A 117,784-nucleotide genomic window follows, 5' to 3' on the forward strand; every position below is an offset into this window, starting at 1 on the left:
AAGAAACTTGCCCTTCTCCAGGGACGCAGTCCAGATTCTGGATCGGTTTTTGATGTCAGGCTGCCTCCAGAGAGGCAGATGATTCTGTTTGGAATGTGGAAGTGCTGATCGCTATGTTAAGTGTTTCTGCTGCAGAAAGCAACAGCCTTGCAATGCTGAGATGGAGAAAGAGAGAGAGAAAAATAAGTTTAGAAAGTTGGGTGATTTTCTTACTGCTGCAATGGAAGCTGTGTTATAATGCAACTTACAGTATCTGCTTGTGTAAGATGCTGCTGCCTGTGATTTAAACCCTTGTGCACTTCTCATTCACAATATCTCCACCCACTCTTAGTCCAGGTTTGCTATGTAACTCCCGATGTAACTTGGTTTGTGTGAAGCTGTGAGTTCTCTGCTGGAACAATGATTTTGAGAAGTTTTTCAGGGTCCCACTTTTGCAGAGTTTCTGATTTTGCAATTTGAGAATGGTCCGAATGTCAAAGAGAAGCTTGAAGCAGAATCCACTCTCCTTAAATTATATTTAAAATAAAAATATTAAAGGAATTTGCCTGCACATTCTTACTCTCTCCACCAGATGATGCACACCACCTACATTTCAAAATTATTCTGCCATTTATTAGGGTAGATTTAAGTGTGAGGGAGGCTAATTTAAGTCAGGGTGCAACATGGGCTAGAACAATTGCGAGTCTTCCAATTGTGTCATGGTGAGATCTTCAACATGCTACGGTGCAGAGGGACCTGGGGGTCCTTGTGCATGAGTCACAAAAACCCAGTCTGCAGGTGCAGCAGGTGATCAAGAAGGCGAATGGGATGCTGGCCTTTATAGCGAGGGAGATAGAATATAAAAGCAGGGAGGTCTTGCTGCAACTGTACAGGGCACTGGTGAGGCCGCAACTGGAGTACTGTGTGCAGTTTTGGTCCCCTTATTTACGAAAGGATATATTGGCTTTGGAGGGAGTGCAGAGAAAGTTCACCAGGCTGATACCGGAGATGAGGGGGTTAGACTATGAGGAGAGATTGAGTAGATTGGGCCTGTACTTATTGGAGTTTGGAAGGCTGAGGGGTGATTTTATAGAGACGTATAAGATAATGAAGGGGCTAGATAGGGTAGAGGCAGAGAGGTTCTTTCCACTTAGAAAGGAAAACAAGAATTAGAGGAAACAGCCTCAAAATTAGGGGGAGTCAATTAGAACAGAGCTGAGGAGGAACTTCTTCTCTCAGAGGGTAGTGAATCTTTGGAATTCTCTGCCCGTTGAAGCAGTGGAGGCTACCTTGTTCTCGTTAAATGTGTTTAAGTCACAGGTAGATAGATTTCTGATCAATAAGAAGGGAATTAAGGGTTAGGGGGAGAAAGCGGGAAAGTGGAACTGAACCACTTTCAGATCAGCCATGATCTTATTGAATGGCGGGGCAGGCTCGAGGGGCTAGATGGTCTACTCCTGCTCCTATTTCTTATGTTCATATCCCTGCTGAGCAAACAAATGTCTCAACTGAAAAATGGTATCGAGGGTGGCAAATCTTTGGAATTCTCAATTCCAAAGGGATGTGGAGGATTAGCCATTATATTCAAGAATAAGATCGATAGATTTTTAGATATTAAGGACATCAAGGGATATGAGGATAGTGCGGGAAAATGGCATTGAGTTCAATCAGTCATGATATAATTGAGCAGTAGAGCAGGCTTGAGGAGCTGGGTGGTCTACTCTTGTTCCTGTGGGGAAGTGGTGACATTGCTGGATAAATAATTCAGAGGGTTAGGCTAATGCATTTGGATCCCACCATGGTATGGAGTTTAAATTCAGTGAATAAATCTCAAATTAAAGTAACCATGAAATGATTGTCATAAAAACCGGTCTGGGGATTCACTGTCATCCTTGGTCTGACTTACAGGTGACTTCAGATGCACAGAATCCCCAGAAATATGGTTGATTCTGAACTGGCCAAGCCGGCCACTCAGTTCAAGGGCCATGGGAGATGGACAGCAAATGCCAGCCTTGCTGGTGACACCCACGTCCTGTGAAGGAATAAATGAAATAAAGTCGCTCACTTGCATCAAAATGATGACAAAGTCCATAAAAAACAATGAAATTAGACTATTACCCAGAACTGACCTTGCCATCCTCCAATCTTCAGGCACCTCACCTGAAGCAACTGTCGTTTCTTGTGCCAAATGTTGTGCCTTTGTTTAAGAAAGGCTGCAGGGGAAAGTCTGGGAACTACAGGCCAGTGAGCTTAATGTCTGTAGTGGGTAAGGTGTTAGAATGCTGTAGACACAAGCACTGATTAGGAACAGCCAGCATGGCTTTGTGAGTGGAAAATCTTCTCACAATTTGAGTTTTTTGAAGGGGTAACCATGAAGGTAGATAATGGCAGTGCAGTTGATGTTGTCTACATGGACTTTAGCAAGGCCTTTGACAAGGTACCGCATGGTAGTTAAATCTCACAGGATCCAGGGTGAGGTATCTAATGGATACCAAATTGGTTTGACGACAGCAGACACAGGGTGGTTGTAGAGGGTTGTTTTTCAAACTGGAGGCCTGTGACCAGTGGTGTGCCTCAGGGATCAGTGCTGGGCCCACTGTTATTTGTCCCTTATATTAATGATTTGGATGAGAATTTAGTAGGTATAGTTAGTTTGCAGAGGACACGAAGATTGGTGGCATAGTGGACAGTGAAGAAAGTTATCTAGGATTGCAACGGGATCTTGATCAATTGGGCCAGTGGGCCGACGAATGGCAGATGGCATTTAATTTAGATAAATGCGAGGTGATGCATTTTGGTAGATCAAATCGAGGCAGGACTTACTCAGTTAATGGTAGGACATTGGGGAGAGTTACAGAACAAAGAGATCTCAGGGTATAGGTTCATAGCTCCTTGAAAGTGGAATCACAGGTGGATAGGATAGTGAAGAAGGCATTCAGAATGTTTGGTTTAATTGGTCAGAACATTGAATACAGGAATTGGGACATCTTGTTGAAGTTGTACAAGACATTGGTAAGGCCACACTTGGAATACAGTTCTGGTCACCCTATTATAGAAAGGATATTATTAAACTAGAAAGAGTGCAGAAAAGATTTACTAGGATGCTACTGGGACTTGATGGTTTGAGTTATAAGGAAAGGCTGGATAAACTGGGACTTTTTTCTCTGGAGTGTAGGAGACTTAGGGGTGATCTTGTAGAGGTCTGTAAAATGATAAGGGGCACAGATCAGCGAGATAATCAATATATTTTCCCAAAGATAGGGGAGTCTAAAACTAGAGGGCATAGGTTTAAGATGAGAGGGTAGAGATATAACAAGGGGCAATTTTTTCACTGAGGGTGGTGAGTGTCTGGAACAAGTTGCCAGGCGCAATTTTGTTTTTTAAAAAGCATTTAGATATTAAGAACATAAGAACATAAGAAATAGGAGAAGGAGTAGGCCATCTAGCCCTTCGAGCCTGCCCCGCCATTCAATTAGATCATGGCTGATCTGTCGTGGCTCAGTTCCACTTTCCCGCCCTCTCCCCATAACCCTTAATCCCCTCTCTTATCAAGAACCCATCAACTCGCTTCTTAAAAATATTTAGCGAGGCAGCCTCCACCACTTCAACGGGCAGAGAATTCCAGAGATTCACCACCCTTTGAGTGAAGAAGTTCCTCCTCAACTCCGTTCTAAACCGCCTCCCCTTTATCTTGAGGCTGTGCCCCCTAGTCCTACTGTCTTTTTTGAGCGGGAAGAGTCTCTCCACCTCTATCCTATCCATCCCATTCATCATCTTATACATCTCAATGAGATCTCCCCTCATTCTTCTAAACTCTAACGAGTACAAGCCTAGTTTATTCAGCCTCTCCTCATAGCTCAATCCCCTCAACTCCGGTATCAGCCTAGTAAACCTCCTCTGCACTCCCTCCAGGGCCAAAATATCCTTGCGCAGGTGCGGCGCCCAAAACTGCACACAGTACTCCAGCTGCGGTCTCACCAATGCCCTGTACAGCTGCAGCAAGACCTCACTACTTTTATATTCAATCCCCCTCGCTATTACATGGGTTATTACATATTACATGGGTTAGAGGGATATGGGCCCAATGCAGGCAATTTGGATTAGCTTAATGGTAAAAACTAGGCGACATGGACAAGTTGAGCTGAGGGGCCTGTTTCTGTGCTGTAAACTCTAGGACAATGGTATACCTTCAAAGTCCTTCTTACTAACATGTGGGAACTTGACAAAATCAGGAGAGCTGTCTCACAGACTAGTCATACTTATAGTACCATTTCTTACAATGTCCCTGACATCACCATCCCTGTGTATGTCCTGTCTTACCAGCAGGACAGATCCAACAGAGGTGGCTGCACAGTGTTATACACTCAGGAAGGAGTTGCTCTGGGAGTCGCCAACATTAACTTCAGACCCTGTGTACTTCCATGGATTCAGGTCATACAGGGTCAAGGAAACTGCCTGCTGATTATCACCTACAATTTCCCCAGAGTTGATGAACCTACCCTTGAATGTTGAACACCACTTGGGGAAGCACTGAGGGCAGAGAATGAACAGTGGTGATGGGGGTTGTCATTGTGTTTGCTGCACTCTCCATTCACACTGCAGGGAGTAGCAACATCCATTCTGTGAGTGGAGAGACATCCATCACCATGGGCAGTTTGCTCAATGACCAACACTGGCACATGGTTGAAATCGAGCGCTACGGGCAAGACGTTAATTTCACGCTCGATGGTCGTGTTGAACGTGTGCACACTAATGGTGATTTTGACCACCTGAATTTGGATTTGATGGTAAGCTGGTTTTCCATTTGGAGCTGTCCCAGCTTGGTATGCTCTGGCTACAATCTTCTGAATTCTTGAAAGAGATTCAACTCGGTTACAAATTGCAGTTAAATATTTCAGCAATGACAAAAAGTCACCCAGACTCAACTTTGGTTCTGTTCTCTCTCCACGGATGTTGTCAGACTTAGTGAGATTTTCCAGCGTTTTCTGTTTTTGTGTCAACAATTTCCTGTTGCATTTGAGTTTGTTCTTTGTTTGTGTTGCAGCTTTTCCTGTTTGTATGCCATTGTTTTGGTGAACAGATTGAGTCTGGCATATACAGCTCATGTACATCTTACTTTCTCACTACTAACTCCCATTTGTCAGTTTTATATCAATCAATGTCCATCTGAAGGGGAGGTGGTGATGTAATGGTTTAGTCACTGGGCTAGTAATCCAGGTTCAAATCCCACTACCATAGATGTTGGAATTTGAATTCAATCAAAAAATCTAGAATTCAAAGTCTGATGACGACCTTGGAACCATTTTTGATTGATGTAAGAACCTATCTGGTTGACGAATTCCCTTTTGGGAAGGAAATCTGCCGTCCTTACCTGGTCTGGCTGACGTGCATCTCCAGAGCCGCAGCAATGTCCTTGCCTCTTCAATACCCTCTGAAATGACTGAGCCTAGCAAGCCACTCGGTCGTATCAAACTGCTTAAAGTAACTCAATAAAGAAACAAACTGGACGGACCGCAAGGGTATTGACCTCAGCACCGAAATGGCAATGGCAAACTCAGCCACTTCAATCCTGCAAAGTCCCCCCTGCTTTGGCTTGGTCTAAAATCAGGAGAGCCATCTGACAGACTAGTCAAGCAGCAGCCTGACGCAGGCACACTCTCAAAATCATATCCTATAGACAATATCAAAGACATCACCATCACTATCCCTGAGATGGTAGGGAGTCGGGAGGGAGTTTCCCTGGGAGACTGCTTCATTAACTGCCCTGCCCCCCCCCCCCCCCCCCCACACACACACACACACACACACACATACACACAATCCTGCGTGACGAATCAGTATTCCTTCATGTTGAGTAACACTTGGAGGAAGCAGTGAGGGGGATGAGTATAGAATGTTCTCTGGGTGGGGACTGCAATGTCCATCACCAAGAGTGGCTCAGTAGCATCAGCACAGAGCTGGCTAAGTCCTACAGGACATCACTGCCAGACTGGGACTGCGGCAGCTGCTGAGCAAATCAAAAAGGAGAAAAAAACCCCCTCATCAAACTGCCTGCCACAAATGTACTGACCCTCTGACAGTGCGGCACCCCCCTTGGCACTGACCCTCTGACGGTGCGGCGCTCCCTCAACACTGACCCTCTGACGGTGCGGCGCTCCCTCAGCACTGACCCTCTGACGGTGCGGCGCTCCCTCAGCACTGACCCTCTGACGGTGCGGCACTCCCTCAGCACTGACCCTCTGACAGTGCGGCGCTCCCTCAGCACTGACCCTCTGACGGTGCGGCACTCCCTCAGCACTGACCCTCTGACAGTGCGGCGCTCCCTCAGCACTGACCCTCTGACGGTGCGGCGCTCCCTCAGCACTGACCCTCTGACGGTGCGGCACTCCCTCAGCACTGACCCTCTGACGGTGCGGCGCTCCCTCAGCACTGACCCTCTGACGGTGCGGCACTCCCTCAGCACTGACCCTCTGACAGTGCGGCACTCCCTCAGTACTGACCCTCTGACAGTGCGGCGCTACCTCAGTACTGGATTGTTCTGGAGTGGCAGTCTGGCTTTTCAGTTCTTGGGCACTTCCCCACATCAGAAATTGCAGTTATTTTTCTGTCTTCTGTTCTCATCTGTGTCTGGGCCATGCATCTGTTCACAAGCGACTGTAGAGTTTTGTTGTGTGGGAAATTATTTATTGTGGTTCCTTGTTTAAGATCAGGAGCTGCTGAAAGTTGTGATCTAATTTGAATGAAACAGTCACTTGGAAGGAATGAAAACAATGTTTAATATAAATAAGAATTAGAATGTCTCATTACAAACAACTCCAACAGGTAGATTCCCTCAAATATCAGAATTAAAATGATCCAATCTTCAAGTATCCATTCACATCTTTAACAAATCATAACAATCAAATCTGTATTCAGAAAAACTAAACCTTCTGCAAAACTATTCTCACACATTTCACTGGTTTCCAGAATGTTTGATAGACACATTTCTCGTTCCTTTGCCCCGGAATTTCATGTTAAATATTACAAAAGCTTGTGATGGACCTGGTGCATTCTGCATTTGAGCTCAAACGAACCAGTTCCCACTCTATTCTGACGTTTCACTCTTTTCCAAGCTTGAGGGCATATCTCTACACAAGTCTGGCTGATCCCGCACCCCCTTTTCTCACTAACCTCCATTAACTCCCAGTATCAATACATTGATTTCAAAACTCTCATGTATGCTGATCTCTATATGGCGTCAATCACTCTACCCACCCGTCCCCTCAACCTAATCTGCTCCAGCTCACAACCTGCTGACATAGCTGAGCGCCTCTGTTTCAGAGATGCATCTTCAATATTAAAGGCTCTGAACAGGTATCGAACCTGAGTTTTAGGATTCTCTCAGGGACAAACAACTGGCCATAAGTCTGCGTCAGAAACAAGCAGTTCCTTGGATTGGGAGCTTTGTGTTAGATTACACAAGGCGTCTGAGTAGCTACTTCTTTCCAATTCCAACATATTCATATTCCAAGCAACAGCTGATTCTGAAATTTGGGATGAACTACATTGTTCATTGAAGATTGAGATAACTTGGGGTCAAATCACATTTTTAGGGAGAAATATGGGGAGGCGGGGGTTAAATATTTGCAGTCTTCAGCAGCCAGATAGTATTTCATCGGATGCAGGAGTCACAGGCCAGGCCAGCATTTATTGCCTGTCCCTAATTGCCTAATGAGATGGTAGTGGTGCTTTCTTGAACAGCTGCAGTCCATGTGGTGTAGGTACACCCACAGTGCTATTAGGGATAAATTCCAGGATTTTGACCCAGTGATAGATTTCTAAGTCAGGCTATGAGTGACTTGGAGAGGAACTTTCAGATGTTGGTGTTTCCTGCATCTTCTGCCCTTGTTTTTTTCAAGGTGGTAGAGGTTAGGGGTTTGGAAGGTGCTGTCAGAGGAGTCTTGGTGAGCTCCTGTAGGGCATCTTGTAGCTGGTGTACACGGTTCCAGTGGCGGAAACGAATGAATCTTTAAGGTGGTGGATGGGATTCCAATCAAGATGGCTCCTTTTTCCTGGAGGTTCAGCTTCTTGAGTGTTTGTTGCAGCTGAATTCATTCAGGCAACCATACAGTATTCTATCACACTCCCGACTTGTGCCTTGTAGAAGATGGACAGGCTTTTGAAAGGGGGTGGGTGGCACAGGGGTAAGGGGGATGTCAGGAGATGAGTTACAAATCTCAGAATTCTCAGCTTCTGACCAACTCTTGTAGCCACAGTATTTTTATGGCTAGTCCAGTTCACTTTCTGATCAATGGTAACCCTATGCTGTTGATAGTGTGGGATTCAGCAATGGGAATGATGGGGAGATGGGGGTGATTCTCTCGTTAGAGATTGTCACCGCCGGGCACTTGCGTGGTGCAAATGTTACTGGGCACCTGGATATTGTCCAGATCTTGCTGCATTTGGACACTGGACTGCTAGTCACAAATGGTGCTGAAAATTGTGTAATCACCTGACCTACTAATGGAAGGAAGGTCATTGACAAAGCATCTGAAGATGGTTAGACTGATGAACTCTAACGTAGGAGACTCCTAGTGATGTCCTAGAACTGTGGTTATTGTGATCGGAGGTCAATCTCCTTTTTCCTTTGTACCGGGTATAAATGCAACTAGCAGAGAATTTGCCACTGACTTGTTCAGGTTCCTTTATGCCACACTTGCTAATACTGCCTCGATATCAAGGACATCTTGATGTGGAGACTGGGGTAAACACAATAATAAGTCTCACAACACTAGATTAAAGTCCAACAGGTTTATTTGATAGTAAAAGCCACTAACTTTCGGTATGGGGACTCCCACTCACCTGACGAAGGAGCAGCGCTCTGAAAGCTAGTGGCTTTTACTACCAAATAAACTTGTTGGACTTTAACCTGGTGCTGAGCGACTTCTTACTATGGTCAGCTCTTTTACCAGTATTTGGACCGTGGCTGCAGTGAGGTCAGGAACTGAGTGACCTTGGCACGACCCAAACAGAGGGTTAGAGGGTAGATTAATGCTGGTAATACACATGGCAGTGTCAGCAGCAGGGCACAAGGCAGTCTGATTGTGCTGATAAGGACAGTGACCCTCTTACTGCAGTTCGAAACTTGGTAGATTGTAGAATTTCTCAGCTGCTAAAGTTCTGTCTGTTTGGAGTCATGAGATAGCACCAGATTTTACAGCAGTTTCAGCCACTTAATATGCCAAGCAGCCAAACTATTATGGAATGTATTTAATACATAAAATGCACAAATAATAGTAACACAAATAAAACTATTACATCAACTGGACACTGTCAGACACAGATGGAAAAGGCACAGAGGCAGAGCAGGAGAGAGAGAAAGGGTTGGTGAGCGGGGCGATATGAGGTGATCAGGATGGAACAGAGGCACTAGTGTGTATATCAAATCACCTTTTGGACACACTTTGCATCATCTGTCAGAGTTCTTTCAAATTACTCAACATTGGGCAGTTCCATCGCTCAACACCCAGTGATAGTGTCAGGACAGGAAGAAAAATTCTTCAGAATCCTTTTACAGTTAGAAAGGATGGGAGTTTTATTTTCTGAATTTCCCTATCAATTCCCTCTTAAATCCTAAACCTTACTTAGAAGCTCTATTAACCCAACTAAAAGCACCTTTCTGACAGTCCGGATCCAGTTTAGACTGACACTGTCTCTGACAGCCTGAATCTAGTTTTGATAAGTCCCCTTTCGCTGCAGTTGTATCTGAAAGGCTGTGATACATACAGATCCTGTTGCTTTGAGACACTAATCCCAATTTTGATCGACACACGTACTTGTCGATGTTAACTGTTCCCAATTTCACCTGTAATGGCAGTGTTGCAGCAAGCTTTGATGTTCATAGTTTGAATCTCACAGCAAATGTGGAGCAGGGGGAACATTGACTGGCTTTGGTATGAATGGATAGGAGTCCAGAGTCCTCACCATCTGCTGCACCCTCTCACTGAGTTTGCTTCATTCACTGGCACCAAGTTAAAGCCATTTAGAAAATATTACAGTAAGAATTTTAAACAAATGTGGATCAGACTTGACAAAAGGAACAGTAGAAAGTAAAAACATATTGCAAGTGATTGTTTATGTCAAAGTGAGGTGTATATTGCAGATATTTTGCATGCACTAGGACAGCATACAGTATAGCAGTGCATTGATTATAGTTTGGAACAAGGATCCCAATCCTCACTCTAGCAGCAGTAGCAATTCATAAATAGATACAGTTCCTACTCATTTTTATTCTTAATTATCAGCAGTAGATTCCACATGATCTTTAAAAAAATAACCAATTAGAAAGATTTCCTCAGGTGTGAAATAGCAGATGTTTCACTAAAACCAGCTGATTTGGTTTTCTAAATTCCTTTTGCTCGTTTTTTCTAGATAAACTTTGATCACAAATCAGGAATGGATAATCAGTCTGAGACAGGGTTTAATGTGGAATTCCACCTGAAGCAGAGATTTTCTTACAACTCCCTCTTGACAAAACACAAACTCAGCTCCAACTATTCAGTTTTTGTCTCCTCCAGGATCTGTGGCAGGTTCTGCTCCTTCTTCAGTGAGGCAGCCTTGGAAGGCTCGAGTGGTTTGGCTTCATTCGTGTGATAGCTACCTTTGTGACGGTAATAGTAGAGGAAAAGTAGCACCAACAAGGCAAGGATGGTGAACAGGATCACTGCTACGATGACTAGAAGAGATAAAGACACAAACCTGATTAGTGGGAAATCCAAATATCTCTGGGCTCAGCCACACTCCCAGAATCTGACAGGTTTTTCTCAAACAATATCCAATATCCCAAACATTTGATCCTGTCTTGACAGATGACAAATCTGGAATGACAGGTTTGGTTCTAGTCATAGACACAAACAAGCTTTCCCAATACTGGAATCAGTCCGTTGAGGGGGTGTGGGGGGGTAGGGGGACTCTAGGCCTTGAGCCACTTTCTCCTCCTGTTGCAATATCCCCTCTGTGGGTCAGAGCTTTCACTCAGATTCCAGGCAGCACAAAGATAGAGATCCAGTGATGTGATGAGCAGGTGACAGTAAACTTTAGCCCACACCCAGTAAGCCCATCAGCAAACAGGTGCCTTAAGACTATTGAACTGTACAACACTTTCCAGAAATTCTTGGAGAGCTTAGGGGAGGGGTGAGAGAGGTGACTGCTATCCAACTGGCCAATCTCAGGAGATAGCTGTTGTGACCTTGACTCTTGTTTTAAGGGCCCATCTGTCCACAGTCTATGCCGATGGTTGAAGATAGCAAAGTGAGGTTGGCTGAGGGGAAAGTGCAGCTTGTGGACTAGCCACATACCAACAGCAGACACAATCACTAGAGTACAACTTCATTTTTGCTCAACGCTCTGGCCTCTTTGTTCTTGAGAGCAGAAAATGAGAAAGAAAAGGCAACGGAAGGGATTACAAGTCAGTGTTATCAAAATTAAACCAAAGCTGCAGAGGAACAGGTCACAAAACTTTAAATCGTATGGCAAAGAAATCAGGTAAAATCAGGAAATCAGGTAAAAGGAAACAACAAAAGTAACAGAACAGGGCAGTAATGTGGCTGATGATTACAAAAGAGTGATAGGGACAGAAAATAAAAGAGTGCACCAAAGATAAAGCCAGAGATTACAAAAAATATTCACATAAAAGGCCCAGTACCTGAATGCATGCAGCAGTTGTAGCAAAGTAGGTGAATTTTAGCTCAGGTCGAGGCTTACAGAGACATAGTTGAAAGGTGAGCAGGACTGGGACTGAATGTTAAAAGTTATTTGACATATTGGAATGACAAGAGGCTAGGAAAAGGTGGCAAGACAGCCTTGTTAATTAAGAAAGACATTACCTTAGTGCTGAGAAACAACCTTAGCTTGATAGAACATAGAACAGTACAGGCCCTTTGGCCCTCAATGTTGTGCCGAGCGATGTCCAATCCCAAGATCAAGCTATCCCACTCCCTATCATTCTGGTGTGCTCCATGTGCCTATCCAATAACCGCTTGAAAGTTCCTAAAGTGTTCAACTAGTGCGATAGACTATCACAGCAGGCAGTCTATTCCACACCCCAACCACTCTCTGAGTAAAGAATATACCTTAGACATCCCTCCTATATCTCCCACCATGAACCTTATAGTTATGCCCCCTAGTAACAGCAACATCCACCCGAGGAAATAGTCTCTGCATGTCCACTCTATCAATCCCTCTCATCATCTTATAAACCTCTATTAAGTCGCCTCTCATCCTCCTCCGCTCTAAAGAGAAAAGCCCCAGCTCCCTCAACCTTTCCTCATAAGACCTACCCTCCAAACCAGGCAGCATCCTGGTAAATCTCCTCTGCACTCTCTCCAATGCTTCCACATTCTTCTTATAGTGAGGTGACCAGAACTGAACACAATATTCCAAATGTGGTCTCACCAACGTTTGGTATAGTTGCAGCATAATCCCACGGCTCTTAAACTCAAATCCCCTGTTAATAAGCGCTAACATACTATAAGCCTTCTTCACGGCTTTACTCACTTGAGTGGCAACCTTCAGAGATCTGTGGATATTAACCCCAAGATCTCTCTGCTCCTCCATATTGCTCAGAACCCTGCCGTTGACCCTGTGATCCGCATTCAAGTTTGTCCTACCAAAATTAATCACCTCGCACTTATCAGGGTTAAACTCCATCTGCCACTTTTTGGCCCAGCTCTGCATCCTATCAGTGTCTCTTTGCAGCCTACAACAGCCCTCCACCACGATCAAGAGGGGTCACAGGCTCAAGGTGAGGGGGGCGAGGTATAACTCATATCAGAGGGACTTTTTTTTTACACAGAGGGTGGTGGGGGCCTGGAATGCGCTGCCAAGCAAGGTGGTGGAGGCGGACACACTGGGATTGTTTAAGACTTATCTGGATAGTCACATGAGCAGACTGGGAATGGAGGGATACAAACGAATGGTCTAGTTGGACCAATGAGCAGCACAGGCTTGGAGGGCCGAAGGGCCTGGTTCCTGTGCTGTACTGTTCTTCTTTTTGTTCATCCACTACTCCACCAATCCTGGTGTCGTCAGCAAATTTACTAACCCACCCTTCAGCCCCCTCTTCCAAGTCATTGATAAAAATCACAAAAAGACGATTGACCAGGATATAGAATCAGTCTGAGTAGAGATAAGAAATAGTAAACGTGAGCTGTGACTGTGGGGTGGTTTACAGGCTCCCTAACAACAGTTACTCTGTTGGGGGGTGGAGGAGTGGTGGTCAGCGCATTCCACAGACTCTCTAAAGGACCAACACTAACTTTACTCTTTTCCTATCCTAAACAATGTAAAAACCCTTCCTGCCTAGGAACCAATCTCTCAGCATCGACCCTGTCGGGCCCCCTGAGAATCCAACATGTCTCAATAAGGTCACCTCTCATTCTCTAAACTCCAGTGAGTACAGGCCCAGCCAACTCGAGCTCTGTGCATAAGAAAATCCCTTCCTCCCCAGAATCGACCTAGTGAACCTTCTCCGGACTGCCTCCAATGCCAGTATATCTTTCAGGGTCATAGAGGTTTACAGCATGGAAACAGGCCCTTTGGCCCAATTTATCCTTGCTACATTTTTTTTAAAAAAACTCCTAAGCTAACCCCAATTGCCCACATTTGGCCCACATCCTGCTATACCCATCGTACCCATGTAACTACCTAAATGCTTTTTAAAAGATAAAATTGTACCTGCCTCTACTACTGCCTCTGGTAGCTTGTTCCAGACACTCACCACCCTCTGTGTGAAAAAATTCCCCTCTGGACACTTTTGTATCTCTCCCCTCTCACCTTAAACCTATGCCCTCTAGTTTTAAACTCCCCTACCTTTGGGAAAAGATATTGACTTTGTCTACGTCCCTCATTATTTTATCGACCTCTATAAGATCAACCCACAGCCTCCTACGCTCCAGAGAAGAAAGTCCCAGTCTATTCAGCCTCTCCTTATAATTCAATCCATTAAGTCTCGGTAGCATCCTAGTAAATCTTTTCTGCACTCTTTCTAGTTTAATAATATCCTCTCTATAATAGGGTGACCAGAACTGTACACAGTATTCCAAGAGTGGCCTTACCAATGTCTTCTATGACTTCAACAAGACGTCCCAAATCCTGTATTCAATGTTCTGACCAATGAAACCAAACATGCTGAATGCCTTCTTCACCACTCTGTCCACCTGTGATTCCACTTTCAAGGAGCTATGAACATACACTCCTAGATCTCGCTATCACTCTCCCCAACACCCTACCATTAATGGGATTTAATGGCATTGGGAGTTACAGATAATTCTATGGCCTGGTAGGTATGGATATGATTGGCGCAACTTGTGGGCCGAAGGGCCTGTTTGTGCTGTAGTGTTCTATTAACTAAGTCCTGTCCTGGTTCAATCTACCAAAATGCATCACCTCGCATTCGTCAGCCCACTGGCCCAATTGATCACGATCCTGTTGCAATTGGAGATAACTTTCTTCACTGTCCACTACTTTACCAATCTTGGTGTCATCTACAAACTTACTAACCATGCCCCCTATATTCTCATCCAAATCATTAATATAAATGACAAATAAAAGTGGACCCAGCACTGATCCCTGAGGCACACCGCTGGTCACAGGCCTCCAGTTTGAAAAACAACTCTCTGCAACCACCTTCTGGCTTTTGTCAAGAAGCCAATTTTGTATCCATTTAGATACCTCACCCTGGATCCGTGAGATTTAACTTTATGCAACAACCTACATTTCCTTAGATAAGGGGACCAAAACTATTCACAGCATTCCAGGGTAGAAGCCTTAATGATAAATTATCTTTGGGAATTTCTTTTTTCAAAAGAGACATTGGGGAGGGATGAACTTAAAACGATCATAATTACCAGGGGAAAAAGTGCTGGGAAAAAGACTGAGAAATTCCTTGGACCAGATGGCCTGAATTGTAGGATCTTGGTAGCTGCTGAGACAGCAGTTCTAACTGATTCTCATTGGTTTTAATCTTCCAAAACTACATCGATTCTGGAACCGTCCCAGCAGACTGGAAAATAGCAAATGTAACACCTCTATTTGAAAAGGGAGGAGATACAAAGCAGGAAACTCCAGACCTATTAGCCTAACATCCATCACAGGGAAGGTGCTAGAATCCAGTATTAAAAAGGTTACAGCAGAATACTTCGAAACTCACAATGTGATCAGGCAGATCCAACACAATTTGGTGAAAGGAGAACCTTGTTGAACTAATCAATTCGAGTTTTCTGACAAAGTAACGTTCAAGGTGGATGGTGGGGACTGTTTGATGTGGTGTCCTAGGACATCCAGAAGGCAATTGATAAGGTGTAATATCAAAGACTACTAGACCAGAGCTCGTGGCATGGGGGATAAAACAGTGCTCAGCTGACAGGCTACAGAGACCAGACAGAAATGGATACTTGTTGGGCTGGGAAGCTGTAACTAATGGAGCACCAAAGGGATCAGTGTTGGGACTGCAACTAATCACCATCTTAATCACAGACTTGGATGAAGGGACTGAATACATGGTGGCTAAATTTGCAATGACACCAAAATAGGAAAGCAAGTTTTCAAGAGGAGGTGAGTGCCTACAATGGGATTTAGATAGGTTAAAGCAGCGGACAGAATTTGGCAAATGGGGTATAACATTAATAAATATGAACGTGTCCACGTTGGCAGGAAGAGTAGAAAAATAGTGTATTATTTAAATAGAGAGATTGCAGAGCTGAGGAAAGACAGATTTGGGTGTTCTTGTACATGAAACAGAAAATGTTAATATGCAGATGCAGCAAGTAGTTAGGAAGGCAAATGGCATGTTGATGTTTATTATAAGGGGAATGGAATATAAAAATAGGGAAGCTTTACTGGAGCTGTGTAGGGCCTTGGTGAGACCATATCTGGAATACTGTGTACAACTTTGGTCTCCTTATTTGAAAAAGCTACAACTGCTTTCAAAGAGTTTCAGAGAAGGTTCACTAGATTCAATCATGGGCCTATAGCTCACCTTATGAAGAAAGGTTGGTCAGATTGGGCCAATACCCATTGGAGTTTCAAATAATAACCCTGAGGCGACCCCTGATAGGCTGGATGCAAAGAAGATGTTTCCTCTTGTGGGAGGGACTAAAAGTAAATGGTAAAGTTAAAAAAATAAGAGATTTTGTTTAAAACGGAGATGGGGAGGAGCTTTTTCCTCCTAAAGAGTCAGTGAAATGTGGAACTTTCTTCCCCAGAAAGCAGTGGAGCCTCGGTCATCAAATTATTCAATACAGAGTTAGCTAGGGAATCGAGGCTGACCGAGGCAATCGAGGGACACAGACAAGAGACTGGAGCAGAGACCAAAACCAGATCAGCCATGATCTTATTGGATAATGGAGTATATTCGAGGGGCTGAATGGCTTCCTCCCACTCTTTATCCAACGCTCCAAGTTCCCCACAATCCTCCCATCCCGGGGCTTTGTCTATACTCACCACCAATGATGACTCCGGTCAAGTAATCGTATCCAAACCGGGGTGTGTCTGAAAAACAGTTTGGTATTCAGTTCATTTCCATCCATTCTCACTCAGCCAATCAAACAATTGCACAGGGCAGATACAGGGCAAGGGAAGGGGAAGAGGTAGCGGGGAGGGACGGGCGGACGGGGTGGGGGGAGAAAGAGAGGCGGGGGGGCCCCAAGAGGGGGAGGAAGGGGGGTGGGGGAAGGTGGTTGGTGGGGGTCCAGGGGAGGGACCGGACGGCCGGTGGGGGGTGGGGGGGAAGGTGTAGGGTGAAGCAGGCAGCTGAGGGAGGGAAGAGGGGAGGGGTGGGGGCGGGGGGAGTATGGGTGTTGCTCTTCAAGCTTAAAAAAGGTCCAAGAATCAAGCAGGGATTATTCCTCCCTCATGCTCCTCCCCAGTCCCCACCACCTTGTCCATTGCCCACCATCACTCAACTTTCCCCATCCCACGCACAGCAACCCCCCTCCCTCTCCCCCCCACAACCTTCTCTCCCTGTCGTCTCTGCTTAACCTTAGCTCACTGTAATAGAGTCACAGAGGTTTACAACGTAGAAACAGGCTGAGGCCCAACTTGTCCATGCTGCCCTTTTTGTCCTATGCCCCTAAGCTATTCCCAATTGCCCGTGTTTGGCCCATATCCCTCTATACCCATCATGTCCATTTAACTGTCTAAACGCTTTTCAAAAGACAAATGTACCCGCCTCTACCACTGCCTCTGGCAGCTCGTTCCAGACACTCACCACCCTGTGAAAAAATTGCCCCTCTGGACACTTCTGTACCTCTCCCCTCTCACCTTAAACTTATGCCCTCTAGTTTTAGACTCCCCTACCTTTGGGAAAATATACTGACTATTGAGCTGATCTGTGCCTCTCATTATTTTATAGACCTCTGTAAGGTCACCCCTCAACCTCCTTCACTCTTTAAAAAAAAAGTCCCAGTCTCTCCTTATAACTCAATCCAACAAGTCCCAGTGGCATCCTAGTAAATCTTTCCTGCACTCTTTCTAGTTTAATAATATCCTTTCTATAATAGGGTGACCAGAACTGTACACAGTGTTCCAACTGTGGCCTTACCAATGTCTTGTACAACTTCAACAAGACGTTCCAACTCCTGTATTCAATGTTCTGACCAATGAAACCAAACATGCCAAATGCGTTCTTCACCACTCTGTCCACCTGTGACTCCACTTTCAAGGAGCTATGAACCTGTACCCCTAGATCTCTTTGTTCTGTAACTCTCCCCAGCGCCCTACCATTAACTGAGTAAGTCCTGCCCTGGTTCAATCTACCAAAATGCATCACCTCACATTTGTTTAAATTAAACTCCATCTGCCATTCGTCAGCCCACTGGCCCAATTGATCAAGATCCTCATTGCAATTGGAGATAACTTTCTTCACTGTCCATAATGCCACCAATCTTGATGTCATCTGCAAACTTACTAACCATGCCTCCTATATTCTCATCCAAATCATTAATATAAATGACAAATAACAGTGGGCCCAGCACTGATCCCTGAGGCACACCACTGGTCACAGGCCTCCAGTATGAAAAACAACTCTCTACAACCACTCTCTAGCTTGTGTCATCAAGCCAGTTTTATTTACATTTAGATACCTCACCCTGGATCCCATGAGATTTAACTTTATGCAACAACCTACCATGTGGTACCTTGTCAAAGGCCTTGCTAAAGTCCATGTAGACAATATCAACTGCACTGCCCTCATCTACCTTCATGATTACCCTTTCAAAAAACTCAATTTGTGAGATATGATTTTCCACTCACAAAGTCTAAATGCCTGTGGAATTTTTGGTAACATTGTAAAAGCCCAATCCAGCTTAAGGCTGTAATTAGATGCTGGTTGTTGATGAATTCAGGCTGTAATGATGCTTTGCAAAGTGCAACTGGCAGTAAATTTGGGAAGAATTCAGTTACATGTTGTGACACAACCTCTCTGAGCATGCACTTCCCGTGTACCTGGCTGCAAAGCCCAAGGATCTTCCTCCAGGAGGACTGAAGACAGAATAATGGGGAGAGCTCCACAGTTCGATTCCACCAATTCTCCCAGAACCTCCACAGTCCGATTGGTGTCCGGTCTCAGCGCCACTTTCAAAGGGGCAATTCCATTAAAGTTCACTCCAGCCAAACAGCCGGTAAACCCTGGAGTGTTAAACCGCTGGATCTCTGGATCCAGAATCCCCACCTCTGTCGGAATGATCAAACACAATAAATTCACAGAGGCAGATTTACACACAGATGGTGCTGAAACATTATACAATGTGCTTGATAAACCGGCTCAAAGTGTGCGAGGGGCTGACTCACCGTTAGATACCACATGGACTTCCAGAGGACATTGGACAGAATCCCTTACACAATGCTCTCAGCTAAAGTTGAAGCTCTTGGATTTGAAATCAAACTAATCTGAGGTCAGCTACTTCTCACACATCACTGCTGACTCAATGGGCCGAAGGGCCTCATCTATACTGTTTGATTTTACTACCGAGTGTAGGGTGTCGAAATTTGCTGATGACACCAAAATTGGTGGAAAGGCAAATTGTGCGGAGGGTGGGGAGAGTCTACAGAAGGATCTAGATAGGCTGGGCGAATGGGCCAGGAAATGGCAAATGGAATTTAATGTTGGCAAGTGTGAGGTGGTCCACTTTGGTAGGAATAATGGTAGGAAGGATTATTACTTACGAGATGAAAAACTGCAGCATGCGACGGTGCAGAGGGACCTCGGGGTCCTTGTGCATGAGTCGCAAAAACCCAGCTTGCAGGTGCAGCAGGTGGTCAGGAAGGCGAATGGGATGCTGGCCTTCATAGCGAGGGGGATTGAATATAAAAGTAGGGAGGTCTTGCTGCAGCTGTATAGGGCATTGGTGAGGCCGCAGCTGGAGTACTGTGTGCAGGTTTGGGCGCCGCACTTACGCAAGGATATTTTGGCCTTGGAGGGAGTGCAGAGGAGGTTTACTAGGCTGATGCCGGAGTTGAGGGGGTTGAGCTATGAGGAGAGGCTGAATAAATTAGGCTTGTACTCGTTAGGGGAGATCTCATTGAGACGTATAAGATGATGAATGGGATGGATAGGATAGAGGTGGAGAGACTCTTCCCGCTCAGAAAGGATAGTAGGACTAGGGGGCACAGCCTCAAGATAAAGGGGGGGTGGTTTAGAACGGAGTTGAGGAGGAACTTCTTCACTCAAAGGGTGGTGAATCTCTGGAATTCTCTGCCCGTTGAAGTGGTGGAGGCTGCCTCGCTAAATATTTTTAAGACGCGGGTTGATGGGTTTTTGATAAGAGAGGGGATTAAGGGTTATGGGGAGAGGGCGGGAAAGTGGAACTGAGCCACGACAGATCAGCCATGATCTCATTGAATGGCGAGGCAGGCTCGAAGGGCTGGTTGGCCTACTCCTGCTCCTATTTCTTATGTTCTCATGACCCTCCCCACAGCGCGGCGCTCCCTCGGCACCGACCCTCCCCACAGCACGGCGCTCCCTCGGCACCGACCCTCCCCACAGTGCGGCGCTCCCTCGGCACCGACCCTCCCCACAGTGCGGCGCTCCCTCGGCACCGACCCTCCCCACAGCGCGGCGCTCCCTCGGCACCGACCCTCCCCACAGCACGGCGCTCCCTCGGCACCGACCCTCCCCACAGCGCGGCGCTCCCTCGGCACCGACCCTCCCCACAGTGCGGCGCTCCCTCGGCACCGACCCTCCCCACAGCGCGGCGCTCCCTCGGCACCGACCCTCCCCACAGTGCGGCGCTCCCTCGGCACCGACCCTCCCCACAGTGCGGCGCTCCCTCGGCACCGACCCTCCCACAGTGCGGCGCTCCCTCGGCACCGACCCTCCCCACAGTGCGGCGCTCCCTCGGCACCGACCCTCCCCACAGTGCGGCGCTCCCTCGGCACCGACCCTCCCCACAGTGCGGCGCTCCCTCGGCACCGACCCTCCCCACAGTGCGGCGCTCCCTCGGCAACGACCCTCCCCACAGTGCGGCGCTCCCTCTACACCGACCCTCCCCACAGTGCGGCGCTCCCTCGGCACCGACCCTCCCCACAGTGCGGCGCTCCCTCGGCACCGACCCTCCCCACAGTGCGGCGCTCCCTCGGCACCGACCCTCCCCACAGTGCGGCGCTCCCTCGGCACCGACCCTCCCACAGTGCGGCGCTCCCTCGGCACCGACCCTCCCCACAGTGCGGCGCTCCCTCGGCACCGACCCTCCCCACAGTGCGGCGCTCCCTCGGCACCGACCCTCCCCACAGTGCGGCGCTCCCTCGGCACCGACCCTCCCCACAGTGCGGCGCTCCCTCGGCAACGACCCTCCCCACAGTGCGGCGCTCCCTCTACACCGACCCTCCCCACAGTGCGGCGCTCCCTCGGCACCGACCCTCCCCACAGTGCGGCGCTCCCTCGGCACCGACCCTCCCCACAGTGCGGCGCTCCCTCGGCAACGACCCTCCCCACAGTGCGGCGCTCCCTCGGCACCGACCCTCCCCACAGTGCGGCGCTCCCTCGGCACCGACCCTCCCCACAGTGCGGCGCTCCCTCGGCACCGACCCTCCCCACAGTGCGGCGCTCCCTCGGCACCGACCCTCCCCACAGTGCGGCGCTCCCTCGGCACCGACCCTCCCCACAGTGCGGCGCTCCCTCGGCACCGACCCTCCCCACAGTGCGGCGCTCCCTCGGCACCGACCCTCCCCACAGTGCGGCGCTCCCTCGGCACCGACCCTCCCCACAGTGCGGCGCTCCCTCGGCACCGACCCTCCCCACAGTGCGGCGCTCCCTCGGCACCGACCCTCCCCACAGTGCGGCGCTCCCTCGGCACCGACCCTCCCCACAATGCGGCGCTCCCTCGGCACCGACCCTCCCCACAGTGCGGCGCTCCCTCGGCACCGACCCTCCCCACAGTGCGGCGCTCCCTCGGCACCGACCCTCCCCACAGTGCGGCGCTCCCTCGGCACCGACCCTCCCCACAGTGCGGCGCTCCCCCGGCACCGACCCTCCCCACAGTGCGGCGCTCCCCCGGCACCGACCCTCCCCACAGTGCAGCGCTCCCCCGGCACCGACCCTCCCCACAGTGCAGCGCTCCCCCGGCACCGACCCTCCCCACAGTGCGGCGCTCCCTCGGCACCGACCCTCTGTGCAGCAGCCTAGATGCTGTGTACAGTTTTGGACTGTGGCAGGATTTTGATGATCTGAGTAATTATTTTAATGAAGAAGAATTTAAACATTCTCACAAAATAAACCATACAAAATCTAGAAATATACAAAGAATATAAATGCAAAATGGAAGGAGCTGCTTGCAAGATTCATGCAGTCTGAGTGCAGCAAGAAAGCCCCTGGAGAAGGTTTACAGCAACTCAAACTCACTGCTGCACACAGACCCATTTAGCTGCTCCCCGGCTTTCCCCCTTCTCCCCACCCAGCCTCCTTCCCTCCCCCGCCATCACACCAGCTTATCTGGCTAAGGTCTCTGTGCCAAGAAGTAGCAGCACAGGGTCTGTGGCAGCAGAATGGAATCAACACCATTAAAAATCACTTCCTTGTCACAGGTCCCACAGTCCGCCCACCCGGCTTTAACCTGCCAGCTTTCCACAGCCATTCCAACACTGCCCAAAGTCTTCTTGCAGACACTTTTTTTCCCCAAAAATATATTCATAAAAATCTCAAATGAACTATTGCAAATCTACACGTCTAAGAATTGCAAACAGTGCAGAATTAAAACTTTTTTTTACAGTTCTATACAAATTACAATCATAACATTTCAACTTAAGACTGTATCCAAGCCTCAGGTTTTACTGTGTGCCGTTATTGCTCAGATTGACACACAGTTACGCAGGTCGAGGGTATTCTGCAGTTCCTGGGCCCTCGGTCTGCCTCCGTTAAAAGGCCTTACAGTGTGGCCTTTCCCCACTGTGCCTTTGCGGCAGCTGCCCCAAGTTTCAGCGCGTCCCTCAGCACGTAGTCCTGGACCTTGGAATGTGCCAGTCTGCAACACTCGGTCGAGGACAGTTCTTTCAGCTGGAAGATCAGCAAGTTTCGGGCGGACCAAAGTGCCTCCTTCACCGAGTTGATGACCTTCCAGCAGCAGTTGATATTTGTCTCGGTGTGCGTCCCCGGAAACAGCCCGTAGAGAACAGAGTCCTGCGTCACCGAGCTGCTCGGGACGAACCTCGACAAATACCACTGCATTTCGCTCCAGACCTTCTTTGCAAAGGCACATTCCAGAAGGAGGTGTGCGACCGTCTCGTCAGCCCCGCAGCCGCTTCGAGGGCAGCGTGCGGTGATGTTGAGACCTCAAGCGTGCATAAAGGATCTGACGGGGAGTGCCCTCCTCACCACCAGCCAAGCCAGATCTTGGTGCTTGTTTGTCAGTCCTGGTGATGAGGCATTCTGCCAGATGACACTGACAGTCCACTCAGGGAACCATCCACTTGGCACAAGTGGAATCTTGTTGGCGATGCAGAGAGAGATCTGGTCTCTGTGAAAGCTGATTTGGTGATTATTACATTAGGAATATAAAAGTACTGGACAGAGAGAGCTACAATAGCAACAAGAAAGAAGCAGAGAAACTGCAGAAAGTTATAACCTCACCCATCACTCGACCTAGGAAGAGGGATCTTGGAGAATCAAAATTCTTATCTCCCCACAGAAAAATTCGATCTCTGACAATTGGAAACTCGTCCACCTGAAGGAAAAGCAGATCGGACAACATTAAAAAATGCAAGAGTCAGACACAAGCATACCCAGGCAGCAGGGGGAAGCAACTTACAACTCAGTCCCATGGGAGGAGGGGAGTGTCGATGGGGTGGGGGGGGGGGAGGTGTCTGGGGGAGCAGGACTGATGGCTTGGGAGGAAGATGGATGGCTGGGGGTGGTGGGTTGGGGCACAGGACGAGGGGCATGTGGGGACTGGGTTTGGGTGACTCATGCTGTACCTTCACCAGGTTGACACGCTCCCAGCACACTGAGCCAGGCTGGATCTCGTGGCTCAATGATATGGCAGAATGGGGGATATTGGGGCCAGGAGGTTACACACTGTTGTTATAAAGAACTCAGCTGTTGCAGATGGTCCACATCACCTCACGGTTATCCTGTTTTGAGCTGCTCGATCTGTTCTGAATCTAACATCTTTAATACACTAATAGAGCCAAGCAATATGATGGAGAGTGTCCTCAGTGTGAAGACAAGGCTGTGGCCAGCTAGCCAATGTCCACTGACTACAGCGGTATTGGTAAATCCCACCAGGGAGGGGCGGGGGAGAAGAATCACTCCCAATCCCACCGGGAACGGCAGGGGGGGAGGGGACGCGGAGAAGAACCACCCCCAGTTCCACCGGGAACGGGGAGGGGGGGGGTGGGAAGAACCACCCCCAATCCCATTATTGGCTTCCACATGTAGAGTGCAGCGGGTGGTCTAACTGGCCGTCAATGCCAACAGAGTGAAATGATTTTTACACGATGTTTCTCTCATTTCTGAGCAATCACGGCCAGTTTAATGATCCAAACACTGTCTCAAAGTGTGCAACCGTAATCCAGTCTTTTGTGGCACCTAGGTTTCATCCGGGTTTGATCCGGGTACAGTACCTGTATTTACTCCGGGTTTGATCCGGGTACAGTACCTGTATTTACTCCGGGTTTGATCCGGGTACAGTACCTGTATTTACTCCGGGTTTGATCCGGGTACAGTACCTGTATTTACTCCGGGTTTGATCCGGGTACAGTACCTGTATTTACTCCGGGTACGCTCTGGGTTCACAACGGGTACAGTAACTGTATTTGCTCCGGGTACGCTCTGGGTTTGCTCTGGGTTCGCTCCGGGTACAGTACCTGTATTTGCTCCGGGTACGCTCTGGGTTCGCTCCGGGTACAGTACCTGTATTTGCTCCGGGTACGCTCCGGGTTCGCTCCGGGTACAGTACCTGTATTTGCTCCGGGTACGCTCTGGGTTCGCTCCGGGTACAGTACCTGTATTTGCTCCGGGTACGCTCTGGGTTCGCTCCGGGTACAGTACCTGTATTTGCTCCGGGTACGCTCCGGGTTCGCTCCGGGTACAGTACCTGTATTTGCTCCGGGTTTGCTCTGGGTTCGCTCCGGGTACAGTACCTGTATTTGCTCCGGGTTTGCTCTGGGTTCGCTCCGGGTACAGTACCTGTATTTGCTCCGGGTTTGCTCTGGGTTCGCTCCGGGTACAGTACCTGTATTTGCTCCGGGTACGCTCTGGGTTTGCTCTGGGTTCGCTCCGGGTACAGTACCTGTATTTGCTCTGGGTTTGCTCTGGGTTCGCTCCGGGTACAGTACCTGTATTTGCTCCGGGTACGCTCTGGGTTTGCTCTGGGTTCGCTCCGGGTACAGTACCTGTATTTGCTCCGGGTACGCTCTGGGTTCGCTCCGGGTACAGTACCTGTATTTGCTCCGGGTACGCTCTGGGTTCGCTCCGGGTACAGTACCTGTATTTGCTCCGGGTACGCTCTGGGTTCGCTCCGGGTACAGTACCTGTATTTGCTCCGGGTACGCTCTGGGTTCGCTCCGGGTACAGTACCTGTATTTGCTCCGGGTACAGTACCTGTATTTGCTCCGGGTACAGTACCTGTATTTGCTCCGGGTACAGTACCTGTATTTGCTCCGGGTACGCTCTGGGTTCGCTCCGGGTACAGTACCTGTATTTGCTCCGGGTACGCTCTGGGTTCGCTCCGGGTACAGTACCTGTATTTGCTCCGGGTACAGTACCTGTATTTGCTCCGGGTACACTCTGGGTTCGCTCCGGGTACAGTACCTGTATTTGCTCCGGGTACACTCTGGGTTCGCTCCGGGTACAGTACCTGTATTTGCTCCGGGTACGCTCTGGGTTCGCTCCGGGTACAGTACCTGTATTTGCTCCGGGTACGCTCTGGGTTCGCTCCGGGTACAGTACCTGTATTTGCTCCGGGTACGCTCTGGGTTCGCTCCGGGTACAGTACCTGTATTTGCTCCGGGTACACTCTGGGTTCGCTCCGGGTACAGTACCTGTGTGTATAGATCCCTGTCTCGTCTGGTGATGTTAACCCAATGCGCTTTGCCATCCGCCACATTTTCCTTTACTAGGATTCTGGTGTAGGGATTGGCGAATGAGCCAAGCTGGTATCGAAGGACCAAACTCCCTGTACAGAAAATGCCAACAAGCTATTTGCAAAGGTTCTTTATATTAGACAGTTAGATAGAAAAAAAATTAATTAAAAAATGAGAAATCAGGAGATAGATGCAGCGGGGCAATGACTTCATTCAGGACCATCCAATAATCACTGGAGCTCAGAACAGTGAGCGTGGGCCCCTCAAACCTCCTCCACCATTTGATAAGATCATGTCTGATCTGCTTCATTGTACTTTCTGCCTGTTCCTTTTCTCTATGACTCCCTTGTCAATCAAGAAGCTATCTAACTAGATGACCAAATCTCCACTGCGCTCTGAGAAAGAGTTTCAGTCTAATCACTCTCAGAAAATAATTCTCATCTTAGCCTTAAACGGGAAATGTCTTAGTGTCCCCAAGCGGAGAATGACTACAGAACTGCAGACAGATCAAGGTGTTCTTTTGCATGATTCACAGAAGATGAATATGCAGGTTTTAATTCATTATCTTAATTATTAATTCAGAAAGCTAATGGAATGTTATCCTTGATTATGAGAGAAATTCTCCATAAAGGATATTATACAGGGGAACAATGAAACCAAGTACTGTGTGCAGTTCCTTAGTTAAGGAAGGATGTAAGTGTGTTGGAGGCAGTTGAGAGGAGGTTACTGGATTCAGGAATGAGAGGGTTGTCCTATCAGGATATGTTGGCCAGGCTGTGCTGGTTTTCATTGGACTTTAGAGAGTGAGGGGTGACTTGGCTGAAGTGTATAAAATCCTGAATGATGTCGACAAGATGAACATGAACAGGATCTCTCCTCTTGTGGTGAGTCCTGAAGCGGGTGAACTGTTATAAAATTAGGGGTTGCCTTTTTGGGACAGAGGAGGAGAACTGTTTTCTCCCAGAGGGTTGTGCGATAATGAAGCACGCTGTCTCAGAAGGCACTGGGGATGGGGTCATTGAATAATTTTAAGGTGGAATTATTATGGAATCCTGACAGTGCAGGAGGCCATTTGGCCCATTGGGTCTGCACCTATAACAATCCCACCCAGGCCATATCCCTGTAATCCCATGTGTTGACCCTACTAATGTCCTGATACTCGGGCAATTTAGCATGGCCAAGCAACCTAACCTGCACATCTGTGGAATGTGGGAGGAAATTGGAGCACCCGGAAGAAACCTACGCAGACATGGGGAGAATGTGCAGACTCCACACAGACAGTGACCCGAGGCTGGAATTGAACCCAAGTCCCTGGAGCTATGAGGCAGCAGTGCTAACTACTGTGCCACCGAGCCACCATTAGATTGATTCCTTTACCTAACAAGGATCAAAGGAATGTGGAATTTAAAACATAAGAAATAGGAGCAGGAGTAGGCCATCTAGCCCTTCAAGCCTGCCCCACCATTCAATAAGATCATGGCTGATCTGAAATGGATCAGTTCCACTTTCTCCCCATAACCCTTAATTCCCTTGTCTATCAGAAACCAATCTACCCGTGACTTAAATATATTTAGCAAGGCAGCCTCCACCACTTCAACGGGCAGAGAATTCCAGAGATTCACCACTCTGAGTGAAGAAGTTCCTCCTCAACTCCGTTCTAAACCGCCCCCCCTTTATCCTGAGGCTGTGCCCTCCAGTCCTACTGTCCTTTCTGAACGGGAAGAATCTCTCTACCTCTACCCTATCCATCCCCTTCATTATCTTATACGTCTCTATAAGATCCCCCCTCATCCTTCTAAACTCCAACGTGTACAGACCCAGTCTATTCAATCTCTCTTCATAGTCCAACCCTCTCATCTCTGGTATCAGCCTAGTGAGCCTTCTCTGCACTCCCTCCAAGGCCAAAATATCCTTCCGCAAATAAAAAACTGCACACAATACTCCAGCTGCGGCCTCACCAGTGCCCTGTACAGTTGCAGCAAGACCTCCCTGCTTTTATATTCTATCCCCCTCGCTATAAAGGCCAGCATTCCATTCGCCTTCTTGATCACCTGCTGTACCTGCAGACTGGGTTTTTGCGACTCATGCACAAGGATCCCCAGGTCCCTCTGCACCGTATCATGCTGCAGCTTTTCACCTTTTAAATAATAATCCCTCCTACTATTATTTCTGCCAAAGTGGATAACCTCACACTTGCTAACATTGTACTCCATCTACCAGGTCCTCACCCACTCGCTCAGCCTATCCAGATCCCTCTGCAGAATACAAAACACAAACAGATCAACTGTGATTTTAATAAATGGTGGATGGAACAGGCTTGAGGGGCTGAATGGCCTACTGCAGCTCTTATTTGGTATGTTCTAGTCTCTCCCACAAGGGGAAACACCTCCCAGCATCAACCCTATAAAGTTCCCTCAGGATCACCTCTCAATCTTCTGAGCTCTGATACAGGTCCAACTTAGATAAGCCCTTAATCAGTTGATTCATGTACCAGAAAAAGAGGCCACATTCAGGCAGCCGGGGTTCAGTACTGCCGAGGAAATTCTATCGTCAACTGTCTCCAGGAGGAAGTATCAGTGTAAACCTGGTCACTAGAGTCGTTTTAACATTGGCTGATTTTATTGGTCGATTTTCACTGTGACCAATAACTTTCACATCAATTGAATGGAAAAGAGGAGAATGAATTCACCAAAATGTGTTAATTCATCAAAATATTCATGCAAGTATTAACACACAGTACCTGCATCAACATAGGTCTGATTGTGTAAATTTATATGTACAATTCCCAGAAGCTCCAGGACTTTGACTCAGTGACAGTGAAGGAATGGCAATATATTTCCAAGTCAGGCTGGTGACTGATTTGGAGAGGAACTTGGGGGTGTTCCCAGGTATCTGCTGCCCTCGTCTTTCTAGGTGGTAGAGGTTGTGGGTTTGGAATTGCTCCCAAAGAGCCTTGGTGAGTTCCTGCAGTGCATCTGGTAGATCGTACACACAGCTGCCCCTGTTGTCAATGGCGGGGAAGGGAGTGGATGTTTGTGGAAGGGTTAGCAATCAAGCGGGGCGGCTTTGTCCTGGATGGTGTCGAGCTTTGAGTGTTCTTGGAGCTGCACCCATCCAGGCAAGTGGAGAGTATTCCATCACACTCCTGATTTGTGCCTTATAGATGGTGGACAGGCTTTGAGGAATCAGGAGGTGAGTTACTCACCGCAGGGTTCATAACCGTTGACCTGTTCTGGTAGTCACAATATTTATATGGTTGGGTGCAGTTCAGTTACTGGTCAATGGTAACTCCCAGAATGTTACAATATGCGAACTGCATTGACAATGATGACGTCTGTACTTACCATCATGTTTGATTATCACTGCCAGATAATCTCGGGAGTAGGAGCTGATGTACATGAGGACACTGGGTGGCTGCGATGTTTTGAAACTGAAGACAATCTCCTCACTGGTCGAGTTAAAATCATGATTCAGTGGAACCATCATATTTGCGAAGGCGCTTGCTGCTGCTGCAAATGGCGACTGGAAACCGTAACGAACGTAGGTTCCGGGTTCAAAATATCCACCAATAACTGGGAACAAAGAAATCACAACCAGGGTGAACCACAGTGACCCTTCACAGCATTAACTATTTCATTCATTCACGGGTGGGTGGCACACTGATTAGTACTGCTGCTTCACAGCGCCAGGGACCCAGGTTCGATTCCCGGCTTGAGTCACTATCTGTGCACATTCTCCCCGTGTCTGCATGGGTTTTCTCCCACAGTCTGAAAGACACGCTGGTTAGGGTGCATGGACTCAAACAGGTGCCGGAATGTGGCAACTTGGGGAATTTCACAGTAACTTCATTGCAGTGTTAATATAAGCCTTACTTATGATTAATAAATAAACTTTAAAAACAAAGTGTGGCAGGCCAGCATTTATTACCCATCGCGAGTTGCCCTTAAACTGGGTGGCTTGCTCAGCTAATTCAGAGGGTCAATCACATTGCTGTGCGTCTGGAGTTCCATGTAGGCCAGACCGGGTAAGGACGGCAGATTTCCTTCCCTAAAGGACATTGGTGAACCCGATGCGTTTTTACGACAATCAACAAGAGTCTCATGGTCGTCTTTAGACTTTTAATTCCAGATTTTTATTGAATTCAAATTTTACCCTCTGTGGTGGTGGGATTTGAACCCAGTTCCCAGAGCATTACCCTGGGTCTCTATGACAAAACCACTGCATCCCTCATTACCTTTACAATTGATCAAGGGTGAAGGGATATATCCTGGACAGTAGGAAGGTTACGCTGGATTTTCCCAGAGCTTCACCAATCGGATCACTGCTTGAAATCTAAGTGTGGTAGGGTTTTTTGTTTGAGCAGATCTGCAATCCAGCAAGGTCCTCAGCATTACTTTAATGGCCTTAGTCAAGTACAAATGCCTCTAACGTATCCAAGCAGCACAGTGATTAGCACGGCTACCTCACAGCACCAGGGACCTGGGTTCAATTCTTGGCTTGGGTCACCATCTGTGCAAAGTCTGCATGTTCTCCTCACGGGTTTCCTCCGGGTGCTCCAGTTTCCTCACATAGTCCAAAGATGTGTAGGTTAGGTGGATTGGCCATGCTAAATGCACAAGGCTACGGGGATAGGGTGGAAGAGATGGGCTTGGGTAAGATATGCTTTCAAAAAGGCGGTGCAGACTTGACAAGGCTCTTTCTAGACTGTTGGTGTTTTATGGACCAAGCAGGAAAAGATAGAAAAAAGTCAAAGAGAATGTTTCAAGAAGGATTTTAAGGAAAAAAATGTTTCATACAAACAGTCCCTTTGTAATCAGTCCCTCCACCTCCCCCATGCGCACACTCACTCACACACACACAGACACTCACTCACACAGACACTCACTCACTCACACACACACACACTCACTCACACACAGACACACACACACACAGACACACACACACACAGACACACACACACACAGACACACACACTCACTCACACACAGACACACACTCACTCACACACAGACACACACTCACTCACACACAGGCACACACTCACTCACACACAGGCACACACTCACTCACACACAGGCACACACTCACTCACACACAGACACACACTCACTCACACACAGACACACACTCACTCACACACAGACACACACTCACTCACACACACAGACACACACTCACTCACACAGACACACACTCACTCACACACAGACACACACTCACACACACACAGACACACACTCACTCACACAGACAGACACTCACTCACACACAGACACACACTCACTCACACAGACACACACTCACTCACACACAGACACACACTCACTCACACACAGACACACACTCACTCACACACACAGACACACACTCACTCACACAGACACACACTCACTCACACACAGACACACACTCACACACACACAGACACACACTCACTCACACAGACAGACACTCACTCACACACAGACACTCACTCACACAGACAGACACACACTCACTCACACAGACACACACTCACTCACACAGACACACACTCACTCACACACAGACACTCACTCACACAGACAGACACACACTCACTCACACAGACACACACTCACTCACACACAGACACACACTCACTCACACACAGACACACACTCACTCACACACAGACACACACTCACTCACACACAGACACACACTCACTCACACACACAGACACACACTCACTCACACAGACACACACTCACTCACACACAGACACACACTCACTCACACACAGACACACACTCACTCACACACAGACACACACTCACTCACACACAGACACACACTCACTCACACACAGACACACACTCACTCACACACAGACACACACTCACTCACACAGACAGACACACACTCACTCACACAGACACTCACTCACTCACACAGACACACACTCACTCACACACAGACACACACTCACTCACACACAGACACACACTCACTCACACAGACAGACACTCACTCACTCACACAGACACACACTCACTCACACACAGACACACACTCACTCACACACAGACACACACTCACTCACTCACACAGACACACACTCACTCACACACAGACACACACTCACTCACACACAGACACACACTCACTCACACAGACAGACACACACTCACTCACACAGACACTCACTCACTCACACAGACACACACTCACTCACACACAGACACACACTCACTCACACACAGACACACACTCACTCACACAGACAGACACTCACTCACTCACACAGACACACACTCACTCACACACAGACACACACTCACTCACACACAGACACACACTCACTCACACACAGACACACACTCACTCACACACAGACACACACTCACTCACACACAGACACACACTCACTCACACACAGACACACACACACTCACTCACACAGACACACACTCACACACACACAGACACACACTCACTCACACACAGACACACACTCACTCACACACAGACACACACTCACTCACACACAGACACACACTCACTCACACACAGACACACACTCACTCACACACAGACACACACACACTCACTCACACAGACACACACTCACACACACACAGACACACACTCACTCACACACAGACACACACACTCACACACACACACTCACACACACACACCCCACCCACATGCCAGCTGTGGTTGCTGCTGGGGGCAATTCTTTTCCTTTTCAATTTTCAGATGGCTCTTCACTCAGGCTCGGTGAATCTGTAGCTCTCCCAATTTGGGATCTCCAGACGCTAGAGTGACCTGCGCCGCCTCCTGGTGATGGTCAATGTTGTGCAGATTTCTTCAGGGAGCCTGTGAAATGTTTGTGTGGGGGGTCTCTTGGTTTTGTGGTCAGCTCTCTGCACAGCAGACAACTGTTGTCCACCTGGGAGGTGTGATCATCCAAGGCAGTTAGCTTTACAGGAATGCTGGCTCAACACTGATGTTTCCAGGAATTTAATGTTTGTGATGCAGTCCTGCCAGTGGATCTGGAAGATACTGAGGAGGCAGCGCTTATGGAACCGTTCCAGAAAGTGTACCTGGGGACAGGTACAGGACAAGAACAAAGACAGTACAGCTCAGGATCAGGCCCTAGGCCCTCCAACCCCTGTGCCAATCATGATGCCCTCACAAAACTAAAACAAAAGTTCTACCTTTCCCCGGTCCATATCCCTCTATTCCCTCCCTATTCCTGTACCCATCCAGATGCCTCTTAAATGTTGCTAATATACCTGCTTCCACCACCTCCTCTGACAGGGCGTTCCAGGGACCCACCACTGTCTGCGTGAAAAACTTCCCCCCACACATCTCCCTTAGACTTTCCCCCTCTCACCTTGTACTTGTGCCCCCTTGTAATTAACACTTCCACCCTGGGAAAAAAGCCTCTGTCTCTGCCTCTCATAATTTTGTAGACCTCTATTAGGTTTCCCCTCAGCCTCCGTCTTTCCAGTAAAAGCAATCCTAATTTATTCAACCTCTCCTCATAGCCAACACCCTTGAGACAAGCCAACATCCTGGTGAACCTTCTGCACTCTCTCCATCCTTTTGTCAGTGTGGTGACCAGAATTCACGCAATACTCCAAATGCGGCCTTATCAAGGTTTTATACAGGTGCAATATGATTTCCCAAATACTCTATTCAGTACCCGGCCAATGAAGGCAAGCATGCCATATACTTTCACAATCACCTTGCCCACCTGTGTTGTCACTTTTAGGGAACTGTGGACCTGCACACCCAGATCCCTCTGTATGTTAATGTTCCTAAGGGTTCTGCCATTTACAGTGTAATTACACCTAAATTTGATTCTCCAAAATGCATCACCTCACATTTATCCAGATTAAACTCCATCTGCCATTTCTGTGCCCGAGTCTCCAATCTATCAACATCCTGTTGTATCCTCTGACAATCCCCGGCACTATCAGCAACTCCACCAATCTTCATGTCATCCACAAACTTACTAATCAGACCCCCCACATTTTCCTTTAGATCATTTACATATATCACAAACAGAGGTCCCAGCACTGATCCCTGCAGAACACCATTAGCTACAGATCTCCATTCTGAAAAACATCCTTCCACTGCTACTCTCTGTCTTCTATACTCAAGCCAGTTCTGTACCCATTTAGCCAGCCCACCCTGAATCCCATCTGATTTTAATTTTTGTACCAGTCTGCCATGACCAATGACTCAGCACCATACAGACAAATGAGGAGGACTCTGGCTTTGTACACTCTTAATTTAGCCTGCACTCTGAGGCACTCCACACAGGTTTGCAGAATGTACAGTTTACTTTTGAAAGCCTAATGTTCACTTCCTTGACCAAGATGGCATCAAACAGGATGAGAATCTGCAAACAGATAAATTGCTTGACGTCATTCAGCTCATTTCTCTCATTGACAATGCTTGATGGTCGATAATTTCTATCGGCTGATGCAGGGGCGACACGGTGGCACAGTGGTTAGCACTGCTGCGTCACAGTGCCAGAGACTTGGGTTCGATTCCTGGCTTGGGTCACTGTCTGTGTGAAGTCTGCACAGGTTTCCTCCGGGTGCTCCGATTTCCTCCCACAGTCTGAAAGATGTGCAAGTTAGGTGCATTGGCTGTGCTAAATTCTCTCTTGATATACCCAAACAGGTGCTGGAGTGTGGCAACTAGCAAATTTTTACAGTAACTTCATTGCAGTGTTAATGCAAGCCTACTTGGACTAATAAATAAATTTTAAGCAGCAGTTCAGTTTTCCTCAAATGATATAAATGGTTTTCTGTCTGAAGGGTTTCGCTTTCTCAGAGAGACAGGTTGTTACACAGTGTGGTTCCGACTGGCTGTGGGCCAGTCATCAGTGAAAAAAGGTTGATGGATATGGTTCCGTGTGAGCCTGAATATGCTTGAGGTTGAAAAGACTTCCATCAATCTGGGAATGTACATAAACTCCCTCCTCAAGTTCTCCCATTGCTTGTTGCAGCATTGTGCTGAAGAAGATGGTGAATAAGATCAGGGCAGCACACGTTGTCAACACAACCAGAGATAATGAAGAGACTCAAGATCTCGCTGTTGTGTTCGACTTGTCCACACCGACTCTCATGAAACTGCTTCACTGGAATCAGGCACCTGAGTGGCATCCCAGAGTCCATCTCTGCCCATAGTGTCGAATGTCTTGGTGAGTTGACAAAAGTGATGCAGGGGCCACTGATTTTCTATTTGAGTATAAATTCAGTCTGTGTGTACCCCTGTGCTCCTAAATCACACTGACTCGCTGGAAGGTTTTCTTCCACAACTATCGGTAATAGCCTGTTCAGAAATATTCCAGTCAGGATCTTCCCAACAACAGAAAGGAGGGTGATCCCAAGGTACTTGCAGCAGACTGACTTTTCTCCTTGTTTCTGTACAAGGCAATGATCACAGTATCAGGAACTTCTAGTGGAATACTGCTCTGTTCCCAGCAGGCTATGGAAAACTCATGGGGCTGGGTAGATAGGAAAGGGACATCATACTTCAAGGCTTCGGATGGAATTCCATTGATCCCAGGCATTTTGTTGCTCTTCATTCTGTTGGTCATGCTTTCCTCCAGAATTGAGCTGTTATCCAGTTTGGGTTTGACAGGCTGTTCTAGGATGTGGCTGGTGGCAGCATCACACACTTGGTGCTGAGAGTGTTTCAAAGTGTTCTGAGTAGCAATCTAGGGCTGACTCCTTGCCGGTGCGCGGCGTATTCTATCAATGGTCCTCAGGGGGTTTTGGATTTCATGTGATGGTCTACTGACAAAAGTCAGTGTCAGTATGTTTTATCTGGAAATGCAATCCACCAGTAATTTTGGACATTAGTCAGTTTAGGTTAAACAGTGCTGAATGTTTGATGATGTGCTATCTTTTTCTCTCAGTTAACCAGTTGGGCCAGGGATTGGGTGCAGATCCCAATTTTCTTATTTCTATCAAACCAATTCCCATTCTTCTAGGTGCTGTGTCCAATGACCTCACTGGGAAGTATTTCAACTTTGATATGTTCCCAGAGTTCTGGAGTGGAATTAGCTGTGAGATCAGTGTACTCTGGTCTGCCCAGATAACTATCTTCACGAGGCCTGCAGGTTGCTAACACAAAGTTTCTTTGATGGGTTATCTCAATGATTGTTCTTGGGCTTAGGCTCAAAATGGAAGTTCAGCTTAGAACCATAGAACACTACAGCTCAGAAACAGGCCTTTTGGCCCTTCTTGGCTGTGCCAAACCATTTTTCTGCCTAGTCCCACTGACCTGCACCCGGACCATATCCCTCCACACCCCTCTCATCCATGTACCTGTCCAAGTTTTTCTTAAATGTTAAAAGTGATCCCTCATTTACCACTTTATCTGGCAGCTCATTCCAGACTCCCACCACTCTCTGTGTGAAGAAGCCCCCCCCTCTAATATTCTCTTTAAATTTTTCCCCCTTAACCCATGCCCTCTGGGTTTTTTCTCCCCTAGCCTCAGTGGAAAAAGCCTGCTTGCATTCACTCTATCTATACCCATCAAAATCTTATACACCTGTATCAAATTCCCTGATTCTACGCTCCAGGGAATAAAGTCCTAACCTATTCAACCTTTCTCCGTAACTCAGTTTCTCAAGTCCCGGCAACATCCTTGTAAACCTTCTCTGCACTCTTTCAACCTTATTAATATCCTTCCTGTAATTAGGTGACCAAAACTGCACACAATACTCTAAATTCGGCCTCACCAATTTCTTATACAACCTCACCATAACATTCCAACTCTTATACTCAATACTTTGATTTATAAAGGCCAATGTTCCAAAAGCACTCTTTATAAACCTATCTACTTGTGACGCCACTTTTAGGGAATTATGTATCTGTATTCCCAGATCCCTCTGTTCTACTGCACTCTTCAGTGTCCTACCATTTACCCTGTACGTTCTACTTTGGTTTGTCCTTCCAAAGTGCAATACCTCACACTTGTCTGCATTAAACGCCTTGAGCTTTGAGTGAATAAGTTGGTGGTGCGTGTGACGGTCAGCACTGGGCACTACTCTCGTATAGGGGATGCCCTTTCCATCACACTAACACATCAAGATGTAGTCTATCAGGTGCCAGGATTTAGAGCAGAGACACATCCATGTGGTTTAAAAGTGATCTTTCTGTTGAATGAAGATGTTAGTGATGGACAGCTGCTTTCCTGCAGATTTCCAAGGGTAGACATCGACTTTCACTGTAGTTTCCAATGCCAGTTTCTGAGCACAACTCTCCACATCAGGCTGGCACTGAAATCACCAAGGATGACATTTTGTCTTTGAGAGGAGATTCTGGTCAACTTCATGGACATCAGTGTAAAACTTTATCTTTATATCTTGCTAACTTGTCTGAATAGCAAGTTTGCAGATGTTACTATGATTGACAGAGTTGTGGATAGTGATGCAGATTGTCAGAGAATACAGCAGGATATAGACAGGCTGGAAAATTGGGTGGAGAAATGGCAGAAGGAATTTAACCCGGATAAATGTGAGGTGATGCATTTTGGTAGATTCAATTCCAGTGAGAGCTATAAAATAAATGGCAGAACCAACAGGAGCATAGAGACACAGAGGGACCTGGGCGTGCAGGTCAACAGATCCTTAAAAGTGGCAGCACAGGTGGAAAAGGTGGTGAAGAAAGCATACGGCAGGCTTCCCTTCATCGGACAGGGCATCGAGTATAAAAGTTGGCAAATTATGTTATAGTTGTATAAAATTGTTGGTTAGGCCACATTTGGAATACTGTGACCAATACTGTGGTGGAAGCAGGCACGCTAGGGTTGTTTAAGAGTCACTTAGACAGCCACATGAGCGGTCTACATATAGGGGGATATAGTAGGCCTTACTAAACATTGTAGGCTTGGGAATACGTTTTTGCCTCAGGGATGTTACAGTCTTTGCCTGTTTAATAATGAATTTTTTTGTCTCCACAGGCATTTAAGTCCAGCAAGGGGCATGCATGCGACAGGTTGTAGTGGGCTGCTCTTGGATGTTGCTTCGGGAGTTGCCTATTGCTTCATGTCGTTAGTGTGCTTAAACTGGACCATCTCAAGGGCAACATGACAGCTCAGAGACTATCTCTGTTGCTGTGCGGACACATGGATTTGGGCCTGTGTCTGTGGGAGTTTGCACGTTCTCCCCGTGGTTGCGTGGGTTTCCTCCGGGTGCTCCGGTTTCCTCCCACATCCCCAAAGATGCGCTTTTAGGCTGATTGATTGGGTACTAAATTGTCCCTAAATTGGACCTCCCTGATCCTCGCACGTTAGGCGTAGACTAAAATCGTGAATAGGTCACTGAGACAGTGGGACGGCGGCGCGGGCTCGTTGGGCCGAAGGGCCTGTTTCCCGTGCTGTGTTGTTCTTTGTTCTTTGTTTGTAATTCCAGAAGGAGGCGGCGGCTTTGGAGAGAGTACAGGAAAGTTTCATCAGGATGTTGCCTGGTGTGGAATTAGCTGTGCGGAGAGGTTGAATAAACTGGATTGTTCTCCCTGGAAAGACAGAGGCTGATAGGCGACCTGAAAGAAGTTTATAAAACTCTAAGGGCTATGGATAGGGGCGAACAATTGGAAGCTTTTTCCCCAGAGCAGGAATGACAATTACAAGGAGGCACAAGTTCAAGATAAAAGGGAGAAGGTTCAGTGGAGATGTGTGGGGTCGGGCGGGGGGGGTGATTTTTTTTCCCCACACAGAGGGTGGTGGGAGCCTGGAATGCACAGCCAAGTGAGGTGAATGAGGCAGACACGTTAACCACATTTAAGACTTATCTTGATAGACACATGAACAAATAGGAAATAGAGGGATATACAGGCGGTTAGTCTAGATAAGGCAGTGTGATCAGCGCAGGCTTGGAGGGCTGAAGGGCCTGTTCCTGTGCTGTACTGGTCTTTGTATAAACTGGGTTAGTGTAAGTTGGTGAGAGTTGTGGATCTTGGAGAGGGAAGCTTAGGCACTGGATGGCTCTCACTGTGGCATTTTTCAAAGTAATCGATTTTCCAGGAAATGTCAGAACAAGTTGTTGGGTCAGATACCTCCCCCTCCCTGAACTTTGCCTACTGTTTATAAAAACCTCTCTCTCTTTTAGAGAGTTCAGCTGGCAGCTTTGGCTGCAGCGTTCTTAGTTGTATTTTGGAAGCGCTGATCCAGATCACTGCCAATTTTAAAAGGTAACCTCAGCTATTTTACTGTATTCTGCTCACAATATCAGTGATGCGTTAGGTCTCTGTTCACTCAATAGAGCCCCACGTGTTCTGATAAAGTCCTTCAATCTCCATGTCTGCAATACAGCGTTGTATTCAGCAATCTCCAACACTTCATTCAGATTAGGATTCTGTATCGTTCCTTTTCTTGTTTTGGGATTCTGCATTCCTTCTTGAGCTTCTCTGGGATTTGAAGGTTCTTCGCTCACTGGCAACATGTCGTAAGTTTGTTAGATGTTTCACGGAGAAGTCTGGAAGCTGGCATGGTTAAATATAAACTGTTTATGTTAACCCATAATTACATACAAGCTATAGTCCTATAGGGAGCTGTCTCCATTCAGATCTGATTCTACACAGTCCACCAGCATTTGATTTTCTACACACACCCTGGGTGGAGCTGTTTGCCAGTCCCACATTAACCTTGTCTGCCCAATCACCCTTATCATTACATGTTGCTTTATTTAATTATCGTTGGTGGATTGCCAGCGCTCCCCGCTATGTTATGAGGCTGAGTGGGGCATCCATCCTACTATACCTGTGTCTCTGCTAGAAACACACCCCATGGCAGCGCACAGAATGCAGCCATGTCCGCACGTGCACATGCTCACACATTATTCCAAAACCTAGAATATTCCAAAATCCAGAAATGTGTTGGTGGTGGGAGCACGTTTACTGTTGAGTATATTTGTGACTTTGACTTGGGTGCACAGGGCACTAACTCAAAATTTTCAAATGACTAAAAATTAGAAGTACAATAAAGTTTGGATGATGGATTTGAAGGGATCACGAACAGTTTGGATGAGAGACGTGTGACAATGTTAACTGATTTATTTTGATTGGAAAAATGAGGAAAAGTAAACTAACATAAACAAAGTGGTTCAGGAAGGAGTGAACTGCAGATGAATGTGAACAAATTACTGAAGGTGCACGGCAGATTCAGAAAGTGGTTAAAAAGCGATCTTGATCCTGAGCTGTATGAATTGAGACATGGAGTGCAAAAACAAGGAAACTTTGATGACTTCTAATAAAACACTGGCCAGACCAAACTGGAACACTGTGCTTGATTCTGGGTTCCACTCTTTAGGAAGGATGTGAATCTTTACTCCCTTCACAAGAGTGGTTCCAGAGATGGGGCCTTCAGTTAGATGGGCAGAATGGAGGATTGGTGCTGTCCTCCATAGGGATAAATTGATAAGAAGGTGATAAAGAAAGGAAAGATAGAGTATGAAGCTAAACTAGCTCTAAATATAAAAAATGATAGTAAAAGTTTTTACAAATATATAACGAAAAAGAGACTGGCTAGAGTGAATGTTGGACCCTTGGAGGACGAGGGGGGGATTCAGCAGTGGGTGATGAGGTAACAGCTGAGGCTTTAAATAAGTTTTTTGCCTTGGTCTTCACGGAGGAGGACACAAATAGTTTGCCGGATATTAAAGATAGCAGGATGGTAGGAGTTGAGGGCCTGAGTGCGATTACTGTCACTAGAGAGGTAGTGCTTGATAGACTAATGGGACTGAAGGTAGACAAGTCCCCAGGACCGGATGGAATGCATCCCAGGGTTCTGAAAGAAATGGCTGAGGTGATAGCGGATGCCTTAGTAATTATTTAACAAAATTTGCTGGACTCCGGGGAAGTGCCGGAAGATTGGAAAACGGCTAATGTTACGCCGCTGTTTAAAAAAGGTAGCAGACAAAAGGCAGGGAATTATAGACCGGTCAGTTTAACGTCTGTAGTTGGAAAAATGCTTGAATCCGTCATCAAAGAAGAAATAGCGAGGCACCTAGAAAAGAATGGTTTGATCGAGCAGACGCAGCACGGATTCGTTAAGGAGAAGTCGTGTTTTACAAATTTATTGGATTTCTTTGAGGATGTGACTAGTGCGGTAGACAGAGGGGAACCGGTGGATGTGGTGTTTTTAGATTTCCAAAAGGCATTTGATAAGGTGCCTCATAAAAGGTTGCTGCAAAAGGTTAGGGTGCACGGAGTTGGGGGTAAGGTGTTAGTGTGGATAGAGGATTGGCTGTCTAATAGGAAGCAGAGAGTTGGAATCAACGGGTGCTATTCTGGTTGGCAGTTGGTGACTAGTGGAGCGCCGCAGGGATCGGTGCCAGGGTCTCAACTATTTACCATTTATATAGATGATCTGGAGGAGGGGGCTGAATGTAGGGTGTCGAAATTTGCTGATGACACAAAGATAAGTGGAAAAGCAAATTGCGTGGAGGGTGTGGAAAGTCTGCAGAGGGATCTGGATAGGCTGAGCGAGTGGGCGAGGACCTGGCAGATGGAGTATAATGTTAGCAATTGTGAGGTTATCCACTTTGGTAGAAATAATAATAGGAGGGATTATTATTTAAAGGGTGAAAAGCTGCAGCATGCTACGGTGCAGAGGGACCTAGGGGTCCTTGTGCATGAATCGTAAAAACCCAGTCTGCAGGTGCAGCAGGTGATCAAGAAGGCGAATGGGATGCTGGCCTTTATAGCAAGGGGGATAGAATATAAAAGCAGGGAGGTCTTGCTGCAACTGTACAGGGTACTGGTGAGGCCGCAGCTGGAGTACTGTGTGCAGTTTTGGTCGCCGCACTTGCGGAAGGATATTTTGGCCTTGGAGGGAGCGCAGAGGAGGTTCACTAGGCTGATACCGGAAATGAGGGGGTTGGCCTATGAGGAATGACTGAATAGACTGGGTCTGTACTCATTGGAGTTTAGAAGGATGAGGGGGGATCTTATAGAGACGTACAAGATAATGAACTGGATAGATAGGGTAGAGGTAGAGAGATTCTTCCCGCTTAGAAAGAATAGCAGGACTAGGGGGCACAGCCTCAAGGGGGGGAGGGGAGCAGTTTAGATCAGAGTTGAGGAGGAACTTCTTCACTCAAAGGGTGGTGAATCTCTGGAATTCTCTGCCCGTTGAAGTGGTGGAGGTTACCTCGCTGAATATATTTAAGTCACGGGTAGATAGGTTTATGACAGACAGGGGAATTAAGGGTTATGGGGAGAGGGCGGGAATGTGGAACTGAGCCACAACAGATCAGCCATGATCTTATTGAATGGTGGGGCAGGCTCGAAGGGCTAGATGGCCTACTCCTGCTCCTATTTCTTATGTTCTTATGAGTTGTTCAAAAGCATGAGGAGTCTGGATAGGAGAGTGGATAGAAAGGAAGTATTCCCATTGACAGGAAGATTGAGATCTTGAGGAATCTGATTGTAGAAGGATTAAAAGTGACATGTGAAAGACCTTAATTTTGCGCTGAGGGGTTAGGATCTGGAATGCACTGCCTGAGGGGGAATCAGATAACTGATGGGAAAAAACTTGTACAGCCAAGGGATAAATGACCAATTGACCGAGCATTAATTTCCAGGTGGAAGAAAGCTCCAAATATCTCCCATTCTTCTTGTTGAAATGGTTCTCAATGTTACTCCTGAAAGCTTTGGTTATTTCCCCAGATTCCTCAATTCATCAACCAGCAGAAATCGTCGAGAGAGAGAGAGACTGACAGAGACTAGTTAAATTCCTGTCGTACAGAGATGGGGCAAGCTCTAAAGGCTGAATAGTCTCCTGTAATGTAACCATTCTACGACGCTCACAAGAGCTAGAAGCAGGAGTGGACCATTTGGCCCATGGAGACTGCCCTGCCATTCAGTACCATCAGATACATTTTCCCATCCTTGCTCCATATCCATTGTCTGCAACACTGAAAATTTGTCTATTCTAGTCTTAAATGTATTCAGCGATGGAAAATCCACAACCCTTTGTGAAAGAGAATGTCAAAGATTCACAACCCTTTGACTGAAGTAATTTCTCCTCATCTCAGTGGTAAATGATTGGTTCTTTATCCTGAAACCGTGGCTTTTTGTTCCCCATGTCTGGGGAAACATCTCATTGGTGATCTGTCCATTCATAATCTTAAATATTTCAATGAGATCACCTTCCATTCTTTTAAACTCCAGGATTATTGACCCAGCCCATTTAGCTTCTCACCATTAGACAATCCTTTCATTTCAGGGGCCAACCTGTTATGAACGGATTAAATAAAAGTCCCAAAATCTAACAGAATGCTGGCTGTGATGCTGAGAGGTCCAGAATACAAAGATGTAAAGTCATGCTACTGTTGTACGTGGGCTTAGTTAGACCGCACTGGGAACACGGAGTTCTGACCCTTCCCGTTCGGAAGCATATACTGGTTTTCCAAAGAGTCCAGAGTCAATTCACCAGAATGATACTGGATTTGAAGAGTTAAGTGAAGCTGAGAACCAGGGAGGATAGCTTTAAAACTCGAGTCAAACTTTGCATCAGTAACATTGTGACAACTTCAACAAAAAGGCTGGTAGAATTTTGGAACTCACTTTGGCCCAGTAACCGATGCTTGATCAGTTGTTCATTTTAAGATTGATCAATTTGTTACGAACAGATAATAGGGGGCATGACAAGGGGGCAACATTAGGTTGCAGATCAGCCAATAATCTCACTGAATCTCATTGAAGGGGTTCAATAGGCAGTTCCTGATGCTACATTCCTACAAAAGTTCTGTTTATCTTGTACAGGATGTTAGACAAGCAATTTAATCAATTTAAGAGACAATGGAGAGGTAAAGAGAGGTGTTGGCAAGGTAAAGTTGGAATCATCTGAAAACTAACATGTTTCAGATAATGATGCCAAGAGGTAGCAATTAGATGAGAGAGAGGAGAGGCCAAGGATAGATTCCCAGGGATACCAGAGGTGCAGTAGTGGGAAGAGAAGCCATTTACATCTGATTCTTTGGATATGATTAGATCAATAAGAATAGAACCAGCTGAGAGCATTACCACTCAGCTGGACAATGATGGGGACTGAACCTTACTCAAAATGCCTTAAATCAAGTTGTAATGCAGTAAATGTAGGGGATTGGCAATGGGGATAGTGTTTGCACAGACTGGGAGTCAAACTTTTTTGAGGAAAAAAAATTAGCAAATTTGAAAGAGGGGCAAATAGTCCGTGAGGAGAGAAAATATCAGCAAGATGGAAGCCAGGATGGGAAGGTGGGTGGTCACAATTTCAGCTTGAATAGGGTTGAGAGAGCACGAGATGGGTATCAGAGACAAGAGGGTAAAGGGGCAGATAGAAGAGAAACTATAGAAAGATACTGGTTAGAGGATAATGCGAGCCTGCCACTGGGTAAACCTGGGCCTGTTGAGGAGTTGGTACCTTTATTGCAGAATGGGCCATCAAACGCGCTGGAATTACAGTCACATGTATATGTGCTGTACCTCTCGACGCACCTCCCTCCATTCTGACACAGCACCTCAGAAGTGTTGCACTGTCCCACACAACCTGCGTTCACTCCCTCCGTTAAATTGGCTTCACGTTCCAGATTCAGGATTTCTCCGTTCATTCTCAGTCCACGGAGACAGCCGAAGAATGCGTCCAGCCTGTACTCAGCAGCTCCTATCACACAAAACACCAACAGCATCATAAGAACATAAGAAATAGGAGCAGGAGTAGGCCATCTAGCCCTTCGAGCCTGCCCCGCCATTCAATAAGATCATGGCTGATCTGTCGTGTCTCAGTTCCACATTCCCGCCCTCTCCCCATAACCCTTAATCCCCTTGCCTATCAAAAACCTATCAACCCGCGTCTTAAATACATTTAGCGAGGCAGCCTCCACCACTTCAACAGGCAGAGAATTCCAGAGATTCACCACCCTTTGAGTGAAGAAGTTCCTCCTCAACTCCGTTCTAAACCGCCCCCCCTTTATCTTGAGGCTGTGCCCTCTAGTCCTACTGTCCTTTCTGAGTGGGAAGAGCCTCTCCACCTCTATCCTATCCATCCCATTCATCATCTTATACGTCTCAATGAGATCTCCCCTCATTCTCCTAAACTCTAACGAGTACAAGCCTAGTTTATTCAGCCTCTCCTCATAGTTCAACCCCCTCAACTCCGGTATCAGCCTAGTAAACCTCCTCTGCACTCCCTCCAAGGCCAAAATATCCTTGCGTAAGTGCGGCGACCAAAACTGCACACAGTACTCCAGCTGCGGCCTCACCAGTGCCCTGTACAGTTGCAGCAAGACCTCCCTACTTTTATATTCAATCCCCCTCGCTATGAAGGCCAGCATCCCATTAGCCTTCTTGACCACCTGCTGCACCTGCAAGCTGGGTTTTTGCGACTCATGCACAAGGACCCCGAGGTCCCTCTGCACTGTCGCCTGCTGCAGTTTTTTCGCCGTGTAAGTAATAGTCCTTCCTAACATTATTCCTACCAAAGTGGACAACCAGCCAGAGGGGGAGCAATATCAGCACATCTGGACTGCGAGAGTTACACACAGCTTTTCTCAGAGACAGAACTATCATCACAGTTCAGATCCCCTCAGATCCTGTGCACCATCCAAACAACAACAAAAATTAAGCAATAATAGCAACGAGTAAGAAATACAAAACCAGAGAAAATGCTGGAAAATCTCAGCAGGTCTGGCAGCATCTGTAAGGAGAGAAAAGAGCTGACGTTTCGAGTACATATGAACCTTTGTCAAAGCTAAAAGGCATAGAAAGTGGGAGGGAATGAAAGATGAGTCATAGTCACAGAAACCAAGGGAAAGGCTGCTAATGGCAGCCCATAGAGAAAATAAAGGGTGTGAATGGCCAAACGACAGAGAAACTGAAATCAGAGGGTGAGCTGTAACAGATGGAGATGTGGGGTGGAGAGGGGGGAATGGATGGTACGGAGGTAAAATTTAGAAAAGAGGAAGCAAAGGGGGAGAAAAGGTAAGGGAAGGAGGATGAAGTAGGGGGAATGAGTTGGGGGGGGGGGTGGGGGAAGAAAAATGAAGAAAGACCATAAAGAAACAAAAAGGTAGAGAACAGTAAAAATTAAATAATAGAATGAAAACAAAGGGGTCGAGGTGGGGTAGAGCAAATCATCTGAAGTTGTTGAATTCAATGTTGAGACCGGAGGGCTGTAAAGTGCCGAGCCGAAAGGTGAGATGCTGTTCCTCAAGTTTGTATTGAGCTTCACTGGAACATTCCAACAGACCAAGGACAGACATCTGGGCATGGGAGCAGGATCGTGTGTTAAAATAGCAAGCAGTGGAAGGTCAGGGTCCTCACTGCACACAGACCAAAGGTGCTCAGCAAAGTGATTAGAGGTTTAGATAGGGTGGATGGTGATAGCCTTTTTCCTCGGATGGAGAAAGCTAGCACGAGGGGGCATGGCTTTAAATTAAGGGGGGGTAGTTATAGGACGGATGTCAGGGGTAGGTTCTTTACCCAGCGGGTGGTGAGGGATTGGAATGCCCTGCCTGCTGCAGTTGTAAATGCACCGAGTTTGGGGGCGTTTAAAAGATCCGTGGATAGGTTTATGGACGAAAAGGGATTGGTTTAGATTAGTGGGTCATTGTTTTTTAACTGGTCGGCGCAACATTGTGGGCCGAAGGGCCTGTTCTGCGCTGTAATGTTCTATGATCACCCAGTCTACACTTGGTCTCTCCGATATAGAGGAGACCACGTTGGGAGCAGCGAATGCAATACGTCAAAGTCCGCTCTTCCACCATACCCAACACCTCTCCTGTCACTCACGCCACCTTCCCATGCAATCGCAGAAGATCTAACACCTGTCCCTTTACCTCTTCTATGCTCACCACCCAAGGTCCAAAGCATTAATTCCAGGTTCCATTTCACTTGCACCTCTTTCAATTTGACGTATTGCATTCGCTGCTCCCAACGTGGTCTCCTCTATATCGGAGAGACCAAGTGTAGACTGGGTGATCACTTTGCTGAGCACCTTTGGTCTGTGTGCAATGAGGACCCTGACCTTCCACTGCTTGCTATTTTAACACACGATCCTGCTCCCATGCCCAGATGTCTGTCCTTGGTCTGTTGGAATGTTCCAGTGAAGCTCAATACAAACTTGAGGAACAGCATCTCACCTTTCGGCTCGGCACTTTACAGCCCTCCGGTCTCAACATTGAATTCAACAACTTCAGATGATTTGCTCTACCCCACCTCGACCCCTTTGTTTTCATTCGATTTTATTTTATTTTTTACTGTTCTCTATTTTTTATTTCTTTATTGTCTTTCTTCACTCCCCACTTTCTCCCCCTTTGCTTCCCTTTTTCTAAATTTTACCTCTGCCTCCCCCCACCGCCCCCGCATCTCCATCTGTCACAGTTCACCCTCTGATTTCAGTTTCTCTGCCGTTTGGCCATTTCACACCCTTTATTCTCTCTATGAGCTGCCATTAGCAGCATTTCCCCTGGTTTCTGTGACTATGACACATCTTTCATTCCCTCCCCCTGCAGTATAAACGTCTCCCACTTTCTATCCCTTTTAGCTTTGACAAAGGGTCATCGGGACTCGAAACGTCAGCTCTTTTCTCTCCTTACAGATGCTGCCAGACCTGCTGAGATTTTCCAGCATTTTCTCTTTTGGTTTCAGATTCCAGCATCCACAGTATTTTACTTGAACAAGTATAAAATGTTTGGGATGGATGACAGCATGGCAGATCTCAGCACAGTGACACCTAACTGAATCTCCACCCTGTAACTTTCCAATTCTCATCGGCTGCTCAATTCTAGCATTCCTGGGATTATCTGCCGAACAAATTTGATTGAACTTTGTAGATGAGGGTAGTGTAGTCGATGTAATCTATCTGGATTTCATCAAAGCCTTTGGCAAGATCCCACATCGAAGACTTGTAAATTCATATGGGATACAGGGTAATTTGATAAAACGGTTTCAAAATTGGCTCAGTTATAGGAGACAGAAAGTGACGACAGAAGACCAGAAGCCATTGCCCAGTGGCATATTGCAGGTATGTGTGTGGGACCCCCTATTATTTGTCATTTATACAAACAACATAGATGGCTATGGGGGTTAGGGTTAAGATTAACACTAAGATTGGCCAGGTGGTTAACAGTGAGGTGGAGTGTCTTGGCCTACAAGATATAGATGGAATGGTCAAATGGGCAGATAAAGAGCAGATGGAATTTAACCCTGAAGGTGTGAGGTGATACTCTTTGGAAGGAGTAATTTGACAAGAAAGTACTCAATGAATGGTAGGACACCAGGAAGTTCTGTGGAACAAAGGGACCTTGGTGTGTTTGTCCACAGGTCTCTGAAAGCAGGAGGGCATGTTAGTAGAGTGATGAAAAAGGCTTATGGGATACTTGCTTTTATCAACTGAGGCACAGATTACAAAAGCAGGGAAATCATGTTGGAGTTGGATAGAACTTGTAAGGTCACAGCAGGAGTACTGTGTGCAGTTTTGGTCGCCACATTATCAGAAGGATGTGATTGCACTGGAGGGAGTGCAGAGGAGAGTCACCAGGATACTGCCTGGGATGGAGCATTTAAGTTATGAAGAGAGATTGGAAAGACTTGGGTTGTTTTTGTTGGAGCAGAGAAGACTGAGGGGCGACCTGATTGAGCTGTACAAGATCACGAGAAACATGGATAGAGTGGATAAGGAACAGCTGTTCCTCTTATTTGAAAGATCAGTCATGAGGGGACATAGGTTCCAGGTGAGGGGCAGGAGGTTTAGGGAGGATATGAGGATGGTGGTGACAGTCTGGAATGCGCTGCCTGGGAGGGTGAGAGAGGCAGAATGCATCAGACTGTTTAAAAATAATCTGCACGAGTTCTTGGCACATCAGAACATTCAGGGCTACGGGCCAAGTGCTGGCAGAAGGGATTAGGTGAGAGTTCACGTGTTTCTAATGTGTTGGTGTAGACTCAGCACATAGAACATATAGAACATAGAACACTACAGCACAAACAGGCCCTTCGGCCCACGAGTTGCGCCGATCACATCAACACCTATCTATAACCCCCAATCCCATAAAACCCCATATACTCATCCAGAAGTCTTTTAAAAGACCCCAGCGAGTTTGCCTCCACCACCACTGACGGCAGCTGATTCCATTCACTCACCACCCTCTGAGTGAAAAACTTACCCCTAACATCACTTCTGTACTTTCCTCCCCGCACCTTCAATCTGTGTCCTCTCGTAGCGACCATTTCAACCCGGGGAAATAGCCTCTGAGAATCCACCCTATCTATTCCTCTCAACATTTTATAAACTTCTATCAGGTCGCCTCTCAACCTTCGTCTCTCCAGGGAAAAGAGACACATCATCTAGGCTTGCAGTACTCGATGGGCCGAAAGGCCCCTTCTGCACTGTACGATACTATGATCCTCCATCTGGATTTCCCAAGCCCAGAAATCCAGCCAGTTCCACAGTTCAGGAATATAAAAACCTGCCAATCCACCTGCACCTTTTCTTCCCCACACTAAGAGTTTTCACTCAGAAGTCTCAGATTGGATTCTGATCCTCACTGTAAGCAGAACTGAGGAATTTGAAACTTACCGACAAACAGTGGCTTTTCGAGTTTCAGTGATACGTAGCTCTGTGGTGGCGCCTCTCTCTGTCGCCATGGCAACTCATCCAGTCGCAAACGGGCAAACTTGACATTGATCTCAGCTTCCATAAAGTGCCAAGCGTCATCGTTGAGCAAGGTCGCAGATTCTACCTGTAGCTCCTCCGGACCATCACCCACATCAAAGGAAAACGAAACCAGTTTCTCTGCTACAAAACATCAGGGCAGGGGGCAAAGAGTCACTTACTCAGCACCAGAGTCAGAGGGCACGCACCAAACCTGTGGCATCAGGTGGTCACACACTGGGGAAAGACGGGGGGGTGGGGGTGAGGACGACGAGGACGATGAGGACGACGAGACTGCGGGGGGTGGTGTCGGGGGCGGTGTCGGGGGCGGTGTCGGGGGCGGTGTCGGGGGCGGTGTCGGGGGTCACCAGGAGGCGAGACCTTCTCTTTGCTCCGGGTTTATATTGCTACCTCTTCAGCATTTTCTCTGTTATTTAATTTGTTATTTGAATAATTCCTCACTTTGTGAAGATTCCCTTGTTCCATTATATTTTAATTTTTATTTTGCTGCATCCATTACTGCAAATAACGAAACTCACATTTCAATTCGAGTCGAATAAAGTTTCTGTAACCGGAATTCTCCAGGAAAACTCCAGAGGAAGATGTTGTTTTAAAATAAAAGGAGATGTCAGCACTCGGGCCGGGGTGGAAGCTCGGGAACGTCAGATAGTTCCCGTGAACAAACGAGGCCGTGTTCCAGGAACCCCCTGTGAAATTCAAACAAATCCTTCAACGTTGGCCCAGCAAACACCATTTCAATTAAATTCCCAATGTAACAATGCAGCAGCTCGTCCAGAACATCCCAGCCCCACATTACCCCCTTCACACCTCCTCCTCAGGGCCATTGACACTGCTTCCCTCCCACCTCCACACTCCAACAACAGTACCTCCCAGCCCACCCTCAGGCCCCCTCACAACTTCCCCTCCCTCCTGGGGGCCAGTGATACCACCCCACCATGCACCCCCTGTCCCCCCGCTGTCCCCCCCGTCCCCCCCCACACCGTCCCCCCCGCGCCATCCCCACACCGTCCCCCCCCCACCCCCCTGCGCCCCCCCCCCCCCCCCACCCCCCCCGACTGAAAGGACATTGTTCTGGAACATTAACTCAGCTTCTCTCTCCACACTGTCAGACCTGGTGCATGTTCCCAGATTGAATTCCTGCCCTCACTTTAACATTGAGCGCTGACTGCCCATGTCTACCCTGGCTTCCCATTAAACAGTCTGGCCCAAGGACACTCACCATCTCCATAGCAACGCAAAGGGCCCACATTAAACCAGGCCTCTGAACCCGAACGGTGTGTGTCACCAACAACAACTTTCGTAACTGGCAGATCCTCCCTGTACTTTAACAGCCCTCGGTCAGATTTCCTGTGGAAAGCATAGGGATTAGTCTGATAAAAAGAGAGATGGGATGGGCTGGATTGGAACACAAGATGTCCTTCAATATACAGAATAAATAGGGTGTTTCTCCCTTTTACAGTGACAGGAATCACATAGCTAGACTCACCACTGCCTGTAGTCTGCATCACAGTTGCAGTAATACTTTGGGTCAGCACAGGTTCTCTCCATCCCACAGGCACATCTCTGACTCCCGGGACTCGCACCTCCCCAGTAGAAATGTTTCTCAGATCCACGACCCAGCCACCAGGAGAAAGGCAACCCAGCTAAGAGGAGAAATCACAGAGACAGGCAGAGAAACCCTACAGGGACAGACAGAGACCACCCCAGGGGGGAGGGGGGGGGAGAAGAGAGACAGGCAGAGACCACCCCGGGGGTAGGAGAGGCAGAGACAGCGGTGGGGGGGGCGGGGGGTGAGGAGGAAGAGAGATGGGAAAGGCAGAGACCACCCCAGGGGGACAGGCAGAGGTATGCCAGAGGGACAGTGCTACAGACAGGCCACTGTGTGTGTGAATTTGTTGCCATGCCAATGGATTCATTTGATATCAGACGAAGGACTGATCTAAAAGTGATGAACTTATCTTTTGCCTCAATAGATTGTCAGGAAATTTTGGTTTGATTCCAGTGTGTTCTGCTCGAGTGGATTGACTCACCTGGACTGTTCAGAAGCCGAGACTTGTAGCAGGAGAAGGAAATACTCTGCTCACAATACTCAGCTGCCAGAGTGATGGCAGAGATCTCCTCCTCTGTGTTGTTGTAATATTGGATCTGACCAACGAAAGGTTTTTCCAAAGTGGAACCTGTCACTTTGGTTTCTTGTTGTTGAAGATGATAAACGACAGTCCAAGCTTTGTGCTCTGTTGACAGAAAGTTGTTGAATGAGTTCTGGGCTCACCACCTCCATCTGGCACCTACACCACTGGACCGTCCCAAACCAGCAGCCTCCTGCCAATACACTGCCTGGTCTCACACCTCCCCTAAACCCCCTCCGTCCAGCACCATCTTCCTGAACCACCCACCCAATCCAATCTAGCACCGCCCGCTTCACCAGTCTGATAGCACTCATCTACCCAATCCCCATCACCCCTCCCCAAATCCACCTGTGTGCCCCAAGCATTAACTGCCCCCATTGAATACCCCATTATCCAATAACCCCGTCCACAATCCACCGATCAATACCCCACACTGCAGCTCCAGCTGCAAACCACAACACACCCCCCATCCCTTAATACACCAGCAGACTCCCTTCCACTTTCCATGTCCTTCTGGCAGTGTGGGTGACCAGAGCTGCACACAATACTCCAAATGCAGCTGAACCAGGGTTTTATATAGCTGCAATATGATTTGCCAACTTTTGTACTCAATGCCCTGGCCAATGAAAACAAACATGCCGCATGTCCTCTTAATCACCATGGCCACCTGCATTGCAATTTGAGGGAACAGTGGACCTGCACGCCCAGATCCCTCTGCATGTTAAAGTTCCATAGGGTTCTGCCATTTACAATATTAACTCACATCTAAATTTGTTCCTCTAAAATGCATCACCTTGCAGATGTCCAGATTAAACTCCATCTGCCATTTCCGTGCCCAAGTCTCCAATCTATCGATATCCTGTTGTATCCTCTGACAACCCCCGATACTATCAGCAACTCCACCAATCTTTGTGTCATCTGCAAACTTACTAATCAGACCAACCACATTTTCCTCCAGATCATTTATATGTACTACAAACAACAGAGGTCATTTGATCCCTGCGGAACACCATTAGTCACAGATCTCCTTTCTGAAAAATATCCTTCCACCGCTACTCTCTGTCTTCTATAACCAAGCCAGTTCTGTATCCATCTAGCCGCCCACCCCGAATCCCACGTGATTTTAATTTTTGTACCAGTCTGCCATAGTGGACCTTGTCAGACACCTTACTAAAGTCCATATAAACTACATCCACAGTCGTTCCCTCTCAGTGTTTCTTGCCACCTCTTCAAAAAATTCAATTAAGTTGGTGAGACATGACCTTTCCTGTACAAAACCATGTTGCCTGTCACTAACTAGTCTATTTTCCTCCATATGTGCATATATCCTGTCCCTCAGTATCTTCTTCAAAAGCTTCCCCACCACTGATGTCAGGCTCACTGGCCTATAATTTTCTGGATTATTGCTGCTTCCTCTCTTAAAAGGGAACAACATTGGCTATTCTCCAGTCCTCTGAAACCTTGCCTGTGGTCAAAGAACATGTGAAGATCTGTTAAGGCTCCAGATATTTCTTCCCTTGCCTCCTGCAGTAACCTGGGCAAGATACCATCTGGCCCTGGGGACTTGTCTACCTTAAAGCAATTTAGGATACTCAACACTTCCTCCTTTGATATATTAACATTGTCTAGAGTGGTCACACACCCATCCCCGACCTCAACATCTGTCATGTCCTTCTCCTTGGTGAATATCAATACAAAGTATTCATTAAAGATATCACTTACTTCCTGTGGCTCCATGCATAACTTCCCCCCATTGACCTCGGATGTGTTGATTCTTTCTCTTGCTACCCTCTTGCTCCTAATACAAGCACAAAAAGCCCTGGGATTCTTCTGGACCCTATTTTTTAAAGGCATTTCATGGCCCCTTTTAGCCTCCTAATTCCATGTTTAAGTTAATTCCTATTTTCTCTATACTCCTCACGTGGAGTGAATCGAATTGGCTGGAGACTGACATCTGACATTCTGGGGACCACTGGAGGAGGCTGAACGATCATCCACTCAGCACTTCTCACTGAAGATTGCTGAGAATGCTCCAGCCTTATCCTTTGCACTGATGAGCTGGGCTCCTCCATCATCCAGGATGGGGATATTTGTGGAGCCACTTCCTCCAGGGAGTTGTTTAATTTTCCACCACGATTCACAACAGGATGTGGAAGGAGTGCAAAGCCTAGATCTGATCTGTTGGTTGTGGGATTGCTTAGCTCTGTCTATCACTTGCTGTTTGGTATGCAAATAGTTCTGTGTTGTAGCTTCACCAGGTTAACACTTCATGTTTAGGTATGCCTGGTGCTGCTCCTAGCGTGCCCTCCTGCACTCTCCATTGAGCCAGCGTTGATGCCCTGGCTTGATGGTAATGGTTGAATAGGTAAATATGAATAGGTTGAATGGTTGAATAGTTAATAGGTAAAATGTTAGAATCCGTCATCAAGGAGGAAATAGCGAGGCATCTTGAGAGGAATTGCTTGATAGAGCAGACGCAGCATGGTTTCGTTAAAGGGAAGTCGTCTCTGACAAATTTACTGGAGTTCTATGAGGATGTGTCTAGGGCGGTGGATAGAGGAGAGCCGGTGGATGTGGTCTTTCTTGATTTTCAGAAGGCGTTTGACAAGGTGCCTCACAAAAGGTTATTGCAGAAGGTCAGGGGACATGGAGTTGGGGGTAGGGTGTTAGCGTGGATAGAGGACTGGTTGTCAAATAGGAGGCAGAGAGTGGGGGTCAACGGGTGCTATTTGGATTGGCGGATGGTGACTAGTGGAGTGCCCCAGGGGTCGGTGCTGGGGCCTCAGCTATTTACCATTTATATAGATGATCTGGAGGAGGGAACCGAGTGTAGGGTGTCGAAATTTGCTGATGACACCAAGATTGGTGGAACGGCAAATTGTGCGGAGGGTGTGGGGAGTCTACAGAAGGATCTAGATAGGCTGGGCGAATGGGCCAGGAAATGGCAAATGGAATTTAATGTTGGCAAGTGCGAGGTGGTCCACTTTGGTAGGAATAATGGTAGGAAGGATTATTACTTACGTGGAGAAAAACTGCAGCAGGCAACGGTGCAGAGGGACCTCGGGGTCCTTGTGCATGAGTCGCAAAAACCCAGCTTGCAGGTGCAGCAGGTGGTCAGGAAGGCGAATGGGATGCTGGCCTTCATAGCGAGGGGGATTGAATATAAAAGTAGGGAGGTCTTGCTGCGGCTGTATAGGGCATTGGTGAGGCCGCAGCTGGAGTACTGTGTGCAGTTTTGGGCGCCGTACTTACGCAAGGATATTTTGGCCTTGGAGGGAGTGCAGAGGAGGTTTACTAGGCTGATGCCGGAGTTGAGGGGGTTGAGCTATGAGGAGAGGCTGAATAAATTAGGCTTGTACTCGTTAGAGTTTAGAAGAATGAGGGGAGATCTCATTGAGATGTATAAGATGATGAATGGGATGGATAGGATAGAGGTGGAGAGACTCTTCCCGCTCAGAAAGGATGGTAGGACTATGGGGCACAGCCTCAAGATAAAGGGGGGGGCGGTTTAGAACGGAGTTGAGGAGGAACTTCTTCACTCAAAGGGTGGTGAATCTCTGGAATTCTCTGCCCGTTGAAGTGGTGGAGGCTACCTCGCTAAATATATTTAAGTCACAGGTTGATGGGTTTTTGATAGGCAAGGGGATTAAGGGTTATGGGGAGAGGGCGGGAATGTGGAACTGAGACATGACAGATCAGCCATGATCTTATTGAATGGCGGGGCAGGCTCGAAGGGCTAGATGGCCTACTCCTGCTCCTATTTCTTATGTTCTTATGTTGAGTGGGGGATATACTGGGCTGTGAGGTTACACATTGTGCTGGAGTATAATTCCACTGCTGCTGATGGCCCACAGTGCCTCATGGATGCCCAGTCTTAAGTTGCTGGATCTGTTTGAAGTCTGTCCCAATTAGGTACTGAAGAAATGAAGTAAATACCTGTCATTGTGCAGCGAACAGTGAAGGGTCTGGATGGACCACTCCCATCAGGGTCAATGGTGTAGTTTCCAGAAGTTCTAACACCCAGCTTTCTATATCCATCACATGACTCTGGATAGAGGGCTTGAAATGGATTGAAAAAATGAGATGGAAAGGGAGAATGAAGGTGGAGGGAGGAAGAAAGAATTGGGCGGATAGTGTGATAATGAAGAGGTGAAAAAGACAGAATCACACACTCATTCCAGGCGTAACCACAACAATTGCATTGCTACCACTCCCACCCACAGGCTCGTACTTTCCAGTAAGGATTATGGAAAATTGGGAAAAGTTTTGCTTATTCATCTGGAAAGAACACCCAAAAAAATCAAACACTCCCAGGACAGGTACAGCACAGGGTTAGATACAGAGTAAAGCTCCCTCTACACTGTCCCCATCAAACACTCCCAGGACAGGTACAGCACGGGGTTAGATACAGAGTAAAGCTCCCTCTACACTGTCCCCATCAAACACTCCCAGGACAGGTACAGCACGGGGTTAGATACAGAGTAAAGCTCCCTCTACACTGTCCCCCCATCAAACACTCCCAGGACAGGTACAGCACAGGGTTAGATACAGAGTAAAGCTCCCTCTACACTGTCCCCCCATCAAACACTCCCAGGACAGGTACAGCACAGGGTTAGATACAGAGTAAAGCTCCCTCTACACTGTCCCCATCAAACACTCCCAGGACAGGTACAGCACGGGGTTAGATACAGAGTAAAGCTCCCTCTACACTGTCCCCCCCATCAAACACTCCCAGGACAGGTACAGCACAGGGTTAGATACAGAGTAAAGCTCCCTCTACACTGTCCCCATCAAACACTCCCAGGACAGGTACAGCACGGGGTTAGATACAGAGTAAAGCTCCCTCTACACTGTCCCCATCAAACACTCCCAGGACAGGTACAGCACGGGGTTAGATACAGAGTAAAGCTCCCTCTACACTGTCCCCATCAAACACTCCTGGGACACTCCTCGGGCAGCACTTTAGCATAGTGGTTAGCACTGCTGCTTCACAGCTCCAGGGTCCTGGGTTCGATTCCCAGCTCGGGTCACTGTCTGTGTGGAGTTTGCACATTCTCCTCATGTCTGCGTGGGTTTCCTCCCACAGTCCAAAGATGTGCGGGTTAGGTTGATTGGCCATGCTACGAAATTGCCCCTTAGTGTCCAGAGCTGTGTAGGTTAGAGGGATTAGTGGGTATAATATGTAGGGATATGGGGGTAGGGCCTGGGTGGGATTGTGTTCGGTGCAGACTCGATGGGCCGAAGGGCCTCTTTCTGAACTGTAGGGTTCTATGATTCTAACATCCCAGGACAGGTACAGATCAGGTACGACACAGAGTAAAGCTCCCTCTATGCTGCCCCCATCAAACTCTCCCAGGATAGGTACAGCACAGGATTAGATAGAGTAAAGCTCCCTCTACACTGTCCCCACAGATCTGTTTTTATACTATTACTCACAGTTATGACAGGTTGGTCCTTTATATCCTGTCCTTTCACAATCACAGACAAAATTCTCTGAAGTCTGCAGACAGATTCCTCCATGTTCACATAAGTTTGGGGTACATCTGCCAGTAGTGAAAACAAAAAAACTTGATTAAGACAGCGAATGACACAAAATAATGTTCACTGCCAAAAACTGAATTTCAGTAGAGAACGCTGCATTAGCAAAGTCACTGTTTATTCAGCAGGGTAAGGATCACTCACTGTGTAACTGTACAGAGTCACTGTTTATTCAGGGTAAGGGTCACTCACTGTGTAACTGTACAGAGTCACTGTTTATTCAGGGTAAGGATCACTCACTGTGTAACTGTACAGAGTCACTGTTTATTCAGGGTAAGGGTCACTCACTGTGTAACTGTACAGAGTCACTGTTTATTCAGGGTAAGGATCACTCACTGTGTAACTGTACAGAGTCACTGTTTATTCAGCAGGGTAAGGATCACTCACTGTGTAACTGTACAGAGTCACTGTTTATTCAGGGTAAGGATCACTCACTGTGTAACTGTACAGAGTCACTGTTTATTCAGGGTAAGGATCACTCACTGTGTAACTGTACAGAGTCACTGTTTATTCAGGGTAAGGATCACTCACTGTGTAACTGTACAGAGTCACTGTTTATTCAGGGTAAGGATCACTCACTGTGTAACTGTACAGAGTCACTGTTTATTCAGCAGGGTAAGGATCACTCACTGTGTAACTGTACAGAGTCACTGTTTATTCAGGGTAAGGGTCACTCACCGTGTAACTGTACAGAGTCACTGTTTATTCAGGGTAAGGATGACTCACTGTGTAACTGTACAGAGTCACTGTTTATTCAGGGTAAGGATCACTCACTGTGTAACTGTACAGAGTCACTGTTTATTCAGGGTAAGGATCACTCACTGTGTAACTGTACAGAGTCACTGTTTATTCAGGGTAAGAGTCACTCACTGTGTAACTGTACAGAGTCACTGTTTATTCAGGGTAAGAATCACTCACTGTGTAACTGTACAGAGTCACTGTTTATTCAGGGTAAGAGTCACTCACTGTGTAACTGTACAGAGTCACTGTTTATTCAGGGTAAGGATCACTCAGTGTGTAACTGTACAGAGTCACTGTTTATTCAGCAGGATAAGGGTCACTCACTGTGTAACTGTACAGAGTCACTGTTTATTCAGCAGGGTAAGGATCACTCACTGTGTAACTGTACAGAGTCACTGTTTATTCAGGGTAAGGATCACTCACTGTGTAACTGTACAGAGTCACTGTTTATTCAGCAGGGTAAGGGTCACTCACTGTGTAACTGTACAGAGTCACTGTTTATTCAGGGTAAGGATCACTCACTGTGTAACTGTACAGAGTCACTGTTTATTCAGGGTAAGGGTCACTCACTGTGTAACTGTACAGAGTCACTGTTTATTCAGGGTAAGGATCACTCACTGTGTAACTGTACAGAGTCACTGTTTATTCAGCAGGGTAAGGATCACTCACTGTGTAACTGTACAGAGTCACTGTTTATTCAGGGTAAGGATCACTCACTGTGTAACTGTACAGAGTCACTGTTTATTCAGGGTAAGGATCACTCACTGTGTAACTGTACAGAGTCACTGTTTATTCAGGGTAAGGATCACTCACTGTGTAACTGTACAGAGTCACTGTTTATTCAGGGTAAGGATCACTCACTGTGTAACTGTACAGAGTCACTGTTTATTCAGCAGGGTAAGGATCACTCACTGTGTAACTGTACAGAGTCACTGTTTATTCAGGGTAAGGGTCACTCACTGTGTAACTGTACAGAGTCACTGTTTATTCAGGGTAAGGATGACTCACTGTGTAACTGTACAGAGTCACTGTTTATTCAGGGTAAGGATCACTCACTGTGTAACTGTACAGAGTCACTGTTTATTCAGGGTAAGGATCACTCACTGTGTAACTGTACAGAGTCACTGTTTATTCAGGGTAAGAGTCACTCACTGTGTAACTGTACAGAGTCACTGTTTATTCAGGGTAAGAATCACTCACTGTGTAACTGTACAGAGTCACTGTTTATTCAGGGTAAGAGTCACTCACTGTGTAACTGTACAGAGTCACTGTTTATTCAGGGTAAGGATCACTCAGTGTGTAACTGTACAGAGTCACTGTTTATTCAGCAGGATAAGGGTCACTCACTGTGTAACTGTACAGAGTCACTGTTTATTCAGCAGGGTAAGGATCACTCACTGTGTAACTGTACAGAGTCACTGTTTATTCAGGGTAAGGATCACTCACTGTGTAACTGTACAGAGTCACTGTTTATTCAGCAGGGTAAGGGTCACTCACTGTGTAACTGTACAGAGTCACTGTTTATTCAGGGTAAGGATCACTCACTGTGTAACTGTACAGAGTCACTGTTTATTCAGCAGGGTAAGGGTCACTCACTGTGTAACTGTACGTAGTCACTGTTTATTCAGGGTAAGGATCACTCACTGTGTAACTGTACAGAGTCACTGTTTATTCAGCAGGGTAAGGATCACTCACTGTGTAACTGTACAGAGTCACTGTTTATTCAGGGTAAGGATCACTCACTGTGTAACTGTACAGAGTCACTGTTTATTCAGCAGGGTAAGGATCACTCACTGTGTAACTGTACAGAGTCACTGTTTATTCAGGGTAAGGATCACTCACTGTGTAACTGTACAGAGTCACTGTTTATTCAGCAGGGTAAGGGTCACTCACTGTGTAACTGTACAGAGTCACTGTTTATTCAGCAGGGTAAGGGTCACTCACTGTGTAACTGTACAGAGTCACTGTTTATTCAGCAGGGTAAGGGTCACTCACTGTGTAACTGTACAGAGTCACTGTTTATTCAGGGTAAGGGTCACTCAATGTGTAACTGTACAGAGTCACTGTTTATTCAGGGTAAGGGTCACTCAATGTGTAACTGTACAGATGTGGAGATGCCGGTCTTGCACTGGGGTGGGCACAGTAAGAAGTCTCACAACACCAGGTTAAAGTCCAACAGGTTTATTTGGCAGCACTTGCTATCGGAGTCTCAAATTCCTTCATCAGGTGAGTGAGGACTTGTGTTCACAAACAGGGCATATAAAGACATGAGCTCACTTAATGGTTGGAATGAGAGTCTTTACAGGTAACCAAATCTTAAAGGCACAGACAATGTGAGTGGAGAGACGGCCAACCAGAGGTTAAAGAGGTGTGTAACTGTCCTGGCTGGAGACAATACACACCTTTTTAACCTGTGCTTAACGCTCTCTCCACTCACATTGTCTGTGCCTTTAAGAATGGATTACCTGTAAAGACTCATATTCCAACCTTTATGTGAGCTCATTTCTTTATATGCCCTGTTTGCGAACACAAGTTTGTGAACAACAACGTTGTTTAAAAAGGGTAGCAAGAATAATTCAGGTAATTACAGGCTGGTGAGCCTTACATCAGTGGTAAGGAAATTATTGGAGAGGATTCTTCGAGACAGGATTTATTCTCACTTGGAAATAAATGGACGTATTAGTGTGAAGCAACATGGTTTTGTGAACAGGAGGTCGTGTCCTGCAAACTTGATCAAGTTTTTCAAGGAAGTGATGAAAATGATTGATGAGGGTAGGGCAGTGGATGTTATTTACATGGACTTCAGTAAGGCCTTTGACAAGATCCCTCATGGCAGACTGGTGCAGAAGGTGAAGTTGCATGGGATCAGAGGTGAGCTGGCAAGGTGGATACAGAACTGGTTTGGTCAAAGAAGGCAGAGGGTAGTAGTGAAAGAGTGCGGTTCTGAATGGAGGGCTGTGACAAGTGATGTTCCTCAGGGATCAGTGCTGGGACCTTTGCTGTTTGTAATATATATAAATGATTTGGAGGAAAATGTAACTGGTTTGATTAGCAAGTTTGCAGATGACACAAAGGTTGATGGATTTACAGATAGCGATGAGGATCGTCAGAGGATACGGCAGGATATAGATCAGTTGGAGACTTGGGTGCAGAGATGACAGATGGAATTTAACCCAGACAAATGTGAGGTAATGCATTTTGGAGGGTCTAATACAGATAGGAAATATACAGTAAATGGCAGAACCCTTAGGAGTATTGATAGGCAAAGGGATCTGGGTGTACAGGTACACGGGTCACTGAAAATGGCAATGCTGGTGGAGAAGGTAGTCAAGAAGGCATACGGCATGCTTACCTTCATTGGCCGGAGCATTGAGATTAAAAATTGGCAAGTCATGCTGCCGCTTTATCAAACCTTAGTTAGGCCGCATTTGGAATATAGTGTTCAATTCCGGTCGCCACACTACCAGAAGGATGTGGAGGCTTTGGAGAGGGTTCAGAAAAGATCTACCAGGATGTTGCCTGGTATGGAGGGCATTAGCTATGAAGAGAGGTTGGAGAAACTTGGCTTGTTCTCACTGGAGTGTCGGAGGTTGAGGGGAGACCTGATAGAAGTCTACAAGATTATGAGAGGTATGGACAGAGTGGATAGTCAGAAGCTTTTTCCCAGGGTGGAAGAGTCAATTACTGGGGGGCACAGGTTTAAGGTGCGAGGGGCAAGTTTTAAAAAAAAAGAGATGTACAAGGCAGATTTTTTACACAGAGTGGTGGGTGCCTGGAACTCGTTGCCAGAGGAGGCAGTGGAACTGGATACAGTAGTGACTTTTAAGGGGTGTCATGACAAGTACATAATGAGATGGGAATAGAGGGATATGGTCCCCAGAAGGGTAGGGGGTTTTAGTTCAGTCGGGCAGCACGGTCGGTGCAGGCTTAGAGGACTGAAGGGCCTGTTCCTGTGCTGGAATTTTCTTTGTTGTTATTTAGGATAAGGATCACTCACTGTGTAACTGTACAGAGTCACTGTTTATTCAGGGTAAGGGTCACTCACTGTGTAACTGTACAGAGTCACTGTTTATTCAGCAGGGTAAGGATCACTCACTGTGTAACTGTACAGAGTCACTGTTTATTCAGGGTAAGGGTCACTCACTGTGTAACTGTACAGAGTCACTGTTTATTCAGGGTAAGGGTCACTCACTGTGTAACTGTACAGAGTCACTGTTTATTCAGGGTAAGGATCACTCACTGTGTAACTGTACAGAGTCACTGTTTATTCAGGGTAAGGGTCACTCACTGTGTAACTGTACAGAGTCACTGTTTATTCAGGGTAAGGGTCACTCACTGTGTAACTGTACAGAGTCACTGTTTATTCAGGGTAAGGGTCACTCACTGTGTAACTGTACAGAGTCACTGTTTATTCAGGGTAAGGATCACTCACTGTGTAACTGTACAGAGTCACTGTTTATTCAGGGTAAGGGTCACTCACTGTGTAACGGTACAGAGTCACTGTTTATTCAGGGTAAGAGTCACTCACTGTGTAACTGTACAGAGTCACTGTTTATTCAGCAGGGTAAGGATCACTCACTGTGTAACTGTACAGAGTCACTGTTTATTCAGGGTAAGGGTCACTCACTGTGTAACTGTACAGAGTCACTGTTTATTCAGCAGGGTAAGGATCACTCACTGTGTAACTGTACAGAGTCACTGTTTATTCAGGGTAAGGATCACTCACTGTGTAACTGTACAGGGTCACTGTTTATTCAGGGTAAGAGTCACTCACTGTGTAACTGTACAGAGTCACTGTTTATTCAGTGTAAGGGTCACTTACTGTGTAACTGTACAGAGTCACTGTTTATTCAGGGTAAGGGTCACTCACTGTGTAACTGTACAGAGTCACTGTTTATTCAGGGTAAGAGTCACTCACTGTGTAACTGTACAGAGTCACTGTTTATTCAGGGTAAGGGTCACTCACTGTGTAACTGTACAGAGTCACTGTTTATTCAGTGTAAGGGTCACTTACTGTGTAACTGTACAGAGTCACTGTTTATTCAGGGTAAGAGTCACTCACTGTGTAACTGTACAGAGTCACTGTTTATTCAGGGTAAGGGTCACTCACTGTGTAACTGTACAGAGTCACTGTTTATTCAGTGTAAGGGTCACTTACTGTGTAACTGTACAGAGTCACTGTTTATTCAGCAGGGTAAGGATCACTCACTATGTAACTGTACAGAGTCACTGTTTATTCAGTGTAAGGGTCACTCACTGTGTAACTGTACAGAGTCACTGTTTATTCAGCAGGGTAAGGGTCACTCACTGTGTAACTGTACAGAGTCACTGTTTTTTTCAGAGTAAGGGTCACTCACTGTGTAACTGTACAGAGTCACTGTTTTTTTCAGAGTAAGGGTCACGGACCTTATTTCTTGTTTTCCTATTTTAATTGATTTGGAAATGTATAATACACCTACCTGTCCGTTATTCCACATGTGTTAAACAGCATTTCTGCATATCGTCCGAGTGTCCGTCGTTTTACTAGCTCCAGATCCACAAGATAATTGTCCACATGGATTCGCTGCATGCAGCCGTGGAAAACACTCATGTTGGAAAAACAACCCAAGTTCCTGACACTGGGGGGGCAGCCTGCGCATGTTCAGAGTAGAAAGTGATGGTGTGTGTTCGTGTACACAGAGAACTGGCTCAATGGTAAACAAAAGCCTCGTTTGAAAAGCAGAATACAAACAGCTGTGATTAGAATCATCAATTCGATAGATAAAGAATAGTGTTCGCAAGAAATTAAAATAAAGAGGACATTCTAAAGCCTAAATAATGATGATAACATTCAGCCAAATAAGAGATTAAGAAGAATAAAAAGTGAGGAGAGAGAAGTGATATCTGCAAGAGGAAACAGCACTGATTCACTCAGACAGAAGCTTATTCCTGAAATACAAAGGCAGATGTAGAAAATAGGGAAATTTCAGATAGAGTATTTAAAATTCTGAAATGGTAAAACAGAGTAAATGGAACATTATAAGTGTCTATTTTAGATATTGTCTTGTCTAATGGGACAGGATTAATTAGTAATCTCCAATGAGGAAGAATCATCATATCATTTTACTTTGTGTTTAAGAATGACATACGCAGTCCGAAACTCGAGTATTGAAGCTAAATAAAGGTGAGTTAGCCAATGTAGATTGGGAAATCAGGTTAAAAGGTGTGGCAGTGGATGACAGCGGCAAATGTTGAAAAAAAGACCAATAATTCTCAAAAAATATATATTCCATTGAGAAGTGAAAACTCCAAGAACTATTCAGGGCAATGTAAAGAGGTTAGATTGAAACAAGTGGATTGTAATATTGCCCAGGAGAGAAGCAAATCACAGAACACCAGCAAAGAATGGCGAAAATATTGATAAAGAAGCGGAAAAGGGAGCAAGATTATAAAAGAAATATAAATGTATGCAAAAAACAAATACAACAGTGAAAGTAAATGCGGGTCCCTGAGAAAGGGGAAATTATACTGGAGAATCGATAAAAAGCAGGACATTAAACATACATTTTGGGTGGGATTCTCCCAAAGAAACTAAGTGTTGAATCTGTGTTAAAATTGGAGTTTTTCTATGTTCTCAATCACGCTGGTTTTTCCAGCAGGAGTTTTAAAATGATTCTCCAAACTTTGCTGGATTCCAGGGAAGTGCTGGAAGATTGGAAAATGGCTAATGTTATGCCGCTGTTTAAAAAAGGTAGCAGGCAAAAGGCAGGGAATTATAGGCCGGTTAGTTTAACGCCTGTTGTTAGTAAAATGCTTGAAGCCGTCATCAAAGAAGAAATAGCGAGGCACCTAGAGAGGAATGGGTTGATCGAGCAGACGCAGCACGGATTCGTTAAGGGGAAGTCGTGTCTGACAAATTTATTGGATTTCTATGAGGATGTGACTAGTGCGGTAGACAGAGGGGAACAGGTGGATGTGGTGTTTCTCGATTTTCAAAAGGCGTTTGATAAGGTGCCTCAAAAGGTTGCTTCAGAAGGTTAGGGGGCATGGAGTTGGGGGTAAGGTGTTAGTGTGGATAGAGGATTGGTTGTCTAATAGGAGGCAGAGTTGGTATCAATGGATGCTATTCTGATTGGCAGTTGGTAACTAGTGGAGTGCCGCAGGGATCGGTGCTGGGGCCTCAGCTATTTACCATTTATATAGATGATCTGGAGGAGGGGGCTGAGTGTAGGGTGACGAAATTTGCTGATGACACAAAGATGAGTGGAAAAGCAAATTGTGCGGAGGGTGTGGAAAGTCTGCAGAGGGATCTGGATAGGCTGAGCGAGTGGGCGAGGACCTGGCAGATGGAGTACAATGTTAGCAAGTGTGAGGTTATCCACTTTGGCAGGAATAATAGTAGGAGGGATTATTATTTAAAGGGTGAAAAGCTGCAGCATGCTACGGTGCAGAGGGACCTGGGAGTCCTTGTGCATAAGTCGCAAAAACCCAGTCTGCAGGTGCAGCAGGTGATCAAGAAGGCGAATGGAATGTTGGTCTTTATAGCGAGGGGGATAGAATATAAAAGCAGGGAGGTCTTGCTGCAACTGTACAGGGTACTGGTGAGGCCGCAGCTGGAGTACTGTGTGCAGTTTTGGTCGCCGCACTTGCTCAAGGATTTTTTGGCCTTGGACGGAGTGCAGAGGAAATTCACTAGGCTGATACCAGAGATGAGGGGGTTAGACTATGAAGAGAGACTAAATAGACTGGGTCTGTACTCGTTGGAGTTTAGAAGGATGAGGGGGGATCTTATAGAGACGTATAAGATAATGAAAGGGATGGGTAGAGGTAGAGAGATTTTTCCTGCTCAGAAAGGACAGTAGGACTAGAGGGCACAGCCTCAAGATAAGGGGGGGTGCAGTTTAGAACGGAGTTGAGGAGGAACTTCTTCACTCAAAGGGCGGTGAATCTCTGGAATTCTCTGCCCACTGAAGTGGTGGAGGCTGCCTCGCTAAATATATTTAAGACACGGGTAGATAGGTTTTTGTTAGACAATGGAATTAAAGGTTATGGGGAGAAAGCGGGAAAGTGGAACTGATCCACTTCAGATCAGCCATGATCTTATTGAATGGCGGGGCAGGCTCGAAGGGCTAGATGGCCGACTCCTGCTCCTATTTCTTATGTTCTTACGTTTATGTTCTCCTACACTCTGTGCACTGCAGAGTGCACAAGTGGGATCCACTTCAGAATTCAGTGGGCAGGGTCTATTCCCCTGGAGAGGCTGGCAGTATAGAACATAGAACATAGAACATTACAGCGCAGAACAGGCCCTTCGGCCCACGATGTTGCGCCAACCAGTTACAAAAACAATGACCCACTAGCCTATACCAATCCCTTTTCGTCCATAAACCTATCCAGAGATCTCTTAAACGCCCCCAAACTAGACGCATTTACAACTGCAGCAGGCAGGGCATTCCAATCCCTCACCACCCGCTGGGTAAAGAACCTACCCCTGCAATCCGTCCTGTAGCTACCCCCCCTTAATTTAAAGCCATGCCCCCTCGTGCTAGCTTTCTCCATCCGAGGAAAAAGGCTATCACTATCCACCCTATCTAAACCTCTAATCATCTTATATGTTTCAATAAGATCCCCTCTTAGCCGCCTTCTTTCCAACGAAAACAACCCTAGATCCCTCAGTCTCTCCTCATAGGACCTCCCCACCATACCAGGCAACATCCTAGTAAACCTCCTCTGCACCCTCTCCAACGCCTCCACATCCTTCTTGTAATGCGGGGACCAGAACTGCACACAGTACTCCAAGTGCGGCCGCACCAGAGTAGTGTACAGTTGCAACATTACACTGCGACTCCTAAATTCAATCCCCCTACCAATAAACGCCAAGACACCGTACGCCTTCTTGACAACCTTATCTACTTGATTCCCAACTTTCAGGGATCTATGTACACACACACCTAGATCCCTCTGTTCATCCACACTATTCAAAGTCCTCCCGTTAGCCCTATACTCGACACATCTGTTGCTCCTACCAAAGTGAATTACCTCACACTTCTCCGCATTAAATTCCATCCGCCACCTCTCGGCCCAGCTCTGCAACCTATCTAAGTCTCCCTGCAGACTATGACACCCTTCCTCACAATCTACCACACCTCCAACTTTGGTGTCATCAGCAAATTTACTAATCCACCCAACTATACCCTCATCCAGATCATTAATAAAAATTACAAACAACAGTGGCCCCAAAACAGATCCCTGAGGCACACCACTCGTAACTGCACTCCATGATGAATATTTACCATCCACCACCACCCTCTGTCTCCTATCTGATAGCCAATTCCTGATCCAACTTCCTAGATTACCCACAATCCCATACATCTGCATTTTCTGCAGAAGCCTACCATGGTGAACCTTATCGAACGCCTTACTAAAATCCATGTATACCACGTCAACTGCCTTGCCCCCATCCACCTCTTTGGTCACCTTCTCAAAAAACTCAATAAGGTTAGTAAGGCACGACCTACCCGCTACAAAACCATGCTGACTGTTTCTAATCAATTCATTACACTCCAAATAACTATAAATCCTATCCCTAATAATTTTTTCTAAAAATAGTGCTAAGTGGGCCACTGCGCATGTGCTGATGTCAGTGCTGATGTTGGCATGTACAGTGGTTCCCCCGCTGATGGCCTCCCAATTGTTGGCCATGACTCCCACAATGCCAGCTCTCCACCCCTGACGGCCCAATCGCTGGACCCCCATGCATGTGTGGCCCAGCCTTGTGACCCCCCCCTCCTCAACTTCTCCTCCCCGCAGACCCAAACTCCTGCTCCCCACTGTCCATGCAGTCCTGACTCCACCGTCACCCCAATGGCCAGCCCCAATCGCTAGCCTGCTTCCCTCCCCCACTTGTCCTGTCTACAGGGTAGCAATGGGACCCCCCACCCGCATAAAGTGCCCCACCGTGCCTGCCTCCCGCGCCCCCATTGGACCCGCCACCTTGGCACAGTCTGATGCCCGATGGGCAGTGCCAAGGTGCCACCTGGACATTAACACTTTGCCCCTTGGGCAGTGCCATGGGGCACAGCTTGGCATTGCCATGGTGCCAATGCCCCACAGCACTACCACCCTGGCACCCAGCCCTTTGGAGGCCCCAGTTGCACCCCCCCCAACCGCCTTCACTGCATGGGGTTGGGCCACCAACTCCCCAAAATGATATTTAAAATAAAGTGAAATGCTTATTTCCATCATTTCTGCGTTTCCTCGCTGATTCCTGGTGCGGAGCTGACCCCACCGGAAATCCGGCACTGGGAGAACATTATCAGGCTGGCTACTGCCAGAATTTCCTGGACCACTGCAGTGAGATGGGAAAATCGCCCCCTGTCTGTTTTCTTTGTAGGAGCCACAAATAATACCAAAATAACGGGAAAATCAAGGGCCTAATGTGTGAGGGACTTAAAATAATTATTAGAAAAGGGAATGGAAAAATAAACTCAACAACTCCCCAAGACCAGACAGTCTGCACTCCAGGGTTCTGACTATAGATATCATAACATTATCTCAATTCTGGAATGTTCCAAAGAATTGGAGAGCAGAAAATATAACAACAATATTCAAGAAAGGAGGGAGAGGTAAACAGGGAACTATTGTGAGACGCAGGATAGGACAGATTTTAAGAATCTTTTTCCCATGCAGATGTGTCTAAGACCAGAGGTCAGAGGTTTAAGATAAAGAGTAAATGGTTTACAGGGAATCTGAGGAAGCGTTTTTTTCCACCCAGAAGGTGATGGGAATACGAAGCGCGCTTTGCAACATTTAAGAAGCATTTGGACGAGCAGTTAAATCACTAAGTGCTGGTAAATGGGATTAGTACAAATTGCTTTGAAGGTCAGCATAGACAGTGAGGGCCGAAGGGCCTGTTCCTGTGCTGTTTGACTCTATAACTACAGGCAGTCATTGAGATAATCCTGGAATTATTACTAAGGAAGTGATTTGATGATTAGGCATGGTTTAATGAACGAGGTATCACGTTTGATAAATCTATTCGATATTTTGAGGATGTAACGAGTAAATAAGAGGGAACCAGTGGATTTAGTGTAAAATGAAGTTCAGCAGGTCCAGGGGTTCTCAGCCACATTAGTTTTTCCAGTGATACTTTATACTGATTTTTTCAACTGCTCATTTCACACTCGCCCCACAGTTCTTTAGTATTATTGGAATCTTTTGTTTTAATCTTTTTTTGTGAAGACAGACACAAGGAATTTGTTTAAGAACATAAGAAATAGGAGCAGGAGTAGGCCATCCAGCCCTTCGAGCCTGCCCCGCCATTCAATAAGATCATGGCTGATCTGTCGTGGCTCAGTTCCACTTTCCCGCCAATTTCTTTGTCACTTCCCTATTTCCCATTAGAAATTCTTCTTATTCTGCTTGTACTGGGTTGACATTAATCTTTGCTAATCTTTTTCTTTCGCATAAAGAACCTTTGCAGCTGTTTTAGCCACAATGTTTATATAGGACTAGTACCAGCCAATTTCTGGTTAATGGTAACTCACGAGATGTGGATTGTGGAGGTTCAGTGATGGTAAGCCATTGAATTATATCATAGAGTCACAGCTTGGAAACAGGCTCTTCAGCCCAACTTGTCCATGCCACCCTGTTTTTACCACTAAGCTAGTCCCAATTTCCTGCATTTAGCCCATATCCCTCCAGAAAAATCTTACCCACGTAACTGTCTAAATGCTTTTTAAAAGCTAAAATTGTACCTGCCTCTAGAAGCTTGTTCGTTACTCACACCCTCTGTATGAAAAAATTATCTCTCCCCTCTCACCGTAAACCTATGCCCTCTAGTTTTAGACCCCCCTACCTTTTGGAAAAGATGTTGGTTATCTACCTTAATTATGTCCCTCATTATTTTATAGACCGCTATAAAATCAGCCCTCAGCCTTCTACACTCCAAGGGAAAAAGTCCCAGTCTATCCAGCCTCTCCTGATAACTGAAACCATCACGTCCTGGTAGCATCCTAGTAAATCTTTTAGTGCTCTTTCGAGTTGAATAATATCCTTTCTATAACAGGATGACCAGAACTGTACACTGTATTCCAAATGTGGCCTTACCAATGTCTTGTACAACTTCAACAAGATGTCCCAACTATTCAGTGTTCTAATCACTGAAACCAAACATGCTAAACTCTGTCCACCTGTGACTCCACTTTTGAGGAACTTTGAACCTGTACTTCTAGATCTCTTTGTTCCATAACTTTCCCCAACACCCTACCATTAAATGAGTAAGTCCTGCCCCAACTCGATCTACCAAAATGTATCACCTCGCATTTTTCTAAATTAAACTCCATCTGCCATTCATTGGCCCACTGGCCCAATTGATCAAGATCCCGTTGCAATCTGAGATAACCTCCTTCACTGTCTGCTATGCCACCAATCTTGGCGTCATCTGCAAACTTACTAACCTTGCCTCCTAAATTCTCATCCAAATCATTAAATAATAAATAAATAACAGTGGACCCAGCACTGATCCACAAGGCACACTGCTGGTCACAGGCCTCCAGTTTGAAAAACAACTCTCTATGCTTATGCCTGTTGTCAAGCCAATTTTGGATCCAATTGGCTATTTCACCCTGGGGTGACTAGTGGAGTGCCCCAGGGGTCGGTGCTGGGGCCTCAGCTATTTACCATTTATATAGATGATCTGGAGGAGGGAACCGAGTGTACGGTGTCAAAATTTGCTGATGACACCAAGATTGGTGGAACGGCAAATTGCGCGGAGGGTGTGGAGAGTCTGCAGAAGGATCTAGATAGGCTGGGTGAATGGACCAGGAACTGGCAAATGGAATTTAATGTTGGCAAGTGCGAGGTGGTCCACTTTGGGAGGAATAACGGTAGGAAGGACTATTCCTTACGTGGCGAAAAACTGCAGCAGGCGACGGTGCAGAGGGACCTCGGGATCCTTGTGCATGAGTCACAAAAACCCAGCTTGCAGGTGCAGCAGGTGGTCAGGAAGGTGAATGGGATGCTGGCCTTCATAGCGAGGGGGATTGAATATAAAAGTAGGGAGGTCTTGCTGCAGCTGTATAGGGCATTGGTGAGGCCGCAGCTGGAGTACTGTGTGCAGTTTTGGTCGCCATACTTACGCAAGGATATTTTGGCCTTGGAGGGAGTGCAGAGGTTTACTAGGCTGATACCGGAGTTGAGGGGGTTGAGCTATGAGGAGAGGCTGAATAAACTAGGCTTGTACTCGTTAGAGTTTAGAAGAATGAGGGGAGATCTCATTGAGACGTATAAGATGATGAATGGGATGGATAGGATAGAGGTGGAGAGGCTCTTCTCGCTCAGAAAGGATAGTAGGACTAGAGGGCACAACCTCAGGATAAAGTGGGGGCGGTTTAGAACGGAGTTGAGGAGGAACTTCTTCACTCAAAGGGTGGTGAATCTCTGGAATTCTCTGCCCGTTGAGGTGGTGGAGGCTGCCTCGCTAAATATTTTTAAGATGCGGGTTGATGGGTTTTTGATAAGCGAGGGGATTAAGGGTTATGGGGAGAGGGCGGGAATGTGGAACTGAGCCACGACAGATCAGCCATGATCTTATTGAATGGCGGGGCAAGCTCGAGGGGCTAGATGGCCCACTCCTGCTCCTATTTCTTATGTTCTTATTATGTTATGTTCTTATCTCATGAGATTTAACCTTATGCAGTAACCTACCATGTGGTACCTTGTCAAAGGGACCACCGATTTACTTCCTAGCCTTCCACAACGTTCTGGGATACACTTCATCAGGTCTTATCTCCTGTTCTATCTTTCCTATAGCCTCTGTACCCTGGAACATTAACCTGCCAGTCCTGCCCTCCCTCACTCATGTTTCGCTTTTAGCTATAATATCCCAGTCCCATGTACCCATCCATCCCTGAGTTCGTCTGCCTTGCCTGTCAGGCCTTTTGCATTGAAATAAATGCAGTTTAATCTGAACTTCCTTGCTCTCTGCTCTGCTTTCTCAGTCCATCTGTCCAGTCATGTTTTGTACATTCTGTGTTTCATTTCTCTGAGCCTTACTGGACCTAGTTACTGAGCTCTCCACAATCTCTGTACTCTGGCTCTTTTTGATTTCTGACTTTGGTTTCTCTGCCTTTCACTTTTCCCCTTAATGCCTTTTGTTTCTGTCCCCACTTTACTTTCCTCTGACTTTCTGCATCGGTTCTCTTCCCCCCACAACATTAATTTAAACCTTCCCAACAGCACAAACAAACCCTGCCCCTAGGACATTGGTTCCAGTGCTGCCCAAGTGTAGACCGTCCAATTTGTACTGGTGCCACTTCCCCAGAACCACTGCCAATGTCCCAGGAATTTGAATCCCCTCCCCTTGCACCATCTCTTAGCTATCCGGTCATTCCTATTCTGACTAGCACTTGGCACTGGTAGCAATCCTGAGATTACTACCTTTGAGGCCCTATTTTTTAGCTTAGCTCCTAACTCCCTAAATTCAGCTTGTAAGATCTCATCTAGTTTTTTACTTGTATGCACCATGACAGCTGGCTGTTCACCCTCCCTCTGCAGAATGTCCTGCAGCCACTCTGAGACATCCTTGACCCTTGCAACCAGGGAAGCAATTTACCATTCTGGAGTCTTATTTGTGTCATAAAAACATCTGCCTTTTCCCCTATCACAGAATCCGTACAGTGCAGGAGGCAGCCATTCGGCCCATTGAATCTACACTGACAACAATCCCATCCAATCCCGGTCCCTGTACCATCACATATTTACCCTGCTAATCCTCTGACACTAAGGAGCAATTTAGCACGACTAATCCACCTAACCTACACATCTTTGAACCATGGGGGGGAAACCAGAATACCCGGAGGAAACCCACGCAGAGAAAGGGAGAATGTGCAGACTCCACACAGACAGTGACCCAAGGCCTGGCTTGCTGGCGCTGTGACTGTGCCACCATCAAGCGAAGGGGGTTAGATCATCCCTAATTGGAAATAGTCGTTGCCTGGCATTTACATGCTGCCAATATTACTTAAACTTTAACAGAAAATACCCGAGTAAAGAAACTGACCAAATGAATTGACACTCACTTCCAAAGTAATACTGATCTCCGGTCTGCACCCGTAAAGCGTGGTTTATTCGTACGGGTGAATCCTCCCTCTCATCAATGACAACAACAACAGAATCCATTCGTGCCAACAGCTGGACCGAGTGCCAATGTCCGTCAGTCAAGTTATAACCTGGCACAGCAAAGAGCGAGTTAGTCTGCCAGTAACTGAACAACTGTCCACAATTCCTCCCCCCTCTGCAATGGGATCAATGAAAACAGGCAACGACATCTGCTCCATGATCATCCTCAACAATTCCAAGATCAACATTTTAAAATAAATTAAAACATCAAATAACAACACCGCAACGTGTCCTCAGCATCCCCCCCACCCCGACTATACTCCTTATACACCTTTGACCGTGTGGCCAAATTCCCCTCCAACTCGATTTTCCAGTTTGCTGATGACATCACTGTAGTGGATAGGATTGCAAACAATGATGAGACGGAGTACAGGAACGAGATGGAGAATCTGATGAACTGGTGCGATGACAATAATCTCTCCCTCAATATTAACAAAATGAAGGAGATAGTTACCCATTTCAGGAAGCACAGTGGAGCACATGCCCTGTTTGCACCAATGGGATGAGGTGGAAATGGTTGAGAACTTGAGGCTTCTCGGTGGCCAGGTCACCAACAGCCTGTCCTGGTCTCTCCACAGGGACACAATAACTAAGAAAGCCACCAACACCTCTACTTTCTGAGAAGACTAAGGAAATTTGGCATGTCTGCTATCACTCTCGCCAACTTCTACAGATGAACCATAGAAAACATTCTTAATGATTGTATGACAGTTTGATATGGCTCCTGCTCCATCCAAGACCGCAAGAGACTACAAAGGATCGTGAACAAAGCTCAGTCCATACCAGCCTCCCATTCATTGACTCTATCTACACTTCCCACTGCCTCAGAAAAGCAGCCAGCATAATCAAAGACCCCATTCCCCCCGGACATACTCTCGTCCACATTTTTCCGTCGGGGAAATGATACAGAAGTCTGAGATTCCTCCCCCCCTCCCCGCCAAATCAGGAGGTGGTTTAGATAATTCCTCCCGTTCATCATTACTGATTTTACAACAGGACATCTTATATCATGCAGGCTGCTACATTGAGCAATGCAGCTCTGTGCTAAACCACATGGGCATCATGGAGACCCAGCTGCTCAGTGAACAGTGTGTACCTGCAGCAAATTCCAGTCGTTTCTTGCCCGTCTGTTGGAATGATATGTTAATCTGTCCTTCACTTAAACCCATCTCCAGCCAACCAACACCTTCAGAAAAGTTACTGAAAAGAAGAAGGCCACTTGTATCTAAGGACCGGAAAGTGAAGTTGACAGAGAGCTGGTTCTGCATTGGTAGACCAGGCACCTGAATAAAGCTGGTTGGTGTTGCGAATGTTATGGGATAGTATGGCTTGTCCTTATAGAGGAATTCACGGCAGCGAAACTGCACATTACCCTGATTGAAGGAATGGAAAAACACAGAAATTAATGACAGCATCTTCTATCCAACAACCAAACCATGAAAGCTCATCACCGACTCCAGAGGAATCCTGTGAGTTAATGCATTCCATTTTATAATTATAATAAGCTTCCTTTCTCTCCTGTATGCCTCATGTCAACCTTAAGTTGACTCCTTGTTACCAATTCACCAGCCAGTGAAAACGGTCCATTTACCCTCTTAAATTCTTTAAAAGTACTCTGATAAGTTTCCCATAACTACCCTGTGTATACAGAGATCACTTTTCCTCCAAATTTCTCCTAGAACCATATCATCCAATGATGTCAACTCTGACTGTACATCACTCGTCGCCTTTATAATCAGAAACATAAAACTGTACATTCTGACAACTTTATAGGTTCACCATCTCCCTTCACTGCTCTAAAGTTGAGAATGAAAGTCCCAGAAGATGATGATGGGCTAAGTGGTTTTGTTATATGCATCATTCTATGGGTCACATTTATCTTTCCATGTTGCTTCTACTGATGGCAAATGGATTGTTGACCTTTGCTTCAAGGGATTGGAACATTAACATGCGCAAGTTATGTTTTAGTTGAATACAGCTCATTGAGGATGTGGCATAGGAATGCACTCCAGTGTAGTAGTGTGTTTCCATTCAGGCACGGATCCTGAGCTTTGACATATTGGTTCCTATCCAGTTCTGTGTATTTATTTCACTCACCCACCCTGTCCACTCACTGAGACTTTTACTATTTTTAATCTCTTAATTTTCTAGAAAACTCCACATTTCTCAACGTTGACCTACACAACCCGATCGATATCCACCCTGTTTGTTATTAGTTTGCTGAGGCTAATTTGACGTTTGCAATTACTGACATTATTCTGAATGTAGCCTGTCCACAATTATTTATATTTAAAAGAGATCTAAACATTACAACATCTAAACATCTGAATATTTTAAGAGAGTGCTAAATTAACACAAAATTAAAGTTTCCAGCATGGAGCCAGAGGCTTTTCTTTTTTCTACTTCAACTATGTTCAACTCTCCTTTAATTGATTTGATAACTGGGGTTGGAACAGGATCAGTTCTTTCAAAAGTACAAACATGTTGGCAGGACGGATGATTCTCTCTATCTTACCCTGTTTAGTAGAAAGACCATTTCTTTTCGCTGTGTCTTTCTTGCTCTCTCTTAGGTAGTTACCCACTGACTGAACACTTGGAGTCTGACATTCATTTCCCAGATTTTACTGGCTGCTCCTTACCAGGCTGTGTGTTTGTGAATGTCTTCCTCTTGCCAAGTCAATCACACTGATATTGTTATACATGATGTTCTCCATACAGCCCTGGAAGTTTGGTTTGTCAACCAATCTCAGTCTCTCAGTGGGTATCAACCCACCAAAGTAAATCTGAAATAAAGGTAAAAAGTGAAAGAAAGCTTTTTTTATTCATTTATGGGGTGCGGGCGTCGCTGGCAAAGCCAACATTTATTGCCCATCCCTAATTGTCCTCGAGAAGGTGGTGGTGAATTGCCTTCTTGCAGTCCCTGAGGTGTAGGTACATCCACAGTACTGTCAGCAAGTGAGTTCCAGGATCTTGACCCAGTGACAGTGAAGGAATGGTGATGCATTTTTAAGTCAGGATGGTGAGTGAGTTGGGCGAGGAACTTGCAATTGGTGATGTTCCTATGTCTCTGCTGCCCTTGACCTTCTAGGTGGTAGAAGTCACAGGTTTGGAAGCTGCTGTCAAAAGAACCTTGGTGAGTTGCTGTAGTGCATCTTGTAGATGGTACACACAGCTGCCACTCTTTGCAGGTGATGGAGCGAATGTTGAAGGTGATGAATGGGGTGCCAATCAAGCAAGCTGCTTTGTCATGGATGGTGTCGAGCTTCTTGACTGTTATTGGAACTGCACTCATCCAGGCAAGTGAGGAGTTTCCATCACACTTCTTGCGCCTTGTAGATGGTGGACAGGCTTTAGGAAGTCAGGACGTGAGTTACTTGCTGCAGGATTCCCAGCCTCTGACCTGCTCTGGCAACCACAATATTTATGTATCTAGTCCAGTTTAGTTTCTGGTCAAAGGTAACCTCCAGGATGTTGACAGTGGGGGATTCAGTGGTGGCAATATATTGCAATGCGAAGGGGTAATGATTGGATTCCCTCTTGTTGGAGATGGTCTTTGGTACTTCTGCAGCACACATGTTACTTGTTACCTATCAGCCTAAGCATGAATGCTTTCCAACTCTTGCTGCATTTGAACATGGGCTATTTCAGTATCTGAGGAGTTGCGAATGCTGCTGAACATTGTGCAATCATCAGCGAACATCCCCACTTCTGATCTAATCATGGAGGATGGGCCATTGATGAAGCACCTGAAGATTGTTGGGCCTTGGACACTATCCTGAGGGACTCCTGCAGTGATGTCCTGGAGCTGAGATGACTGACCTCCACCCATAACCATCTTCCTTTGTGTTGGACATAACTCTAACCAGTGGAGAGCTTTCCCCCGATACCCATTGACTGCAGTTTTGTTCAGGCTCCTCGATGCCACACAAATGTGGCCTTGATGTCTAGGACTGTCGATCACATCTCTGGAGTTAAGCTCTTTGGTCCTTGTTTGAACCAAGGCTGTAATGAGGTCAGGAGCTAAGTGACCCTGGTGAAACTCAAACCGAACAACAGTGAGCAGGTTATTTCGAAGCAAGTGTCGCTGTTGATGGCCCCTCCCACTTTACTGATCATTCAGGAAAGGCTAATGGGCAGTGATTGGCCAGGTTGGATTTGTCCTGCTTTTTGTGTACATGACATCCTGGGCAGTTTTCCACATTGCTGGATGGATAGCAGTGCTGTAACTGTATTGGAACAGCTTGGCTAGGGAGCAGTAAATTCTGCTGCACAAGTCTTCAGTGCTAAGGCTGAGGGAGCTGGGGCTTTTCTCTTTACAGCAGAGGTGACTTAATAGATGTTTATAAGATGATGAGAGGGATAGAAAGAGGGGACATTCAGAGACTATTTCCTCAGGTGGATGTAGCTGTTACTAGGGGGCATAACTATAAGGTTCATGGTGGGAGATATAGGAGGGATGTCCGAGGTAGATTCTTTACTCAGAGAGTGGTTGGGGTGTGGAATGCACTGCCTGCTGTGATAGTGGAGTCGGACACTTTAGAAACTTTCAAGCGGTTATTGGATAGGCACATGGAGCACACCAGAATGATAGGGAGTGGGATAGCTGATCTTGGGTTCGAACATAGGTCGGCACAACATCGAGGGCTGAAGGGCAGTACTGTGCTGTGTTCTATTGCTGGAATGTTATTAGGGCCCATTGCCTTTGTAATAGTCAGTGTCTTCAGCTGTTCCTTGCTACCATGTGGAGCAAATAGAATTGGCTGGAGACTGGCATCTGTGATGCTGGAGACCACTGGGGAGGGAAATGAGCCAAGGGCAGAAGGCTTTTTTTTAAAAAGTTAAGGCATCATGATCAGCACTGGCTTGGACGGCTGAAGAGCCTGTGCCTGTGCTGTACTTTCCTTTGTTCTTTCTTTGAGGCCAAGATGGATCATCCACTCGGCACTACCGGCTAAAAATTGCTGCGACTATTTCAGCCTTATCTTTGGCACTGATGTGCTGGGCTCCTCCATCATCGAGGATGGGGATATTTGTGGAGTTTCCCTTTCCAGTGAGTTGTTTAATTGTCTACCACCATTCTTGACTGGATGTGGCAGGACTGCAGAGCTTAATCTGATCCGTTGGTTGTGGGATTGCTTAGTTCTGTCTATCGCTTGTTCTTACGTTGTGTGGCACTCAAGCAGTTGTGTTGTAGTTTCAGCAGGCTGAAGTCTCATTTTTAGATATGCCTGGTGCTGCTCCCAGCATGCCCTCCCTGCACTGAGCCAGGGTTGATGCTCTGGTTTGATGGTAATGGTTGAGTGGGGGATATTCCGGGCCATGAGGTTACACGTTGTGCCGGAGTATAAATCTGCTGCTGCTGATGGCTCACAGTGCCTCATGGATTCCCAGTTTTGAGTTGCTCAATCTATATGAAGTCTATCCTATCTAGAATGGTGATAGTGCCACACACAATGGGGAGTACTCTCAATGTGAAAGTGGGACTTTGTCTCCACAAGGACTGTGTGGTGGTCACTCCTACTGATACTGTAATGGACAAATGCACCTGCAAACGTTGGATTAGTGGGGATGAGATCCAGTACGTTTTCCCATTGGTTCACTCAGCAGCTGCCGCAGTCCCAGTCTAGCAGTGATGTCCTGTAGGACTTAGCCAGCTCTGTGCTGATGCTACTGAGCCACTCTTGGTGATGGACATTGCAGTCCCCACCCAGAGAACATTCTATACTCATCCCCCTCACTGCTTCCTCCAAGTGTTACTCAACATGAAGGAATACTGATTCGTCACGCAGGATTGTGTGTATGTGTGTGTGTGTGTGTGTGTGTGTGTGTGGGGGGGGGGGGGGCAGTTAATGAAGCAGTCTCCCAGGGAAACTCCCTCCCGACTCCCTACCATCTCAGGGATAGTGATGGTGATGTCTTTGATATTGTCTATAGGATATGATTTTGAGAGTGTGCCTGCGTCAGGCTGCTGCTTGACTAGTCTGTCAGATGGCTCTCCTGATTTTAGACCAAGCCAAAGCAGGGGGGACTTTGCAGGATTGAAGTGGCTGAGTTTGCCATTGCCATTTCGGTGCTGAGGTCAATACCCTTGCGGTCCGTCCAGTTTGTTTCTTTATTGAGTTACTTTAAGCAGTTTGATACGACCGAGTGGCTTGCTAGGCTCAGTCATTTCAGAGGGTATTGAAGAGGCAAGGACATTGCTGCGGCTCTGGAGATGCACGTCAGCCAGACCAGGTAAGGACGGCAGATTTCCTTCCCAAAAGGGAATTCGTCAACCAGATAGGTTCTTACATCAATCAAAAATGGTTCCAAGGTCGTCATCAGATTTTGAATTCTAGATTTTTTGATTGAATTCAAATTCCAACATCTATGGTAGTGGGATTTGAACCTGGATTACTAGCCCAGTGACTAAACCATTACATCACCACCTCCCCTTCAGATGTACATTGATTGATATAAAACTGACAAATGGGAGTTAGTAGTGAGAAAGTAAGATGTACATGAGCTGTATATGCCAGACTCAATCTGTTCACCAAAACAATGGCATACAAACAGGAAAAGCTGCAACACAAACAAAGAACAAACTCAATTGCAACAGGAAATTGTTGACACAAAAACAGAAAACGCTGGAAAATCTCACTAAGTCTGACAACATCCGTGGAGAGAGAACAGAACCAAAGTTGAGTCTGGGTGACTTTTTGTCATTGCTGAAATATTTAACTGCAATTTGTAACCGAGTTGAATCTCTTTCAAGAATTCAGAAGATTGTAGCCAGAGCATACCAAGCTGGGACAGCTCCAAATGGAAAACCAGCTTACCATCAAATCCAAATTCAGGTGGTCAAAATCACCATTAGTGTGCACACGTTCAACACGACCATCGAGCGTGAAATTAACGTCTTGCCCGTAGCGCTCGATTTCAACCATGTGCCAGTGTTGGTCATTGAGCAAACTGCCCATGGTGATGGATGTCTCTCCACTCACAGAATGGATGTTGCTACTCCCTGCAGTGTGAATGGAGAGTGCAGCAAACACAAACATATTAACTCTCAAATTACAGCATATTTAGAACTTTGCAATATAGCCTGAAACCAGCAGTGTGCATGCAATCATCTCATTTGTTTTCTAAATTTTTAAATCCTTGCATCACTGGCTAGGCTAATATTTGTTGCCTGCCCCTTGAGAAGGTAGTGGTGAGCTTTTTGAATCACTGCAGCCCCTGTCGTGTAGATGTACCCATGTGTCTGCTGCCCTGCTCCTTCTAGTTGGCAGAAGTCTCAATTTGGAAGGAAAGTTTGCAAGTCATGTACTTAGATTCAGGTTTCCTTCTGCCCGTCTTGTCTGGTTTTATGGATTCACTTATCACTGAAGTTAGTAATTTCTGTGATGAACAGATGCTGAGAGGCTACTTCCCCTTGTGGGAGAATCCAGGACCAGGGGGCATGATCTCAAAGTAAGGGGTTCATCTATTTAAGACAGGGATGAATAAGAATTTCTTCTTGCACAGGATAGTAAATTGGTGGAATTCTTTACCAGATGAGAGCAGCAGGAGGACAAGATAGACAGATTTTTAATCAGTAAGGGAGTCGATGGCTATGGGGATAAGGCAGAACAGCGGAGTTGAGGATTATCATATAAGAACAGTCATGATATCGATGAATGGCAGAGCAGACTCAATGGGCTGAATGGCCTACTTCTGCTTCTATGTCAAATGTGCATTTCCATAAGTTAAATACCTAAATTAATGTGAAAGAGCAATTTTGCCCCCTGCAACTCCACAGTGATATAATCCCCCTCTTCTCCCTCGCTGTGTAAGAGAACTCCACCCTGAGCCATCGTTTTGAAGTTGAACGATATGGAGTCAAACAGCGTTCGAGTTGTAGTGTTCTGGAATCGGTAGCTCAGAGAGCTGTTCCCATCGAAAGCAACCACATCAGAATCTAAATGTGGAAGAAAGTTTTCAACATTAATCCTGGTCCAAGCCCAGAAATATCAATCATTTCAAACAGCACCAGGGATAGAAGACAGGAAGAAAAAGCAGCATTTCTTGTGTTCTCCATAGTTACATTGGGCAGCTGAGAAGTCCGGTCATTGTTAGAATGTAGGAAAATCTTTGTACAAGTTACTCTCAGTCAGAATAACTGAAGCAAACAAATTAGCCAATAATAATAAAAAGTTAACATGAGGTTCTGGATACAAAGAGAATGTTTTCTCTTGGGGAAGAGCATCATGAGAGGCCACCATAAGATAGTCATCAGAAAACGCAATCGGGAATTCAGAGGAGGATGGGGTTGGTTATTAAAATAAATAGTATATTTAAAGTTCATGAAACATCAGAGGGAGATGAGAATAGAGGATCACAGATGGTAAAGTTAGCTTAGGGAAGTTGGGAGGAGGCTGAGATGGAGCATCAACACCAGCTGGCTGGGCTGTATACCGTGTACAATCCACATCATACTGAATTTACAATTCGTCATATTTCAAAAATTTTACAAGATGTTTCAATCCAATTTTAAACACTGATTTACACTCCCCCTCGTCTCAAAAACCAAGGGGAAAAAAAACATTTGAGGAATAGAATTAATGTTTCAGGTCAATCAGATTTCAGGTAGTACATGAAACAGATTATTGGTCTGAAACCTGGACTGGGTTAAATAACAAATTGAACAGATTCTGGCCAATAAATGGGATTCAAGATTATTAGAAACGTACCAAAGGAATAGTGGGATAGGTTGATAAGATGGGCTGAAGGTCTCAAATTGATACTGCTACTTTGATGTTATTATGACAACAAAGTTCTGTGAACCTTTGCAACAGTTAATTATTCTGTAGCAATCTCACAAAATTAGCTCTTCATCAGCTGAAGAAACCAATTCCCACAAATCAGTTAACACAAAGCACACAAATATTCAGCAAATGTGGTAAATTGAGAGATCTCACTGATTCTTTCCTGTTTGCCTCAATTTATCCGATATTGTTTTAATCCGTCTTACATCTCCCAGTTGCTGTCTCCTTTTCTGTCTGGAGCTGGGTCTGTTTCCCGCCTATGTGACATCTGTGCACAAATCCTGGCCTGAGTGACTTCCTGATCCAGTGCAGAGCTCTCTCTTTCACTGTTCCATTAAGCAGGGTGAGCAGTATAGGTACTTGCCGTAATGGCAGCCGTAGACTTCGACACGGAGCCCGACATAATGACCCGGCCTCCAACTGATTGCTACAAAGCGGACAGAACGTGCAAGGATTGGCCGCCACAGCTCATGTCGAACCACATCATCAGAATTCCGGTTTCCTGCAAACGTCTTTAACAAAAGTATCATTATTCACAGGGTGAAGGGGGTGGGGTGAGGTTGGACGGCAGGGAGGAGGTTAGGGGGCAGAGAGGGGGTTAGGGAGCAAAGAGGTTGGCGGATCTAGATGGGAGTATTTATCACCCACAATATGACACTGAGAACTGTTTGTTAAATCTCCACATATCCCCACTTTCAGAAAAGTCACACCTACTCCCAACATGTTTATTGGACAATGTGTCAATCATTTAACAGGATCGCAGAATAATTCCGGTGCAGGAGGCCACTTGGCCCGTCGTGATTGCACTAGCTCTCCAAATGAGCATCATGATTTAGTGCTATTTCTCAGCCTTTTCCATGTCCCCCTGCACATTATTTAAACAGTAAGAAGTCTCACAACACCAGTTAAAGTCCAACAGGTTTACTTGAAATCATGAGCTTTCAGAGCTCTGCTCCTTTATCAGGTGAATGTAAGTGAGACTCACCTGTTGAAAGAGCTTCTTACTCTGCCTACCCCAATCCAACACTAGCATCTCCACATCATTATTTGAATAGAAATAATCATCCAATGCCTCCAAACGCGTCAACTGAACCTGCCTCCACCTCACTTCCAAGCAGTGCGTTCCAGAGCCCAAACAATCGCAGAGTGAAAAAGTTTTGTCTCACATTATATTTGCCTCTTTTGCAAATCGCCTTAAATCCATGCCCTCTCATTTCTGATCCTTTTCCGAGCGGGAACAGTTTCTCCCTATCAACTCTGTCCAGCCCCCTCGTGATTTTGAACATTTCTATCAAATCTCCTCTGAGCCTTCTCTCCAAGGAGAACAGTCCCACCTTCTCCAATCTATCTTCTGTAGCTCAGTTCCTGAGGATATGCTGACATTTTAATCAATCTCACTTATTCAGTTGATGAGGTGTAATAATAAACTGAAGCCCCCCCCCCACCAAGGACAAAGCCCTTGAAAATATATTCTGCATTTGGACATTTTTCAGTCTCCATAAGAGATCTATTAGTGAGTGTCAGACTTACCCAGTTATGCCCCTGTTGATAGAAAGGTTTCCAGTTGTCTGCTCGGTCACCGTATAGGAAGAGATACTTGGTCACCCAATCATAAGAGTTGTAAGTTCCTTGTGTGGCGATTGCAGTAATTTTCGATCTCTGGGACAGGTTAATCTGCAGCCACGGGAGTTTATCTGAAACCTGAGGAGACCAACCTCCTCGCGCTGAGAAACAAAGCCAATGACAGCAAGTGAGGCTCAGTCCACAACCACTGAACCATGTGATAAGCAGCCTCAGTGGCATTACAGGGGGTAGACTGGACAGATCCAGACCACAACCCCTTCAACACAGGCATCAATTCAGAGATAGGCCACACAGAAAGGGGCATTAATCCTGGAGACATGAATGATTTTCAGAGTTGACAGAGGGCTTGAATAAATGTGGTCTCCTCCCCCACCACCTCTACCAATCTTTTACCCTCAGTCTACCCCTCATCACCCACACTTCTCAAGCAATCCCCTTCCTGAACCGCAAGTGAGAACGCAACTCCATATCCCCTTTTCCTGAACTCCACTCCTTACCATTTTCTCCTTTCAACAGTCACCTTTGCTTCACCCTTTGCCCTCACCCCTTCCTCCTCTCGCCTAGACCTCTCCCTTACACAAACACACAACCAACTTGCAGGAGTAGGCCCTTCAGCCCCTTGAACCTATTCCACCATTTAGTAAGGGATGATCTGACAGTAACCTCAAATCGACATCCCGTCTACCCCTGTTAACTTATCAGCCCCAGTTTACCAACAATCTGTCCACCTCTGCTTTAGAAATATTTAGACACTGCTTTTCAGAAAGAGTTGCAAAGACTCACAACCTTCAGTGAAAATGTCCACCTCATCTCCATTTTAAAAGGATGACCCTTTATTTTTAAACAGTGACCCCAACTCTAGATTCTCCAACAAGAAGAAACATCCTCTGCACATCCACCGTATCAACATCCCTCAGGATTTTATGTGTTTCAATCAAGTCACCTCTTCCTCATCTAAACTCCAGTGGATACTAACATAGACAGTCCACCCTTTCCTCATAATGATATACCATTCCTGGTGTTACTCTAGCAAACCTTCTCTGAACTGCTTCCAATGCATTTACAACTTTCCTAAAATAAGGAGACCAGTACGGTACACAATATTCTAGATGTGGTTTCACCAACGCCCTGCACAACTGAAGCATAACCTCCCTACCGTGTAATCACTTCTCCTCACATTATATAACATCATTAGCTTTCCTAATGACTTGCTGTACCTTTCTACCAGCCTTTAGAGATTCATTCACTAGGACACCCACATCCCTCTGCACCTCAGAGTTCTGCAATCTCTCCATTTACACAATAAACTTATTATTCTTTCTGCCAAAATGGACAAGTTCACATTTACTCACATTATACTCCATTTGTCAAATCCTTGCTCATTCGCTTAACCAATCTATGTCTCCTTTTAGCCTCCTGATGCCCTCTTCACAATTTATATATTTGTGTCATCAGCAAATTTAGCAACCATTCCTTTGGTCCCTTCATCCAAGTCATTTATATAAACTGTAAATAGTTGAGATCCCAGCACTGATCCCTGTGACACTAGTTACATTCTCCCAAACAGGAAATTACCCATTTATGCCAACTCTCTGCTTCCTGGTAGCCAGCCAATCTTCTATCTCTTACTACCTCACTCTTCTCTCTCCCACAATTATAAAATCATAGAATCCCTACAGTGCAGAAGAGGCCATTTGGCCCATCCAGTCTGCACTGGCTCTGACAGAGCATCTTACCCAGGCTGTCTCTCCCACACTATTCCTGCAGCCCCACACATTTACCGTGGCTAATCCCATCTAACCTATACATCTTTTGACAAGGGACAGCTTAGCATGTCCAATTCACCCAGCCTGCACATCTTTTGATGTGGGAGGAGACCAGAGCACCTGGAGGAAACCCACACAGACACAGGAAGAACATGCAGATGCCACATAAGCAGTTACCCAATGCTGGAATCTAACCTGGGTATCCGGAACTGCACGAGTCAGCAGTGCTAACCATACTGCCAACATGCTGCCCCAACTACCTCTTCCTCTATCCCACCATCCGTTCCCTTCCATTCCATCTATCTAACACCGCTTCTTTCTGTTCCCATTTCGCTAGCCGTCTGGTTCTCCCTCTTTCCTCCCCCAACCCCACTCTCCACCTGCCCCCACCCTGTACATGATTTGAATTTTGAACTTACTGTACAGTTTTCCATAGCTGGGTGAATAGGAATATGAGTAATAGGAGGAAGCTGTCAATGCACTGGAGTATTCTTGTTCGACCAGAGCCTCATTACATCGTTCTGAAAGAAAGAACAAGTGGACTTCTTTACGACAGTTTCAGATTTTGAGCATCAGAATTAGTTTGAAAATGTGCTGACCCCAGCATTCTAATAAAACATTCCAATTGGACTAATTGATAAGTTCTTCAAAATGACAACCAATTGCAGCAGCTCCCAGCTCCTCTAAAAAGCAATGAGAGCAAGTGGCTGATTTACAGTTTTATAATTTACCAACTGCCTTGTGATTCTCTGAATATTTGACTCCAGAAATGGGTTAGTTTAGGTCAGGTAAGATGTATGTAAAACATAAGAACATAAGAACATAAGAAATAGGAGCAGGAGTAGGCCATCTAGCCCTTCGAGCCTGCCCCGCCATTCAATAAGATCATGGCTGATCTGTCGTGGCTCAGTTCCACTTTCCCGCCCTCTCCCCATAACCCTTAATCCCCTCTCTTATCAAGAACCCATCAACCCGCTTCTTAAAAATATTTAGCGAGGCAGCCTCCACCACTTCAACGGGCAGAGAATTCCAGAGATTCACCACCCTTTGAGTGAAGAAGTTCCTCCTCAACTCCGTTCTAAACCGCCTCCCCTTTATCTTGAGGCTGTGCCCCCTAGTCCTACTGTCTTTTTTGAGCGGGAAGAGTCTCTCCACCTCTATCCTATCCATCCCATTCATCATCTTATACGTCTCAATGAGATCTCCCCTCATTCTTCTAAACTCTAACGAGTACAAGCCTAGTTTACTCAGCCTCTCCTCATAGCTCAATCCCCTCAACTCCGGTATCAGCCTAGTAAACCTCCTCTGCACTCCCTCCAGGGCCAAAATATCCTTGCGCAGGTGCGGCGCCCAAAACTGCACACAGTACTCCAGCTGCGGCCTCACCAATGCCCTATACAGCTGCAGCAAGACCTCCCTACTTTTATATTCAATCCCCCTCGCTATGAAGGCCAGCATCCCATTCGCCTTCCTGACCACCTGCTGCACCTGCAAGCTGGGTTTTTGCGACTCATGCACAAGGACCCCGAGGTCCCTCTGCACCGTCGCCTGCTGCAGTTTTTCGCCACGTAAGTAATAGTCCTTCCTACCATTCTTCCTACCAAAGTGGACCACCTCACACTTGCCAACATTAAATTCCATTTGCCATTTCCTGGCCCATTCGCCCAGCCTATCTAGATCCTTCTGCAGACTCTCCACACCCTCCGCACAATTTGCCTTTCCCCCAATCTTGGTGTCATCAGCAAATTTCGACACCCTGCACTCGGTTCCCTCCTCCAGATCATCTATATAAATGGTAAATAGCTGAGGCCCCAGCACCGACCCCTGGGGCACCCCACTAGTCACCATCCGCCAATCCGAATAGCACCCATTGACCCCCACTCTCTGCCTCCTATTTGACAACCAATCCTCTATCCACGCTAACACCCTACCCCCAACTCCATGTCCCCTGACCTTCTGCAATAACCTCTTGTGAGGTACCTTGTCAAACGCCTTCTGAAAATCCAGAAAGACCACATCCACCGGCTCTCCTCTATCCACTGCCCTAGACACATCCTCATAGAACTCCAGTAAATTTGTCAAAACGTTGGCATCATAGAACATAGAACACTACAGCACCAACAGGCCCTTCGGCCCACGAGTTGCGCCGATCACATCAACACCTATCTATAACCCCCAATCCCATTAAACCCCATATACTCATCCAGGAGTCTTTTAAAAGACCCCAGCGAGTTCGCCTCCACCACCACTGACGGCAGCCGATTCCACTCACTCACCACCCTCTGAGTGAAAAACTTACCCCTAACATCACTTCTGTACTTTCCTCCCCGCACCTTAAATCTGTGTCCTCTCGTAGCGACCATTTCAACCCGGGGAAATAGCCTCTGAGAATCCACCCTATCCATTCCTCTCAACATTTTATAAACCTCTATCAGGTCGCCTCTCAACCTACGTCTCTCCAGGGAAAAGAGTCCCAGCTCCCTCAACCTAGCTTCATAAGGCATGCCTCCCAGTCCATCCTGATCTGATCTCTTCTGATTCAGGGTGGGGCAGGGGCAGTTTGTGGATAATACACTCACAGCGGGCAGGCCGAGTGCCTCATTTTAACACAAATTTTAAATATAACACTGGCCCTTGAGAAATCCGTCAGTTAAAGTGTCAGGAGGACAGCTGAATCCAGTTCACATGTTTCACCAAACTCCACACCCCAACCAGTGTACTGAAAGTGTCTCCAATCACCTCCCCCCAATCCCCCAAAAACCTCCAATGTCCCCTCCCCCACTCCATTCAGAAATAAATGTTACATTCAGCAGAACTTGACACAAACACACCCATGCACCCTAACTCTCTGAAGCCCCTGAACCTACCGACATCCCCAAACCAGTCCAACCAACCCCTGACACCCCCCAACTCCTTCCACCGGGCACATCACACCCCCCAAGACACCCACCCACCTCCCAACTACCTCCAAACCCCCAGTGACCCCCTCCCACCACACTCATCCCAATCTGCACATCCATCTGCTCCAACTCAATCTTGGGGCCTGTGTATTGCAGTGGCCAACAGGAGGCCATTCTACCCATTGTGCCTGTGCTGGCTCTATGGAAGAGCTATCCAATAACACCCACTCCCACGACCCTGCTCTTTTCCCAGAGTGCTCTAAATTATTTCTCTTTGAATAGTTCTCCAATTCTCTTTTCTAAGTTCCTATAGAAACTGCCAATGATCAGCTATCATCGATGGTGGCTAAACGGACCATGATGTGGAGATGCTGGCATTGGACTGGGGTGGGCACAGTAAGAAATCTCACAACACCAGGTTAAAGTGATGAAGGAGCAGCACTCAGAAAGCTCGTGATTCCAAATAAACCTGTTGGACTTTAACCTGGTGTTGAGATTTTTTACTGTAAACAGAGCAGAGATCTGCGCCCCGCTCGCCGGCCCAGACGGTCTGCGCCCCGCTCGCCGGCCCAGACGGTCTGCGCCCCGCTCGCCGGCCCAGACGGTCTGCGCCCCGCTCGCCGGCCCAGACGGTCTGCGCCCCGCTCGCCGGCCCAGACGGTCTGCGCCCCGCTCGCCGGCCCAGACGGTCTGCCCTCCTCTCCTTTGGCCAATCGCCCTGTCCCTCCAGCTTGGACAGCCCCACTGGCTCCTCCAGAGTTTTCCTGAAACCTTTTCCTTTTCTATTAAATGTCCTTTTCTGCTCCAAAGGGAACAATCCCAGATTTCCCAGTGGGGCCGTTCCAGTGCCTGCAGGGACCGGACTCCTTCCAGGAGAATCAGCCGCATTTTCCCGCATTGCTGCTGAAATGTCGGGGGTCCGGGGGCGTGGGGGGGAGCCCAGGGCAGATCCTGGGGGGTGGGGGGGACCGGGGCAGATCTGGGGGTGGGGGGGGGGGGGGGAGAGAGAACGGGGATGATCGGGGGGGGGGGGGGTGGAACGGGGACCGGGGCAGATCCTTGGGGGGGAGGGGAGGGGGGGCAGATCCTTGGAGGGGAGGGGAGGGGGGGCAGATCCCGGTGGATTCTGATTATTATCTGGTCACCTCAGGGCCATTGCAGAAACCTCACTCAGATGCCATTTTCCGCTCCCCCCGTTCGGTGGGTTTTCCGTCATCCCCCCCCCCAACCCCGGTGGGTTTTCCGCTCCCCCCCACCCCCCGGTGGGTTTTCCGCTCCCCCCCACCCCCCGGTGGGTTTTCCGCTCCCCCCCGCCCCCCGGTGGGTTTTCCGCTCCCCCCCGCCCCCCGGTGGGTTTTCCGCTCCCCCCGCCCCCCGGTGGGTTTTCCGTTCCCCCCACCCCGGTGGGTTTTCCGCTCCCCCCGCTCGGTGGGTTTTCCGCTCCCCCCGCCCCCCGGTGGGTTTTCCGTCACCCCCCCCAACCCCCGGTGGGTTTTCCGTTCCCCCCGCTCGGTGGGTTTTCCGCTTCCCCCCCGCCCCCCGGTGGGTTTTCCGCTCCCCCCGCCCCCCGGTGGGTTTTCCGCTCCCCCCGCCCCCCGGTGGGTTTTCCGCTCCCCCCCACCCCGGTGGGTTTTCCGTTCCCCCCACCCCGGTGGGTTTTCCGCTCCCCCCGCTCGGTGGGTTTTCCGCTCCTTACCGGCGGAGCTCCGGCTCAGGGTGAGGATGAGAAGCGGTAGGAGTTGCGGGAAGGCGGTACCGGGGCTGCAGTGCTGCATCCTCCCGCTCTGCGGCTCTCCGGCTCTGCGGGCTGGGCTCGGATGGGCTCCGGGGCGGGGATGCCGCAGTCACTGACGCAGCTTCTCCCCTCCCACCGGCTCCGGGACTGCGGCTGCGGAGGGAGCGATCCCGTCCCGCTCATCACACTGCCGGAGGCAGCCCAGAGCTGTAACAGGGATCAGGGATCTGTAATAGGGATCAGTAACTGTGATCTGTAACCGGGATCAGGGATCTGTAACAGGGATCAGTAACTGTGATCTGTAACAGTGATCAGGGATCTGTAACCGGGATCAGGGATCTGTAATAGTGATCTGTAATAGTGATCAGGGATCTGTAATAGTGATCAGGAATCTGTAACAGGGATCAGGAATTTGTATTAGTGATCTGTAACAGTGATCAGGGATCTGTAACAGGGATCAGGGATCTGTAACAGTGACCAGGGATCTGAAACAGGGATGAGGGATCTGTAATAGTGATCTGTAACAGTGACCAGAGATCTGTAACAGTGATCAGGGATCTGTAATAGTGATCAGGGATCTGTAATCGTGATCATGGATCTGTAATAGTGATCAGGGATCAGGGATCTGTAATAGTGACCAGGGATCTGTAACAGTGATCAGAGATCTGTAATAGTGATCTGTAACAGTGACCAGGGATAGAACAAAGAACAACCCAGCACGGGAAACAGGCCCTTCGGCCCAACGAGCCCGCGCCGCCGCATCACCCTACACCTATTCTACCCTGCGTGTCTACGAATGGACCCCCTAACTTAGCCAGATTCAGGGGAGAATAGTGTCAATTTAGTAAACCAATCAGCCTAAGAGCACATCTTTGGGGTGTGGGAGGAAACCGGAGCGCCCGGAGGAAACCCATGCAACCACAGGGAGAATGCACAAACTCCCACAGACACAGGCCCAAATCCATGTATCTGCACAGCCAGCAGTGCTAGTCACCGAGCTGTTGCGGCGCCCGTCTACCGGTCCAGGATCAAGCACACACACCGACATGAAGTACTAGGCCACTCCCAGAACCTCCAAGAGCAGCCCACGCACGACCCACCGTGTGCATGCCCCTCATTTGACAACGAGGTGGACCTCCACCTGCGGAATAAAAAGACAAAAAGGGATCTGTAATAGTGATCAGGGATCTGTAACAGGGATCAGGGATCTGTAATAGTGATAGAACATAGAACACTACAGCACAAACAGGCCCTTCGGCCCACGAGTTGCGCCGATCACATCAACACCTACCAATCTATAGACCTATCTATAACCCCCAATCCCATTAAACCCCATATACTCATCCAGAAGTCTTTTAAAAGACCCCAGCGAGTTCGCCTCCACCACCACTGACGGCAGCCGATTCCATTCACTCACCACCCTCTGAGTGAAAAACTTACCCCTAACATCACTTCTGTACTTGCCTCCCTGCACCTTCAATCTGTGTCCTCTCGTAGCGACCATTTCAACCCGGGGAAATAGCCTCTGAGAATCCACCCTATCTATTCCTCTCAACATTTTATAAACTTCTATCAGGTCGCCTCTCAACCTTCGTCTCTCCAGGGAAAAGAGACCCAGCTCCCTCAACCTAACTTCATAAGGCATGCCTCCCAGTCCAGGCAACATCCTTGTAAATCTCCTCTGTACCCTTTCAATAGCTTCTACGTCTTTCCTATAGTGAAGCGACCAGAACTGCGCACAGTACTCCAAATGAGGCCTGACAAGGGTCTTATAAAGTTGCAGCATTACCTCCCGACTCCTAAACTCAATCCCTCGATTAATGAAGGCCAGTACACCATACGCCTTCTTGACCACCACCTCCACCTGCGAGGCCGATTTAAGAGTCCTGTGGACCCGGACCCCAAGATCCTTCTGCTCTTCAACACTGCTAAGACTTCTGCCCTTGACACTGTACTCGTTCATCCCGTTGGTTCTGCCAAAATGGATGACTACACATTTATCCGCGTTGAAGTCCATCTGCCACTTCTCCGCCCAGCCCTGCATCCTATTTATGTCCTACTGCAACTTTTGACATCCTTCCAGACCATCCACAACACCACCGACCTTCGTGTCATCAGCGAACTTACGAACCCATCCCTCCACTTCCTCATCCAGGTCATTTATGAAGATGACAAACAGCAAGGGTCCTAGAACAGATCCCTGCGGCACTCCACTGGTGACTGACCTCCATTCAGAAAAAGACCCATCCACAACCACTCTCTGCCTTCTGCAGGCAAGCCAGTTCTGGATCCACAAGGCCAAAGGCCCTTGGATCCCATGCCCTCTCACTGTAACAGTGACCAGGGATCTGTAATAGTGATCAGGGATCTGTAATAGTGATCTGTAATAGTGACCAGAGATCTCTAACAGTGATCAGGGATCTGTAATAGTGATCTGTAATAGTGATCAGGGATCTGTAATAGTGGTCAGGGATCCGTAACAGTGATCTGTAACAGTGCTGCAGGGATCGGTGCTGGGGCCTCAACTGTTTGCCATTTATATAGATGATCTGGAGGAGGGGGCTGAGTGTAGGCTGACGAAATTTGCTGATGACACGAAGATGAGTGGAAAAGCAAATTGTGTGGAGGGTGTGGAAAGTCTGCAGAGGGATCTGGATAGGCTGAGCGAGTGGGCGAGGACCTGGTAGATGGAGTACAATGTTAGCAAGTGTGAGGTTATCCACTTTGGCAGGAATAATAGTAGGAGGGATTACTATTTAAAGGGCGAAAAGCTGCAGCATGCTACGGTGCAGAGGGACCTGGGGGTCCTTGTCCATGAGTCGCAAAAACCCAGTCTGCAGGTGCAGCAGGTGATCAAGAAGGCAAATGGGATGTTGGCCTTTATAGCGAGGGGGATAGAATATAAAAGTAGGGAGGTCTTGCTGCAACTGTACAGGGCATTGGTGAGGCCGCAGCTGGAGTACTGTGTGCAGTTTTGGTCGCCGCACCTGCTCAAGGATTTTTTGGCCTTGGAGGGAGTGCAGAGGAGGTTCACTAGGCTGATACCGGAGATGAGGGGGCTGGCTTATGAGGAGAGACTAAATAGACTGGGTCTGTACTCGTTGGAGTTTAGAAGGCTGAGGGGGGATCTTATAGAGACGTATAAGATAATGAAGGGGATGGATAGGGTAGAGGTAGAGAGATTCTTCTTGCTCAGAAAGGACAGCAGCACTAGAGGGCACAGCCTCAAGATAAGGGGGGGGGGCAGTTTAGAACAGAGTTGAGGAGGAACTTCTTCACTCAAAGGGTGGTGAATCTCTGGAATTCTCTGCCCGTTGAAGTGGTGGAGGCTGCCTCGCTAAATATATTTAAGTCACGGGTAGATAGGTTTTTGATAGACAAGGGAATTAAGGGTTATAGAACATAGAACATAGAACATTACAGCGCAGAACAGGCCCTTCGGCCCACGATGTTGCACCGACCAGTTAAAAAACAATGACCCTCTAACCTAAACCAATCCCTTTTCAACCATAATTATGTTATGGGGAGAAAGCGGGAAAATGGAATTGAGCCACTTCAGATCAGCCGTGATCTTATTGAATGGTGGGGCAGGCTCGAAGGGCTAGATGGCCTACTCCTGCTCCTATTTCTTATGTTCTTATGATTAGGGATCTGCAACAGTGATCAAGGATCTGTAATAGAACCTAGAACATTACAGCACGGTACAGGCCCTTCGACCCTCGATGTTGCACCGACCTGTGAAACCAATCTAAAGCCCATCTAACCTACACTATTCCGATATCATCCGTATGTTTATCCAATGACCATTTAAATGCCCTTAATGTTGGCGAATCCACAACTGTTGCAGGCAGGGCATTCCACGCTCTTACTACTCTCTGAGTAAAGAACCTACCTCTGACATCTGTCCTATTTCTATCACCCCTCAATTTAAAGCTATGTCCCCTCGTGTTAGCCATCTCCATCCGAGGAAAAGAGCTCTCACTGTCTACCTTATCTAATCCTCTGGTCATCTCGTATGCCTCTATTAAGTCACCTCTTAATCTTCTCTCTAACGAAAACAGCCTCAAGTCCCTCAGCCTTTCCTCATAAGACCTTCCCACCATACCAGGCAACATCCTGATAAATCTCCTCTGCACCCTTTCCAATGCTTCCACATCTTTCTTATAATGCAGCGACCAGAACTGTACGCAATACTCCAAGTGCAGCCACACCAGAGTTTTGTACAGTTGTAACATGACCTCACGGCTCCTAAACTCAAACCCTCTACCAATAAAAGCTAACACACCGTACGCCTTCTTAACAACCCTATCAACCTGGGTGCCAACTTTCAGGGATCTATGCACATGGACACCGAGATCTTTCTACTCATCCACATTACCAAGTAATTTAACATTAACCCAATACTCTGTATTCCTGTTTTTCTTTCCAAAGTCCGCATTAAACTCCATTTGCCACCTCTCAGCCCAGCTCTGCAGCTTATCTATGTCCCTCTGTAATCTGCAACATCCTTCCACACTGTCCACAACTCCACCGACTTTAGTGTCACCCGCAAATTTACTAATCCATCCTTCTACACTCTCAACCAGGTCATTTATAAAAATGACAAACAGCAGTGGTCCCAAAACAGATCCCTGCGATACACCACTAGTAACTGAACTGCAGGATGAACATTTCCCATCAGCCACCACCCTCTGTCTCTTACAGCTAGCCAATTCCTGATCCAAACCGCTAAATCACCCTCAATCCCATGGCTCCATATTTTCTGCAATAGCTTACAGGAGGGAACCTTATCAAACACTTTACTGAAATCCATATACACCACATCAACTGCTTTACCCTCATCCACCTCTTTGGTCACTTTCTCAAAGAACTCAATAAGGTTTGTGAGGCACGACCTACCCTTCACATCCATAATCAAATTACTCCTTTCTAGATGATTATAAATCCTATCCCTTATAATTCTTTCCAAAACTTGGCCCCCAACAGAAGTAAGGCTCACCAGTCTATAATTACCAGGGTTGTCTCTACTCCCCTTCTTGAACAAGGGGACATTTGCTATCCTCCAGTCTTCTGGCACTATTCCTGTAGCCAATGATGACCTAAAGATCAAAGCCAAAGGCTCTGCAATCTCCTCCCTAGCCTCCCAGAGAATCCTACGGTAAATCCCATCCGGCCCAGGGGACTTACCTATTTTCATACTTTCCAGAATTGCTAACACCTCCTCCTTATGAACCTCAATCTTGTCTCGTCTAATAGCCTGTATTGCAGTATTCCCCTTGACAACATTGTCTTTTTCCTGTGTGAATACTGATGAAAAATATTCATTTAGCGCCTTTCCTATCTCTTCGGACTCTGCGCACAACTTCCCACTACTGTCCTTGACTGGCCCTAATCTTACTCTGGTCATTCTTTTATTCCTGACATACCTGTAGAAAGCTTTAGGGTTTTCCCTGATCCTACCTGTCAAAGACTTCTCATATCCCCTCCTGGCTCTTCTTAGCTCTCTCTTTAGGTCCTTCCTGGCTAACTTGTAATTCTCAAGCGCCCTAACTGAGCCTTCACGTCTCATCTTTACATAAATCTCCTTCTTCCTCTTCACAAGAGATTCAACTTCTTCAGTAAACCACGGTTCCCTCGCTCGACCACATCCTCCCTGCCTGACAGGTACATACTTATCAAGGACATGAGGTAGCTGTTCCTTGAACAAACTCCACATTTCAATGGTGCCCATCCCCTGCAGTTTCCTTCCACATTGTATGCATTCTAAATCTTGCCTAATCGCATCATAATTTCCTTCCCCCCTATAACTCTTGCCCTGCAGTATATATCTATCCTTTCTCATCGCTAAAATAAATGTAATCGAATTGTGGTCACTATCACCAAAGTGCTCACCTACCTCCAAGTCTAACACCTGGTCTGGTTCATTACCCAGTACCAAATCCAATGTGGCCTCGTCTCTTGTTGGCCTATCTACTTACCGTGTCAGGAAATCCTCCTGCACACATTTGACAAAAACTGACCCATCTAAAGTACTTGATCTACATAAGAACATAAGAAATAGGAGCAGGAGTAGGCTATCTAGCCCCTCGAGCCTGCCCCGCCATTCAATAAGATCATGGCTAATCTGTCGTGGCTCAGTTCCACTTTCCCGCCCTCTCCCCATAACCCTTAATCCCCTCTCTTATCAAAAACCCATCAACCCGCTTCTTAAAAATATTTAGCGAGTTAGCCTCCGCCACTTCAACGGGCAGAGAATTCCAGAGATTCACCACCCTTTGAGTGAAGAAGTTCCTCCTCAACTCCGTTCTAAACCGCCCCCCCTTGATCCTGAGGCTGTGCCCCCTAGTCCTACTGTCTTTTTTGAGCGGGAAGAGTCTTTCCACCTCTATCCTATCCATCCCATTCATCATCTTACACGTCTCAATGAGATCTCCCCTCATTCTTCTAAACTCTAACGAGTACAAGCCTAGTTTACTCAGCCTCTCCTCATAGCTCAACCCCCTCAACTCCGGCATCAGCCTAGTAAACCTCCTCTGCACTACCTCCAAGGCCAAAATATCCTTGCATAAATGCGGCGACCAAAACTGCACACAGTACTCCAGCTGCGGCCTCACCAATGCCCTATACAGTTGCAGCAAGACCTCCCTACTTTTATATTCAATCCCCCTCGCTATGAAGGCCAGCATCCCATTCGCCTTCCTGACCACCTGCTGCACCTGCAAGCTGGGTTTTTGAGACTCATGCACAAGGACCCCGAGGTCCCTCTGCACCGTCACCTGCTGCAGTTTTTCGCCATGTAAATAATAGTCCTTCCTACCATTCTTCCTACCAAAGTGGACAACCTCACCCTTGCCAACATTAAATTCCATTTGCCAGTTCCTGGCCCATTCGCCCAGCCTATCTAGATCCTTCTGTAGACTCCCCACACCCTCCGCACAATTTGCCGTTCCACCAATCTTGGTGTCATCAGCAAACTTCGACACCCTACACTCGGTTCCCTCCTCCAGATCATCTATATAAATGGTAAATAGCTGAGGCCCCAGCACTGACCCCGGGGCACTCCGCTAGTCACCAACCGCCAATCCGAATAGCACCCATTGACCCCCACTCTCTGCCTCCTATTTGACAACCAATCCTCTATCCACGCTAACACCCTACCCCCAACTCCATGCCCCCTGACCTTCTGTAATAACCTCTTGTGAGGCACCTTATCAAACGCCTTCTGAAAATCAAGAAACACCACATCCACCGGCTCTCCTCTATCCACTGCCCTAGACACATCCTCATAGAACTCCAATAAATTCGTCAGACACGACTTCCCCTTAACAAAACCGTGCTGCGTCTGCTCTATCAAACAATTCTCCTCAAGATGCCTCACTATTTTCTCCTTGATCACGGATTCTAACATTTTTCCTACAACAGACGTTAAACTAACCGGCCTATAATTCCCCGCCTTTTGCCTGCCACCCTTCTTAAACAACGGCGTAACATTAGCCGTTTTCCAATCTTCCGGCACTTCCCCGGAATCCAGTGACATTTGGAAAATAATCACCAAGGCATCCACTATCACCTCCGCCATTTCTTTCAGAACCCTTGGATGCATTCCATCCGGTCCTGGGGACTTGTCCACAATCAGTCCCTCCAGTCTGTCGAGCACCGCCTCTCTAATAAGAATAATGTCATGCAGGCCCTCCAGTCCTACCATCTTTCCATCTCTAACACCCGGCAAATTATTCACGTCCTCCTCCGTGAAGACCGAAACAAAAAAGTTGTTCAGGACCTCAGCCATTTCCCCATCCCCTACCACTAAGTCCCCCCTCTCATCCTCTAAGGGTCCAACGTTCACCCTAGCCAGCCTCTTCCTTTTTATATATTTATAAAAACTCTTGCTATCCTTTTTTATATTAAGCGCTAGCCCAGCTTCATAGTTTATCCTACCCTTCTTTATCAACTTCTTTGTCATTCTTTGTTGACATTTAAACCTCTCCCAATCCTCTTCTCACCCACTACTCTTAGCTACTCTAAATGCATCTGCTTTTAATTTAACACTTTCCTTTACCTCCTTCGTTATCCACGACTGATTATCTCTCCTCCAACGATCCTTTTTAACCATTGGAATAAATTTCTGCTGAGCACCAAGAAAGATCTCCTTAAAGATCCTCCACTGCTCCTCAGCAGACCTACCTTCCAACACACTCCCCCAATCAACATTCGCCAATTCTTCTCTCATCCTACCGTACTCCCCTCTGTTCAAACAAAGGACACATGTCCGGGAACCCACTTTCTCCTCCTCCATCTGCACCAGAAACTCCACCATACAATGATCACTCTTCGCAAGAGGATCCTTCACCACAAGGTCCCTAATTCTACCCGCCTCATTACATAACACCAGATCCAAGATAGCTCGCTCCCTCGTCGGCTCCAACACACACTGTTCAAGGAAACTATCCCGGCAGCATTCCAAGAACTCCTCCTCGAGCCCACTGCGTCCAACATGAGTCGACCAATCAATATGCAGATTGAAATCCCCCATAATTATCGCCGTCCCATTCCTGCACGCCGCACTTATTTGCGCGTTAACAGCCCGCCCCACCTCCAGATCATTATTCGGGGGCCTATAGACGACACCCACCAGCGTCTTCCTCCCTTTGCTGTTCCTAATCTCCACCCACAACGATTCCACTTTCTGCTCTTTGGCTCCAATATCATCCCTTACTACCACCCTGATGCTATCCTTAATCAGCAGAGCTACGCCCCCCCCTTTTTCCTCCTGCCTATCCTTCCTAAACACTTGATACCCCTGGACATTCAGCTCCCAGTCCCTGTCACCTTGCAGCCACGTCTCTGTAATGGCCACCAGATCATATCCATTTGTGCTGATCTGCGCCAGCAGCTCATTCACTTTATTCCGAATGCTTCGTGCATTCAGATAAAGTGCCTTCATCCCAGCCTTCACCTGGACCCTATTATCCGGAACGCCACCAACCATACTCACGCCCCCCACTCCTTTTATTATTGGGACATCCTCGGCCTCTTCCCTTACCTGTACCCTCTCCTTAACTTTAGACCCCGTAATGTCACCTACCCTCGCACCCTCCCCCCCCAGTTAGTTTAAAGCCCTGTCTACAGTCCTCTTTACTCGATTCGCCAGCACTCTGGTCCCAGCACAGTTCAGACCAACCCATCCCGCCCGAACAGGTCCCACCTACCCCAATACTGGTGCCAATGCCCCATAAATTCAAACCCATTCCTCCCACACCAATCCCTGAGCCACCCATTCAAAGAACAAAGAACAAAGAACAACACAGCACGGGAAACAGGCCCTTCGGCCCAACGAGCCCGTGCCGCCGTCCCATTGTCTCAGTGACCTATTCATGATTTTAGTCTACGCCTAATGTGCGAGGATCAGGGAGGTCCAATTTAGGGACAATTTAGTACCCAATCAATCAGCCTAAAAGCGCATCTTTGGGGATGTGGGAGGAAACCGGAGCACCCGGAGGAAACCCACGCAACCACGGGGAGAACGTGCAAACTCCCACAGACACAGGCCCAAATCCATGTGTCCGCACAGTAACAGAGATAGTCTCTGAGCTGTCATGTTGCCCTCGAGATGGTCCAGTTTAAGCACACTAACGACATGAAGCAATAGGCAACTCCCGAAGCAATGTCCAAGAGCAGCCCACTACAACCTGCCGCATGCATGCCCCTTGCTGGACTTAAATGCCTGTGGAGACAAAAAAAATTCATTATTAAACAGGCAAAGACTAACATCCCTGAGGCAAAACGTATTCCCGAGCCTACAATGTTTAGTAAGGCCTACTATATCCCCCTATATGTAGCCCGCTCATGTGGCTGTCTAAGTGACTCTTAAACAACCCTAGCGTGCCCGCTTCCACCACCTTACTCGGCAGTGCATTCCACACCCCCACTACCCTTTGCGTAAAAAACTGCCCTCTAATATTTGTCTTATACCTAGCCCCCCTCACCCTAAGCTCGTGACCCCTCGTTCTATCCATTTCTAATAGCGGAAAAAGCTTACCACCATTTACTCTATCTATCCCCTTCATAATCTTATAAACCTCTATTAGATCCCCCCTCAGCCCCCTCTCTCCTCTTCCTTAATCATTCACTTCCTTAATCATATCAACCCTACGCCCATCTGCACACGGTTCAGGCAGTAGTCCAGAGATAACCACCTTGTCGGTTCTACTTTTTAATTCCATTCCCAGCTTTTCCTACTCACTCCCCAGATCCTCAGTTCCCATTTTGCCTACGTCGTTGGCACCCACATGAACCACAACGACCGGATTCTCACCCTCCCACTCCAGGTTCCTCTGCAGCCCAGCTGCGACATCCCGGACCCGAGCACCAGGCAGACAACACACCCTTCTGTGCACTTTGTCATTGTGACAAAGGACAGTGTCAATACCCTTAACCCCACTATCCCCAATCACTACTACGTTCCTTTTCATCTTCTCTTTGCCTATGTCCTGTGTCTGCATCACTGTACCGTGTGCAGTTTGCTCACCGACCTCACAGCCCTCGTTCTTGTCCACACTGGAAGCAAGAGCGTCAAACCTGTTATGCAGATTGAGAGGCTGAGGCATTTGGTCCCCACCCTCCTTCCTCCGGTCCCCACCCTCCTTCCTCCTCTCAGCAGCCCCCTCCTGTTCCTGACCCTTAGAGTTAGCCAGTATGGGGGGGTGGATGTCTCTTGCACCCCATTGTCAATGGCACCCTCCCTCCCCCTGATGAGCCTCAGTGTCCATTATTCCCTGTAGTAATACTGAACAACGATTTCAACGCAAACTTACCTAGCCCTCTTCTCCCCAGCCCTTTGTTCCTAAGCCCTAGTAGCTCACTCTGCTTCCCTCTCACTCCGCTGCCCGCTGTCTACACCAGGCCTCCTTTTAAACCTGGCGCTGTTTAAAAGCCTGCACACTCCCTTTGAATTCTTAAAGCGGTAAACACAAACAGCCCACGAAAATGCTTTTAACTGATTTAAACAGGTTTTAAACAGGTAATTTCTTACCTGACTCTCTGCTCCTTCACTCGCCTGCTCCAGCAAACAATCTATAGCTTTTCCAGTCAATATTTGTAAAGTTAAAGTCCCCCATAACAACTACCCTGTTACTTTCGCACCTATCCAGGATCATCTTTGCAATCCTTTCCTCGACATCGCTGGAACTTTTTGGAGGCCTATAAAAAACTCCCAACAGGGTGACCTCTCCTTTCCTGTTTCTAATCTCAGCCCATACTACCTCAATAGACAGGTCCACATCAAACGTCCTTTCTGCCACCGTAATACTGTCCCTGACTAACAATGCCAGACTTCCCCCACTTCTTTTACCACCTTCCCTGATCTTACTGAAACATCTAGTGACCAGCGATCTGTAACAGTGACCAGGAATCTGTAATCCAGTGGGAGATAGAGGAACAGATACGTAGGCAGATTTTGGCAAGGTGTAAAAATGACAAAGTTATTGTGGTGGGAGATTTTAACTTCCTCTTTATTGACTGGGACTCACTTAGTGCTAAGGGCGTGGATGGGGCAGAGTTTGTAAGGAGCATACAGGAGGGCTTCCTGAAACAGTATGTAGATAGTCCAACTAGGGAAGGGGCCATACTAGACCTAGTATTGGGGAATGAGCCTGGCCAGGTAGTCGATGTTTCAGTAGGAGAACAATTCGGGAACAGTGACCACAATTCAGTAAGTATTAAGGTACTGATGGATAAAGGTAAGTGTAGTGCTTAAGTTAAGGTGCTAAACTGGGGCAAGGCTAATTTTGATGGTATCAGGCAGAAACTTTCAAAATTAATCGGGGGAGTCTGTGAGAAGGAAAAAGGACGTTGGTAAGTGGCATGCTTTCAAATATGTGTTAACCAGGGTTCAGGGGAAACACATTCCTCTTAGAGTGAAGGGCAAGGCTGGCAGAAGTCGGGAATCCTGGATGACTTGGGATATTGAGGCCCTGGTCAAGAAGAAGAAAGAGGCACATGACATGCATAGGCAGCTGGGATCAAATGAATCTCTTGACCAGTATAGGCAGTGTTGGAGTAGAGTTAAGAGAGAAATCGGGAGGGCAATAAGGGGATACAAAATTGTTTTGGCAGATAAGGCAAAGGAGAATCCACAAAGTTTCTACAAATACATAAAGGGCAAAAGTAACAAGGGAGAGAGTAGGGCCTCTTTAAGATCAACAAGGTCATCTACCTGCAGATCCACAAGAGATGGGCGAGATCCTAAATGAATATTTCTCATCAGTATTTACTGTTGAGAAAAGCGTGGATGTTAGGGAACTTGGGGAAATAAATATTGATGTCTTGAGGAGTGTACATATTACAGAGAAGGAGGTGCTGGAAGTCTTAAAGCACATCAAGGTAGATAAATCCCTGGGACCTGATGAAGTGTATCCCAGGATGTTGTGGGAAGCTAGGGAGGAAATTTCAGGTCCCCTAGCTGAGATATTTGAATCATCGATAGTCACAGGTGAGGTGCCTGAAGATTGGAGAGTGGCAAATGTTGTGCCTTTGTTTAAAAAGGGCTGCAGGGAAAAGCCTGGGAACTACAGGCCAGTGAGCCTCACATCTGTGCTGGGTAAATTGTTGGAAAGTATTTTGAGAGACAGGATCTACAGGCTGTTAGAGACACAAGGACTGATTAGGGACAGTCAGCATGGCTTTGTGAGTGGAAAATCATGTCTTCACAAATTTAATTGAGTTTTTTGAAGGGGTAACCAAGAAGGTAGATGAGGGCAGTGCAGTTGATGTTGTCTACATGGACTTTAGCAAGGCCTTTGACAAGGTACCACATGGTAGGTTGTTGCATAAAGTTAAATCTCATGGGATCCAGGGTGAGGTATCTAAATGTAAATAAAACTGGCTTGATGACACGAGTCAGAGGGTGGTTGTAGAGAGTTGTTTTTCATACTGGAGGCCTGTGACCAGCGGTGTGCCTCAGGGATCAGGGCTGGGCCTACTATTATTTGTCATTTATATTAATGATTGGGATGAGAATATAGGGGGCATGATTGGTAAGTTTGCAGATGACACTAAGATTGGTGGCATGGTGGACAGTGAAGAAAGTTATCTCCAATTGCAATGGGATGCATTTTGGTCGATTGAACCAGGGCAGGACTTATTCAGTTAATGGTAGGGCACTGGGGAGAGTTACAAAGAGATCTAGGGGTACATTTTCATAGCTCCTTGAAAGTGGAGTCACAAGTGGACAGAGTGGTGAAGGAGGCATTCAGCATGCTTGGTTTCATTGGTCAGAACATTGAATACAGGAGTTGGGACGTCTTGTTGAAGTTGTAAAAGACATTGGTAAGGCCACACTTGGAATACTGTGTACAGTTCTGGTCACCCTATTATAGAAAGGATATTATTAAACTAGAAAGAGTGCAGAAAAGATTTACTAGGATGCTGCAGGGACTTGATGGATTGAGTTATAAGGAGAGGCTGGATAGACTGGGACTTTTTTCTCTGGAGCGTAGGAGGCTGAGGGGTGACCTTATAGAGGTCTATAAAATAATGAGGGACATAGACAAAGTCAATATCTTTTCCCAAAGGTGGGGGAGTCTAAAACTAGAGGGCGTAGGTTTAAGGTGAGAGAGGAGAGATACAAAAGTGTCCAGAGAGGCAATTTTTTCACCCAGAGGGTGGTGAGTGTCTGGAACAAGCTGCCAGAGGCAGTAGTAGAGGCGGGTACAATTTTATCTTTTAAAAAGCATTTAGATTGTTACATGGATACGATGGATATAGAGGGATATGGGCAAATGCAGGCAATTGGGATTAGCTTAGGGGTTTTTAAAAAAAATAAGGGTGGCACGGACAAGTTAGGCCGAAGGGCCTGTTTCCATGCTGTAAACCTCTATGATTCTATGACTATGACTCTATGCATCTATAACAATATTAGGCAGGAATGGACGAATGTAGATTGGGGGCAGATGTTTGAGGGCAAATCAACATCTGGCATTTGGGAGGCTTTCAAGTGTAAGTTGATAGGAATTCCGGATTGGCACATTCCTGTAAGGATGAAGGATAAGTATGGCAAGTTTAAGAAACCTTGCATAACAAGAGATATGTCAAAACATTGAATGCATTCAAGAGGTGGCTGGATCCTCATCAATCCTCATATTCAATTGATTCCTGATCTATCCTAACTTTTTTTGATTCCTGATCATAGAATCCTTACTGTGCAGAGGAGGCTGTTTTGCCCATCAAGTCTGCACAAACTCTCTGACAAGTAATTTGCCCAGGCTCTCTCCCTCGGCTATCCCCATAACCCCACACATTTCCCATGGCTAATCCATCGAACCTACATATCTTGTGACGCCAAGGAACAATTCAGCATGGTGGATCGGCCTGGCCCACACATCTTTGGACTGTGGGAGGAGACCGGAGCACCTGGAGAAAACCCACGGCGAGAATGTGCAAACTCCACAGAGACAGACACCCAAGGCTGGAATTGAACCCAAGTTCCTGGAGCTATGAGACAGTAGTGCCAACCACTATGCAATCCTATCTCTGTGTTCCTGAGATTCATGATCTATCCTCATGTTCCCTTGATTCCTGATCTAACGTCTGGTTCCCTGGATTCCTGATCAATCTCCATGTTCCTGTAGGCCAGTACACCATATGCCTTCTTATCCACAGCTTCAACCTGCACAGCTGCTTTGAGCATCCTATGAACTCAGACCCCAAGATCCTTCTGATCTTCCACACGGCCAAGAGTCCTACCATTAATACTATATTCTGCCATCCTATTTGACCTGCCAAAATGAACTACTTCACACTTATCTGGGTTGAATTCCATCTGCCACTTGCACTCTATCAATATCTCGCTGCAACTTCTGACATCCTCCACACTATCCACTTCCTCATCCAGGTCAGGAAGTGGAGGGATAGGTTGATAAGTTTGCTGATGACACAAAGGTTGGAGGTGTAATCCCACAAAGAGTGCCCAATTGTTAAGACCCAGGTCAGAAACTACAAGGTATTTTGTGAAGTTAGCCTAGACCCTATTTCTTTTTGGCATGGGTGAGCATATGGTGTTTCACTCCACATATGACCCACTAGGAAGTTTTTATGAAACAGCTGGAATATAACAAATAATTAGCATAACTTTTACCAGTTTCATGACTTGAACGTGACACAGTGTCACTCTAAACAGCTAGCAATCACTGTTGTTCCAATGCAAAGTGATACTCCATAGACATACACACTTCTTCAGAATTAGCATGAAATCAAGTATGCTTGTGTGATGCTTGATTTTCAGCTCACTAACATTTCTGGACAAAAGTCCAAACAGCTATTTTTAGAGAAGGATATATCCTCAGAACACCAAAACTCCAGAGAAGCAAACACAGTCTTTGGCAGTTCTCAGTCACCAGACCCCAGAGACTGAAAAGGATACCTCTCCTTCTACAGCTTCCAAAGCAGCAACTCTCATACAGCAGAATCTCCAAAAAAGGGACTTGTCTCTTGGCAGATTCCAGTCTCCAACTTCAGAGAAAGGTAAAGAGAAAAACCTCTCCCCCTTAACTCAAAAGCAGCATCTACACTTGAATAATCTGTGAAAAAATACAGCTTTCCCATTACATGATCATACCTGTCAATAATCCCAATGAAGCCCCACTTGCAAAATCCCTGGGGAAAACAGCAAAGCATGAGGATAGATCAGAAATCATGGGAGCCGGAGAACAGATGAAGAATCAAGGGAACATGAGGATAGATCAGGAGTCGAGAGATAATGTTGCAGTTATATAGGACCCTGGTCAGACCCCACTTGGGGTGCTGTGCTCAGTTCTGGTCGCCTCATTACAGGAAGGATGTGGAAGCCATATAAAGGGTGCAGAGGAGATTTACAAGAATGTTGCCTGGACTGGGGAGCATGCCTTATGAGGATAGGTTGAGGGAGCTCGGCCTTTTTTTCTTGAAGAGACGAAAGATGAGGGGTGACCTGATAGAGGTGTATAAGATGTTGAGAGGTATTGATCGAGTGGATAGTCGGAGGCTTTTTCCCAGGACTGAAATAGTTGTCACAAGAGGACACAGGTTTAAGGTGCTGGGGAGTAGGTACAGAGGAGATGTCAGAAGTAAGTTTTTCACTCAGAAAGTGATGGGTGTGTGGAATGGGCTGTTGGCAATGGTGGTGGAGGCAGATTCGATAGGGTCTTTTAAGAGACTTTTAGATAAGTACATGGAACTTAGTAAGATAGAGGGATATAGGTAAGCCTGGTAATCTCTAGGTAGGGACATGTTTGGCACAACTTTCTAGGTCGAAGAGCCTGTATTGTGCTATGTTTCTATGTTTCTAAAATCTATATTGACAAGGCGTTTGACAAGGTACCTCACAAGAGGTTATTGCAGAAGGTCAGGGGACATGGAGTTGGGGGTAGGGTGTTAGCGTGGATAGAGCATTGGTTGTCAAATAGGAGGCAGAGAGTGGGGGTCAATGGGTGCTATTCGGATTGGCGGTTGGTGACTAGTGGGGTGCCCCAGGGGTCGGTACTGGGGCCTCAGCTATTTACCATTTATATAGATGATCTGGAGGAGGGAACCGAGTGTAGGGTGTCAAAATTTGCTGATGACACCAAGATTGGGGGAACGACAAATTGTGCGGAGGGTGTGGAGAGTCTGCAGAAGGATCTAGATAGGCTGGGCGAATGGGCCAGGAAATGGCAAATGGAATTTAATGTTGGCAAGTGTGAGGTGGTCCACTTTGGTAGGAAAAATGGTAGGAAGGACTATTACTTACGAGATGAAAAACTGCAGCAGGCGACGGTGCAGAGGGACCTCGGGGTCCTTGTGCATGAGTCGCAAAAACCCAGCTTGCAGGTGCAGCAGGTGGTCAGGAAGGCGAATGGGATGCTGGCCTTCATAGCGAGGGGGATTGAATATAAAAGTAGGGAGGTCTTGCTGCAGCTGTATAGGGCATTGGTGAGGCCGCAGCTGGAGTACTGTGTGCAGTTTTGGGCACCGCACCTGCGCAAGGATATTTTGGCCCTGGAGGGAGTGCAGAGGAGGTTTACTAGGCTGATACCGGAGTTGAGGGGATTGAGCTATGAGGAGAGGCTGAATAAACTAGGCTTGTACTCGTTAGAGTTTAGAAGAATGAGGGGAGATCTCATTGAGACGTATAAGATGATGAATGGGATGGATAGGATAGAGGTGGAGAGACTCTTCCCGCTCAAAAAAGACAGTAGGACTAGGGGGCACAGCCTCAAGATAAAGGGGAGGCGGTTTAGAACGGAGTTGAGGAGGAACTTCTTCACTCAAAGGGTGGTGAATCTCTGGAATTCTCTGCCCGTTGAAGTGGTGGAGGCTGCCTCACTAAATATTTTTAAGACGTGGGTTGATGGGTTTTTGATAAGAGAGGGGATTAAGGGTTATGGGGAGAGGGCGGGAATGTGGAACTGAGCCAAGACAGATCAGCCATGATCTTATTGAATGGCGGGGCAGGCTCGAAGGGCTAGATGGCCTACTCCTGCTCCTATTTCTTATATTCCTTGTTTGGTTTGGGATTATTGGATTTAAAGATAGTGACTGGTGAGTATATTTGTGTTTTCTTTTCAGATATTGCATTTGGTTTAAATAGGGAGTGTCTTATGTAATAATGGCTCTTTCAGCGACTTAAAGTTTCCTGGGTGTGAAAGACGTCACTCAGGATGGTTTACAAAACATGGTTAAAACAATGCTTTTGGAGTTGGCAAACAACCTGCAATTGACATTACCTGAAGGGGTGAGGAAGGCTGAGATAATTGTGGTGATAGCTCAGCATTTAAAATTGCCAGAAAAATCAGAAATATTGGAAATGGCTAGAATTCAATTACAAATAAAATAGCTTGAACGTGAAAGGATGAAAGCAGCTTGAATTCAAAGCAAAAGAGAAAACAAGAGTAGCAAAAGAAAGAGAAAGAGAAAGAGAAGAAAAAGAACCTGCTTAAATGACAGATAAGGGAAAAAGGGAAAGAATACCCTAACAGAAGAAAAGGAAAAAGAAAATGCATATGAACTTTGGAAACTGGAAATGAAAAGTGCACGTCAACTTAAAATGGTGGATATAAAGGGAAAACTTGAAAGTAGCGGATTTAGGGTGGCACATTGGTTGTGTTTAGCACTGCTGTCTCACAATGCCAAGGATCCGGGTTTAATTCAGACCTCAGAGCACTGTCTGTGTGGAGTTTGCACATTTTCCCCGTGTCTGCATGAGTTTTGTCTGGGTGCCCCGGTTTCCTTTCCTGGTCTGGAGATGTGCGGGTTAGGTTGATTGACCGTGCTGAATTGACTCTAGTGTCGGGGGATTAGCAGGGTAAATACATACGGTTACGAGTATAGGGCCCGGGTGGGATTGTGGTCAAGAACAAAAGAACAACCCAGCACGGGAAACAGGCCCTTCGGCCCAACGAGCCCACGCCGCCGCATCGCCCTACACCTATTCTACCCTGCATGTCTACGAATGGGACCCTACTCAGTCAGATTCAGGGAAGAAATAGTGTCAATTTGGTGGAAACCAATCAGCCTAAGAGCACATCTTTGGGGTGTGGGAGGAAACCGGAGCGCCCGGAGGAAACCCACGCAACCACAGGGAGAATGCACAAACTCCCACAGACACAGGCCCAAATCCATGTATCTGCACAGCTAGCAGTGCTAGTCACTGAGCTGTTGTGGAGCCCGTCTATCGGTCCAGGATCAAGCACACACACCGACATGAAGTACTAGGCCACTCCTGGACTTCCAAGAGCAGCCCACGCACAACCCGCCGTGTGCATGCCCCTCGCTTGACACGAGGTGGACCTCCACCTGTGGAATAAAGACAAAACATATTAATCATACAGCCTGCCCTTCCGGTGTCTCCCGAGGTTTAACCCTATTTAATAGCCCCTACCATATCCCTCCATTCTCGTTTCACTCATATGCCTATCTAACTGCATCTTAAACGAGTCCAACGTGCCTGCCTCCACCACCCTACTCGGTAGCGCATTCCAGACCCCCACAACTCTCTGTGTAAAGAACCTTCCTCTTACCTCCAAATTATACCTCCCCCCCCTCACCCTTAAGTGATGACCTCTTGTGTTTGTACCCAGTCTAGGGAGCAGTCTCTCACTATTAACTCTATCTATTCCCTTCAGTATCTTATATACCTCTATCATGTCCCCTCTCAATCTCCTTCTTTCCAAGGAGAATAGCCCCAGTCTCTTCAGTCTCTCCTTGTAACCCAGTCCCCCCATGCCAGGCAACATCCTGGTAAACCTCCTCTGCACCCTTTCCAGAGACTCCACGTCCTTCAGGTAATAAGGTGACCAGAACTGGACGCAGTACTCCAAATGCGGTCTAACCAACGTTCTGTATAACTGAAGCATTAGACGGCAGCTTTTATACTCTAAGCCCCTTCCTATAAAGGCTAACATCCCATAAGCCTTCCTAACAACGTTCTCCACTTGTGACACAACCTTCATGGATTTGTGGACCTGCACTCCCAGGTCTCTCTGTACGTCTTTACTCCTAATCGGCCTACCTTTTATCACATAGCTCCTCTCTGCATTATTCCTTCCAAAATGCATCACCTCGCATTTGTCAGGATTAAATGCCATCTGCCACCTATCTGCCCACTGCACCAACCTATCTATATCCTGTTGTATCACCTCACAATCCAGTTCTGTACCCGCCAACCCTGCCATCTTGGTGTCATCAGCAAACTTGCTGATCACACCACCTACTCCCTCTTCTAAGTCATTTATGTAGACTACAAAGAGGAGAGGTCCCAGTACCGAGCCCTGCGGCACACCACTGGTCACTGGCCTCCAGCCCGACAAGGTACCCTCCACAACTACCCTCTGTCTCCTATTTCCCAACCAGTTCTCAATCCACCTAACTACCTGGCCTCGTATCCCATGCGTATCCCATGGTCAGTGCAGACTCGATGGGCCAAATGGTCTCCTTCTGCATTGTAGAGATTGTAGAGATTCTATGTAGCACTTGAGGCAAATGGGATCAAAGGTTATGGAGGAAAAGCAGGATTAGGTATTGAGTTGGATGATCGGCCATGATCTTAATGAATGGCAGAAAGGGCTCGAAGGGCCAATTAGCCTCCTTTTGCTCCTATCTTCTATGTTTCTGTATTGTGAGGATTGGTTTCCTCCAGATGCTCCAGCTTCTTCCCTCACTCTAAAGGTGTGCGGGTTAGGTTGACTGGCCATGATAAATTGCCCCTTAATGTCAGGGAGATTAAGAAGGTAAATATGTCAGGGTGCGGGAACAGGGCCTGGCTGGGATTATGGTCAGTGCTGACCCAAAGGGGCCAAATGGTTCCCTTCTGTACCGTAGGGATTCTATGATCCTAATCAAAGGAAAAAGGGAAGCATTTGTCAAGGATAAGAAACTGGGAACCCATGAAGCCAATGTGGAATATAAGGAAAGTAGAAAGACACTTAAGCAAGGAGTAAGGAGGGCTAAAAGGGGTCACGAAAAGTCATTGGCCAGCAGGATTTAGGAAAATCCCAAGGCTTTTTACACATATATAAAGAGCAAGAGGGTACTAGGGAAAGGCCCACTCATGGAAAGGGGAGGGAATCTATGCAGGGAGCCAGAGGAAATGGGCAAGGTATTAATTGAGTATTTTGCATCAGTGTTCACCAAAGAGAAGGACTTCATGGATGATGAGTTTGGGGAACGGTGTGTACATAGTTTGGGTCATTTTGAGACCAAAAAGGTGGTATTGGGGTTCTTGAGAAACATTAAGGTAGACAAGTCCCCCGGCCTGATGGGATATACCCCAGAATACTGAGAGAGACAAGGGAGGAAATTGCTGGGGCTTTGAGAGAAATCTTTGTATCCTCACTGGCTACAGGGAAGGTCTCAGAGGATTTTAGAATAGCCAATGTCGTTCCTTTGTTTAAAGAGGGTAGCATGGATAATCTAAGTAATTACAGGCTAGTGAGCTTTATGTCAATTGTAAGGAAACTATTGGAGAGGATTCTTCGAGACAGTATTCACTCCCACTTGGAAATAAGTAGACGTATTAGCGAGAGGCAACATAGTTTTGTGAAGGAGTGGTCAAGTCTCACGAACTTGATTGAATTTTTAGAGGAAGTGACGAAGATGATTGATGAGGGTCGGGCAGTGGATGTTGTCTACATGGACTTCAGTAAGGCCTTTGATAAGGTCCCTCATGGCAGACTGGTGCAGAAGGTGCAGTGGCATGGGATCTGAGATGAACTGGCTCAGTCATAGAACACAGTAAGAAGTCTCACAACACCAGGTTAAAGTCCAACAGGTTTATTTGTTAGCAAAAACCACTAGCTTTCGGAGTCCCCACTCACCTGACGAAGGAGCAGTAAGCACTCCAAAAGCTAGTGACTTTTACTACCAAATAAACCTGTTGGACTTTAACCTGGTGTTGTGAAACATCTTACTGTGTTTACCCCAGTCCAATGCCGACGTCTCCAAATCATGTCAGTCACAGAAGTCATAGAAGGGTAACAGTGGAAGGGTGCGTTTTTGAATGGAGGGCTGTGACAAGTGGTGTTCCTCAGGGATCAGTGCTGGGACTTTTGCTGTTTGTAATATATATAAATGATTTGGAGGAAAATGTAACTGGATTGATTAGTAAGTTTGCAGATGACACAAAGGTTGGTGGATTTGCGGATAGCAATGAGGACCATCACAGGATACAGCAGGACATAGATCGGTTGGAGACTTGGGCAGAGGGATGGCAGATGGAATTTAATCCGGACAAATGTGAGGTAATGCATTTTGGAAAGTCTAGAACAAAGAAGTTACAGCACAGGAATACGCTCTCCAGACCTCCAAACCTGCACTGACCATGCTGCCTGACAGAACTAAAACCCCTACCCTTCTGGGGACCATATCCCTCTATTCCCATCCTGTTCATATATTTGTCCAGATGCCCCTTAAAAGTCACTATTGTATCTGCTTCCATTACCTCCCCAGCAGCGAGTTCCAGGCATCCACCACCTTATGTGTAAAAAACCTGCCTCGTACATCTCCTTTAAACTTTGCTCCTCGCAAATCAGTCCATCAAGGATAATTAGCGATGGGCAACAAATGCTGGTCATGCCAATGACATCCATATCCCATGAAGGAATAAAGAAAAAATAGTAATCAGTAATAATGGTCAATTATCTGTAATTATAATCACCATCTTGACTTGGAAATATATCACCATTCCTTCATTGTCACTAGGTCAAAATCCTGGAACTCCCTCCCTAACAGCACTGTGGATATACCAACACTACATGGACTGCAGCGGTTCAAGAAGGCAACTCACCACCACCTCCATAAGGGGAATTAGGATGAGCAATAAATGCTGATCTAACCAGCAAGGCCCTTGAATGAATTAAAAAATATATCTATTTGTGATGGTTACTAACGACCTGGAAGCTGCAGCAATGATGAATATGTACTGATGATCAATAACCTATACTGGTAATCAATAATCAGTAATGGTGATTGTTGTAGGAGTAACTAGCAATCTGTAAAGACACCAGTGACACCCACATCCCATAAATCAATAATAAAAGAAATGGCAATCACTGCCAACTGTATTGGTTTGTGAAATGTTGCTGGATATGAAGACTGTTCACCGAGACTCGCATTCCAAAACACATTGCAGATATTAAGAATCACAAAGGCTTTAGCGCTGTATAAGTACACAACAAACAGGAACAGGCCCTTCAGCCTCCAAGCTGTTGTCCCCTTGTTCAAGAAGGGGAGTAGAGACCATCCTGGGAATTTTAGACCGGTGAGCCTTACTTCTGTTGTGGGCAAAGTTTTGGAAAGAATTATAAGGGATAGGATTTGTAATCATCTAGAGAGAAATAATTTGATTCGGGATAGTCAACATGGTTTTGTGAAGGGTAGGTCGTGCCTCACAAACCATATTGAGTTCATTTGAGAAGGTGACCAAAGAGGTGGATAAGGGTAAGGCAGTTGACGTGGTGTATATGGATTTTAGTAAAGCGTTTGATGAGGTTCCCAATGGTAGGCTACTGCAGAAAATACAGATGCATGGGATTGAGGGTGATTTAGCAGTTTGGATCAGGAATTGGCTAGCTGATAGAAGACAGAGGGTGGTGGTTGATGGGAAATATTCAACCTGGAGTTCAGTTACAAGTGGTGTACCTCAAGGATCTGTTTTGGGGCCACTGCTGTTTGTCATTTTTATAAATGACCTAGATGAGGGTGTAGAAGGATGGATTAGTAAATTTGCTGACGACACCAAAGTTGGAGGAGTTGTAGACAGTGAGGATGGATGTTACAGTTTGCAGAGGGACATAGATAAGCTGCAGAGCTGGGCTGAGAGGTGGCAAATGGAGTTTAATACAGAAAAGTGTGAGGTGATTCACTTTGGTAAGAGTAACAGGAGTACAGAATATAGGGCTAATGGAAGGACTCTTGGTAGTGTCAACGAGCAGAGAGATCTCGGGGTACATGTGCATAGCTCCCTGAAAGTTGGCACCCAGGTTGATAAGGTTGTTAAGAAGGCGTACGGTGTGTTAGCTTTTATTGGTAGAGGGATTGAATTTCGGAGCCGTGAGGTCATGTTACAACTGTACAAAACTCTGGTGCGGCTGCGCTTGGAGTATTGCGTACAGTTCTGGTCGCCACATTATAAGAAAGATGTGGAAGCATTGGAAAGGGTGCAGAGGAGGTTTACCAGGATGTTGTCTGGTATGGTGGGAAGGTCTTACGAAGAAAGGCTGAGGGACTTGAGGTTATTTTCATTGGAGAGAAGAAGGTTACGAGGTGACCTGATTGAGGCATACAAGATGATCGAAGGATTGGATAGGGTGGACAGTGAGAGCCTTTTACCTCGGATGGTGATGGCTAACACAAGGGGACATAGCTTTAAATTAAGGGGTGGTAATTATAGGACGGATGTCAGAGGTAGGTTCTTTACTCAGAGGGTAGTAAGGGCGTGGAATGCCCTGCCTGCAGCAGTTGTGGACTCGCCAACTTTAAGGGCATTCAAATGGTCAGTGGATAGGCATATGGATAACACTGGAATAGTTTAGGTTAGAGGGTCATTAGATTGGTTCCACTGGTCGGCGCAACATCGAGGGCCGAAGGGCCTATACTGTGCTGGAATGTTCTATGTTCTAAACCTGTGCTGATCATTCTTTGATACAACTACAATCAAACTGATTCATGAAATCCACAATGTTAAAGAAGCAACAAAGTTCTGTCTGACCATCAAAATTTTCCTTCAGTTTATCCCACAGAGCTATTTACCAGACACAGAACATGTTGAATTGAAGGTATCTTTAAGCGGGGGCTTTAGAATAACTTGGGATTAAAAGATTAACGATTCAGAGTAGGTAAGTTTAGAGTGAAGTCATAAAATGTCTAGAATATATCTTACAAAGGTACCTGTTTGCATAGAGACACATATACACTGTTAGAGAATTTAGGCATGTATTTCTGAATATTCTGTATTAGAAGTGTATACCTAAATCAATGGCACAATGCTCTAAGGCATGATGGGATATAGGTAATAAAAAGAACTACATTCTTTGGAACAATACAGCTACTGAGTGCAGCTCAGTGTTCTGAAGAGCAGTGTTGCGGGTTTCAGTGTTGCGGGTTTCAGTGTTGCGGGTTTCAGTGTCACGGGTTTCAGTGTTGCGGGTTTCAGTGCTGCGGGTTGCAGTGTTGCGGGTTGCAGTGCTGCGGGTTTCAGTGCTGCGGGTTGCAGTGCTGCGGGTTTCAGTGCTGCGGGTTGCAGTGCTGCGGGTTGCAGTGCTGCGGGTTTCAGTGCTGCGGGTTTCAGTGCTGCGGGTTGCAGTGCTGCGGGTTTCAGTGCTGCGGGTTTCAGTGCTGCGGGTTTGAGTGTTGCGGGTTGCAGTGTTGTGGGTTGCAGTGTTGCGGGTTTCAGTGTTGCGGGTTGCAGTGTTGTGGGTTTCAGTGTTGCGGGTTTCAGTGCTGCGGGTTTCAGTGCTGCGGGTTGCAGTGTTGCGGGTTGCAGTGCTGCGGGTTTCAGTGTTGCGGGTTGCAGTGTTGCGGGTTGCAGTGTTGCGGGTTTCAGTGTTGCGGGTTTCAGTGTTGCGGGTTGCAGTGTTGCGGGTTTCAGTGTTGTGGGTTTCAGTGTTGCGGGTTTCAGTGCTGCGGTTTCAGTGTTGCGGGTTTCAGTGTTGCGGGTTTCAGTGCTGCGGGTTTCAGTGCTGCGGGTTGCAGTGTTGTGGGTTTCAGTGTTGCGGGTTTCAGTGCTGCGGTTTCAGTGTTGCGGGTTTCAGTGTTGCGGGTTGCAGTGTTGTGGGTTTCAGTGTTGCGGGTTTGAGTGCTGCGGGTTTGAGTGCTGCGGTTTCAGTGTTGCGGGTTGCAGTGTTGTGGGTTTCAGTGTTGCGGGTTTCAGTGCTGCGGGTTTCAGTGCTGCGGGTTGCAGTGTTGCGGGTTGCAGTGCTGCGGGTTTCAGTGTTGCGGGTTGCAGTGTTGCGGGTTGCAGTGTTGTGGGTTTCAGTGTTGCGGGTTTCAGTGTTGCGGGTTGCAGTGTTGCGGGTTGCAGTGTTGCGGGTTTCAGTGTTGCGGGTTTCAGTGTTGCGGGTTGCAGTGTTGCGGGTTGCAGTGTTGCGGGTTTCAGTGTTGCGGGTTTCAGTGTTGTGGGTTTCAGTGTTGCGGGTTTCAGTGCTGCGGTTTCAGTGTTGCGGGTTTCAGTGTTGCGGGTTTCAGTGCTGCGGGTTTCAGTGCTGCGGGTTGCAGTGTTGTGGGTTTCAGTGTTGCGGGTTTCAGTGCTGCGGGTTGCAGTGCTGTGGGTTGCAGTGCTGCGGGTTTCAGTGCTGCGGGTTTCAGTGCTGCGGGTTTGAGTGTTGCGGGTTGCAGTGTTGTGGGTTGCAGTGTTGCGGGTTTCAGTGTTGCGGGTTGCAGTGTTGTGGGTTTCAGTGTTGCGGGTTTCAGTGCTGCGGGTTTCAGTGCTGCGGGTTGCAGTGTTGCGGGTTGCAGTGCTGCAGGTTTCAGTGTTGCGGGTTGCAGTGTTGCGGGTTGCAGTGTTGCGGGTTTCAGTGTTGCGGGTTTCAGTGTTGCGGGTTGCAGTGTTGCGGGTTTCAGTGTTGTGGGTTTCAGTGTTGCGGGTTTCAGTGCTGCGGTTTCAGTGTTGCGGGTTTCAGTGTTGCGGGTTTCAGTGCTGCGGGTTTCAGTGCTGCGGGTTGCAGTGTTGTGGGTTTCAGTGTTGCGGGTTTCAGTGCTGCGGTTTCAGTGTTGCGGGTTTCAGTGTTGCGGGTTGCAGTGTTGTGGGTTTCAGTGTTGCGGGTTTGAGTGCTGCGGGTTTGAGTGCTGCGGTTTCAGTGTTGCGGGTTGCAGTGTTGTGGGTTTCAGTGTTGCGGGTTTCAGTGCTGCGGGTTTCAGTGCTGCGGGTTGCAGTGTTGCGGGTTGCAGTGCTGCGGGTTTCAGTGTTGCGGGTTGCAGTGTTGCGGGTTGCAGTGTTGTGGGTTTCAGTGTTGCGGGTTTCAGTGTTGCGGGTTGCAGTGTTGCGGGTTTCAGTGTTGCGGGTTTCAGTGTTGCGGGTTTCAGTGCTGCGGTTTCAGTGTTGCGGGTTTCAGTGTTGCGGGTTTCAGTGCTGCGGGTTTCAGTGCTGCGGGTTGCAGTGTTGTGGGTTTCAGTGTTGCGGGTTTCAGTGCTGCGGTCTCAGTGTTGCGGGTTGCAGTGCTGCGGTTTCAGTGTTGCGGGTTTCAGTGTTGCGGGTTTCAGTGCTGCGGTTTCAGTGTTGCGGGTTTCAGTGTTGCGGGTTTCAGTGTTGCGGGTTTCAGTGTTGCGGGTTTCAGTGCTGCGGGTTGCAGTGCTGCGGGTTGCAGTGTTGCGGGTTTCAGTGTTGCGGGTTTCAGTGCTGCGGGTTTCAGTGCTGCGGGTTTCAGTGTTGCGGGTTTCAGTGCTGCGGGTTTCAGTGTTGCGGGTTGCAGTGCTGCGGGTTTCAGTGCTGCGGGTTTCAGTGTTGCGGGTTTCAGTGTTGCGGGTTTCAGTGCTGCGGGTTGCAGTGCTGCGGGTTTCAGTGTTGCGGGTTTCAGTGTTGCGGGTTTCAGTGCTGCGGGTTGCAGTGCTGCGGGTTGCAGTGCTGCGGGTTTCAGTGTTGCGGGTTGCAGTGTTGCGGGTTTCAGTGCTGCGGGTTGCAGTGCTGCGGGTTGCAGTGTTGCGGGTTTCAGTGCTGCGGGTTTCAGTGTTGCGGGTTGCAGTGCTGCGGGTTGCAGTGCTGCGGGTTTCAGTGCTGCGGGTTGCAGTGCTGCGGGTTTCAGTGCTGCGGGTTGCAGTGCTGCGGGTTTCAGTGCTGCGGGTTGCAGTGCTGCGGGTTGCAGTGCTGCGGGTTGCAGTGCTGCAGGTTGCCCTTGTGGTCAAACAGGCCATCTAAAATGGAGATTTGTAAACACTCTGGAACATTTGGGCACAAAACTAAAATGACAGGCTGCAGCATAAAACACAGAGATAACCATTCTGCAACCCATTTGGGTAAATCCACAGGAGACGTGTCATCTCCAGGATCAAAGAAATGTTCTTGTCAAACTGGGTTGTTTACCAGACATAAGAGCACCGTTACCCCTTATTTGGGAGGGAGGTGTGTACTCTATGGCCCTCACCCCCTGCAGACATGGCCGTTGGGGACATGATGTAGGGCTACCGGCATTGGACTGGGGTAAACACAGTAAGAAGTCTCACAACACCAGGTTCGAGTCCAACCAGTTTATTTGATAGTAAACCCACAAGCTTTCGGAAACGGTGTTCCTTCGTCAGGTGTGTGGAAGGTTCTGATCAGAGAAGGGCGTATAAAAGCACACAGTTTACAGAATACTGATTGGAATGCAAGTCATTACAGCTAACCTGCTATTCAAGTCTTAAAGATGCTGATAATGTGAGTGGAGGTAGCATTAGCATAGGTTAAAGAGATGTGTGTTGTCTCCAGACAGGACTGTAAGTGAGATTTTACAAGCTTGCCTGGGCCTATAAAATCCTGAGAAGGAATGAGGACCACAGCTAGAGCGCCAGAACAGACCAAAGGACCAGACTACACAGAGGACGACCGAGACCAACGCACAGATGAAAGCCAATATCTGCTTGGGTACTTGCCAGTCACGCAAAGTTAAGGTCTCGTATTGGGACTTGAACTTCAGTATTTTCCTGTAAGATAACTTATCGTTGGTTGGGTGGGTGATTATTGATTGTGTGGTTTTAAATAAATATTGGTTGTACTAACAAGACATCTACTCGCAGTTCTTCGTCCATTGTATGAGGGTTAAAACAGACTGTGTGGCAGGTA

The 117,784-nt window shown here is 47.0% G+C and overlaps 1 protein-coding gene across 1 annotated transcript; it reads right to left on the reverse strand.

Moving 5' to 3' along the window:
• Positions 1-8,890: 8,890 nt before the first annotated feature.
• On the reverse strand, positions 8,891-89,587 carry cntnap1 (contactin associated protein 1). The gene is made up of 24 exons (XM_080213925.1): positions 89,485-89,587; positions 85,308-85,409; positions 83,069-83,262; positions 81,903-82,050; positions 80,488-80,691; positions 79,571-79,755; positions 75,392-75,535; positions 73,849-74,125; positions 72,653-72,802; positions 63,053-63,224; positions 56,751-56,857; positions 55,251-55,373; positions 51,216-51,419; positions 50,672-50,828; positions 50,405-50,532; positions 49,704-49,871; positions 49,090-49,308; positions 43,936-44,175; positions 28,875-29,102; positions 25,489-25,622; positions 23,078-23,171; positions 18,460-18,687; positions 16,459-16,506; positions 8,891-10,693 (listed from the first exon to the last, which is right to left on the reverse strand). Exons 1-24 carry the CDS (start codon positions 89,561-89,563, stop codon positions 10,512-10,514), a joined length of 3,915 nt encoding a protein of 1,304 aa, XP_080070051.1. The 5' UTR covers positions 89,564-89,587; the 3' UTR covers positions 8,891-10,511.
• Between the last annotated feature and the right edge of the window lie 28,197 nt (positions 89,588-117,784).

This window comes from Carcharhinus amblyrhynchos, chromosome 27 (assembly GCF_965287045.1).
Source record: "Carcharhinus amblyrhynchos chromosome 27, sCarAmb.v2.hapA, whole genome shotgun sequence".
Taxonomy (NCBI): domain Eukaryota; kingdom Metazoa; phylum Chordata; class Chondrichthyes; order Carcharhiniformes; family Carcharhinidae; genus Carcharhinus; species Carcharhinus amblyrhynchos.

Excerpts from the sequence above, each read along its gene's own strand:
- cntnap1 (XM_080213925.1), bottom strand. The coding sequence starts at position 89,563 with ATGCAGCACTGCAGCCCCGGTACCGCCTTCCCGCAACTCCTACCGCTT. Across the intron at positions 85,410-89,484 it reads CCTGAGCCGGAGCTCCGCCG|AACGATGTAATGAGGCTCTG; the intron begins GTAAGGAGCGGA and ends TCTTTCTTTCAG. Across the intron at positions 50,533-50,671 it reads GATGCAGACTACAGGCAGTG|GAAATCTGACCGAGGGCTGT; the intron begins GTGAGTCTAGCT and ends TGCTTTCCACAG.